At 39.7% G+C, this 144,179-nt stretch overlaps 1 protein-coding gene and 2 pseudogenes across 6 annotated transcripts; 2 read left to right on the forward strand and 1 right to left on the reverse strand.

Moving 5' to 3' along the window:
- Window positions 1-1,503: 1,503 nt before the first annotated feature.
- On the forward strand, window positions 1,504-106,386 carry NXPE3 (neurexophilin and PC-esterase domain family member 3). 6 transcript variants are annotated; one of them, XM_037835025.1, is made up of 9 exons: window positions 1,656-2,044; window positions 2,403-2,531; window positions 3,112-3,169; window positions 4,813-4,991; window positions 7,512-7,798; window positions 79,106-79,860; window positions 83,736-83,809; window positions 102,196-102,402; window positions 104,780-106,386. In XM_037835025.1, the coding sequence occupies exons 5-9, from the start codon at window positions 7,706-7,708 to the stop codon at window positions 105,328-105,330; spliced, it is 1,680 nt and encodes a 559-aa protein (XP_037690953.1). In that variant the 5' UTR covers window positions 1,656-2,044; window positions 2,403-2,531; window positions 3,112-3,169; window positions 4,813-4,991; window positions 7,512-7,705; the 3' UTR covers window positions 105,331-106,386. The 6 variants fall into 6 exon arrangements, with proteins under 6 accessions (XP_037690946.1, XP_037690955.1, XP_037690953.1 ...); XM_037835027.1 differs by lacking the exons at window positions 1,656-2,044; window positions 2,403-2,531 and adding an exon at window positions 1,591-1,637; XM_037835029.1 differs by lacking the exon at window positions 2,403-2,531.
- Window positions 16,912-17,877, reverse strand: LOC119532605 (annotated as a pseudogene).
- On the forward strand, window positions 72,540-73,304 carry LOC119532614 (annotated as a pseudogene).
- Window positions 106,387-144,179: the final 37,793 nt, after the last annotated feature.

Consider the following 144,179-nt stretch of genomic DNA (forward strand, 5'->3'; position numbering starts at 1 on the left):
AAGAAGAGATTTGGGACCTGGGGCTAGGTACTTTTCATTTGTCATCTCATTTATTCCTTAGTGCAGGGAGCGTTGATCCTAATTTATAGTTAAGGAACCCAGAACTCAATTTGTTAAGTTACTTGCCTAGGATGGCCCTGCTAGTAAGAGACAAAGTGGTGTTCCAGACTCAGGCAGGCTAGGACCCAAAACGCATATTCTTTGCATGGTAGCATTCTGCCTTAGATGTGCTGAATTGGGAGTGTGGTGACTTCTCAGGTTGGGACCTTTTAAGAATCTGGGAGTGTTGGAATGGCCTCTCTGGTCCTAGCTTCTCTGGTTGTTTGTACATATGAGGATTGTAAAATACATGTAAGGTTACTCAAATGCCTCAGAATTATGAGTGCTTGTGAGAATGAGGATTACTAAGGATCACTAAAGCCGCTCTGAACTATGATCAGGAAGTGATCATGTTCTGGTTAAGCATTCCATGCTTACCATCTAGGCAACTATGAAAGACAGATGACTGAGGGTTCCTCTGCTGGAAGGTAAGGCTTAATCAGAGTACACGTCCGGCATATAGAGTACTTCTTCCCTAGGTAGAGAGACACGGAAGCTACCTTTTACGACAACAAAACACCCTGGAAGGCTGAATTTCCTTGAGGAAGGAGGATGAAATAGTTACTTCAGAAGAAGCTGCCCTCTGGGAGAACTTCTTTTTATCCCATTCATGGATCTGGTCACCCATGCATGTAGGCCTGCAACGAAAACATCTGAATGAGTACGATGAATCCATTGTGGTTAATAAATGTAAAAATAATTAATGTCAGTTATAATTTATATGTATTCTTCTTTCTCAACGTTGGTTTAATAGTCTGGGGCAGGTCCACTTTTCGGGCCTACATTTTGCTTGGGTAAATTCGGTTAACACTGTTGTCCTCCGAGGACTAAAGAACACAAAGCAGCACACAATAGCTAGCGTTGTTTTACCTGTTAGAAGACTGTTCAAAATAGGATAACTCAGAATTGAAAGAAAAAAAGTCTGGCTTTTTTCCCGTAAGTCTTTTGCATCTCCGGTACAAGGCGAGTAAGGAACGGGGCTGTTTGTTACAACGGCAAGTAGAAGAATAAGTCGACTCAGTCAAAACAAGGAAAGACTCAAGTAGCGGCTGTCTCCCTGCCAGCGCGTGGCAAATCGCGTTTCTCCGGTACTCGGAACAATAAATTCCGCTACTGCAGGGGAAAGACGGCCCGAGTCGGAACACAGCCAGTTGTAGTCACACTCGCCGACGAGAAAGAAGTCTAGAGACAATAATCCCTGAGGAAACCCGCATAGGGACGACGAGGAGCCGGGTTGCAGGAAGGGCCAAAACTCAGGCGGGTGAGTGAAAGCTGAGGGATCCTTTTGGGTGCAGGACGCCAACCCAGCTCAACTAGAGGGGGGGCTGCCTACGTCCGGACCCCGCGCACGGCGCTCGCGGATGTCAGTCAGCGCCCTCGCTCCGCCCCTCCCAGAGCTCGACCAACCGTAAGCGGGAGTTGAGGGTGAGGCGACGTAGCGGGGTCAGGGTAGCAGAGAACCGGCTGTTTCGCGCAGTTGTAACGAATCTGGGCGTTCGGAGTCGCCGCTGTGAGAGAGCTCCAGGAGGGTCTTGAGGGTGAGTGCGAGATTGCGGGTTGTGTGCGGGCGCCGGGACGGACCTCTGTCTCCAAAGCTACCCATTCCCCGGCCCGCCAGGCGTGCTGTTCGCCTGGGAAGCTCCTCCCTGCGCGCGCCAGCTTCTGAGTCCTCGACCGGCTGCGGAGGAGGTGCAGCCTTGGGGGTCATAGACTTGGGCTTTGGGGCCTGGAAGGGGAAGCTCTGGCCGGAGGCGAAGGCGGAGTTGGAGCCCTAGGCTGCAGCTGTTTCGGACCCGAGGAGCTGGTGCTGCGCCAGGTCCGGGGCGGGGCTGGGCGCGAGCATCTCCAGCCTCAGTTTTCTGGACTTGCTGCAGCTCTGGCTGGTGCAGCCGCAACGCGGCGGAGCCGGGACCTTGGGCGACGGGTGAAGACGCCCTTACTCCTGGTACCTTTCCAACCCCTTAGCAGGACGCTTAGCGACCCCTCCTCCTTCAGCTCCTATCTCCGGGCTCATCTTTGCTCCGGACACTAGCTGTATCTTGGCTGGAGGCTCTCTCCCACGTGGGACTGTTGGGGTTTTAGTGAGCTGCCACAGGGGATCAGATTCAGGTCGTTTGGGGAGAAACGAGGGTGACTTTATAGGGTGTGATGTAGAGACCCTGTCGTCTGTCGCCGCCTGCTCAGCCGTTACTAGGGTGGTGGTGAGGGTTTCTCAGGCAGGGTGTCTGGAAACCACTTGGAGTTATGCACAATTTGTGTTTAATTGTATTGTGAATTTTTTCTTTTCATGATTTACTGTAAAGAAGGATGGTTCCCACATTCTCTTAGAGATGAAGACTCAGTGCTCTGGTAGGCCTCCCCCTCCCCACTATGGTTAATTATCGTTTGGAACATCATGGTGTGTTGGAAGCTGGCGGGACTCCCAGACCCTGGTAATTAATTGTCTGACTCCACGCAGTGGAGGCAGCAGCACACTATTCCATAATGCTTGGGTTCTGCTTTCCTTTGCCCGTCTTTAATGTGTTCTCTCCGTGTTTGTTACAATCTCCTTGGGCCTAATAAAATGCTGTTTTTTGTTACTGAGAAAGGAAACAAAGGGTTATATCATTGAGGTGGGGTTACTGTCCCCGTTTCCCCCAAATCGTGTTGTCCTGACAGGACAGTGTAAGTTAGACTGTAAGTCATTTTTGAGAGGTTGTCCCTGGAACAATCGAAAGATAGCACACTCGGGCCCTTCTTTACAAGTGGTTTTCTTATGTGGCTACATATGATAAACATCTGGGGATCTTTTTAAAAAGCTGTTTCTTGGACCCTACTCCCACAGTTTCTGATTTAATTGGTGGGATGCAATTTCTTCGGGATTGATTTCTTAAAAGCTTCTCAGATGATAGTAATGTGCATTTAGAGTTGAGAACCAAGTATCTATGTACCCTATATTTTTCTTAGAGTGTTTACTACTGTGTGACTTATTTAACTGATTTGTTTGATTACTTCTCTACCTCCTACGCCCAGTGTAATCTCCATGAAAGCATGGGTTCCTGTTTTGGGAGAAGGGCCAGGGAAGGCCTAGGTGAGTCAGCACTTTGGGCATATGAGGTGGGCATATGTATTAAAGAGAATTGGAATCTGGGGAAACAAACTCTGCAGACCAGTGTCCCTGCTTCAATTTTGTTCAAGGATTGACCCTATTTGGTTGACCCATCATTATCATGGTTTTGGATGGGTCTCCAGTACTCTCTCGAGACCTGGCTCTGTTAAGATCTAAGGTCTTACTCAGCATCCTATGAAATATAGCTGCCATTTGGAAAATTTGAAATGTAAACTTTTAGGTTTGGACATATTCTGTGTAAACTTCTGCTTTTGTCTTTTGCTACTTCTGCTTTTTCATCTTTTCTGAATTAAAGTTCCCAGACACTTGCTCTGAGGAGTACATTTATATGGATAACAAGTCAGAGTACTAAGGATGGGAACTGACCCAGAAACTGGGGATGTGTGGTTGTCTTCTCATAATAGTGTCTTTATGAAATGGTTGCCCAAGAACATTAGCTCCCCGGGGGGTGGGGGTGTGGTGGGGTGGGGGTGGTGGTTGCTGTCTGATTTTCTTTATTTAGTGCTGAACTCATCTATTTCATTTGTGTTACTGATAGTTTAATTCCAAGTGATATAAGTAACCACTTTGTAATTCTTTTGTGGGATGAGTATAGAAAGTCAGGTAACTAAATGTCAGTCTAGGATTGTTGCTGCAGGCCATAAAGAGGTTAGATTGTCTAGTGCATGTCTTATACTTGGAAGTAGCCTAAGTCAAACTTTTGCACAAGAGTCCCAACAAATACTGGACCCCAAAGAAAGACAGACCATGCATTTTATTTCTTGCTTGTCCTTTGCAAATAAAAATAAAGCAAGAGTAAATAATGAACTGACACTTGAGAAAGACTTGAAAACAAGACTGCTCAAGTTTAGAGGCAAGGTTAAAGGAAGTAGTTGTGCTTTTAGTAGTTGTAGTTTTGAATAACATGTTTGAGGGACATGGCCGGGAGTGAACAGTAGGAAAGTGTAAAGAAAAAGACAAGAAGAGACCATGGACTGGTTGCTTCTAAGTTTTATTAGAGTGAAGGCCTCTCTATGATAAATCCTTACGTTTATCTTGTGTTCTCCTGTTAGAATCTTTTCTCATACTTTGTGCGTACCGTGTACTCTAGGCATGGAGAGAGATGCAAACTTTTCTTATTCCCGTTTTACAGAAAAAGTAACAGATTCCAAAGATCATTTTAACCTTTTTAGAGCAGCAGAATTATTCCTCAGGAGTACTCATAAGTTTTAAATCTATTCAGATACCTTTTGTATACTATAGTGGGAGGATAGATCCTTGAACTAAATGATTATTCTAGTCTTTAAGAAAAATCACTTATGAAGCTTTTTTCCTGTGGCGTATATATTTTTTCAGTTTTCTTTCTCTTTATAAGGTTTTATGTTCAGCTAAAGACTGAGAATAATTTGCTGTTTTGAAGTTAATGTATCTAAATGGCCAGTTATTGTTTTTTATTAGTAGGAAAAGGAAATATTCCTATCCCCACTCCCTTTTCTATACTGTACTTAAATCTGTGTATACATTTCTGTCTATAAAATTGTGTTCTTAAGTGTTAATATGTTTTTGTTTACTTCATTTTCAGTATCTTTAATCTTTAAATCATATGATTATTTCTTTTGGAACAGAAAGAATGGTATAAAAAAGAAAAGTCAACTTGTGCTTCAGTTGTGGCAAGAGAAAAATGAGGGTCGCTATCACGATTGCCTGGGTTCAGGATTTCATACTGGAAGCAAAGTTAGATGTAAACTCCAATGTCTTTAGTTTGAATGAACATTTCTTCTTGGAACTAGAAATGTCCAGAAAGGTAAATTACATCAAATGTTATATTTTTATATTTTGGTTGGTTTGGGAAACTTTTTTGTAGAGTTATTCCTACCCTAACCTATTGTTCTTACTTGGGTCAAGGCAATTTGAGATACCAAATTATGTTTTCCTGCTCCCTTTATAAGTAACTTTTTTTGTTAAAAAAGCTAGGTTTGTATTTGTGGGAAAATAACAGAATCCTGTTACTTTTCTTCTTTCACTTATAAATCTTTTATTTCAAATTGAATTTTTATCCTAAATCTGATTTAATGCCTTATTTCTTCTTATGTCTTATCATTGGTTTTTACTTTTAAAAGCAAACTTTATTTTTATATTTGTGATTTGTAATGCCAGACACTGTATCTGGACATAAAGATAAAGGAGAAAAACAAAAACTGCTCAGAGATGACCTTTACTAATATTTTGGTATATGTATTTTGAAAGAAAGATCTATCTAGTGTGCTTTAGGCTACATCTACTTAGGTGTTCGGTTGGGTCTCTCAAATATCTGTGCTCCACTTCCTTGTGGCAGGAAGTCCTGTCTTTTCCTGGCATGACCTTCCATAATGATTTTCAGTAGGCGTTCCTGGCTGTGACAGGCTTCTTGCATATTTGCATTGCTTCCTTTAGCCTGTAGTGTCTTTAGCTTTGGGGTCTGCTGCCTTTGCCATCCTTCTGCACCATTGACTGCAGGTGTACTGTTGCTGACTGCTCCCTACCCACGCTGACATCCTCTAAACTGTCCTTTCCCACACAGCCCACGAACCACTCCTGCCCCTATTGTACCTGAATTCTTGTGGAGTATCACGTCATCTTGGTTTTCTCCCTCGCTGGCCATCAGGGAAACCCATAATTCCTACAACCAACTCTTTGAAAAGAGTTTTTACAATGAAGCAGTTGGGGCCCTAGTGACAGTTATTTCCTTTATTTCACAGCCATTTCCTTCCCAGTATTTACAGATACTTCAGAGTGGTTGGGTGGGTGGATGGGTGTTGCAGAGGGGTGGTGTTGAGGGGTCATGAGATGGTTAAGTACAGTCTTTCCTAGTGCCTGGCATTCCTGCTGAGGAGGCCAGAAGTGGTGGATTTATTCCTATTTAATTTAAGAGGGGAAAACTACCTCTTGTCTAGTAGAGTGTAAGCTTTTAAGGGGAATTTCTGGCACTTAGAACACTGCCTGGTTCCGAGTAGGCGTCCATAATTATTTGTTGCATGAATTGTTGAATCAGTGCATACTAGGTAAAAATCTATATAAGGGTGAGTGAAACAAAAAAGTATAATACATTGTTATCATTAAGGTGCTTTATCTCTAATATGTAGTTTCTGGATTTTTTAAATGTCATAATTGGTATAGTCTAGGTGGGGAGATAAATACATATAGATACAGAGATTATATTAATTGTGTTATTAACTGAAGCTCGTAGTTTGCATTATGGTTCATTATTTGTGTTGTACAGTTCTAAGTGTTTAAAAAATTTTGTTGTGGTAACATATTTACAACATAAAATTTCCCATTTTAGCCACTTTCAAGTGTACAATTTAGTGGTGTTGATTACATGCACAATGTTTTGTTCCATCAACACCATCCCATTACTGAAACTTTTCCATCACTCCAAACAGAAACTCTGTACCAAATAAGCATTAACTCTCTCTTCCTCACCCCACCCCTTCCTCTTGTAACCTATTTTCTAATTTCTAACTATATAAATTTGCATATTTTAATTATTTCATATAAATAAGATCATGCAATATTTGACCATTTGTATCTGGCTTATTTCATTCAACGTGATGTTTTCAAGGTCCATGTTGTAGTGTGTATCAGAACTTCATTCCTTTATTACAGATGAATAATACTCCATTGTAGTCTGTACCACATTTTGTTTATTCATTCATCTGTTGATGGACACTTGGGTCACTTCCGCTTTTTGGTTATTGTAAATAATGCTGCTGTGAACATTGGTGTGCAAATATGTGTTCAAGTCCCCGCTTTCATTTCTTTTGGGTATATATCTAGAAGTGGGATTGCTAGTCCTTGTGATAATTCTATACTTAACTCTCTGAGGAACCACCAAACTATTTTCTACAGTAACTGCACCATTGTACATTCCCACCAACAGTGCTTGAAGGTTCCTATTACTCCACACACTTGCCAACTTGTTTTCCATTTTTTTTTTTAAGTAGCAGTCATTCTAGTGGGTGTGAAGTGATATCTCGTAGAAATTTAAGTTACTTTTATATTGCAGTTTCTAAGAGTTTAAAGGCATTCCTCTTGGCTCTCCTAAAAGTTAAAACCTAATTGGTAATATGGCAGGAATTCCTTTATTTATACAGAAGCCTGGAGTTGGAAAAGGAAACTTTGAGAAGATTTTCTGGAAATGGAATAGATGTTATTGTGCTCTGGCCCTTTTCTTTCTCCTCATTACGTTGGGATAAGGTTAAGGAAGAGGAAATGTGGTGCCTTTCTTCTTTCCCCGCCGTGAGCTATTGCAGTTAGTGATCTGTTTTCTTATCTCTCTGTGAAGGAGTTCTTTGAAGAAAAATGTGCTTCTTAAATCAACTCCAGTCTCTCTTAACAAAGAAACTCTTCCGGCTACTGGCAGGAAAGAAGCAGATTAAACTGAAAGCTTATCTGCAGTTCAGAAAAACAAAGACATGGAGTTTTGAAGAATGAAGGTAGCATTGTGTCGGCCATGGGTGATCAAGACACAGCTAGACAATGTGGACCAGTTTCTTCAAACTGCGGATTTTCTGCTGTCTGCTTACAGTGTTGATGGTGGTGGTGCTGGTCATTAATGTTACTCAGGTGGAGGTGAGTACCCAGTATATTCTTTTTTTTTTAATTTGTATTTTTTAAAATACAGTTTTATTGAGATATATTCACATACCCTGCAGTCATCCACAGTGTACAATCAGTTGTTCATAGTACCATAATGTAGTTGTGCATTCATCACCACAGTCAATTTTTGAACATTTTTCTTACTCCAAAAAAACAAAAATAAAAGTAAAAAGAACACCAGAACATTCCATTCCCCCCATCCCTCCCTATTTTTCATTTTATTTTTGTCCCCATTTTTCTACTCATCTGTCCATTTACTGGATAAAAGGAGTATGAGCCACAGGTTTTCACAATCACACCGTCACACTGTGTAAGCTACATAGTTATACAGTCATATTCAAGAATCAAGGCTACTGGGTTGCGGTTTGACAGCTTCAGGTATTTCCCTCTAGCCATTCCCACACTAAAAGCTAAAAAGGGATATCTATATAGTGCAAAAGAATACCTTCCAGAGTGACCTCTTGACTCCATTTGAAATCCCTCAGCCACTGAAACTTAATTTTGTTTCATTTCTCTTCCTCCTTTTGGTTGAGAAGATTTTCTAAATTCCATGATGCCGGGTCCAGGGAGTCATGTCCTGTGTTGCCAGGGGGATTTACACCCCTGGGAGTCATGTCCCATGTAAGAGAGGGCAGTGAGTTTACCTGATGAGTGGGCTTGCGGGGGTGGGGCACATCTGAGCAACAAAGAGGTTCTCTGGGGGAGACTCTTAGGCACAATTATAAGTAGGCTTAGCCTCTCCTTTGCAGTAACAAGCTTCATAAGGGAAAGCCCCCAGATCGAAGTTTCAGCCTACTAAATTGTTAGTCCTCATGGTCTGTGAGAATATCAGTAATAACCCAGGTGGGGAAGTCCAACACTTCCACATTTTTCCTCAGTTCCTCAGGGGGGCCTTGCAAATACATTTTTATTCTCTGCCCAAATTACTTTGGGATATATCGGGATTTCACCCTAACCTGTATAAACCTACCAGATCTCACTTCCTATTCAAAGTTGTATATACTTACGGTCTTTGAATAAACTGACTGTACAAGTTAAATTATTTAGTGTGCTACAGAAACTATAGATCCTGCACCAAATAAACATCTCTTCCCTTGCTCTCACACAGAAATTGAAGTTTTAAAACCCAGTCAGTATCGTCCTTTACCCTTAGGCCTGATTTGCTTTAGTCCTAACCAGATCTCCTTCATTCATAACTCTAATTGAAGTCTGAACTCTTCTTCAGGTTTTTGAATAGTTGCTGTATGTGGTAATGCCCAGTATGTTTGTTTTAACAGAGGAAGTCTAAACCAAGTATTTGGGGTTAACTGACTAGCCTGGGGCATTGTTGATCATCAGGAAACTTTTCCTGGTCACAGTTCTTGTTTTCATTTCTTTAATAAGTGTTTAAAATAACTGTTATGCGTGGAATATGACTCCTGGAGAGGAATCTGGACCCGGCATCGTGGGATGGAGAACATCTTCTTGACCAAAGGGGGATGTGAAAGGAAATGAAATAAGTTTCAGTGGCTGAGAGATTCCAAAATGAGCTGAGAGGTCACTCTGGTGGGCACTTTTACGCACAATATAGGTAACCCTTTTTAGGTTGTAATGAATTGGAATAGCTGGTGGTGGATACCTGAAACTATCAAACTACAACCCAGAACCCATGAATCTTCAAGGTGATTGTATAAAAATGCAGCTTATGAGGGGTGACAATGTGATTGGGAAAGCCATGTGGATCACACTCCCCTTTGTCCAGTGTATGGATGGATGAGTAGAAAAACGGGGGCAAAAAAAAAAAAAAACCCCCAAAAAAACCTGGTACCTTGTTGCCTTCCATTGCATTTCTTTGAATACTGGTTGCATGTTAATAACCTTTACCTTTATCAATTGGGCTCTTATAATTTGATTAAAGACCAATTTGTATTGTTTTTTATGTAATATGGATTTTATCTCTTTGCCATATTAGATGAAACTATTTCTTCTAAAAAAATAAAATGAAATGACTGTTATGGTCATATGCTGTGCTAGTCACTGAGGGTGCAGTACTGAGGAAGCAGACATGATTTCTTGGGTGATTTCTTAAGGAGCGCACATTCTAAGTGCATGGGAGAAAAAAAGTGATAATCATAATAATGTTACATAATGAGAAATGATAATTAGAGGTTGTGAAAAGTGCTATAAAAAAAAAGAAAGGACGCTACTCTAGAATATCTTTATGGTGATGAAGGAAAGCCTCTTTAAGAAAGGGACCTTTTGACACCTGGCAAAAAGCTGAAGGAGTATCTCGGCAGATGGAGTTGATGAGTCTGTTTTGAAGATTATTGTATGGCACTCAAAGGCAGGGACTATGTCCTACTGTATCCTCCTCACAAATGCCTGGCACTAAGAAGGTACTTATTAGTACTGCCCCCTTGCCCTCCTCCAACCCCATAGGAATTCATGTATCACAAAAGTTTACGGGGTAGTTTTTATACAAAAGAATGTTGTCTTTCTTGCTTTGTGGCCCTGTGGTACTTCTTAGGTTACAGTTTCAGCTTAATTATGGCATGTCTTTGGTTTTTGGGTTTTATTAGCATAAGATACTTTAAAGATAAGAGTTTCCCAGTCCTCCTGCTGGGCTTACTTTGTGGTTTTAAGCAGAACATCTAATCTCACTATGAAATGGGGACTCCAGGATCCTACAGATATATTTTGTGAGCCATTAGTAAAATTTGTAGGGTACTTAACAAAAATGCAAAGTGATTCTGTTAAAGATTTCCGATTAGAAATAGTATTGAAGTGTGAAGTCTAGGTATTTCTCCTTCCTTTTCTTTGCTTAAATTGTTATATATTTTGCTAGAGAGAAGGCAGTACCAATTCCACACTGATAGTGCCTGGCCTATACTTGGAAGCTGTCAATGAAGCTTTTGGATACTATAGAAAATCCTTATTTCCTAACAGTTTTCTTTACCTTTCTCTTTTTAGAAGGTGGTTGTTTTTCTTTTGGTTCTTTTCCCTATCAATGTGGGACTTAGTTCTGATGAATTCAAGCATTTAAAATAAGGCCACTTAGCATATATTACTTTTGTCTGAATATAACGTGGTACTTAATAGGATGTGATGTTTGCTGTCCATTATTAATAATGGTAAGGGTTTTAGTTTCCTAGACTGTTTAAAGCAGATACCATGAAATGGGTTGGCTTAGACAATGGGAATTTATTTGATTATAGTTTGAGGCCATGAGAATGTCCAAAGGGTCATCAAGGCGATGCTTTCTTCCTGAAGACCAGCTGCCAGCAATCCTTGGCTCCTCTGCCACATGGCAAACACATGGCATGGTCTCTCCTTCTCTTTCTGGTTCCATTGATTGCAGTTTCTTGCTCCCTGGCTTGCTCTCTCTGTATTCATTCCATTTATAAAGGACTCCAGTAACAGGATTAAGTCCCATCCTTAATGAGGTGGGCTACACTTTAACTGAAGTAACCTCATTAAAAGATTCTGCTTACAATGGGTTTACACTCACAGGAATGGATTAGATTTAACAATATGGTTTTCTGGGGTACATACAGCATTAAACCACCACAGTAAGTCAAAGCCTCAATTAATGAGAACCAGTTAATTAAAAACATTTGTGAGTTATTTTTGTAAGTGCTTCAAAAAAGTCCCTGTGAATAATGCAGAACACACCAATGTGGAGGGGTTATATGGGGTTTTCCATTCTCCCCCAGACTATATCTACATTTGGGTGTGTGGAGATCTGACTTTCAGAATGGTGACAAAAATGTCCTAAAAGATCGTTAAGAAAAATAAATTGTTTTATGATTCCTTGTCTAAGTAGGAAAATAGAATTTCAATCCATCCTAGAAAGTTTTTCAGCAAGAGGGACATTTTAGCTTACCTTTCAGATAAATAGCTGAGCCATTTAACTGTCATTCTCTGAGCATTCCACTTAATTGTTTTTTGTATATTTAGACAGTTTTATAAAAGATGATTGTAGCAACAGGTGTTTTACTTAACTGACAAATTGTGCTGGACATCTTGGAAAAGTGAGTCAGAAATCTTTGATTTTAGAGAAAAGGTGGATCACAGGAGAAGTCTTCTATGCCAGTTTGGATATATGTTCCCCACAAAGCCATGATCTTTTAGTTCAGTCTTGTGGGATATTTGGATTAGGGTGTTCCCATGGAGATGTGATTCACCCAACTGTAGGGGATACTTTTGATTAGATTATTTCCATGGAGGTGTGGCCCTGCCCATTCAGCCTGGGTCTTGATTAGTTTATTGGAGTTCTTTAACAAAAGCCAAAACAGGCCCAGGCTACTACAGCTGAGAGAGATATTTCAGAGATGGCCCTTGAATGTAGACTTTTGCTAGCCCGGAGTTTGCCTGGGAGAAACTAAGAGAACATCCCCAGACTCTTAGAGAGAAATGTCTTGCGAGAAAGCTATTTTGAAACCAGAACCCCGTAGCAGATGCCAGCCACATGTCTTCCAAGCTGACAGAGATGTTTCAGACTCCATCGCCATTCTTCAGTGAAGGTACCTTATTGTTGATGCCTCCTTGGACACTTTATGGCCTTAAGAATGTAACTGTGTAATCAAATAAACCCCCTTTGTAAAATACAATCCATTTCTGGTATTTTACATAACGACAGCATTAGCAAACTGGAACACCTTCATACTGAACAACAGTGTTCATTGAGAAGGGAAATAAAATAACTAATATCTAGTGTATTCCAGGAAGGACTGTTGGAGATCTATTGATAAAGAGCTGTTAAGAGGGAAGGTTCTGAGAACTGTTTAGTGTATATAATTTCTATTAAGGTTTGTAAAGTAAGTTAACAATGCGAGGGAGAATAGAAAAGGAATTAGTAAATAAATACAGGGTTCAAAGAGTAAAAGTGAAAAATTGCATGAAAGTATCTTGGTTGCCCACATTTTATGGAAAAAGTAACAAGCCACAAGTGACAACCCCAAATCATCCACATTGATGAAGACAGATGGGATTTTATTAAAGGCTTTCTGGGAAGGTAGGTATCACTTTCTTCCCCTCCAGTCAGAGCAGTAATTGTGGGCTCGCTGGACCACATGGTGAAAATGTTTCTCGGGCTGCTAAGTGTTAGGAGGATGGGAAGGGAGCATTCTAAATTTATATTACAGAATCTGGAATGTAAACTTGCTGCTACTGAATATATAAATCAGCCAATTCAGATCATCTGCATATAAGATAATTCTTTAGGTGAAATTACATACCTTCCTGAAGGACCATTTTTGTTAATTGCTATTTCTACCAATATTTATTGAATATCTACTTGTTGCCCACAGTGATGGGTATTCGGAAGTAAATAGGAAACATTCTAACCATCGTGGACTTACCATATAGGAAAGGGCAGGCCTGGAAACAATTGGCTCCAGAATGATAAGGTATAGTAGTGTGGAGGTACAACTTAGGCTTTCACATCAGACAGCTCTGCTCCAGATCTAGCCTTTAGTAGCTGTGAGATGTAAGGCAATACTTACCCTCTGAATTTGTAAAATGGGAGTACGATTATGTTATAGAATTGTTGGAAGGATTAAATAAAATGAATGTAAAGTGCTTTGTTCATGTAAGTGCTCACTGAATATTAGTTGCTTTATTATTATAAGCACAAGGTGTAAGAGCAGACATCTGGAGAAGGAGGCAGCTGACTCTGCCTTGAGGTGGGGGGAATGTTTTCTACTTAGAACTGAAACTTTAAGGAGTAGATGTTTGCCAGGGATTGAGGTATTGGGATGGGGGATGATTATTTTAGGTAGAGGAAATAGCATTAACAAGAAAATATGCCATGGCATACTACACTGGGGGAGTGGCATGTGACTTGGTATGGCAGCTACTCTAGGATAGGTGGGACTATGGCCAAGATGAGGCAGCAGCAGGGGCCAGATCTGGAAATGAATACTAATGGGTAAGATATGTTAAATGGACCAGGACTTAGCTGTATGTATGTGGTATCTATTATTAAAAAAAAATTTTTTTTTGAGATACAATTCACATACTATAAAATTCACCTGGTTGGAGTGCACAATTCAGAGTTTTTAGTGTATTTCCAGAGTTGTGCAGCTATTAGTATAATCTAATTTTAGGACATTTTCATCATTCTGAAAAGAAATTTTGTATCCATTAGTAGTCACTTCACATTTCCCCTCTCTTCCAACTCTAGCCAACAACTAATGTACTTTGTGTCTTTATGTATTTGCCTGTGGACATGTGGTAAAAACAGGATCACGCAATATGTGGTCTTCTGTGACTGGCTTCTTTCACTAAGCATGTTTTTAAGGTTCACCCTTTTTAGTATTTACCTCTTGCATAGATATGCTGCATTTTGTTTATCCATCCATTAATTGATGGACATTTGAGTTTTTCCCACATTTTGGCAATTACAGATAATGCTGCTATGAACATTTGTGTGCAAATTTTTGTATGGACATGTTTTCATTTCTCTTGAGTAGCTACTTAGGAGTGAAATTGCAGGATCGTATGGTAGCTTTATGTTCCACATTTTCATTTTGGCTTATCTATTAAAATTTTTTAACTTCTTATTTGGGAATAATTTCATGTTTTCAGAAAAGATGCCAGAAGGAGAGTAGTATGAAGAAAACACCTCCACATTTTACCCATATTCACCAGTTGTTAACATTTTACCCCATTTACTTTATCATTTGTGCTGGTGTGCTTTCTCCCCCTTCCTGCCCTGGCCCCCCTTTTTTTCTGAAGTAATTGAGGGAAAGTTGTATGTTTAACATTTTGAAGACCTGTCAAATTGTTTTACGAAGTGGCTGCAGCATTTTACGCTCTTAGACACCAGTAATGTACAAGAGTTTCAGTTTCTCCACATTCTCTCTAATACTTGTTATTGTAATTTTGCTTGTAGCCATCCGAGTGAGTATGAAGTGGTATCTTAATGTGGTTTTGATTTGCAGTTTCCCTGATGACTGATGATGTTGAGCATCTTTTCCTATTATTGTTGGCCATTTGTATATCTTCTTTGGAGAATGTCTATTTGGACCGTTTCTCATGCTTTGATTGGGTTGTTTTTCTTACTACTGAGTCGTAAAAGTCCTTTATAATTCTGGATATATGTATATGATCTGTAAATATTTTCTTCCAGTCTGTGGGATTTTTTTTTTTTTTTTTTGATTATACAAAACTGAGTTTATTAAACTTGCTGAGAAAGGGGGAGACAGAGTCTCAGTAGTGACTCATCTGGTGAAGTTAGGGTGTTTGAGGTTGGAGTTAGTTGTGGAGTGTTTTTTTTTACTTTTTGAAAGGGTTTATTTTTATTTTTTATTTAATTTTTTTAATTAGTGAAGTTGTAGGTTTATAGAAAAATCATATAAAAATTACGGTGTTCCCATATACCCCCTATTGTTAACACTTCGCCTTAGTGTGGTACTTTTGTTATAATTGAAAGAATATTATAATTGTACTATTAACTATATCGATAATTAACATTATGTGTTTTTTCCCCCCAGATACTACCCTATTATTAACACCTTGCATCAGTGATACATTTGTTACATTCATGAAAGAATATTTTCATAACTGTACTTGAGCTGTAGGCCTTCTCTTATGGTAGGGTTCACTGTGTTGTACGATCGTGTTTTATCTTTTAATTTTTATTCTAGCAAGATGCATACGACCCCAAACTTCCCCTTTTAACCACATTCACATATATATAATTCAGTTCAGTTAATTATACTCCCAGTAATGTGCTACCATCATCACCATCCATTTCCAAAACTTTACAATCAACCTGAATAGGAATTCTAAACAAATTTAGCATTAACTTCCCATTCTCTATCCCTTGAAAACCAATATTCTAGGTTCTAACTCTGGGAGTTAGCTTATTTAATTGTTCATGTCTGTGAGATCATATAATATTTGTCTTTTTTTTGTATTGCTTATTTCATTCAGCATAATGTCTTTGAGGTTTATCCGTGTTGTTGTATATTTTAGGACTTCATTCCTTTTTATGGATGAATAATATTCCATTGTACGTGTAGACCATATTTTGTTTATTCATTCATCGGTTGACAGACATTTGGGTTGCCTCTGTCTTTTGGCAGTTGTGAATTTGAGTAATGCTGCTATGAACATTGGTGTGCAAACATCTGTTTGAGTCCCTGCTTTCAATTCTTTTGGGTATATACCTATTAGAGGGATTGCCGTCATATGGTAATTCTCTATTTAGCTTTCTGAGGAACTGTCAAACTGTCTTCCACAGAAGTTGCACCATTTTACATTGCCACCAGCAATGAATGAATGTTCCCATTTCTCCACATGCTCTCCAACACTTGTAATTTTCTGTTTTTTAAATGGTAGCCATTCTAGTGGGAGTGAAATGATATCTCATGGTTTTGTTTTGCATTTTCCTAATAGCTAGTGATGTTGAGCGTCTTTTCATGAGTTTTTTAGCCATTTGTATATCCTCTCTGGAGAAATATGTATTCAAGTCTTTAGCCCATTTTTTAACTGGGTTATCTTTTTGTTGTAGGATTTCTTTATATATTCTGCAAATTAAAACCTTATTGGATACATGGTATCCAAATATTTTCTTCTATTCTGTAGATTATCCTTTTACTTTCATGATGAAGTCCTTTGCACAAAAGTTTTTAATTTTGGTCAAGTCCCATTTATTTAATTTTCTTTTGTTGCTTGTGCTTTGGGGTTAAAGTCTGACAAACCATTGCCTGACACAAGGTCCTGAAGGTACTTCCTTATGTTTTCTTCTAGGAGTTTTTTTTTTTTTTAATATAAGCAATATGATTTATTCAAGTACATTGGAAATAATATCCCCCAATAACATCTGAACCCAAAAGGTACATAAAAATGGACAAAAATATTTGAAAACAATACTTTTAAAGATCAGTTGTAGTTTTTTTCCCCTCATACCAAGAGTGCTTTCAGCTAGAATTAAGTTACAATCCATACCGAATCTTGTTAAAGTAGATGATCATTCTGTGGTTGCATTTGTAACTATTCCTAGGAAAATAATCTTGTTGGAGTTGGGTGTTCTTCTTGGTAGTTTGGCCAGCTGACCCAGAAGGTGGTGGTGGGTGGGGGAGCCAGGCCTGCCTGTCTTGTCACTGCTCGTTCGGCTGGCTCTCTGTGGATGAAGTTGCCGTGGAACCCTGGCCCTTGTTGACGTCACTGATGCACACCCACTGCCTGTCCACTGACTCCTTCCACAGGGTCACCTTATGGTCTCTGCCTGAGACAGCCAGGGTGTTGACTGTGATAGACCAGCTTACATGCCACACGACATCGTTGAACTTATGCAGTAGTTTGGGGGACCATGTATTGCCTGAAGCATCATCACGGGTCCAAATGAACACCTGGCCATCCTGGGAGCAGCTGGTGATGGTGCTGATGGGAAGACCAATGGAGGGGGCCCAGGCCACGTCTTGAACCCAGTTGCTGTGAGCTTCCAGCTTCTGCTCCTCCTTTCACTGGCCATCCTCCTCCTGCTTCCAAAGCTTGATGAGGTAGTTACAACCGCCACATGCAAACTTCTTGATGTAGTTGGGTTTCTGCCCCAATGGCTGGTCTATGAGGCTTCCGGGTACAACAGCAGGGGCCCAGCTGACAGAATTGCAGCTGATAGTATGAGCATTGTTGATCTTCTTCACTTCCCACTGGCTCTCCCTGGTGTAGGTCAGCAGGAAGATGGCCCTGTCTGAGCTCCCACAAGCCAGGATCAGGCCGTAGTCATGGGGGGCCCAGCACATAGAGTTCACTGATGAGTCGTGTCCTGTGTGCTCGTGGGTCTTCTCTCAGGTGCCATTTTCTTCTTTCCAGATGATGACTTTCTGGTTGTATGAGCAGAATGCCTGGATGTTGCCATATATGGGGTGGGCCCAGGTCACTTGGCACACAGGACCCTTGTGCCCCCTGAGGTCAGCAATGAGGATCTGCCCTCTGTTGCACACATCAAAGATTTTGACAGACCTGTTGGACGTGCAGTTTGCCAGATGGGTTCCATAGTAGTCCATTTGGGCATCGTGAATCATGTCCTCATGGAGAGTATCCATGGTGTTAAGTACCGACATCTAGAACCACGACTGTGGCAGCAGCGGCTCTAGACCTCAGACGTGGCAGCTCCCAGCACCATCTCTTCTGGGAGTTTTATAGTTCTGGTTCTTGTAGTTAGCTCTTTGATCCATTTTGATTTGATTTTTTTATATTGTGTGAGGAAAATGTCCAACTTCATTCTTTTGCTTATGGATATCCAGTTTTCCTAGCATGATTTGTTGAAGAAGAGACTATTCTTTCTCCCTTGAGTGGACTTGGCACCGTTTTCAAAAATCAGTTGGCAGTACCTGTGAGGATTGGTTTCTGAACTTTCAATTAGATTTTGTTTGTTTATATGTCTGTTCTTGTGCCAGTTCTATGCTGTTTTCATTACTGTGGCTTTGTAATAATCTTTAAAATTGGGAAGTGAGTTTTCTATTTCATTCTTCATTTTCGAGATGCCTTTGCCTATTTGGGGCCCCTACTCTTCCATATAAGCTTGATAATTGGCTTTTCCCTTTCTGTAAAGGCGGCTATTGGAATTTTGATTGGGATTGCATTGAATCTGTAAATTGCTTTGGATAGAATTGACAGTTTACAATTGTCTTCCTATCCATGAACAAGGACTAATTTATTTAGGTCTTTTTTATTTCTTTTGGTAGTGTTTCTTAGTTTTCTATGTACAAGCCCTTTATATCCTTGGTTAAAGTTATACCTAGATATTTATTTCTTTTAGTTGTTATTATAAATGGATTTTTTTTCTTGATTTCCTCCTCAGATAGTTACTAGTGTATAGAAACACGACTGATTTTTGCTTGTTGATCTTGAATCCCAGCACTTTATTGAACTTGTTTATTAGCTCTAGTAGTTTTGTTGTGGGTTTTTCAGGTCTGTTTGTATGTAGAATCATGTCTTCTGCAAATAGGAAAAGTTTTACTTCATCCTTTCCAATTTGGATGCCTTTTCTTTCTTTTTCTTGCCTAATTGCTCTGGGTAGAACTTGCAGTACAATTTTGAACAATAGTTGTGAGAATGGGCATCCTTGTCTTGTTCCTGATCTTAGAGAAACTGTTGTCCTTTTTCTGTCTTTGAGTATGAGGTTATGGATGGGTCTTTCAGATAAGCTGTTTGTCATGTTGAGGAAATTTCCTTCTATTTCTATTTTTTTTGTTAAGAATATATGCTAGGAGGTAGAAAGCCAGGAACTGCATGCACTGGACACCACAGAGCAATCTGACTTTGGGCATACTTCATACAACACTCATGAAAACGTGGAACTGCTGAGATCAACGAAATCTGTAAGTTTTTGTGGCCAGGGGACCCGCACCCCTCCCTTCCAGGCTCAGTCCCATGGGAGGAGGGGCTGTCAGCTCCGGGAAGGAGAAGGGAGAACTGCAGTGGCAGCCCTTATCGGAAACTGATTCTACTGATCCAAACTCCAACCATAGATAGACTGAGACCAGACACCAGAGAATCTGAGAGCAGCCAGCCCAGCAGAGAGGAGACAGGCATAGAAAAAAACAACACAAAAAACTCCAAAATAAAAGCAGAGAATTTTTGGAGTTCTGGTGAACATAGAAAGGGGAAGGGCAGAGCTCAGGCCCTGAGGCTCATATGCAAATCCCGAAGAAAAGCTGATCTCTCTGCCCTGTGGACCTTTCCTTAATGGCCCTAATTGCTTTGTCTCTTAGCATTTCAATAACCCATTAGATCTCTGAGGAGGGGCCTTTTTTTTTTTTTTTTAAATCCTTTCTTCTTTTTCTAAAACAATTACTCTAAGAAGCCCAATACAGAAAGCTTCAAAGACTTGCAATTTGGGCAGGTCAAGACAAGAGCAGAACTAAGAGAGCTCTGAGACAAAAGGCAATAATCCAGTGGCTGAGAAAATTCACTAAACACCACAACTTCCCAAGAAAAGGGGGGTGTCCGCTCACAGCCATCATCCTGGTGGACAGGAAACACTCCTTCCCATCGCCAGCCCCATAGCCCAGAGCTGCCCCAGACAACCCACTGTGATGGAAGTGCTTCAAATAACAGGCACACACCACAGAACTGGGCATGGACATTAGCCTTCCCTGCAACCTCAGCTGATTGTCCCAGAGTTGGGAAGGTGGAGCAGTGTGAATTAACAAAGCCCCATTCAGCCATCATTTCATCAGACTGGGAGCCTCCCTACACAGCCCAGCAGCCCAGAACCGCCCTGGGGGGATGGCACTCACCTGTGACATAGCACAGCCATCCCTCAACAGAGGACTAGGGGGTCCACGGCCTGGAAGAGAGACCCACTCTCAAGTCTCAGGAGCCATACGCCAATACCAAAGACTTGTGAGTCAGTGGCAGAGACAAACTGTGGCAGGACTGAACTGAAGGATTAGACTATTGCAGCAGCTTTAAAACTCCAGGATCACCAGGGAGATTTGATTGTTAGAGCCACCCCCCCTCCCTGACCTCCCAGAAACATGCCCCATATACAGGGCGGGCAACACCAACTACACACGCAAGCTTGGTACACCAATTGGACCCCACAAGACTCACTCGCGCACTCACCACAAAGGCAAAGCAGGGGAGAACTGGCTTGTGGAGAACAGGTGGTTCGTGGACGCCACCTGCTGGTTAGTTAGAGAAAGTGTACTCCACGAAGCTGTAGATCTGATAAATTAGAGGTAAGGACCTCAATTGGTCTACAAATCCTAAAAGAACCCTATCAAGTTCAGCAAATGCCAAGAGGCCAAAAACAACACAAAATTATAAGGCATATGAAAAAAACAGACGATATAGATAACCCAAGCCCAAGCACCCAAATCAAAAGATCAGAAGAGACACAGCACCTAGAGCAGCTACTCAAAGAACTAAAGATGAACAATGAGACCATAGTACGGGATACAAAGGATATCAAGAAGACCCTAGAAGAGCATAAAGAAGACATTGCAAGACTAAATAAAAAAATAGATGATCTTATGGAAATTAATGAAACTGTTGACCAAATTAAAAAGATTCTGGACACTCATAGTACAAGACTAGAGGAAGTTGAACAATGAATCAGTGACCTGGAAGATGACAGAATGGAAAATGAAAGCATAAAAGAAAGAATGGGGAAAAAAATTGAAAAAATCGAAACGGACCTCAGGGATATGATAGATAATATAAAACGTCCGAATATAAGACTCATTGGTGTTCCAGAAGGGGAAGAAAAGGGTAAAGGTCTAGGAAGAGTATTCAAAGAAATTGTTGGGGAAAACTTCCCAAATCTTCTAAACAACATAAATACACAAATCATAAATGCTCAGCAAACTCCAAATAGAATAAATCCAAATAAACCCACTCCGAGACATATTCTGATCATACTGTCAAACACGGAAGAGAAGGAGCAAGTTCTGAAAGCAGCAAGAGAAAAGCAATTCACCACATAGAAAGGAAACAGCATAAGACTAAGTAGTGACCACTCAGCAGCCACCATGGAGGTGAGAAGGCAGTGGCACGATATATTTAAAATTCTGAGAGAGAAAAATTTCCAACTAAGAATACTTTATGCAGCAAAGCTCTCCTTCAAATGTGAGGGAGAGCTTAAATTTTTCACAGACAAACATGCTGAGAGAATTTGCTAACAAGAGACCTGCCCTACTGGAGATACTAAAGGGAGCCCTACAGACAGAGAAACAAAGAAAGGACAGAGAGACTTGGAGAAAGGTTCAGTACTAAAGAGATTTGGTATGGGTACAATAAAGGATATTAATAGAGAGAGGGGAAAAATACATATGACAAACATAAACCAAAGGATAAGATGGCTGATTCAAGAAATGCCCTCACGGTTATAACGTTGAATGTAAATGGATTAAACTCCCCAATTAAAAGATATAGATTCGCAGAATGGATCAAAAAAAAATGAACCATCAATATGTTGCATACAAGAGACTCATCTTAGACACAGGGACACAAAGAAATTGAAAGTGAAAGGATGGAAAAAAATATTTCATGCAAGCTACAGCCAAAAGAAAGCAGGTGTAGCAATATCAATCTCAGATAAAATAGACTTTAAATGCAGGGATGTTTTGAGAGACAAAGAAGGCCACTACATACTAATAAAAGGGGCAATTCAATAAGAAGAAATAACAATCCTAAATGTCTATGCCCCCAATCAAGATGCCACAAAATACATGAGAGAAACACTGGCAAAATTAAAGGAAGCAATTGATGTTTCCACAATAATTGTGGGAGACTTCAACACATCACTCTCTCCTATAGATAGATCAACCAGACAGAAGACCAATAAGGAAATTGAAAACCTAAACAATCTGATAAATGAATTATATTTAACCGACGTATACAGAACATTACATCCCAAATCACCAGGATACACATACTTTTCTAGTGCTCACGGAACTTTCTCCAGAATAGATCATATGCTGGGACATAAAACAAGGCTCAATAAATTTAAAAAGATTGAAATTATTCAAAGCACATTCTCTGACCACAGTGGAATACAATTAGAAGTCAATAACCATCAGAGACTTAGAAAATTCACAAATACCTGGAGGTTAAAGAACACGCACCTAAACAATCAGTGGGTTAAAGAAGAAATAGCAAGAGAAATTGCTAAATATATAAAGGCGAATGAAAATGAGAACGCAACATACCAAAACCTACGGGATGCAGCAAAAGCAGTACTGAGGGGGAAATTTATAGCACTAAACGCATATATTAAAAAGGAAGAAAGAGCCAAAATCAAAGAACTAATAGATCAACTGAAGAAGCTAGAAAATGAACAGCAAACCAATCCTAAAACAAGTAGAAGAAAAGACATAACAAGGATTAAAGCAGAAATAAATGACATAGAGAACAAAAAAACAAAAGAGAGGATAAATATCACCAAAAGTTGATTCTTTGAGAAGATCAACAAGATTGACAAGCCCCTAGCTAGACTGACAAAATCAAAAAGAGAGAAGACCCGTGTAAAGAAAATAATGAATGAAAAAGGTGACATAACTGCAGATCCTGAAGAAATTAAAAAAATTATAAGAGGATACTATGAACAACTGTATGGCTACAAACTGGATAATGTAGAGGAATTGGACAATTTCCTGGAAACATATGAACAACCTAGACTGACCAGAGAAGAAACAGAAGACCTCAACCAACCCATCACAAGCAAAGAGATCCGATCAGTCATCAAAAATCTTCCCACAAATAAATGCCCAGGGCCAGATGGCTTCACAGGGGAATTCTACCAAACTTTCCAGAAAGAACTGACACCAATCTTACTCAAACTCTTTCAAAACATTGAAGAAAATGGAACACTACCTAACTCATTTTGTGAAGCTAACATCAATCTAATACCAAAACCAGGCAAAGATGCTACAAAAAAGGAAAACTACCGGCCAATCTCCCTAATGAATATAGATGCAAAAATCCTCAAGAAAATACTTGCAAATCGAATCCAAAGACACTTTAAAAAAATCATACACCATGACCAAGTGGGGTTCATTCCAGGCATGCAAGGATGGTTCAACATAAGAAAATCAGTGTATTACAACACATTAAAAATTCGAAAGGGAAAAATCAAATGATCATTTCAATAGAGGCTGAAAAAGGATTTGACAAAATCCAACATCCATTTTGGGTAAAAACACTTCAAAAGGTAGGAATTGAAGGAAACTTCCTCAATATGATAAAGAGCATATATGAAAAAAGCCACAGCCAGCATAGTACTCAATGGTGAGAGACTGAAAGCCTTCCCACTAAGATCAGGAATAAGACTAGGATGCCCGCTGTCACCACTGTTATTCAACATTGTGCTGGAAGTTTCTAGCCAGGGCAATCCAGCAAGACAAAGAAATAAAAGGCATCCAAATTGGAAAAGAAGAAGTAAAACTGTCATTGTTTGCAGATGATATGATCTTATATCTGGAAAACCCTGAGAAATCGACAATACAGCTACTAGAGGTAATAAATTTAGCAAAGTAGCGGGATACAAGATTAATGCACACAAGTCAGTAATGTTTCTATATGCTAGAAATGAACAAATTGAAGAGACACTCAAGAAAAAGATACCATTTTCAATAGCAACTAAAAAAATCAAGTACCTAGGAATAAACTTAACCAAAGATGTAAAAGACCTATACAAAGAAAACTACATAACTCTACTAAAAGAAATAGAAGGGGACCTTAAAAGATGGAAAAATATTCCATATTCAGGTACAGGAAGGCTAAATGTCATTAAGATGTCAATTCTACCCAACCTCATCTACAGATTCAATGCAATCCCAATCAAAATTCCAACAACCTACTTTGCAGGCTTGGAAAAGCTAGTTATCAAATTTATTTGGAAAGGGAAGATGCCTCGAATTGCTAAAGACACTCTAAAAAAGAAAAACGAAGTGGGAGGACTTACACTCCCTGACTTTGAAGCTTATTATAAAGCCACAGTTGCCAAAACAGCATGGTACTGGCACAAAGATAGACATATAGATCAATGGAATCGAATTGAGAATTCGGAGATAGACCCTCAGATCTATGGCCGACTGATCTTTGACAAGGCCCCGAGAGTCACTGAACTGAGTCATAATGGTCTTTTCAACAAATGGGGCTGGGAGAGTTGGATATCCATATCCAAAAGAATGAAGAGGACCCCTACCTCACCCCCTACAAACAAAAATTAACTCAAATGGACCAAAGATCTCAATATAAAAGAAAGTACCATAAATCTCCTAGAAGATAATGTAGGAAAACATTTTCAAGACCTTGTATTAGGTGGCCAGTTCCTAGACTTTACACGCAAAGCACAAGCAACAAAAGAATAAATAGATAAATGGGAACTCTTCAAGCTTAGAAGTTTCTGCACCTCAAAGGAATTTCTCAAAAAGGTAAAGAGGCAGCCAACTGAATGGGAAAAAATTTTTGGAAACCATGTATCTGACAAAAGACTGATATCTTGCATATATAGAGAAATCCTACAACTCAATGACAATAGTACAGACAGCCCAATTATAAAATGGGCAAAAGATATGAAAAGACAGTTCTCTGAAGAGGAAATACAAATGGCCAAGAAACACATGAAAAAATGTTCAGCTTCACTAGCTATTAGAGAGATGCAAATTAAGACCACGAGATAGACCATCTAACACCTATTAGAGTGGCTGCCATTAAACAAACAGGAAATTAGAAATGCTGGAGGGGATGTGGAGAAACTGGAACTCTTATTCGTTTTTGGTGGGACTGTATAATGGTTCAGCCTCTCTGGAAGTCAGTCTGGCAGTTCCTTAGAAAACTAGATATAGAGTTACATTCGATCCAGCGATTGCACTTCTCGGTATATACCCGGAAGATCAGAAAGCAGTGACATGAACAGATATCTGCACACCAATGTTCATAGCAGCATTATTCACAGTTGCCAAGAGATGGAAATAACCGAAATGTCCTTCAACAGATGAGTGGATAAATAAAATGTGGCATATACACACGATGGAATACTACAACGGCAGTAAGAAGGAACGATCTCGTGAAACATATGAAACATGATGAACCTTGAAGCCATAATGCTGAGTGAAATAAGCCAGGCACAAAAAGAGAAATATTATATGCTACCACTAATGTGAACTTTGAAAAATGTAAAACAAATGGTTTATAATGTAGAATGTAGGGGAAGTAGCAATAGAGAGCAATTAAGGAAGGGGGAACAATAATCCAATAAGAACAGAGAAGCTATTTAACATTCTGGGGATGGCCAGGAATGACTATGGTCTGTTAATTTTTGATGGATATAGTAGGAACAAGTTCACAGAAATGTTGGTATATTAGGTAACTTTCTTAGGGTAAAGTAGGAACATGTTGGAAGTTAAGCAGTTATCTTAGGTTAGTTGTCTTTTTCTTACTCCCTTGTTATGGTCTCTTTGAAATGTTCTTGTACTGTATGTTTTTTTTTTTTTAATTTTGTTATTTTTCATACAGTTGATTTAAAAAAAAAAAAAAAAGAAGGAGAAAAATATGTAGAGACCCCTTGAGGAGCCTGTGGAGAATGCAGGGGTATTGGCCTACCCCACCTCGATGGTTGCTAAGATGGCCACAGACATAGGGGGACTGGTGGTTTGATGGGTTTGAGCCCGTCTACCATAAGGTTTGAAAACCCTTGGGGAAGACGGTTGCTGCAAAGGAGAGGCTAGGCCTCCCTGTAATTGTGCCTAAGAGCCTCTTCTCGAATGCCTCTTTGTTGCTCAGATGTGGCCCTCTCTCTCTAGCTAAGCCACCTTGAAAGGTGAAATCACTGCCCTCCCCAGTACGTGAGATCAGACGCCCAGGGGAGTGAATCTCCCTGGCAACGTGGAATATGATTCCCGGGGAGGAATGTAGACCTGGCATCGTGGGACGGAGAACATCTTCTTGACCAAAAGGGGGATGTGAAAGGAAATGAAATAAGCTTCAGTGGCAGAGAGATTCCAAAAGGAGCCGAGAGGTCGCTCTGGCGGGCTCTCTAATGCACAATTTAGACAACCCTTTTTAGGTTCTAAAGAATTGGGGTAGCTGGTGGTGGATACCTGAAACTATCAAACTACAACCCAGAACCCATGAATCTTGAAGACAGTTGTATAAAAATGTAGCTTATGAGGGGTGACAATGGAATTGGGAAAGCCATAAGGACTACACTCCACTTTGTCTAGTTTATGGATGGATGAGTAGAAAAATAGGGGAAGGAAACAAACAAACAGACAAAGGTACCCAGTGTTCTTTTTTACTTCAATTGCTCTTTTTCACTTTAATTATTATTCTTGTTATTTTTGTGTGTGTGCTAATGAAGGTGTCAGGGATTGATTTAGGTGATGCATGTACAACTATGTAATGGTACTGTGAACAATCGAATGTACGATTTGTTTTGTATGACTGCGTGGTATGTGAATATATCTCAATAAAATGAAGATGAAAAAAAAGAATATATGCTAGATTTTGTCAAAGGCCTTTTCTGCATCAATTGAGATGATCATATGTTTTCTCTGTCTTACTTTTATTAGTGTATTACATTAATTTATATTATGCTGAACACCTTTGTATACAGCGATAAATCCCACTTGATCATGGCGTATAACTCTTTTAATATACTTTTGGATACAGTTTGCCTAGTGTTTTGTTGAGCATTTTTGCACCTATATTCTTTTTTTTAAATTCTATTTTATGAGAGATATTCACATAACATGCAGTCATACAAAGTGTACAATCAGTTGTTCACAGTACCATTATATAGTTGTGCATTCATCAAGATTAATTTTTGAACATTTTCATTACCACACACACAGAAATAATAAGAATAAAAATTAAAGTGAAAAAGAACAATTAAAGTAGAAAAGAATACTGGGTGCCTTTTTTTTTTTTTTGCCCCTGTTTTTCTGCTCATCCATCCATGCACTGGACAAAGGGGAGTGTGATCCACATGGCTTCCCCAATCACATTGTCACCCCTCATAAGCTACATTGTTATACAATTGTCATCAAGATTCAGGGGTTCTGGGTTGTAGTTTGATAGTTTCAGGTATTTACTGCTACCTATTCCAAGTCATTAGAACCTAAAAAGGGTTATCTATATTGTGCATAAGAGTGCCCGCCAGAGTGACCTATCGGCTCTTTTTGTCTTTTTATTGTATTGTATTGTATTGTATTGTATTGAATTTTTTTTGGTTTCTTGGCTCTTTTTGGAATCTCTCTGCCACTGAGGCTTATTTCATTTCATTTCACATCCCCTTCTTGGTCAAGAAGATGTTCTCCATCCCACGATGCTGGGTCTAGATTACTCCCCGGGAGTCATATTCCACGTTGCCAGGGAGATTTACACCCCTGGGTGTTAGATCCCATATAGGGGGGAGGGCAGTGATTTCACCTGCCAAGTTGGTGAGAGAGGGCCACATCTGAGACACAAAGAGGCCTTTAGGAAGAGACACTTAGGCACAGTTTTAAGCAGGCCTAGCCTCTCCTTTGCAGTAACAGTCTTCCCAAGGGTAAGTCCCATGGTAGAGGGCTCAGCCCGTCAAAGCGCCAGTACCCTATGTCTGTGAGCACTTCAGCAACCATTGAGGTGGGGAAGCCCAACACTTCTGCATTCTCCCCCAGCTCCTCAGGGGGGCTCTGCATATTTTTCTCATTTTTTTTTTTTTTAGCTAATGATTAACTATATAAAAAAAAATTGAAAAAAACTTACAATAAAAAAACATTTCAAACAAACCAAAGCAAGGGAATAAGAAAAAGACAACTAACCTCAAATAACTACTTTACTTCCAACATGTTCCTACTCTACCCCAAGAAAATAACCTAATGTACCAACATTTCTGTGAACTTGTTCCTACCATGCTTACCAGAAATTAACAAACCATAGTCATTCCTGGGCATTCCCAGAACGTGAAATTTACCCACGACAGCTTATCTGTTCTTACTGGGTTATCGTTCCCACTTCACTAATTGCTCTCTATCGCTAGATCTCCTACATTCTACACTGTATACCATTTATTTTACATTTTTCAATGTTCACATTAGTGTTAGCGTATAATAGTTCTCTTTTTGTGCCTGGCTTATTTTGCTCAGCATTATATCTTCAGGGTTCATCCATGTTGCCATATGTTTCACAACATCCTTCTTACTGGCGCGTAGTATTCCATCGTGTGTATATACCACATTTTATTTATCCACTCATCTGTTGAAGGACATTTGGGTTGTTTCTATCTCTTGGCAATTGTGAATAATGCTGCTGTGAACATTGGTGTGCAGATATCTGTTCATGTCACTGCTTTCAGATCTTCTAGGTATATACTGAGAAGTGCAATTGCTGGATTGAAGGGTAACTCTCTATCTAGTGTTTTAAAGAACTGCCAGACTGTCTTCCAGAGTGGCTGCACCATTATACATTCCCACCAACAATGAATAAGAATTCCAACTTCTCCACATCTTCTCCAGCATTTGTAGTTTCCTGTTTGTTTAATGGCAGCCATTTTAATTGGTGTGAGATGATATCTTGTGGTTTAATTTGCATCTCTCTAATAGCTAGTGAAGCTGAAGATTTTTTCATGTGTTTTTTTTTTTTATTTATTTTTATTTTTATTTTTATTTTTTTTAATCATTTTATTGAGATATATTCACAAACCACGCAGTCATACAAAACAAATCGTAGTTTCGATTGTTTACAGTACCATTACATAGTTGTACATTCATCACCTAAATCAATCCCTGACACCTTCATTAGCACACACACAAAAATAACAAGAATAATAATTAGAGTGAAAAAGAGCAATTGAAGTAAAAAAAGAACACTGGGTACCTTTGTCTGTTTGTTTGCTTCCCCTACTTTTCTACACATCCATCCATAAACTAGACAAAGTGGAGTTTGGTCCTTATGGCATTCCCAATCCCACTGTCACCCCTCATAAGCTACATTTTTATACAACTGTCTTCGAGATTCATGGGTTCTGGGTTGTAGTTTAATAGTTTCAGATATCCACCACCAGCTACCCCAATTCTTTAGAACCTAAAAAAGGTTGTCTAAAGTGTGCGTAAGAGTGCCCACCAGAGTGATCTCTCGGCTCGTTTTGGAGTCTCTCTGCCACTGAAGCTTATTTCATTTCCTTTCACATCCCCCTTTTGGTCAAGAAGATGTTCTCCATCCCACGATGCCGGGTCTACATTCCTCCCCGGGAGTCATATTCCACGTTGCCAGGGAGATTCACTTCCCTGGGTGTCTGATCCCACGTAGGGGGGAGGGCAGTGATTTCACCTTTCAAGTTGGCTTAGCCAGAGAGAGAGGGCCACATCTGGGCAACAAAGAGGCATTCAGGAGGAGACTCTTAGGCACAAATACAGGGAGGCCTAGCCTCTCCTTTGCAGCAACCGTCTTCCCAAGGGTAAAACTTATGGTAGAGGGCTCAACCCATCAAACCACCAGTCCCCTATGTCTGTGGTCATGTTAGCAACCATGGAGGTGGGGTAGGCGAATACCCCTGCATTCTCCACAGGCTCCTCAAGGGGGCACTACATCTTTTTTTCCTTGTTTTTGTTTTTTTTTTTTTTAACTTTCCCTTCTTTTTTAAATCAACTGTATGAAAAAAAAAGTTAAAAAGAAAACAAACATACAATAAAAGAACATTTCAAAGAGACCATAACAAGGGAGTAAGAAAAAGACAACTAACCTAAGATAACTGCTTAACTTCCAACATGTTCCTACTTTACCCCAAGAAAGTTACATAATATAGCAACCTTTCTCTGAACTTGTTCCTACTATATCCATCAGAAATTAACAGACCATAGTCATTTCTGGGCATCACCAGAACGTTAAAAAGCTTATCTGTTCTTCTTGGATTATTGTTCCCCCTTCCTTAATTACTCTCTACTGCTAGTTCCCCTACATTCTACATTATAAACCATTTGTTTTACATTTTTGAAAGTTCACATTAGTGGTAGCATATAATATTTCTCTTTTTGTGCCTGGCTTATTTCACTCAGCATTATGTCTTCAAGGTTCATCCATGTTGTCATATGTTTCACGAGATCGTTCCTTCTTACTGCCGCGTAGTATTCCATCGTGTGTATATACCACATTTTATTTATCCACTCATCTGTTGAAGGACATTTGGGTTGTTTCCATCTCTTGGCAATTGTGAATAATGCTGCTATGAACATTGGCGTGCAGATATCTGTTCGTGTCACTGCTTTCCGATCTTCCGGGTATATACCGAGAAGTGCAATCGCCGGATCGAATGGTAGCTCTATATCTAGTTTTCTAAGGAACTGCCAGACTGACTTCCAGAGTGGCTGAACCATTATACAGTCCCACCAACAGTGAATAAGAGTTCCAATTTCTCCACATCCCCTCCAGCATTTGTAGTTTCCTGTTTGTTTAATGGCAGCCATTCTAACCGGTGTTAGATGGTATCTCATTGTGGTGTTAATTTGCATCTCTCTAATAGCTAGTGAAGCTGAACATTTTTTCATGTGTTTCTTGGCCATTTGTATTTCCTCTTCAGAGAACTGTCTTTTCATATCTTTTGCCCATTTTATAATTGGGCTGTCTGTACTATTGTCATTGAGTTGTAGGATTTCTTTGTATATGCAAGATATCAGTCTTTTGTCAGATACATGGTTTCCAAAATTTTTTTCCCATTCAGTTGGCTGCCTCTTTACCTTTTTGAGAAATTCCTTTGAGGTGCAGAAACTTCTAAGCTTGAGGAGTTCCCATTTATCTATTTTCTCTTTTGTTGCTTGTGCTTTGGGTGTAAAGTCTAGGAAGTGGCCGCCTAATACAAGGTCTTGAAGGTGTTTTCCTACATTATCTTCTAGGAGTTTTATGGTACTTTCTTTTATATTGAGATCTTTGGTCCATTTTGAGTTAATTTTTGTGTAGGGGGTGAGGTAGGGGTCCTCTTTCATTCTTTTGGATATGGATATCCAACTCTCTCAGCCCCATTTGTTGAAAAGACCATTATGGCTCAGTTCAGTGACTTTGGGGGCCTTATCAAAGATCAGTCGGCCATAGATCTGAGGGTCTATCTCTGAATTCTCAATTCGATTCCATTGATCTATATGTCTATCTTTGTGCCAGTACCATGCTGTTTTGGCAACTGTGGCTTTATAATATGCTTCAAAGTCAGGGAGTGTAAGTCCTCCCACTTCGTTTTTCTTTTTTAGAGTGTCTTTAGCAATTCGAGGCATCTTCCCTTTCCAAATAAATTTGATAACTAGCTTTTCCAAGTCTGCAAAGTAGGTTGTTGGAATTTTGATTGGGATTGCATTGAATCTTTAGATGAGTTTGGGTAGAATTGACATCTTAATGACATTTAGCCTTCCTATCCATGAACATGGAATATTTTTCCATCTTTTAAGTTCCCCTTCTATTTCTTTTAGTAGAGTTATGTAGTTTTCTTTGTATAGGTTTTTTACATCTTTGGTTAAGTTTATTCCTAGGTACTTGATTTTTTTAGTTGCTATTGAAAATGGTATCTTTGTCTTGAGTGTCTCTTCAGTTTGTTTATTTCTAGCATATAGAAACATTACTGACTTATGTGCATTAATCTTGTATCCCGCTACTTTGCTAAATTTGTTTATTAGCTCTAGTAGCTGTATCGTCGATTTCTCAGGGTTTTCTAGATATAAGATCATATCGTCTGCAAACAATGACAGTTTTACTTCTTCTTTTCCAATTTGGATGCCTTTTATTTCTTTGTCTTGCCGGATTGCCCTGGCTAGCACTTCCAGCACAATGTTGAATAACAGTGGTTGACAGCGGGCATGCTTGTCTTGTTCCTGATCTTAGAGGGAAGGCTTTCAGTCTCTCACCATTGAGTACTATGCTGGCTGTGGGTTTTTCATATATGCTCTTTATCATGTTGAGGAAGTTTCCTTCAATTCCTACCTTTTGAAGTGTTTTTATCAAAAACGGATGTTGGATTTTGTCAAATGCTTTTTCAGCATATATTGAGATGATCAATTGATTTTTCCCTTTTGACTTGTTAATGTGTTGTAATACATTGATTGTTTTTCTTATGTTGAACCATCCTTGCATGCCTGGAATGAACCCCACTTGGTCATGGTGTATGATTTTTTTAATGTGTCTTTGGATTCGAATTGCAAGTATTTTGTTGAGGATTTTTGCATCTATATTCATTAGGGAGATTGGCCGGTAGTTTTCCTTTTTTGTAGCATCTTTGCCTGGTTTTGGTATTAGATTGATGTTAGCTTCATAAAATGAGTTAGGTAGTGTTCCATTTTCTTCAATGTTTTGAAAGAGTTTGAGTAAGATTGGTGTCAGTTCCTTCTGGAAAGTTTGGTAGAATTCCCCTGTGAAGACATCTGGCCCTGGGCATTTATTTGTGGGAAGATTTTTGATGACTGATTGGATCTCTTTGCTTGTGATGGGTTGGTTGAGTTCTTCTGTTTCTTCTCTGGTCAGTCTGTGTTTTTCATATGTTTCCAGGAAATTGTCCATTTCTTCTACATTGTCCAGTTTGTGCCATACAGTTGTTCATAATATCCTCTTATAATCTTTTTAATTTCTTCAGGATCTGCAGTTATGTCACCTTTTTCATTCATTATTTTCTTTACACGGGTCTTCTCTCTTTTTGATTTTGTCAGTCTAGCTAGGGGCTTGTCAATCTTGTTGATCTTCTCAAAGAACCAACTTTTGGTGATATTTATCTTCTCTGTAGTTTTTTTGATCTCTATGTCATTTATTTCTGCTTTAATCCTTGTTATTTCTTTTCTTGTACTTGGTTTAGGATTGGTTTACTGTTCATTTTCTAGCTTCTTCAGTTGATCCATTAGTTCTTTGATTTTGGCTATTTCTTCCTTTTTAATATATGCGTTTATTGCTATAAATTTCCCCCTTAGCACTGCTTTTGCTGCATCCCATAGGTTTTGGTATGTTGTGTTCTCATTTTCATTCGTCTCTATATATTTAGCAATTTCTCTTGCTATTTCTTCTTTAACCCACTGATTGTTTAGGAGTGTGTTGTTTAACCTCCAGGTATTTGTGAATTTTCTAAGTCTCTGATGGTTATTGACTTCTAATTGTATTCCATTGTGGTCAGAGAATGTGCTTTGAATAATTTCAATCTTTTTAAATTTATTGAGGCTTGTTTTATGTCCCAGCATATGATCTTTTCTGGAGAAAGTTCCATGAGCACTAGAAAAGTATGTGTATCCTGGTGATTTGGGATGTAATGTCCTGTAGATGTCTGTTAAATCTAATTCATTTATCAGATTGTTTAGGTTTTCAATTTCCTTATTGGTCTTCTGTCTGGTTGATCTATCTATAGGAGAGAGTGATGTGTTGAAGTCTCCCACAATTATTGTGGAAACATCAATTGCTTCCTTTAGTTTTGCCAGTGTTTCTCTCATGTATTTTGTGGCACCTTGATTGGGTGCATAGACATTTACGATTGTTATTTCTTCTTGCTGAATTGCCCCTTTTATTAGTATGTAGTGGCCTTCTTTGTCTCTCAAAACATCCCTGCATTTGAAGTCTATTTTATCTGAGATTAATATTGCTACACCTGCTTTCTTTTGGCTGTAGCTTGCATGAAATATTTTTTTCCATCCTTTCACTTTCAGTTTCTTTGTGTCCCTATGTCTAAGATGAGTCGCTTATATGCAACATATTTATGGTTCATTTTTTTTGATCCATTCTGCGAATCTATATCTTTTAATTGGGGAGTTTAATCCATTTACATTCAACGTTATAACCGTGAAGGCATTTCTTGAATCAGCCATCTTATCCTTTGGTTTATGTTTGCCATATTGTTCCCCTCTCTCTATTAATATCCTTTATTGTACCCATACCGAATCTCTTTAGTACTGAACCTTTCTCCAAGTCGCTCTGTCCTGTCTTTGTTTCTCTGTCTGTAGGGCTCCCTTGAGTATCTCCAGTAGGGCAGGTCTCTTGTTAGCAAATTCTCTCAGCATTTGTTTGTCTGTGAAAAATTTAAGCTCTCCCTCAAATTTGAAGGAGAGCTTTGCTGGATAAAGTATTCTTGGTTGGAAATTTTTCTCACTCAGAATTTCAAATATATCGTGCCACTGCCTTCTCGCCTCCATGGTGGCTGCTGAGTAGTCACTACTTAGTCTTATGCTGTTTCCTTTGTATGTGGTGAATTGCTTTTCTCTTGCTGCTTTCAGAACTTGCCCCTTCTCTTCTGTGTTTGACAGTGTGATCAGTATATGTCTTGGAGTGGGTTTATTTGGATTTATTCTATTTGGAGTTCGCTGAGCATTTATGATTTGTGTATTTATGTTGTTTAGAAGATTTGGGAAGTTTTCCCCAACAATTTCTTTGAATACTCTTCCTAGACCTTTACCCTTTTCTTCCCCTTCTGGAACACCAATGAGTCTTATATTCGGACGTTTCATATTATCTATCATATCCCTGAGGTCCATTTCGATTTTTTCAATTTTTTTCCCCATTCTTTCTTTTATGCTTTCACTTTCCATTCTGTCATCTTCCAGGTCACTGATTCGTTGTTCAACTTCCTCTAGTCTTGTACTATGAGTGTCCAGAATCTTTTTAATTTGGTCAACAGTTTCATTAATTTCCATAAGATCATCTATTTTTTTATTTAGTCTTGCAATGTCTTCTTTATGCTCTTCTAGAGTCTTCTTGATTTCCTTCATATCCCGTACTATGGTCTCATTGTTCATCTTTAGTTCTTTGAGTAGCTGCTCTAGGTGCTGTGTCTCTTCTGATCTTTTGATTTGGGTGCTTGGGCTTGGGTTATCCATATCGTCTGGTTTTTTCATATGCTTTATAATTTTCTGTTGTTTTTGGCCTCGTGGCATTTGCTGAACTTGATACGGTTCTTTCAGGGTTTGTAGACCTATTGAAGTCCTTATCTCTAATTTATCAGATCTACAGCTTCGTGGAGTACACTTTCTCTAACTAACCAGCAGGTGGCGTCCACGAGCCACCTGTTCTCCACAAGCCAGTTCTCCCCTGCTTAGCCTTTTTGGTGAGTGGGGGAGTGAGTCTTGTGGGGCCCAATTGGTGTACCAAGCTTGCGTGTGTAGTTGGTGTTGCCTGCCCTGTATGTGGGGCATGTTTCTGGGCAGTCGGGGAGGGGGGGTGGCCCTAACAATCAAATCTCCCTGGTGATCCTAGAGTTTTAAAGCTGCTGCAATAGTCTAATCCTTCAGTTCAGTCCTGCCACAGTTTGTCTCTGCCACTGACCCACAAGTCCTTGGTATTGGCGTATGGCTCCTGAGACTTGCAAGTGGGCCCCTCTTCCAGGCTGTGCACCCCGGGTCCTCTGTTGAGGGGTGACTGTGCTATGTCACAGGTGAGTGCCGTCCCCCCAGGGCAGTTCTGGGCTGCTGGGCTGTGTAGGGAGGCTCCCAGTCTGCTGAAATGATTGCTGAATGGGGCTTTGTTAATTCACACTGCTCCACCTTCCCAACTCTGGGACAATCAGCTGCAGTTTCAGGGAAGGCTAATGTCCACGCCCAGTTTTGTGGTGTGTGCCTCTTATTTGAAGCCCTTCCGTCACACTGGGTTGTCTGGGGCAGCTCTGGGCTATGGGGCTGGCGATGGGCAGGAGTGTTTCCTGTCCACCAGGATGGTGGCTGTGAGCGGACACCCCCGTTTTCTTGGGAAGTTGTGGTGTTTAGTGAATTTTCTCAGCCACTGAATTATTGCCTTTTGTCTCAGAGCTCTCTTAGTTCTGCTCTTGACTTGACGTGCCCAAATTGAAAGTCTTTGAAGCTTTCTGTATTGGGCTTCTTAGATTAATTGTTTTAGAAAAAGAAAAAAGGATTAAAAAAAAAAAAAAAAAAAAAAGGGTCCTCCTCAGAGATCTAATGGGTTATTGAAATGCTAAGAGACAAAGCAACCAGGGCCATTAAGGAAAGGTCCACAGGGCAGAGAGATCAGCTTTTCTTTGGGATTTGCATATGCGCCTTAGGGCCTGAGCTCCGCCCTTCCCCTTTCTGTGTTCACCAGAACTCTAAAACTCCTCTGCTTTTATTTTGGAGTTTTTCGTGTTGTTTTTTTTTTTTCTATGCCTGTCTCCTCTCTGCTGGGCTGGCTGCTCACAGATTCTCTGGTGTCTGGTCTCTGTCTATCTATGGTTGGAGTCTGTATCAGTAGAATGAGTTTCCGATAAGAGCAGCCACTGCAGTTCTCCCTTCTCCTTTCCGGAGCTGACAGCCCCTCCTCCCCCGGGACTGAGCCTGGCAGGGAGGGGCGCGGGTCCCCTGGCCGCAAAAACTTACAGATTTCGCTGATCTCAGCAGTTCCACGTTTTCATGAGTGTTGTATGAAGTATGTCCAAAGACAGATTGCTCTGTGGTGTCCAGTCCACGCAGTTCCTGGCTTTCTACCTACTTTCCTGGAGGAGTAACTAAAACATACAGCTCACCAGTCTTCCATCTTGCCCCGCCTCCCCTTTCATGTGTTTTTTGGCCATTTGTATTTTCTCTTCAGAGAACTGTCTTTTTGTATCCTTTACCCATTTTGTAATTGGGCTGTCTGTACTATTGTTGTTGAGTTGTAGGATTTCTTTGTATATGGAAGATACCAGTCTTTTGTCAGATACATGGTTTCCAAATATTTTTTTCCCATTGAGTTGGCTGCCTCTTCACCTTTTTGACAAATTCCTCTGAGGTACACAAACTTCTAAGCTTGAGGAATTCCCATTTGTCTATTTTTTCTTCTGTTGCTTGTGCTTTGGGTGTGAGGTGTAGGAAGTGATCGCCTAATACAAGGTCTTGAAGATGTTTGCCTATGTTATCTTCTAGGAGTTTTATGGTACTTTTTTTAAATTCATATTTATTGAGATATATACCATGCAGTCATACAAAACAAAGCATACATTCAATTGTTTACAGTACCATTATATAGTTGTGCATTCATCACCAAAATTAATTTTTGACACTTTCATTACCACACACACAAAAACAGTAAGAATAAAAATTAAAGTGAAAAAGAACAATTAAAGTAAAAAAGTACACTGGGTACCTTTTTCTCCTTTTTTTTCTTTTCCTCTTCCCCCATTTCCTACTCATCCATCCAGAAATGAGACAAAAGGGAGTGTGGTCCATATGGCTTTCCCAAGCACATTGTCACCCCTCATAAGCTACGTTTTTATACAATTGTCTTCAAGACTCATGGATTCTGGGTTGTAGTTTGATAGTTTCAGGTATCCACCACCAGCTACCCCAATTCTTTAGAACCTAAAAAGGGTTGTCTAAAGTGTGCGTAAGAGTGCCCACCAGAGTGACCTCTCGGCTCATTTTGGAATCTCTCTGCCACTGAAGCTTATTTCATTTCCTTTCACATCCCCCTTTTGTTCAAGAAGATGTTCTCCATCCCATGATGCCAGGTATAGGTTCCTCCCCAGGAGTCATATTCCATGTTGCCAGGGGGATTCACCCCCCTGGGTGTCAGATCCCATGTAGAGGGAAGGGCAGTGATTTCACCTGCCAAGTTGGCTTACCTAGAGAGAGAAGGCCACATCTGTGCAACAAAGAGGCATTCGGGAGGAGGCTCATAGGCACAATTGTAGGGAGGCCTAGCCTCTCCTTTGCAGCAACAGTCTTCCCAAGGGCAAGTCCTGTGGTAGAGGGCTCAGCCCATCAAACCACCAGTACCCTATGTCTGTGGGCATATGGGCCACCATTGAGGTGGGGGAGCCCAGCACCCCTGCATTCTCCACCAGCTCTTCAAGGGGGCTCTGCATATTTTTTTCATTTTTTTTTTTTCTCAATTAACTTTTAAAAAAAAATCAACTATATAAAAAAAAAAATAAAAAAAAAATACAATAAAAAAATTTCTAACAAACCATAACAGGGGAGTCCAACATGTTCCTACTCTACCCCAATAAAATAACCCAATGTAGCAACATTTCTATGAACTTGTTCCCACCACACCCACCAGAAATTAACAAACCATAGTTATTCCTGGGCATTCCCAGAACGTTAAACTCACCCACGATAGCTTATCTGTTCTTATTGGGTTATCGTTCCCCTCCTCAATTGCTCTTTATTGCTAGGTCCCCTACATTCTACATTATAAGCCATTTATTTGAGGAGTGTGTTGTTTAACCTCCAGGTGTTTGTGAATTTTCTAAGTCTCTGATGTTTATTGACTTCTAATTGTGTTCCATTGTGGTCAGAGAATATGCTTTGAATAATTCCAATGTTTAAAAATTTATTGAGGCTTGTTTTATGTCCCAGCATATGGTCTATTCTGGAGAAAGTTCCGTGAGCACTAGAGAAGAATGTGTCTCCCGGTGATTTGGGATGTAATGTTCTATATATGTTTGTTAAATCAAATTCAATTATCCTATTGTTTAGGTTTTCAGTTTCCTTGTTGTTCTTCTGTTTGGTTGATCTGTCTGTAGGAGAGAGTGATGTGTTGAAGTCTCCTACAATTATTGTGGAAACATCCTTTGCTTCCTTTCGTTTTTTTTTTTTTTTTCCTATCTTCATTTTATTGAGATATATTCACATACCATGCAGTCATACAAAACAAATCGTACTTTCGATTGTTCACAGTGCCATTACATAGTTGCACATTCATCACCTAAATCAATCCCTGACACCTTCATTACCACACACACAAAAATAACAAGAATAATAATTAGAGTGAAAAAGAGCAATTGAAGTAAAAAAGAACACTGGGTACCTTTGTCTGTTTGTTTCCTTCCCCTATTTTCCTACTCATCCATCCATAAACTAGACAAAGTGGAGTGTGGTCCTTATGGCTTTCCCAATCCCATTGTCACCCCTCATAAGCTACATTTTTATACAACTGTCTTCGAGATTCATGGGTTCTGGGTTGTAGTTTGATAGTTTCCGGTATCCACCACCAGCTACCCCAATTCTTTAGAACCTAAAAAGGGTTATCTAAAGTGTGCGTAAGAGTGCCCACCAGAGTGACCTCTCGGCTCCTTTTGGAATCTCTCTGCCACTGAAGCTTATTTCATTTCCTTTCACATCCCCCTTTTGGTCAAGAAGATGTTCTCCGTCCCATGATGCCGGGTCTACATTCCTCCCCAGGAGTCATATTCCACGTTGCCAGGGAGATTCACTCCCCTGGGTGTCTGATCCCATGTAGGGGGGAGGGCAGTGATTCCACCTTTCAAGTTGGCTTAGCTAGAGAGAGAGGGCCACATCTGAGCAACAAAGAGGCATTTGGGAGGAGGCTCTTAGGCACAATTATAGGGAGGCCTAGCCTCTCCTTTGCAACAACCGTCTTCCCAAGGGTAAAACCTATGGTAGAGGGCTCAACCCATCAAACCACCAGTCCCCTATGTCTGTGGTCATGTTAGCAACCATGGAGGTGGGGTAGGCCAATACCCCTGCATTCTCCACAGGCTCCTCAAGGGGGCACTACATCTTTTTTTTTCCTTGTTTTTCTTTTTTTTTTTTTTAACCTTCCCCTCTTTTTTAAATGAAGTGTATGAAAAAAAAGTCAAAAAGAAAACAAACATACAATAAAAGAACATTTCAAAGAGACCATAACAAGGGAGTAAGAAAAAGACAACTAACCTAAGATAACTGCTTAACTTCCAACATGTTCCTACTTTACCCCAAGAAAGTTACCTAATATAGCAACATTTCTGTGAACTTGTTCCTACTATATCCATCAAAAATTAACAGACCATAGTCATTCCTGGGCATCCCGAGAACGTTAAATATCTTATCTGTTCTTCTTGGATTATTGTTCCCCCTTCCTTAATTGCTCTCTACTGCTAGTTCCCCTACATTCTACATTATAAACCATTTGTTTTATATTTTTCAAAGTTCACATTAGTGGTAGCATATAATATTTCTCTTTTTGTGCCTGGCTTATTTCGCTCAGCATTATGGCTTCAAGGTTCATCCATGTTGTCATATGTTTCACGAGATCGTTCCTTCTTACTGCCGTGTAGTATTCCATCGTGTGTATATACCACATTTTATTTATCCACTCATCTGTTGAAGGACATTTGGGTTGTTTCCATCTCTTGGCAATTGTGAATAATGCTGCTATGAACATTGGCGTGCAGATATCTGTTCGTGTTACTGGTTTCCGACCTTCCGGGTATATACCGAGAAGTGCAATCGCTGGATCGAATGGTAACTCTATAGTTTTCTAAGGAACTGCCAGACTGACTTCCAGAGTGGCTGAACCATTATACAGTCCCACCAACGATGAATAAGAGTTCCAACTTCTCCACATCCCCTCCAGCATTTGTAGTTTCCTGTTTGTTTAATGGCAGCCATTCTAACCGGTGTTAGATGGTATCTCATTGTGGTCTTAATTTGCATCTCTCTAATAGCTAGTGAAGCTGAACATTTTTTCATGTGTTTCTTGGCCATTTGTATTTCCTCTTCAGAGAACTGTCTTTTCATATCTTTTGCCCATTTTATAATTGGGCCGACTGTACTATTGTCATTGAGTTGTAGGATTTCTTTATATATGGAAGATATCAGTCTTTTGTCAGATACATGGTTTCCAAAAATTTTTTCCCATTGAGTTGGCTGCCTCTTTACCTTTTTGAGAAATTCCTTTGAGGTGCAGAAACTTCTAAGCTTGAGGAGTTCCCATTTATCTATTTTTTCTTTTGTTGCTTGTGCTTTGGGTGTAAAGTCTAGGAAGTGGCCGCCTAATACAAGGTCTTGAAGATGTTTTCCTACATTATCTTCTAGGAGTTTTATGGTACTTTCTTTTATATTGAGATCTTGTGTCCATTTTGAGTTAATTTTTGTGTAGGGGGTGAGGTAGGGGTCCTCTTTCATTCTTTTGGATATGGATATCCAACTCTCCCAGCCCCATTTGTTGAAAAGACCATTATGACTCAGTTCAGTGACTTTGGGGGCCTTATCAAAGATCAGTCGGCCGTAGATCTGAGGGTTTATCTCTGAATTCTCAATTCGATTCCATTGATCTGTATGTCTATCTTTGTGCCAGTACCATGCTGTTTTGGCAACTGTGGCTTTATAATAAGCTTCAAAGTCAGGGAGTGTAAGTCCTCCCACTTCGTTTTTCTTTTTTAGAGTGTCTTTAGCAATTCGAGGCATCTTCCCTTTCCAAATAAATTTGATAACTAGCTTTTCCAAGCCTGCAAAGTAGGTTGTTGGAATTTTGATTGGGATTGCATTGAATCTGTAGATGAGTTTGGGTAGAATTGACATCTTAATGACATTTAGCCTTCCTATCCATGAACATGGAATATTTTTCCATCTTTTAAGGTCCCCTTCTATTTCTTTTAGTAGAGTTATGTAGTTTTCTTTGTATAGGTCTTTTACATCTTTGGTTAAGTTTATTCCTAGGTACTTGATTTTTTTAGTTGCTATTGAAAATGGTATCTTTTTCTTGAGTGTCTCTTCAGTTTGTTCATTTCTAGCATATAGAAACATTACTGACTTATGTGCATTAATCTTGTATCCTGCTACTTTGCTAAATTTATTAGCTCTAGTAGCTGTATCGTCGATTTCTCAGGGTTTTCTAGATATAAGATCATATCATCTGCAAACAATGACAGTTTTACTTCTTTTTTTTCAATTTGGATGCCTTTTATTTCTTTGTCTTGCCGGATTGCCCTGGCTAGCACTTCCAGCACAATGTTGAATAACAGTGGTGACAGCGGGCATCCTTGTCTTGTTCCTGATCTTAGAGGGAAGGCTTTCAGTCTCTCACCATTGAGTACTATGCTGGCTGTGGGTTTTTCATATATGCTCTTTATCATGTTGAGGAAGTTTCCTTCAATTCCTACCTTTTGTAGTGTTTTTATCAAAAACGGATGTTGGATTTTGTCAAATGCTTTTTCAGCATCTATTGAGATGATCAATTGATTTTTCCCTTTTGACTTGTGAATGTGTTGTAGTACATTGATTGATTTTCTTATGTTGAACCATCCTTGCATGCCTGGAATGAACCCCACTTGTTCATGGTGTATGATTTTTTTAATGTGTCTTTGGATTCGAATTGCAAGTATTTTGTTGAGGATTTTTGCATCTATATTCTTTAGGGAGATTGGCCGGTAGTTTTCCTTTTTTTGTAGCATCTTTGCCTGGTTTTGGTATTAGATTGATGTTAGCTTCATAAAATGAGTTAGGTAGTGTTCAATTTTCTTCAATGTTTTGAAAGAGTTTGAGTAAGATTGGTGTCAGTTCTTTCTGGAAAGTTTGGTAGAATTCCCCTGTGAAGCCATCTGGCCCTGGGCATTTATTTGTGGGAAGATGTTTGATGACTGATTGGATCTCTTTGCTTGTGATGGGTTGGTTGAGGTCTTCTATTTCTTCTCTGGTCAGTCTAGGTTGTTCATAGTTTCCAGGAAATTGTCCATTTCTTCTACATTATCCAGTTTGTTGCCATACAGTTGTTCATAATATCCTCTTATAATTTTTTTAATTTCTTCAGGATCTACAGTTATGTCACCTTTTTCATTCATTATTTTGTTTATATGGGTCTTCTCTCTTTTCGATTTTGTCAGTGTAGCTAGGGGCTTGTCAATCTTGTTGATCTTCTCAAAGAACCAACTTTTGGTGATATTGATCCTCTCTATTGTTTTTTTGTTCTCTATGTCATTTATTTCTTCTTTAATCCTTGTTATTTCTTTTCTTGTACTTGGTTTAGGATTGGTTTGCTGTTCATTTTCTAGCTTCTTCAGTTGATCCATTAGTTCTTTGATTTTGGGTCTTTCTTCCTTGTTAATATATGCGTTTAGTGCTTTAAATTTCCCCCTTAGCACTGCTTTTGCTGAATCCCATAGGTTTTGGTATGTTGTGTTCTCATTTTCATTCGTCTCTATATATTTAGCAATTTCTCTTGCTATTTCTTCTTTAACCCACTGATTGTTTAGGAGTGTGTTGTTTAACCTCCAGGTATTTGTGAATTTTCTAAGTCTCTGATGGTTATTGACTTCTAATTGTATTCCATTGTGGTCAGAGAATGTGCTTTGAATAATTTCAATCTTTTTAAATTTATTGAGGCTTGTTTTATGTCTCAGCATATGATCTATTCTGGAGAAAGTTCCGTGAGCACTAGAAAAGTATGTATATCCTGGTGATTTGGGATGTAATGTCCTGTATATGTCTGTTAAATCTAATTCATTTATCAGATTGTTTAGGTTTTCAATTTCCTTATTGGTCTTCTGTCTGGTTGATCTGTCTATAGGAGAGAGTGATGTGTTGAAGTCTCCCACAATTATTGTGGAAACATCAATTGCTTCCTTTAGTTTTGCCAGTGTTTCTCTCATGTATTTTGTGGCACCTCTATTGGGTGCATAGACATTTACAATTGTTATTTCTTCTTGCTGAATTGCTCGTTTTATTAGTATGTAGTGGCCTTCTTTGTCTCTCAAAACATCCCTGCATTTGAAGTCTATTTTATCTGAGATTAATATTGCTACACCTGCTTTCTTTTGGCTGTAGCTTGCATGAAATATTTTTTTCCATCCTTTCACTTTCAGTTTCTTTGTGTCCCTGTGTCTAAGATGAGTCTCTTGTATGCAACATATTGATGGTTCATTTTTTTTGATCCATTCTGCAAATCTATATCTTTTAATTGGGGAGTTTAATCCATTTACATTCAACGTTATAACCGTGAAGGCATTTCTTGAATCAGCCGTCTTATCCTTTGGTTTATGTTTGTCATATTTTTCCCCTCTCTCTATTAATATCCTTTATTGTACCCATACCGAATCTCTTTAGTACTGAACCTTTCTCCAAGTCTCTCTGTCCTTTCTTTGTTTCTCTGTCTGTAGGGCTCTCTTTAGTATCTCCAGTAGGGCAGGTCTCTTGTTAGCAAATTCTCTCAGCATTTGTTTGTCTGTGAAAAATTTAAGCTCTCCCTCAAATTTGAAGGAGAGCTTTGCTGGATAAAGTATTCTTGGCTGGAAATTTTTCTCACTCAGAATTTTAAATATGTCATGCCACTGCCTTCTCGCCTCCATGGTGGCTGCTGAGTAGTCACTACTTAGTGTTATGCTGTTCCCTTTGTATGTGGTGAATTGCTTTTCTCTTGCTGCTTTCAGAACTTGCTCCTTCTCTTCTGTGTTTGACAGTGTGATCAGTATATGTCTCGGAGTGGGTTTATTTGGATTTATTCTATTTGGAGTTCGCTGAGGATTTATGATTTGTGCATTTATGGTGTTTAGAAGATTTGGGAAGTTTTCCCCAACAATTTCTTTGAATACTCTTCCTAGACCTTTACCCTTTTCTTCCCCCTTCTGGGACACTAATGAGTCTTATATTCGGACGTTTCATATTATCTTATCATATCCCTGAGGTCCATTTCGATTTTTTCAATTTTTTTCCCCATTCTTTCTTTTATGCTTTCATTTTCCATTCTGTCATCTTCCAGGTCACTGATTCGTTGTTCAACTTCCTCTAATCTTGTACTATGAGTGTCCAGAATGTTTTTAATTTGGTCAACAGTTTCTTTAATTTCCATAAGATCATCCATTTTTTTATTTAGTCTTGCAATGTCTTCTTTATGCTCTTCTAGGGTCTTCTTGATTTCCTTTGTATCCCGTACTATGGTCTCATTGTTCATCTTTAGTTCTTTGAGTAGCTGCTCTAGGTGCTGTGTCTCTTCTGATCTTTTGATTTGGGTGCTTGGGCTTGGGTTATCCATATCGTCTGGTTTTTTCATATGCTTTATAATTTTCTGTTGTTTTTGGCCTCGTGGCATTTGCTGAACTTGATAGGGTTCTTTTAGGATTTGTAGACCAATTGAAGTCCTTATCTCTAATTTATCAGATCTACAGCTTCTTGGAGTACACTTTCTCTAACTAACCAGCAGGTGGCATCCACGAGCCACCTGTTCTCCACAAGCCAGTTCTCCCCTGCTTAGCCTTTGTGGTGAGTGGGGGAGTGAGTCTTGTGGGGTCCAATTGGTGTACCAAGCTTGCGTGTGTAGTTCGTGTTGCCTGCCCTGTATATGGGGTGTGTTTCTGGGCAGTCGGGGAGGGGGGTGGCCCTAACAATCAAATCTCCCTGGTGATCCTAGAGTTTTAAAGCTGCTGCAATAGTCTAATCCTTCAGTTCAGTCCTGCCACAGTTTGTCTCTGCCACTGACCCAGAAGTCCTTGGTATTGGCGTATGGCTCCTGAGACTTGCAAGTGGGCCCCTCTTCCAGGCTGTGCACCCCGGGTCCTCTGTTGAGGGATGACTGTGCTATGTCACAGGTGAGTGCCGTCCCCCCAGGGCAGTTCTGGGCTGCTGGGCTGTGTAGGGAGGCTCCCAGTCTGCTGAAATGATTGCTGAATGGGGCTTTGTTAATTCACACTGCTCTACCTTCCCAACTCTAGGACAATCAGCTGAGGTTGCAGGGAAGGCTAATGTCCACGCCCAGTTTTGTGGTGTGTGCCTGTTATTTGAAGCACTTCCGTCACACTGGGTTGTCTGGAGCAGTTCTGGGCTGTGGGGCTGGTGATGGGCAGGAGTGTTTCCTGTCCACCAGGATGATGGCTGTGAGCGGACACCCCCCTTTGCTTGGGAAGTTGTGGTGTTTAGTGAATTTTCTCAGCCACTGGATTATTGCGTTTTGTCTCAGAACTCTCCTAGTTCTGCTCTCGACTTGACCTGCCCAAATAGCAAGTCTTTGAAGCTTTCTGTATTGGGCTTCTTAGAGTAATTGTTTTAGAAAAAGAAGAAAGGATTAAAAAAACAAAACAAAACAAAACAAAACAAACAAAAAAAAAAACAGGCCCTCCTCAGAGATCTAATGGGTTATTGAAATGCTAAGAGACAAAGCAACCAGGGCCATTAAGGAAAGGTCCACAGGGCAGAGAGATCAGCTTTTCTTTGGTATTTGCATATGCGCCTCAGGGCCCTTCCCCTTTCTATGTTCACCAGAACTCCAAAAATGCTCCGCTTTTATTTTGGAGTTTTTCGTGTTGTTTTTTTTCTATGCCTGTCTCCTCTGTGCTGGGCTGGCTGCTCTCAGATTCTCTGGTGTCTGGTCTCAGTCTATCTATGGTTGGAGTTTGAATCAGTAGAATCAGTTTCCGATAAGGGCTGCCACTGCAGTTCTCCCTTCTCCTTCCCGGAGCTGACAGCCCCTCCTCCCCCGGGACTGAGCCTGGCAGGGAAGGGCGCGGGTCCCCTGGCCGCAAAAACTTACAGATTTCGCTGATCTCAGCAGTTCCACGTTTTCATGAGTGTTGTATGAAGTATGCCCAAAGTCAGATTGCTCTGTGGTGTCCGGTCCACGCAGTTCCTGGCTTTCTACCTATTTTCCTGGAGGAGTAACTAAAACATACAGCTCACCAGTCTGCCATCTTGCCCCGCCTCCTCTGGGTAGTTTTGTTCTCAAAACCCGATGCTCCCCAGATGAGCTCAATGGCTGATTCTCCAATGATTCCTCACCTTAAGGTCCACACCTGCTCCTGGATCCAGCAAAGTTTGTCTCTGTTCAGCAAGCTAAACCCAATCCCTGGACCCCAAAAGCAGTACCTTGGCAAGGCAGGCCCTGACGAGCTGGGGCTTTTCCAGTGGGCCCACACCCCAGATACTTTTTAATTTAGTCAGCAGTTTCTTTTATTTCCATAAGATTGTCTGTGTTTTTATTTACTCTTGCAATTTCTTCTTTATGCTCTTCTAGGGTCTTCTTTATGTCCTTTGTATCCTATGCCATGCTGTCGTTGTTTGTCTTTAGTTCTTTGATTAATTGCTCCAACGACTGTCTCCCTTCTGATCTTTTGATTTGGGTGTTTGAGTTTGGGTTATCCATATCATCTGGTTTCTTCATATGCTTTAAAATTTTCTGTTGTTTTTGGCCTCTTGGCGTTTGCTTATCTTGATAGGGTTCTTTTAGGATATGTAGGTTTATTTAAACAGTTATTTCTAATTTGTCAGATCTACAGCTTGGTGGAGTATGCTTTCTCTAACTAACCAGCATGTGGCATCCATGAGTCACCTCTTCCCCCCAAGCCACTTCTCCCCAACTTTTCTTTGTCATGAGTGGGGGTCTGAGTCTTGTGGCGGTCCAGTTGGTGCACCAAGTTTGTGTGTGTAGTTGGTGCTGCCCGGCCTGAATGTGGGGTGTGTGTCTGTGCAGTTAGGGAGGGAGGGTGGCTTTAATAATCAAAACTCCCAGGTGTTTATGATGATTTAAAACTGTTGCAAGAATGTAAACCTTCAGTTCAGTCTTGCCACAGTTTGTCTCTGCCGCTGACCCACAAGTCCTTGGTATTGATGTATGGTCCCTGGGACTTGAGAGTGGGTTCCTCTTACAAGCTGTGCCCTCTTAGGGCCTCTACTGAGGGAAGGCTGCTATGTCACAAGTGAGTGCCGTTCCCCAAGGGAAGTTCTGGGCTGCAGGGCGTTGTAGGGGCATTCCCAGTCTGCTGAAAGAATGGCTGTATGGGGCATGTTAATTTATCCCTTTTCGCACAGCTCTGCCTTCCCAGCTTCAGGACAGTTAGCTGCAGGTGCGCGAAAGGCTATTGTCCACGCCACATATTGTAGCGTGTGTGCGTGTTGCTGGAAACACTTCATGTCGTGCTGGGTTGTTTGGTGCAGTCCTGGGCTGTGGCCCTGGTGCCCGGCAGGAGCGTTCCCAGCCCACCAGGAAGATGGCTGTAAGGAGTGTGGTTATTTTCCCCTTTTGGCTAACCTCTGCCTTCCTTGCCCCAAGGGTAGTTAGCAGCGGGTGCACAAAAGGCTATTGTCCATGCCAGATATTGAGGCGTGCCCACAGGTTGTGGGGACGCATTTCCTCCTGCATTTCACTGTGTGGTTCTTGTTGCTGAATCTGCAGCTGCTTTTGGGTTTTTGAAACTAGCCTGACTCCAAATGCCAACCCATGGTTTCTCCAGACTGCAGTGTGGCTGGTTATTCAGCAGGCTTACTCACTCGTTTCAGAATGCAGACTCGGTTTCACCAAGTGCACCGTCCCTGTTGGTTTAGCAGACCTTGTCCAGCTGGTGCATCGCTGGAACTGGTGTACTGGGTCACTTTCTGTCTTTTTATCTACTATTTTTCATGGAGATATTTTTTTGCCCTGTCTCTCCTAACCGCCATCTTCCCGAAGCTCTGCACCTATATTCTTACAGGATTTTGGTCTGTAATTTTCTTTTCCCATTGTGTCTTTTCTGGTTTGGGTGTAAGAGTGATGTTGCCTTCATAGAATGAGTCAGGAGTGTTTCTTCCTCTTCAATTTTTTTGGAAGAGTTTGAACAGTTTGTTATTAATTCATCCTGCAATATTTGGTAAAATTCACCAATGAAGGTCTCTGGTCCTGGATTTCTCTTCGTTAGGACATTTTTTATTACTGTTTCAATCTTTTTCCTAGTTAGTGGTCTGTTGAGATCTTTCTTCTTGAGTCGGTTTAGGTAGTTTGTGTATTTCTAGGACGGACAGCCACATTGTGGACTCCAGTCCATAGTTTATGATGGCTTTAAAGGTGACCCTGGATGTTTCTTCTTTGACTTTTAATCTAGAAGAATGGCAGACCCTGAGGCTGCCCTTGTAACTAACATTGGGCAGTTACCATTTAGGAAAATTAAGCAAATTAACCTCTTTGCATTCTTTTTCATTTGCAGTGAAAATTCTGGGTAGCACCAGGTGCCTAGGATTCCTGGACTGTGCTGCCTGGGTCAATCAGCTGGTCATGGATAGTTGGGAATAAGAGTCACAGTAGGAGAGGAAGAGGGAAAGGGTAGGAAGAGGAGGAATGTATATTGTTTATGATTTGGTCTTTTATGATATGTCATAATCTTACAATAACTGGAAAGGAGAGAGAGGCTGGAACATTTCTTAAATGGCAAACAGTAGGTAGGGGGAAAATTTCAGTTTTCTTTTCTCTCTCTGTCACTTTTTAACGAACAAATAGCACCACGTGCTCCTTTAAAGTGAAGGCTTCTAGTGAGAGCCTTTCAAATGAAAGTATCTGCATATAAGTATAAAATGAAGAGGGAATAAAAATAAAGGATCTAAGAAAATTATTAACAATTATTCTTATATTCTGGAATTATTTCTATCTTATATAGGATTTTGAAGTGATTTTGCCAAGGCGGGGAGGCTGGGGCCTTGTTTAAGTATTTTGCACCTAAGTAAATGCTAGCTATTAAGGATAGAAATGGTTGATTTTGCCTTGTTTATTATTTTTTTCCTGCACTTTAACTCATTGCATAATGAAAGAGGCAGTTTCCTTGGTTAGCTCACTGGCACAGCAAGCAGGGTGCATGGGAAAGTAAGGATTTTTTGGTGGTTCTTTTCATCACAAGATCTTGAGTTCCTTTCGTACAGGACCGTCTTGGACAACACAGGACTGTTGGCTCCATGGGATAAACTGAAGGATTTTCTCCACCCTACTAGGCTGGGAAGAGATACCGACCCACAACTGGGGGACCTAGAGGGTGCTGTCCCTGTCCTTTGGGGGAAGGACAGTGATAAATGGGATTTTGTGAATCCCCCTATGAATGCCAGGGGGTTGACTAGTTCCATGCTGAGATCAGTGAGGTTGATGAGACTTCCACCATCTGGCATACACTCCCCTGGCTCACTGTCCCTTATATCTGTTCTCATTCTAGAACCAGGCTTACCCACACTCAGGCCACCCAGACTGATCTTGAGGCTAGTGTGAGGATTAGAAACGGACCCAGTGAATGGAGTAACAAGCTAGTTCTCCTACTCACCTCAGGGATTTCTTTGGGAGATGTGATTGAGCAGGTTTATCATACCTTCCCTGCTTAGTGGCAAGGGTTCCCCTATTAGGAGGGTGGCTGCCGTGGTAATTGACCAAGTAGCCAGACCAGAGGATGGTAGATGCCTGCCCGTTAACCCAGCAGATTCTGAGATATGCAAGATGGGTCAGTAGCCACCCCTTTCTCTAGGGTCCTCCGCTTGCTAGGCTTGTGTCTACTAGAGCCTGGGGTCCTGAAGGATGCCATAGATGGAAAACTTTGGAAAAAATATAAAGTAGAAGGAGGGCCAAGGGCTTGACAGGGACAGTTTGTCCCTGCCCAGCCCCCTCCCCACAGTCCCCAGATATGTGTGGTGGAAGAGGAGAAGGAGCTTGGAAATCTCGCCTTTGGCCCTGACTGAGGAGCCTGGCCCCAGGGAAGGAGGGACCTCTCGGACTTGAATAAATTAGAAAATGGCCTAGTAGTGGGGCAAAGGGCCCTGTCCTCCTCCTGGGGACTGAGGGCCATATATCCCAGTATATTTACAGTTTGGGGGCAGTGAACAAACCTTTATGGTGCTTTTGGGTCACACTCGCCTGGGCCCCTGTGAAGTAACTTGCTTGTATGAGTGGTTGGTGTAGGTCCCCTTCATCAGTGATCCTGTTGCACCACCACATAAGAGCCCTTCCCTCCCTACATTGCCATCCTGGGGTCCCTGACTCAGGGATGCCCCACCAGATGTTCAGTACTGGTTCAGTGATGGAGCAGTCAAGCTGAAACTATCTGATGTCCATTGGGCAGCAGCTGCTGTTTCTCTTGCCTTGGGCAGACTGTATACCTCCACTGGCATCAGAAAAAGTGCCCAATGGGCTGAACTGTGAGAGTTCCTCTTACTTTGGAACACTTGGACCCAAGTATCCCTCTGTACCTGTTTCCTGATTCATGAGCTATTGCCAGTGGCTTAGCAGTCTGCTCAGGTTCATGGAGGGTACACGATTGGAGAATTAAAGGGTCTCTGGTGTGGGGAAGACACCTTTGGAAACAATTGATGGCATAGAAAGGCACTGTTTATATTACCCATGTTGATGCACATGGCAAGAGCCCACATCACACTGGAGATCATTGGAATGACCTAGCCAGTAAAGGAAGCACTCAGCTCTTTTTTGACCCCAATAAGGCTGGACACCCTCCTGGGAGAGAGAGAAGATGAGCCTTGTCTGAAAGATGAGGGCAATGAACTTACCCTTGATGACATCCATGAAATAGCTGAACTTCCTATGGCTGCTTCTCCTGCTGTGTGGATCCACTACTGAACTGGACATGGAAATTCCGACACCATAAAATTATGGACCAAGGAACACAGTACCTCTCTCATTAAAAATGCCCAATCTGCCATTTACCAATGTGAGAGATATCAACTACAAGCCAGAGCGTGAAAAGGGCATTTATGGGCTATTTCCAGAGGAGCTGCACTGGTCCGTTAATGGCAAGTGGACTACATTGGTCCTCTCCCCCAATCTCAAGGTATGTCCTACACCTTGGTTGTGGTAGATACATATTCAGACTATGGCCTTACCTTTCTAGTTCATTGTGGGCATGGTACATGTATGGAATACCTCGGAAAAGCGGCTCTGACACCCCTTGAAGTACCCAGATGACACCTCTGGTCAAGTACCCCATTTTACTGCACAGTCCACTCAATGAAGGGCCCACACTCATGTAATTAGATGGACTTTCCACATTTCCATTTCCCACAGGTAGCTGGCATTGTAGAGAACTAAGTGGCTGCCTAAAAAAAAAGGTGCGTTGGCATCTACACCCTGACATTTCTCTTGTTGGATGGACTGTCTGCCTTTCTTGGGTCCTCTGGAAGCTGAATTTAGCAGTTCCCTGGAGGGAAACACCTCTTTATCCTGCTTCCTAGCACAGGGAGAGGAAGAGGATGGGGGAGTAACCCAGACTTTGCTGCACATCTGCCCTTACACCCATCAAGGTGAGGATTTGCCCTGAAAGGGGAACAAGAACACACCATTTGGGACTCTTCTTTTCAGTCACTGTCGGGATCATCATCTCACTTTTCACCCCATTATACTCTGGAATGTATCGGGGTATTACATTAAGCTATACAGAATTACAAGATCTCATTCCCTATTCTCAGTTTCATGTGTTTAGGCTGTTTAAATAAACTGACTACACAGGTTATGCTACAGTATGCTACAGAAAATTTAAATTTTGGACATATTAAACATCTCTTCCTTTAATCTCACAGCAGAAGGTGAATTTGTAAAGAGACAATATCTTTTTCCCTGTGTTCTGATTTATCTTATTTACAACTAGGTCCGCTTCATTTATATCGGTAATTGAAGTCTGATCTCTTTCTCAGCTTCTTTAACAGTTGCTATATGGAATAATGCTGACTTTCTGAGCTGCAGTACTCTAACACTGAGTCTTAGGTGTCATACAGTTACCCAAAGTTCCAGGAAAATAACCAGATTATACATATAGAGCACAGCAACTCAAAATTTAGAAGTAACACTTAAAACTCAGGAATAAATGCAACTGCTCTAAGAGCTTACAATCTAGACCTCAGTTTTCTTATGTGTTCTCTAAATGAAGCCATACAATATTTGTCTTTTTGTTTCTGTCTTATTTTGCTCAACATATTGTCCTCAAGGTTCATTCACCCTGTTGTATGTCTCATGACTTCACTCCTTTCTGTAGCTGCACAATATTCCATTGCCTGTATGCACCACAGTTCTCTCTTCTGCTCCTCTGTCGATGTACCCTTCGGCCACCTCCAGCCATTGGCTAATGTGAGTAATGCTGCCATAAGCATCAGTGTGCAAGTGTCTCTTCCAGTCCCAGCTTTCACTTCTTCCGATTATATCCCTAGTAACGGATTTGCCTAATCATGTGGCGACCCTGTATTTAGTCTCCTGGATTTGTTATAGTACTTTCTGGAGGGGCAGCGCCATTCTGCTACCCTACCAATATTGGACAGTTATACCTCTCTCTCCACATTTTGTTGAGATACATTCACATAGCATATATTCTATCCAGAATAATCAGTATCTCACAGTATCCTCACTTAGTTGTACAGTCATCATCACTTTCGATTTTAGACAATTTTCATTGCTCCAAAGAGAAACATAACAGACACCCCCATGCCGAAGTGAAAACTCACAACACCTCGTAACTCTTATCTTGCCCCATCCATTAACCCCTAGTATTGGTGTGGTACTGGTAAGGTATTCCTGTTAAATATAGTCCACAGCATGTAACAAGTTTTTCCCACACACCACTCTTATTAACTATTTGTACCAGCATCATACCCCTGAAGTAGTTCATGCACAAACTTATATTTGTAGTACTAATTGGTGAGATACATGACTTTAAACAACCCTGTTCAATCATATTCACCTTCAAAATATCATTATTACTTATATTCCCACTAACAAACTACCATCACCTCTGTCCATTCCTATACATTTGAGGTCAACCTTGTTAACAAGCCTATACCTATTCAATAACTGCTCCCCCTTTGCTAGTTTCTGTCTAACTCTAGGTTCCCTATATTCTGCATTTTAAGACTCTGAGTTTACCTTTTCTAAAGGGTGTCATATTAGTGGAATCATACAATATCTGTCCTGTGTCTGGCTTATTTCAGTCAGCATTATGTCCTCAAGGTTCATCCATGTTGTCACATGTATCAGGACCTCATTCCTTCTTACTGAGTTGCATAATATTCCATTATATATGTGTACCAATTTTGTTTTTCCATTCATATGTTGGTGGACACTTGGATTGTTTCCATCTTTTGGCAGTTGTGAATAATTCCACTATGAACATCAGTGTGCAAATGTCTGTTCATATCACTGCTTTCAGATCTTCTGGGTATATACTGAGTAGTGGAATTGTCGAATTGTAGGACAACCCGATATTAAATTTTCTGAGGAACTGCCAAACTGTCTTCCACAACGACTGCACCATTATGCATACCACCAGCAGTGAATAAGTGTCCTAATTTCTCCATATCCTCTCCAACATCTGTAGTTTCCTGTTTTTTTAATGGCAGCCATTCTTATAGGCACGAATTGATATCTCATTGTGGTTTTGATTTGCATTTCCCTAATAGCTAATGAAGAGGAACGTCTTTTCATGTGCTTTTAGGCCCTTTGTATTTCCTCTTCGGAAAAATGTTTATTCATATATCTTTTGCCCATTTTGTAATGGGGTTGTTTGACCTTTATTGTTGAGTTTGTAGGATTTCTTTATATATACTGGATATCAAACCCTTATCAAATATATGGTTTCCAAATATTTTCTCGCATTGAGTTGGCTGCCTCTTCACTTTCTTGACTGAGTTCTTTGAGGCACAGAAACATTCGATTTTGAGGAGTTCCCATTTATCTATTTTTTCTTTCGTTCCTTGTGCTTTGAGTGTAATATCTAAGAAGCTGCCTCCTATTACTAGTTCTTGAAGATGTTTCCCTTTATTTTCTTCTAGGAGTTTTATGGTACTGGCTCTTATAGTTAAGTCTTTGATCCACTTTGAGTTAATTTTTGTCTAGGGTGTGAGGTAGGTGTCCTCTCTCAGTCCTTTGGATATGAATATCCAGTTCCCCCAGCCCCATTTGTTGAAGAAACTATTCAAACTTGATTGAACATAGATCTAGGGGTCTATGTCCAAACTCTCAATTTGATTCCATTGATCAATATGTCTATGTTTGTGCTAATACCATGCTGTTTTATAGTAAGCTTTACAGTCAAGAAGTGTAAGTCCTCCTACTTCATTCTTCTTTTTTAGGATGTTTTTGGCAATTTGAGGTCCCTTTCCCTTCCAAGTAAATTTGGCAACTAGCTTTTCCAAGCCTTCAAAGTAGGTTGTGGGAATTTTGATGGATATTGCATTGAGTCTGTAGATAAATTTTGGTAGAATTGACATCTTAATGACATTTAGCCTTCCTATCCATGAACATGGAATATCTTCCCATCTATTTAGGTCATCTTTGATTTCTTTTAGCAAAGTTTTGTAGTTTTCTGTGTACAGGTCCTTTACATCCTTTGTTAAATATATTCTTAGATACCTGATTCTTTTAGTTGCTATTGTGAATGGGATTTTTTTCTTAATTGCCTCCTCAGGTCATTACTAGTGTTTAGGAACATTACTGACTTTTGCACATTAATCTTATATCCTACCACTTTGCTGGATTCATTTTTATTGAGATATAGTCACATACCGTGCAGTCATACAAAGCGTACATTCAGTTGTTCACAGTACCATTATGTAGTTGTGCATTCATCATGAAAATTAAATTTTGAACATTTTCATTACCACACACACAAAAACAATAAGAATAAAAATTAAAGTGAAAAAGAACAATTAAAGTAAAAAAGAACACTGGGTGCCTTTTTTTTTGCCCTGATTTTTCTACTTATTCATCCATACACTGGACAGAGGGGAGTGTGGTCCATATGGCTTCCCCAGTCACATTGTCACACCTCATAAGCTACATTGTTATACAATCATCTTCAAGATTCATGGGTTCTGGGTTGTAGTTTGATAGTTTCAGATATTTACTGCTAGCTATAGACAACCTAAAAGGGGTTGTCTATATTGTGCATAAGAGTGCCCACCAGAGTGACCTCTCGGCTCCTTTTGGAATCTCTCAGCCACTGAAACTTACTTCATTTCCTTTCACATCCCCCTTTTGGTCAAGAAGATGTTCTCCATCCCATGATGCTGGGTCTAGATTCCTCCCCAGGAGTCATATTCCATGTTGCCAGGGAGATTCACTCCCCTGGGTGTCTGATCCCATGTAGCGGGGAGGGCAGTGATTTCACCTGCCAAGTTGGCTTAGCTGGAGAGAGAGGGCCACATCTGAGCAACAAAGAGGCACTCGGGAGGAGGCTCTTAAGCACAATTATAGGCAGGCCTAGCCTCTCCTTTGCAGCAACAGTCTTGCCAAGGGCAAGTCCCATGGTAGAGGGCTCAGCCCATCAAACCACCAGTCCTCTATGTCTGTGAGCACATCAGCATCAGTTGAGGTGAGGAAGCCAAACACTTGTGAATTCTCCACCAGCTTCTCAAGGGGGCTTTGCGTATTTTTTCATTTTTTTTTTTTAATTAACTCTTTTTTTTTAAATTAACTATATCAAAAAATAAAAATAAGAGAAAACATACAGTAAAAAAAAAATGTCAAACATAACATAACAAGGGAGTAAGAAAAGCTCAAGTAGCTTTGTCATAGATTTCTCGGGATTTTCCTAGGATCATGTCATCAGCAAATAATGAAAGTTTTACTTCTTCCTTTCAAATTTGGATGCCTTTTATTTCTTTTCCCTGCCTAATTGCTTTGGCAAGAAAAAGAAATGAGCTATTATTTGAATAATAATGGTGCCGCTGGATATCCGTGTCTTGTTCCTGATCTTAGGGGGAAGGCTTTCAGTCTCTTGCCATTGAGTGCTGTGCTGGCTCTGGGTTTTTCATATATGCCCTTTATCTTAGTGAGGAAGTTTCCTTTGAAGTTTCCTTTTGAAGTGTTTTTATCCAAAAAGGGTGCTGAATTTTGTCATTCTTTTTCAGCGTCAATGGAGATGATCATTTGATTTTTTCCTTTCAATTTGTTAATGTGTTGTATTACATTGATTGATTTTCTTACGTTGAACTACCCTTGCATGCCTGGATTGAGCCCCACTTGGTCATGGTGTAAGAGTCTTTTAATGTGCCCTTGGATTCAATTTTCAAATATTTTGAGAATTTTTGCATCTATAGTCATTAGGGAGATTGACCTGTAGTTCTCCTTTCTTGTAGTGTCTTTATCTGCTTTTGGTATTAGAGTGATGTTAGCTTCATAAAATGAGTTAGGTAGTGTTTGTTTTTCTTCACTTTTTTGGAAGAGTTTGAGCAGGAATGGTGTTAGTTCTTTTTGGAATGTTTGGTAACATTCCTCTGTGAAGCCATCTATCTGGCCCTGGGCTTTTCTTTATAGAAGGTTTTTCATGACTGATTGGATCTCTTTACTTGTGATTGGTTTGTTGAGGTTTTCTGTTTTTTCTCAAGTCAGTATAGGTTCATGTGTTTTTAGGAAATTGTCCATTTCTTCTGAGTTGTCATACAGTTACTCATGGTATTTTCTCTCTGTTTTTAAAAGATTTTAGTCTAGTAACATATATACAACCTAAAATCTCCCCTTTTAATCATATTCAGATACTCAAATATATAATTCAGTGCTGATAATTATGTTCAGAATGTTGTGCTACGTTTTTTTTAACTTTATCAAGAAATTGAGAAACAATAAAAAAAAAACACTTCAAACAAAACCAAAACAAAGGAATAAGAAAAACAAATAACCTAAAATAATTACATTGCTTCCAGCATGTTTCTACCCTACCCCAAGAAAATAAACAAACTATAACCAAAGGAATAAGAAAAACCATTAATCTAAAATAACTGCATTGTTGCCAACTTGTTCCTACCATACCCCCCCAAAATTAACAAATCATAGTTGTTCCTGAGCATTCCCAGAACATTAAGTTTACTGTCCATAACTTATCTGTTCTTATTAGATTGTTGTTCCCCCTTCACTATTTGCAGTCTATCACTAGGTCCTCTACATTCTACAGTATAAACCGTTTACTTTACATTTTTCACAGAGTTCACATTAATGGTAGCATACGAATATCTCTCTTTTTGTGCCTGGCTTATTTCACTCAGCATTATGTCTTCAAGGTTCATCCATGTTGGCATATGTTTCACGAGATCGTTCCTTCTTTCTGCTGCATGGTATTCCATGTTTATATACCACATTTAGTTTATCCACTCATCTGTTGAAGAACATTTGGATTGTTTCCATTTCTTGGCAATTGTGAATAATGCTGCTGTGAACATTGGTGTGCAGATATCTGTTCATGTCACTGCTTTCAGATCTTCTGGGTGTATATCGAGAAGTGAAATTGCTGAATCGAAGGGTAACTCTATATCTAGTTTTTTTTTTTTTTTTTTTTTTTTTTCTTGAGACAAGAGATTTTATTATAGGGCTTACCTACAGGGTGGGGAAGTTGAGCCACGTTGCCCTGAAATCAGGAGCTTCTCTGGATGGATTCATGAGCTGCTCTGAATGGCGGCCAGTTCAGAGCACAACGTGGAAATAGTCCGCAGTTTGGGGGGCTGAATAAGCTGGTTATAATGGCTTGACATTCCAATGGGTATGAGAGCATAAGTCAGGGAGCAGGGTCATGCAACGTGCAATGTGGGGGAGGGGTTGATTGTAATCAGCAGGGAGGAGGGGAGGATTATAGAGATAACAATATCTCAGAGTCTCAGGGAGGAGGTAGTTTCTGGTATAGATTACAGTTAGCATCTGATATTACAAGGAGAACAGGTCAAACCTCAGCTGTCTTAAGTCAAACAAAAGGCTGTGTGCAGTTCTCAGGACACTTGGGGGCCAGGGGCTTCCACATTCCACCCCCACGCAGTGATTTGCGTTGACCAAAGGACAGACATTGCATCCATAATTCACAACAATACAATGAACAGCAGAGTACAAATGAACCAGTACATGTGGACAGTAATCCCCGTGGCACCATGGCCAAGTTAAAGAATTATACCATTTGGACAAAGGATTATCAGATAAATGTTCAGTATGATCTGGCATGTGATCAAGAGCTTGTGTTACATTTTGTGAGTTATCGGGTACATATAACAGAATTGAATATTAATTAAAGCACAGGTACACCTGGGACTAAAATAGCTAAAGGATAAAACTACCAGGCAGTCTGCTTTATTCTATATTTAGTAAATTTCCCTTTCTGCAACTCTATAATCATCCAGTTTTTTGTGCTACATTTTCTCTTTTCCATTCTGAAACAACCAGTCATTTAGGACAAAACTACTTTCCTTATCCTTTTTGTGCAAAACATTCTTTATACCTCTTATATGTAAGTTACCAAAATAATTTTGAAAACCATTTTCAAGCAAACATTCTACAGCATACAATTACCACTAAAATTAAAACTTGTTGGAATAATGCTAAATACACCACTTTAGTTAATGCATTATTGAAACAGTAATATACAATTTTTTAACAAGAATTAATAGCACATGTAGGAACAATATATATATACTGAGTTTTCATTAGTGGATAGAAGAGTTGCATGTGAGGGTTTTTTTTTTAAATGCCATATTTTCTTCCCCTGCAGGGAACCCTTCAGGGTCAGATCTACAGTTAGTTTGGTGTTGCAAAGTTACACATACAGTTCCCTGGGGGATAGGGACCCCAGTTGGGGAATACAAATAACCTTTGGCACAGTAAATACCCCATGGGCTTAGGATTCTCAACCGGCTTGGCTGCATGGGCCAGAACCAGAGCCAATTGACCTTGTTTTTCCCAATTTCTAGTGTTTGTGGCACAGGCAAGAGCAGATTATTATTGTTGCCTTGCTGCAGCTTGAAGGCAGCTGGCCCCCCTTATTTGAATTTGTAAGGCTTGTGTGGGCCCCGTGGTTACCATTTCCACAGGCGCAGGAGCCGCTGCTTTGGGTCTGGAGTTAATGCTGGTACAGTTGTCAAGTCCATAGTTATAAGGAGTTTCTATCATCCTTTAAGTGTTCCTTTAAAAGTCCATACATTCTTTAAATTAACCCAGTTGCTGTGGGATTATAGGGCCAAGTGAGAAGGCCAAAGGATATTATATTCTGTAGCCCAGGCCTGGGTTAAGTGCCCAGTGAAGGGGGTCCCCCTATCGCTGTCCATGTGTGTGGGGACCCCAGAAAAGACACTTAATTTTTTTTTTTTTAAGCTATGTGTGGTAGCTCACTAGTTGGCCTTGACCCCTAGGAAGGCCAGCAGCAGTCCCGTAGCTGTATCTACAGTGGTGAAGGTGTATTTGGCCCGTTTGGACAGAGGAAGGGTCCAATATAGTCAATTTGCCACCAGGTGGGAGGAATCTGGTCTTGGCTGATGGGTCCAAGTCGGTCAGGAAGCGTTCTGGGCCATTGCACTGAGCAGGAGGGGCTAGCGTCCTCTACTCCTTTTAACTCTTTGGTGATAGGCAGCTGAAACTGCTGCACCAGCTTCCACAGGGTCTGGTACCCTCGGTGCTCAGTTTTCCAATGCAGCCATGCAGTTGCCTCGTGCGTCATTGCTATGAGGTGGTGGAATTTCGCTAGGGCATATGCAGTTGCGTTACCTGGCAATCAGTTAACATTATGGGCAGAAATATGGAAAGCAGTTATCTTATATTTTTGGCAGGCTGTCCAGATGTCTTCCCACAGTTCCTTCCTCCATATGGGGCGGTCAGCCACCGTCTATTGCTCCTGCTTCCACGTGGCCATCCATACTGTTAGGCCTCGATATATGGCCCAGTTACCTAGGCAGACAGTCAAGGTGTCTCCTGGTTCATGGACAGTTACCATCTGTACAGCCCGCAGCTCAGCCCACTGGCTGCTTTGCAAAGTTCCAGTCTCCCACCAGATGATGTCAATATTTGGCTGGACAGTCACAGCCATCCAGCTAGCATGTTGCTCAAGTGCCAATCTGTCAGTATACCATGTAGAGTCAGGTATACTCCCTTCTCTGTCAACAGTGAGCATGGGAGGAGCCACCTTGGGAGGATCAACAGGAGGCAGGGCATGCTGCTCTTCCACATGGGAGACCCGTCCTAAAATTTCATGCATCTTTGCACTCATAGGGCTATTGTTAAAAATTCGGCACTGTAGGATGTAGGCTTTCCATTTTGTCAGTGTGCTTAGCTGAGCACTCCCCGAATAGGGCTTATTTATAGTCGCCTGTGTCTATTCCTGTATGAGTGTGGCCACTGGGCAACTTTGAGTTAAACCTTCTGCTTGTAACAGAGCATTGTGAGCTGTACACAGTTGTTTTTCCAATGGGCTATATCTGAGTTCTGTGCCCTTCCAAAGTTGGGACCAGAATCTAATGGTTACACATTTAGCCTGTTGCCTTTGCCACAAACCCCATCCAAAGTCAATATTAGCACTGGGCACATCCAATTCACAGGATATATCGGGGTCCATCTCCCCCGCCCCCCCCCGGCTTAAAGCCTATGCTTGTACTTTTGTAAACACAGCCTGCTGTGGAAAATCCCATTCCCATGCTTTTCCTTTTCTAATAGGGTGTACAAAAGTTTTAAAATTTTTAAATAGAGTATAAACAGTTTCCAATAACCTAATATACCAAGAAAAGCTATTAATTGTTTAGAAGTTAGCCAGTTCAGAGCAACGTGAAAATAGTCCACCTATATATAGTTTTTTAAGGAACCGCTAGACTGTCTTCCAGAGTGGCTGTACTATTATACAGTCCCACCAGCAATGAATAAGAGTTCCAATTTCTCCACATCCTCTCCAGCATTTGTTAGTTTGCTGTTTGTTTAATGAGAGCCAATCAAGGTGTGAGATGATATCTCATTGTGGTCTTTAATTTGCACCTCCCTAATAGCTAGTGAAGCTGAACATTTTTTCATGTGTTTTTGGCAATTTCATATCTTTTGGCCATTTCATGTCTTTTCATATCTTTTGCCCATTTTATAATTGGGCTGTCTGTACTATTGTAATTGAGTTGTAGGATTTCTTTATATATGCAAGATATCAGTCTTTTGTCAGATACGTGGTTTCCAAAAATTTTTTCCCATTGAGGTTGGCTACCTCTTCACCTTTTGATTTAAGTTTGAGTAGTTCCCATTTATCTATTTTTTCTTTTGTTGCTTGTGCTTTGGGTGTAAAGTCTAAGAAGTGACCTCCTAGTACAAGGTCTTGAAGATGTTTCCCTACATTATCTTCTAGGAGTTTTATGGTACTGTCTCTTATATTGAGGCCTTTAATCCATTTTGAGTTAATTTTTGTGCAGTGTTCAAGGTAGCAGTCCTCTCTCATTATTTTGGATATGGCTATCCAGCTCTCTCAGCCCCATTTGTTGAATAGATTATGTTCCAGTTCAGTGGTTTTGGGGGCCTTATCAAAGATCATTCAACCGTAGATCTGGGGGTCTATCTCTGAATTCTCAATTCGATTGCATTGATCAATATGGCTATCTTTGTGCCAGTACCATGCTGTTTTTGACTACTGTGGCTTTATAATAAGCTTCAAAGTCGGGGAGTGTAAGTTCTCCCACTTCGTTTTTCTTTTATAGAATGTTTTTAGCAATTCAAGGCATCTTTCCCTTCCAGATAGATTTGATAACTAGCTTTTCCAAGTCTGCAAAGTAGGTTGTTAGAATTTTGATAGGGATTGCATTGAATCTGTAGATGAGTTTGGGTAGAATTGACATTTTAATGACATTTAGCCTTCCCATCCGTGAACATGGAATATTTTTACATCTTTTTAGGTCCCCTCTATTTATTTTAGTAAAGTTATGTAGCTTTTTATGTATAGGTCTTTTACATACTTGGTTAAATTTATTCCTAGGTACTTGATTTTTTTGGTTGCTAGTGAGAATGGATAATAGTATCTCTTGAGTGTCACTTCATTTCAGTCATTTCCAGTGTATGGGGACATTACTGACTTATGTGCATTAATCTTGTATCTCACTACTTTGCTAAATTTGCTTACTAGCTCTAGTAGCTGTGTCATCAATTTCTCAAGGTTTTCCAGATATAAGATCATATCATCTGCAAATAATGACAGTTTACTTCTTCCTTTCCAGTTTGGATGCCTTGTATTTCTTTGTCTTGCTGGATTGCTCTGGCTAGCACTTCTAGCACAATGTTGAATAACAGTGGTGACACCGGGCATCCTTGTCTCATTCCTGATGTTAGATGGAAGGCTTTCAGTCTCTCGCCATTGAGTACTTTGCTGGATGTGGGTTTTTCATATATCTGCCCTTTATCATAAGGAGGAAGTTTCCTTCAATTCCTACCTTTTGAAGTGTTTTTATCGAAAAAGGATGCTGGATTTTGTCGAATGCTTTTTCAGCATCTGTTGAGATGATCGTTTGATTTTTCCGTTTTGATTTGTTAATGTGTTGTATTACATTGATTGATTTTCTTATGTTGAACCACCATTGTATGCCTGTAATGGACCCCACTTGGTCATTGTGTATGATTGTTTTAATGTGTCTTTGGATCTGATTTGCAGATATTTTGTTGAGAATTTTTGCATCTATTTTCATGAGGGAGATTGGCCTGTAGCATCTTTACTTGGTTTTGGTATTAGAGTGATGTTAGCTTCATAAAATGAGTTAGGTAGTGTTCCATTTTCTTCAATGTTTTGAAAGAGTTTAAGTATAATTGGTGTCAGTTCTTTTTGGAAAGTTTGGTAAAATTCCCCTGTGAAGCCATCTGGTCCTGGGCTTTTCTTTATAGGAAGGTTTGTGTTAACTGATTGGTCTCTTTACTTGTGATTGGTTTGTTGAGGTCTTCTGTTTCTTCTCAAGTCAGTATAGGTTCATGTGTTTTTTAGGAAATTATCCATTTCTTCTCAGTTGTCAAGTTTGTTGGCATACAGTTATTCATGGTCTTCTTTTATGACTTTTTTTTATTTCTTCGGGATCTATGGTGTTGACCTCCATCTCATTTCTCATCTTGTTTATTTGCATCTTCTCTCTTTTTTACTTTGTCAGTCTAGCTAAGGATTTATCAATCTTGTTGATCTTCTCAGAGGGCCAACTTTTGGTTTTACTGATTCTCTGTATTATTTTGTTCTGTATGTCATGTATTTCTGCTTCAATCCTTGTTATTTTTTTTCTTCTACTTGGTTTTGGGTTGGTTTGGTGTTCTTTCTCTAGCTTCTTCAGTTGTTCAGTTAGGTCTTTGGTTTTAGCTCTTTCTTCCTGTTTAATGTATGCATTTAGAGCTATAAATTTCCTCTCAGCATTGCCTTTGCTGCATCTCATAGGATTTTTTTTTTTTTTAATCCCATAGGTTTTGATGTTGTGTTCTCATTTTCATTTATCTCCAGATATTTTCCGATTTTTCTTGCAATTTCTTCTTTGACCCACTGATTGTTTAACAGTGTGTTGTTTAATCTTCATGTATTTGTTAAAGATCTGGTTCTTTGGTGGTTATTGATTTCTAGCTTCATTCCATAGTGGTCAGAGAAAGTCTTTTGAATAATTTCAATCTTTTTAAATTTATTGAGACCTGTTTTGTTTCACAGCATATGCTCCATCCTGGATAATATTCAATGAGCACTAGAGAAAAATGTATATCCACTGAGCCCCTCAGTTTGAGAGAGAGAAAAAGGAAAGCCTCTCTTCAGAGCTGGTTGATGGGCCCCCAGTTTCGCCCATCAGCCAGATAGAGCACCTGGTCGTCTGGGCTTCTCCCTCCCGGGGCACAGGTGTTTTCCAGCTCTCTAAAATCAGTCTATGAAAGTATCTTTCTTTTTTTCTTTTTTTTTAATTATTTTTTTCCCTCTCCATCAGCCCCACCTCCTCTCCACTGGGAGTGATCTCAGGATACTTTGCTTCTTGTCTGTGTTTGTAGCTTGTGTTCAGCAGTTCACATTTGTTAATTAAAACCCCAGTTGGAGCTGGCCTGAGCTATATTCGCTCACTCCAAGAATGCTGCTTTCTCCCATGGGCAGATCCTGTCGCTCAGCCTGCCATGGGGAGAGGGGGCTCCTGGTGTAGTTCCGCAGCTTTCAGATTTTATGCTGCGATCTCAGCTGTTCCACCCAATCCAGGTTGGTGTACGATGTGTGGACAGTCATGGTTGTCCCCCAGCAGTTGTTGCAGATTATTTACTAGTTGTTCCTGATTGTTTATTAGTTGTTTCAGGGGACTAAATACATTCCACACCTCTACACTGTCATCTTAGCTCCTCAATGCTGCTCCCTTAAGTTTTGCCACCGTTTACCTCATATACTTTGGAGCTCCCTGATTGAGTGCATAAACATTTACGATTGTTATTTCTTCTTAATTGTGACTTTTATTAATATGTAGTGTCCTTCCTTGTCTCTAATGATATCTTTGCATTTTTTCTAATATTAATATAGGTACCCCAGCTTTTTTTTGGTTGCAGTTTGTATAGAATACCTTTTTCCATCCTTTCACTTTCAGTCTCTTTGTGTCGCAGGGTCTAAGATAAGTCTCTTGTAAACAGCATATGAATGGGTCATACTTTTTAATCCATTCTACCAGTCTGTTTTTTTTTTTTAATTGGAGAGTTTAATCCATTCACATTCAAAGTTATTACCGTGAAGGGAATTCTTGAACCAGCCATCTCATCCTTTGGTTTTTAATTGTTAGATCTGTCTTTTTTTTTTTTTAATTTTAATTTGATCTACAGTATCTTTCATTTCCATAAGATCTGCAATTGTTCTTTTTACTCTTTCAAATTCTTCTTTATGCTCTTCTTATATTTTCTTGACATCCTTTGTGTCTTTACTCAGCGCATTGAAATTGTTTTGGAGATTTGTATGTACTTCTTTAGTTAGTTGTTCCAAGTTCTGTGTCTCCTCTGGCTTTTTATTTTGTTCATTTGGCTTGGCCATATCTTCTTGGATCTACAGGTACTTTGTGATTTTCTGCTGATTTCTTGGCATTTGATTATCTTGATAAGGTTATTTTGGAAGATACAAGTCTATGTTTAGACATCTGTAGGAGGTTTGGCAAATCAGGGATTTGCCAGAGTGCACTTTCCCTGACTTTCCAGCAGATGGTGGTCTTGGGCCACCTCTTCCTCTCAAGCCTGCTTGTCTCTGACTGTGTTAGCCTGCTCTGAGGGGGCCCAAACTGGATGAAAATCCAGTCACTACAGTAGGTCTCCCTGCATGCTGGAGTCTGCCAGCTCCAGGGATGGGGGTGAGCACTGTGGCCCTCGGCAGAGAGTCTGCTCAAGGGCATGCGCGTCTGGTGATTCCCAGGCTTCCAAATGGTTTAACCTTGGGCTCAGGAGCTGCGATTTTCTCCCTCCCCAGTCCTCAGCCAGCTTGTAAGTGCTCTGCTTTTTGTTGGCCTGCAAAATCCCAGCCTGCCGTGCACCTGCGAGCCCCTGGGGTGGGGAAGGGCCTCTTGGTGCTTCTCTGTGGTACTCTCCTTTGTCCCCATCTCTCTGCCTGTGAACACCTTGAGTGCTGTGGGCTTCTGTGGAGAAAGAGTAAAGGCAGTGGTACACAGAATATCTCTATTGCCTGCTAATTGTTGGGTCAACTCTGCTTTGCTCTGCGCCCCCTCTCCTCCCAGAGGGAGCCCCCCCAGACCTCCCTGAAATCAGGCCCCTGCAGCGGCCTGCCTCAGGGTTGGGGGGTAGACACTGCGCAGTGCAGCACAGTCACTCTGTGTGGCTAACACAAATCTGTTAGTTCCCATGTTCTCACATGGGTGCTTCCAACTGCAGGATTGAGGAGGGTGTTGTCCCCTGCTGTTTGCAGAGATGCCAGTGTGGGAATTAGCAGTTCCTCCCTCACCTGCTCTGAGCAATCCTGCGGTGGTCACAATTGTATTAACTCACCCCTTCCTTTCAGCTGCAATTTCTCCTCATTTTTATCCAGATCCTCTCTATATAATGCAGAAGTCCTTCTCTGACTGCTTTACCCTGGAACCACTGTCCCGGTCATTTTCTGCCTGTTCTCTCTGCCATGTTCTTTTAATCCATTCTTGTGGGTGTAAGACCTGTTGTGGGTAGAAACTATTGATTAGGTTGTTTCCATGAAGATGTGACCCACCCAATTCAAGGTAGGCCTTAATCCTTCACCGGAGTCCTTTGTGAGAGGATAAAAGGAAGAGACATTTTGGAGAGAGTTTAAACAGAAGCCCAGAGACATTTGGGAGAAAACCAGGAAACCAGAAGCTAAACCTCAGTGAGAAGGACAAGCAGACTCTGGCCTTGTGCCTTCCCATATCACAGAGGAACCCCAGATGCCATCAACCTCTCTTCAGAGAAGGTATCGTCTTGTTGCTGCCTTAATGGGGACATTTTCATGGTCTTAGAACTGTAAATTTGTGTATTAATAACCCCCTGTTGTAAAAACAAATCCATTTCTGGTATATTGCATTCCGGAAACTTAAGCGAATGGAAACACTGGCAGATGACTCTGACATTTTTGTGCTAGCATCCCTGAAATGAACAGTGATTCTCTAGGGGTGGCCTGTGTGCCTCCATGGTTTATCTTTCTTTGTGGAGTAAATAAAACCTTGACTGTTTGGGCAACACCCTGCTTAGCTTTTTGGGCAGTAATTGAGTGATACACCCTCAGGTTTCTGACTGTCTCCTTGAAACATGCCCACTGGTTGCAGAGTATACAGATTCTATATGGGACCTCTTCAGCCGCCTCCTGGAAGTTGAGAGGTATAGATGTGGTCATTACTCCAGACAGGCCTGATTACTCTGCTTGAAATAATTGTATGCATAGGAATCATCAGAATCCCCTTAATGAGCTAGAGCCAGTGATGTTCCCAAATTTCTAACATTTTTGAGAACTGCAGGTCAACTGACCCAACCTGTCTCTGCTGTCATGTCAGAGGTAGAAGTTGGGCTCACGCTGTGAAAGCTAATGTGGAAGAGTATAAACTAGGGCTGGTTACAAATACACTCAGTGGCCATCTCCCAACTTCACCTGTTCGCCTCTTTTCCCCCTCTCTTGTTCACTTGTGTTTCCATTTTGCAATGTGTGTTTCCATTTTGCAAGAGAATGCAAGAGTGTTTCCATTTTGCAAAAATGTGTTTCCATTTTGCAAGAGAATGCAAACAGCCTGGGGAGATATTAAATCTCAAACAGCCCTAGCTGCTTGCCAGGGCACAAAGGTTGCCTGTTAAATGTTTTTTGCTCTTTGGTAGGGCCCCCTTCCCCTAGGGTGTATAAATATCCAGTATTTGGATAGCACAAGTGCCCCTCATCTCTGATGTGAAAGGGGCAACTTGCTGCTTTTATCCGTCTGCCCTTCTGTTTATTAAGAAAATAATTAATGAATAGTATAAACAATTTCAAAGATTAGGGAATGGTATCGAGTGCGTAACAGGGTTCTCTGCCCATTCTTCACTCTTAGTATTCTCCCTGGATGTTGCTACTTGTTTTTAATTATTTGGGCAGTTAGTGTGGAGTGCATTGCTACGCAGTGCATTGTGGGAACACAGGCTCAGGGCACAACAGAAACTTTTAGGAAATGACTGCTTTATTACTTAGCACAGAGGGTCCGTAAGAGCAGGGGAAGAAATCCTCATGTGGCCAGTCTCCTGGGGTGGCCAAAGCTCCTTGGGTTGGGGTTGGTGGATAGCAGTTCTGCACGCCCCACTTCATGTTGGAGGAGAGAGACAGATTGATACTATTTGAGTGTGGTATTTATCCACCCTGAGGGGAGGGGGCCTTGCCACTGGGAATTCCTGCCTTGATTAGCATCTGGGGCTGCTTGTTCCAGGTTTCTGGGTTTAAGGTCTGGTTGGAACTTTTCATTAGACTTAACATCTACCCCAGGTTGTGGCTTGGAAACAGATTGAAACATTATCATACAATAGAATAGGAGGCGGGTAGGTGAAGGCTGGGAGATGGCTGCTGAGTGTGTGTTCATGACTTCCCCAGCAGTCAGCATTTATTATACTTTACATATTTCTATCTTGATTTTTCAACCTTATATGGTATTTCTTGACCCCTCTACAGAGAAGTGTAGCAGGGGTGGTTAAGAGCACAGATCTGAAGTCCGATAGCCTGGGTTCTAATCCTGGCTCTGCTGCTTATAACTTATGTGACCTTGGACAAATTATTGAGCCATTCTTTGCTTCAGTTTTCTCACCTTTAAAATGGGCATAATAATAAGCCCTCTTTTGAGGGGTAATTTGAACATTGAATTAAAGGATTCATGTAAAGTATTAATGAGTGCCTGGCACTTGCTAAGTGTTCATTAAATGTTGGCTGTTTGTGCAGCTACTGTTAAGATAATGAAAGATGAGTCCCTTCTGCTTACACTTTCTCCTGTCACCCTCCCTCCAAAATTTGTAAAATTATCTTTATTTCTGTTATCTTTATAACATTAAATAATTATTTAGATCTTTTCTTTCCCCTATGGTTTTATACAGTATATGATTTTACACTTGATTTCTTTAACTATAATATTACTTTTGCTCTGTAAGATTTTATACTCTTTAGATTTATTGCTGTAACTATAATTAAGGCTAATTACATTCTTTATAGATCAATTCTTATTCTTAAAAAACAGTGTTTATATTATTATGCCTTTTGCTGGAAACAGACTCTGTAAACCAAAGTATAGAAGAAGTTTATTGAACTAAAGTCGCATTAATACAGAATAGCAGCAAAAAGTTACCGCTCAAAAGACAAGTTTTGGGCTAGCAGTATATATGGCTGCTAGGAACAAAGGGAGGGTGTGGGGAAATGGGGAGGGGGAGCAAGGGAGAGTGAGCTACGTGAGTTGCTTGGGGTGGGATGTCCTTGGGCTGTGTTTCATTAATTTCACAACTCGGACAGGCAGGATGTCTCTGCAGGAGCTGGGCTATCTAGTGAAAATAAGTAGATTTATTGGAGTCAGCATGACTTGTTTTCTTTTCTGCAGGGGCAGAGGTCTTAGCACTGTGACTCAGTTGTTCTGTTTCTTTTTTGTAGTTCCCTGGTGTTCTAGTTTGCTAATACTGCAGAATGCAAAACACCAGAGATGGACTGGCTTTTATAAAAAGGGGGTTTATTTGGCTATACAGTTACAGTCTTAAGGCCATAAAGTGTCCAAGGTAACACATCAGTAATCAAGTACCTTCACTGGAGGATGGCAAATGGTGTCCGGAAAACCTCTGTTAGCTGGGAAGGCACGTGGTTGGCGTCTGCTCCAAAGTTCTGGTTTCAAAATGGCTTTCTCCCAGGACGTTCCTCTCTAGCAAGCTTGCTTCTCTTCAAAACGTCACTCACAGCTGCACTCCGTCCAGTCTCTTTGAGTCAGCATGTTTTATATGGCTCCACTGATCAAGGCCCACCCTGAATGGGTGGGGTCACACCTCCATGGGAGTATTCCACCAAAGTCACCACCCACAGCTGGGTGGGGCACATTCCAAGCAAATCTAACCAGCACCAAAACGTCTGTCCCACAAGACCACAAAGATAATGGCATTTGGGGGACACAATACATTCAAACCGGCACACCTGGATAAAAAGTAAGTTCCAGCAAATCAAGTTGATTAGTGAAGCTATTAACCATTCCATTTTCACATGATTTTGGAAATGTTCTTCATTATAGAACATGATCCTTTGCAACCAAACTTGTATCTCTTAAAGGGGGGTGGTCCAAGTACCAAGGTCAAATGGATCTTTTTTTAAATACACTACATTAGTTGCTTAATCATACTGTATTTTAATTTGCTTCATATTTTAACCAAGACTTTCTTATACCTCCTCTTTTTTTCCTGGAGTGCTAATATCCATTCTTTTTCTGATGAGAGAATATGTGCCTTCTGTAGCATGTCATTAGGTTCTTTCTTCATATGATTTATTAAATGGAATTCACTTTTTGAAAACTTTTTTTTTCTTGGAGTCATCTGTCTTCCTGTTTAGTGGTTGCTGTTTACACCTGTTGCCCAGCTGTTATTCTGAGTTTTCATGTTTTCCTAGGTTGTTATTAGTGTTATTCATGTCTTTCACTTTTTTGGATTTCATTTACATTTTCCTGAATTACATCTTTTTTTTTTTTTTTAATAAATTCAGTTTTATTGAAATACATTCACACACCATACAATCATCCATGATATACAATCCACTGTCCACAGTATGATAACATAGTTATGCGTTCGTTACCACAATCTATCTCTGAACATTTTCCTTACATCAGAAAGAACCAGAGCAAGAATAAAAAATAAAAGTGAAAAAAAACACCCAACTCATCCCCCCATCCCACCCCATTTGTCCTTTAGTTTTTATCCCCATTCCTCCACTCATCCATACACTAGATATAGGGGGTGTGATCCACAAGGTCTTCACAATCACACTGTCACCCCTTGTAATCTACATTATTGTATAATTGTCTTCAGGAGTCCAGACTGCTAGGTTGGAGTTTGGTAGTTTCAGCTATTTACTTCTAGCTACCTGAATTACATCTTTAAATAGTTTTTTTCTGAAAGGGCACATGGAAAGTAAGCTTACATGTCTGAAATTTTTTTTTTTTTAAACATTAATGTATGATTTGTATTTGGGTTTTGAATGTTGTATTCAAAATCTTTTTCATTTAGAACCTTGGCAACCATGCTTTCTCCATTGTCTTCTGTTGTCTGGTGTTTCAAAAAAATAAGTCTAATGCCCGTCTTACTCTCATTTTTTATTGGTACCATTGTTTTTCTTTCTAGAAGTGTGCCAGTTTGGATATGTCCCCCAGAAAAAGCCATGTTCTTTAATGCAATCTTGTGGGAGCAGCTGTATTTAGTCTTGATTAGGTTGTAACCTTTGGATTAGGTTGTTGCCATGGAGATGTGGGTGATAACTGTAGGTGATAACTCTGATTAGATTATTTCCATGGAGATGTGGCCCCACCCATTCAGCATGGGTCTTGATTAGTTTACTGGAGCCCTATAAGCTCAGACAGAAGGAGCTCAGTGCTGCAGCTGAGAGAGACATTTTGGAGATGACCATTGAAAGCAGACTTTTGCTGGCACTTTGGAAACAGTAGCCCAGAGTTTGCCCTGAGAAGCTGACGCATAGACATTTTGGAGAATGCCACTTTGAAATGCAACCTGGGAGCAAGCAGACACCAGCCACATGCCTTCCAAGCTAATAGAGGTTTTCCAGACGCCAATGGCCTTTCTCCAGTGAAGGTATACTCATGTTTGTGCCTTGGTTTGGACACTTTAATCACTGTAGAACTGTAAATTTGTAACCAAATAAACCCCCTTTATAAAAGCCAATCCATTTCTGGTATTTGCATAGTGGCAGCATTAGCAAACTGGAACAAGAAGCTTCTAGGGTTTTCTCTTTCCCTTTCAAATTGTGTGAGGCTCTATTTAGGAAATGGCTTTTTTCGTTTGTCAGGTTTAATGCTATGTGTATTCGTTCTATTTAAAGATTGGAAATTTCTTCAGATCTGGACATTTTCTTCATTTCTTTGCTTAGTTTACCTCTTCCAGTTTTCTATTTCTGAAGAGCTTATTACATTGACGTTAATTCCCCATTCAGAATCTGCTATCTTGTTATTTTCTTTTCCTCATATTTTAAATCCTACTTTCTTTTTGTTCTATGTTTTAAAGGATTTTCTAAGCTTCATTTTCCAGCATTTCAAAGAATTAAAAAAAATGTCAACAATTGAATTTATTCCCAGGAGCCTTTTTTGTTTTCTATTGTGCCTTTTTTAAAAATAGTGGTTTGTTCTTATTTTATGAATTCAGTATCTTTTTAAATCTCTTTAAGACTACTTGTTGATGTATATTTAAGTTCTATATATTTTGATTATTTTTCTCTCTGTAGTTAATTTTGTTCATCTTGTTCCATCTCTTTTGTCCTATTTATTCTCCTCAGTTTTATCTTTGGTTTACTGTTCATATTTATGAATGGCTACTTTGATTAATACAAGTAGTTGGCATGGATTTCATCTGCTGATGTGTAGGACTGTTTCCCTAACAAATGTTTTCCTGAAATGCAATAGCCAGTTGGACATTATGTGCTTGAATGGAATGTATCAGCTGGCAGGCTTCACTGTGCAAGGGAGCATGCAAATAGGCTGAGCCCCCTCTATTTCCTTATAGTTTATAAGGAGTTTTATTCTGAGGTGCTACTAGAAGCCTGAGTTTCTTCACTGCAGAGCATTTAGCTTTTTGAGAACATTGTCTGTTTTTGCTGACTCCTGGGCTCTGTCAGGAGTAATGGCTCCTACTTATGTAGTAGCTTTCTGTGTTTGGGTTTTGGATGGACATAATATTTTGCTGCATCTGCTCTTTGGAAGCATCATTAGGTGTTTTTTAACACATTAAAAAATAGAAAGAAGGAAAAAATAGCCTGTAATTCTAGCATATAAATAACTACTGGAAGTTTTTAAAGAATAAAATGAATGGTTGTGCTCTTTCGTCTCGGGCACCGAGATGCCTTCCAGATTGAGAAAGACCCGGAAACTCCGGGGCCACATGAGCCATGGCCACAGCCTTATCAGTAAACACTGGAAGCATCCGGGAGGCCGGGGTAATGCTGATGGCATGCATCACCACAGGATCAACTTCGACAAATATCACCCAGGTTACTTTGGGAAGGTTGGTATGAGACATTATCACTTGAAGAGGAACCAGAGCTTCTGTCCAACTGTCAACCTTGATAAATTGTGGACCTTAGTCGGTGAGCAGACACGGGTAAATGCTGCTAAAAACAAGAGTGGAGTTGCTCCCATCATTGATGTGGTACGTTCGGGCTACTACAAAGTTCTGGGGAAGGGAAAGCTCTCAAAGCAGCCTGTCATCGTGAGGGCCAAATTCTTCAGCAGAAGAGCTGAGGAGAAGATCAAGGGTGTGGGGGGGAGCCTGTGTCCTTGTGGCTTGAAGCCATGAGGAGGGACGTTCATTAAATGCTAACAAATGCTTTTCCCTTGTGGTCTGAGTGTGGACTCTTTGATCTGAGTGTAGACTCTGAGCATAGTCAGCATCAGAAACCCACCTTAACCAGGTTCTAAGAAGAAATGTGGAGGCCTTAACTAATTAGCAAACTTGAACCTTACTTTCATTTATACCTCTTGATAAAATTTTAGGTGAACACCTGTTTGCATTATTTACAGTGGGTGGGAGAATGTAGCCTCATCTATTCCTTGGGGATTGAGACAGTTTTGATGGGTTTGAGGCAGTTCTATAGAGCTAAATTCCTGATCCTAAGGGTTGCCTCCTGGGTTCCTTACCTTGGACTGAACCATTCTAGTTATAACTAGAATCTAGAATTAGTAGTATTTCTTACAGTCAAAATGGTAAGGAGAAAATATGGAAATCCTGAAGGCCAGAAACTGAGTCAGTTTGATAGGGTTTATATCTTCCTGTTGAAGCCAAACTGATAATGACCAATGCTCCTGTGCAATAAAACCTACAGAAAGTGGCCTTTCCTGAAGACAAATTCTAGTTTTTACCACAGAATGAATTTGCTTATAATACCCCAAATAGCAGTTTCTCAGCTTCAGTTATTTAAATGTTTATTCTCCATTGGCCCCTTATTTACAAAATTAATAAGTACAATAAAATAAGGCCTTGAGAATATATATGTAAAAAAAGAAAGAATAGTTGTAAATGGTTAAAAAAAAAGTAAAAATAAAGACATAAAATAAAATGAAAAAATTTCTCCTATTCTCTAGTCCCTCTACCCATAGGTAACCATCATTAATAGTTTCTTGAATACCACTTTAGAAAAAAGTGTTTTGTGCATTTACCAACTTATGTATAATATTCAAAAATTTATATAAAAAGATTGTATTATGCCAATTTCTCACCATTGTTTATTTTTACTTTATGTCACTGATCTACCAGTAATATTTCTCATTCTTTTTAAATGATTTCATGATATATCATTGTACCATAACTTATTTAACCAGTACCTGTTGATGTACTGGTTTATCATAATACTAATAAATGTCAGTAATATGCTCAGATTTTCTGAAATACCAGTCACAGACACCATTAGAGTAAGTCAATGAAGGTGTGCTTGTGTAAAAGATACAGAAAGAAATCCATTCAGTCAGGATGAACAGAGGTATACGCTTCTGGAACCCAACTCTCACCACTATTACAGGTGGTGATGTCTGAGTGATTGAGGGTCATAGAAAACCTGGAAGCTTGGCTGTCTCTCTCTGGGCCCAGCCTTATAAATTAGTTTACAGTAGTTGTGCAGATAGGCTAGTCTGGATGTGTGTGGGAGATTACCTCATCTGAACCAGATGTATCTCAGCAAACTTGGTATTATACAGTATATGATATGAGTAGAAAGTAAGGCCCTTGCAGGCTGACTCAGCCTAATCCAAGTACACTTTCCTGAATTTGGAGCAACAGAACTACATAATAAGGGTTTATATCTCTGGGTTTCACATTGACATCTCCTTAGACTATTATAGGACCTCTCCTGCATGGACATTTAGGATAGCTCCAGTATTTTTTTTTTTCTTACACAGAATGCAGTGTGGAACATCCTTGTACATGTAGCTTTGTATCAGAAATTTAATGTTCATCAGAATTACTGGAGGACTTTTTAAAAATATGGACTCTACTTCTAGATTAAAGAAGACTAAAGAGACATGACAAGTAAATATAACACATGATCCTGGACTGGATCCTCTACTGGAAATAAATTGCCATAAAAGACATTATTGGGACAATTGACATATTTGGAACACTACCCTAGATTAGAAGAAATGAGTATAACATTGCTAAATTGTCTGAATTTGATAATTGAACTGTGGTATATAATGTAAGAGAAAATTGTTGCTCTTAGGAAATACAATTTGAAGAATTAAAGAGTAAAGAGAAATTATATATATATATATATTATGCATGCAACCTACTCTGAAATGGTTCAGGGAAAAATATATAGAGGAAAGAGAAAGCAAATATGACAAATATTAACAAGTAGTGAATCTGGGTAAAGGATATATGGGAGTTATTTATACTGTTGTTGTAACATATCTGTGAATTGGAAATCATTTCAAAATAAAAATTAAAATAATTTGTAATTTTGATGAATGTTGCCAATTTTCATTCTGTACTATAATGCAACTGTTGAGGTAGCTATTTTGGTTGGTGTAGCTGTTTGAGGTAGCTATGTTGATACAGCTTTTTTGATGCCAGAGGATATTTCGTTGTTTCCAGTTTATTATGTGTATTTTCAAAAGAGTAGAAAAGTTGTAAGTTTTGTACAATGAACACTAATAACCCACCATCCAGGTCCAACAGTTGTTAATATTTTGACACATCTACCCTCTTTATTGATTGTTTCGGGTTGTTAAAACCGCTATGAATGCAAAATCCCAGAAATGGACTGACTTTTATAAAGGGGATTTATTAGGTTACAGATTTGCAGTCCCAAGGCCATAGAAGTGTCCAAACTAACACATCAACAAGAGGGTACCTTCACTGAAGAAAGGCTGATGGCATCTGGAACACCTCTGTCAGCTGGGAAGGCATGTGGCTGGCATCTGCTGATCCTTTGCTCCTAGGTTCTGGTTTCAAAATGGCGTTATCCAAAATGTCTCTGGGTTTCTGTCTCTCTTAGCTTCTCTCTTTCAGCTCCTGTGCATCCTTGCTTCTTCTCCCAGGGCGTTTTTCTCTAAGTGTCTGGGGGTCCTCTCTTAGCTTCTCCAGGGAAAACTCTGGGCTTCATTTCTTAGCTTAGCATCTCTGTATCTCTTAGCTTAGCATTTCCAGATATCTTTCTGTCTGCATCTCCAAGTGTCTTTCTGGCTGGATCTCCAAGCCTCTGGGTCTTTGTTGGTCCCTGAACTCTCTTAAGGACTCCAGTAAACGAATCAAGATCCATGTTGAATGGGTGGGGTCACACCTCCATGGAAATGATCTAATCAAAAGTTCTCACAGTTGGGTGGGTCGCATCTCCATGGAAACAACCTAATCAAAAGATCCCACCCCATAAGTCTACACCCACAAGATTGGATTAAAAGTACATGGCTTTTGTGGGGGGCATAATAGATTCAAACCAGCAAGTTAATATACTATTTTTGCTGAATCGTTAAAGGTAAATAACAGACATTCTGACGCTTTACCTCTACATATGTCAGCATGCATCTCCTAAAACTAGTAATTCTCTTTGATAACCATAATTCATCACAGCTAAAAAAAATTAATTCCCTGATATCATCCAATACCCAAATCTATATTCAAATTTTCCTAGTGTCACCAAAATTTCTTTCATAGCGGTTGTTTTTTTTTAACTTTAGTTTTAGGAACAGGATCTAACAAGATTGCATTTGTGCATTAATTTAAGAAGTTCATTTTGATTTTCCATGACACTGGCTTTTTTGGGTAGACCAGGACAAAAATGTCTTATATAACATTTCACATTCTGGATTTGTTGGCTTCTCTTTTTGTGATATCATTTAACTTGCTCCTCCATACTATGTATTTTTTGTGAATGCCTGATTTGATTTGAGTTAAGCATTTTTGGAAAGACTGTTTCATAAATTATGAGATATGCCTTAAATTGCATCATATGAAGACTCATTATATTGGGGTTATTCAGGGGACTTGAAAAAAACTTTAAGCTCATGGAAAATTGCAGCTGTTCACAGCTGTTGGCAGAAAGAGCCCCAGTTGTGCCCCATCATCCAGCTTCAAAAATTATCATCATATGCCAGTAGAGTTTCATCTAACCATCTTTTTTTGTTTGTTTGCTTGGTGTTTGCTGGAATACTTTAAAGCAAATTCCATAATCATGTATTATCTCTAGTAAGTACTTCAGTATATATCTCTAACTTCTATCATTTAAATATATAATTGCTGTGATATTATCATATCCAACAAAATTAACAAATCCTTAATATCATTTAATGCCCGGTCCATTTCAGATTTCCCTCAATGTTCAGAGATGTCTTTTCACAGTTGTTTTGTTTGAATCAGGATCTAAACAAGGTTCACACATTGCTTTTATTTGTTCTATGTCTTAAGTTTCTTTTTGTTTCTATAACACCCTTTCCTTTTTAAATTTTTTTATCTTTGATTATTGGAGAAACCTAGTCATTTAGTCAGCATAAAATGTCTCATATTCTGAATTTGGGTGGTTGCTTTCTTATTGTTTGCTTCTTTCTTATTTGCTCCTATTGTTAGAGCAAAAGCCTTGATTAGATTTGGGTTCAGTTTCTTTTTAGCAAATGTAATCGATAGGTTGTGCTGCGTACTTCCTTATGCGTATCATCGGGCACTTGTCTGATTGTTTCACTTTAAGTGATGTTAGGATTAGCAGTGAGTTCAGATGCTGGGGAAATTTTGATGAAGCTGGAAAAATCAAGGTCTAACCCATCTGCTCAGAAAAAAAAATTACTGTGAGTGATATGCAAAAGAGAGAATCGCCCACTTCACTGATTCCCATTCCCTTGCCAACCTCATCCCTAAGCTATGTATTGGGGATGAGGTGGAGGGATGGAAGCAAATCTAGGTCTGACTTTAATGAAAGAGCTCTTTTTATTGATTAGTTGTCCTATTCACATAATCTTAGGGGAAACAGAAATTGGTATTTGGCTGTCTCTCTGCTGCAAATCATGCTAAAGCACTGTAACTTGATTCATACCTCAGTTTGGAAGGTTGGCTTTGTGCCTTTTGATCCTTATTTTCTCCATCCTCAGTGTTTTAATTCACAAGACTTGTCTCAATCAGCAGCACAATAGGCCTCTCATTGTACCTGAGTTTCAGAGGTCTGAAAGATGATGACCTCTCTCTGGGATGGCTCCCCAAGGTGAATTTTATAGTCACACAATGTCTGTATTTTAGGCAGATTTTCCCAATCGTATCTTCGAATTTAGTGGGCCTCCATTTTCCTCCAGCTGCTCTGGAAGGTGACTGGCTACTGCTATAAGTTCAGACAGGATCTTTTGGATACTGTTTCAGAATAGCCCTGTCATAAAGGCTTCCTCTGCTTCCTCTGGAAGTATTGCTGAGGATAATTTTCTTCATGCTCAAAGGTTGTATATCATAAGGTACAAGTCCAGCTATCACAATTATATGAGCCAAAACAGTTTTTCCACATGTTGCAGGAGCATAAAAAACCATATTACTCCAAACTCTTAAGAAGTAAGCAGCAATCCAGAAAGACCATTTGAATATTAAATGGCCTAATGATGCCCATTGTTTCTCAAGGAGAATTGGTGGAACTAACATTATTACTGGACTTTTAAAAATCCTATTTAATATTTAGTATTGCTAGTTAGGCAGTTTCTCTCTAATAATCGAGAGTGGGTGGATATTAGAAGATCTGAGCCTAAGTCTAACTAGCTGGGCAATCTTCAACAAGTTATCTAATCTGAGTTTCCTCCTGTATATAAGGAAAGATTACACACTGGTTTGATGTCTAAAGTCATTTTCATGTTTCACAATTTTGAATTGTTTTGACCCAAATATCCAACAGGGCAGCAACATTCCTTGATAGCAGTCATCTTTATAATGTGCCTCAGTTTCCTTTATTCCCCATCTTTATTTCATTGTATTATAGGAAGATAACCCTGTAAAACTTGTGAGCTCTAGTTTTTGAAACAGTATCACCCCAAGTGATTTTATTAAAATTTAAATTTAAACTGGGCAGAGATTTATTTGGCTGAATGTAAGATTTATTGTAGCTGTTGTTTCTGTTGTTTGTGTCTTTCTCTTCAGTATTTGGACCATGAGACTGTTTCGGCCATATTCATTGATAGCAGTGGACAGTTTGTTTCCTCCCAGGTGACGGGAGTTAGCCGGAATCCCTACTGTGGCTATGAGCACCAGAAGCTGTCCAGCCAGGAGCGGGTGGAGGAGAACTCCTTGCTGGCTGTCATGCAGAGCCAGATGCCTGATGTGGGTCCAGTCCCCTTTGTAAAGAGCACCGACCCTTCTTCCAGCTACTTTGTCATCTTGAACTCTGCAGCCTTCTTCAAGGTGGGAAGCCAGCTGGAGGTGCTGGTTCATGTACAAGATTTTCAAAGAAAGCCCAAGAAGTATGGTGGAGACTACCTGCAGGCCAGAATCCACTCTCCCAAGCTGCAGGCAGGGGCTGTGGGTAGAGTGGTAGACTACCAGAATGGGTTTTACAAGGTCTTTTTTACTTTGCTCTGGCCAGGCAAAGTTAAAGTATCTATATCTCTGGTCCACCCCAGTGAAGGGGTCAGAGTTCTTCAGCACCTACAGGAGGAGAAACCAGACAGAGTCTATTTCAAGAGTCTCTTCCGTTCAGGAAGAATTTCTGAAACTACCGAGTGCAATGTGTGTCTTCCTGGGAGTTTGCCCCTGTGTAACTTTACAGATTTGTACACTGGAGAGCCCTGGTTCTGCTTCAAACCAAAGAAGCTCCCTTGCAGTAGCAGAATTAACCATTTCAAAGGTGGATACCTGAAGGGCCTCCTAACTGCTGCAGAGAGTGCTTTTTTCCAGAGGTACGTGCTTCTTGTTGTAGAGAGTAATTGAGAGAATCCTTTTCTATTCTCCTTGTCCCAGTTAGGAGAAGCTGTCTTGTTTTGGTTACATGTTTCTTAGAGCTCTCTGAACCTGGCCTAATTTAGAAGAGATGATGAATAGGAAAATAAATATAGCTTTCTATTCTGTGATTAGTTTTTTAAAAGTGAAGCTTCATGTATGTCCACATTCAAATTAAACAGCTTTTCTCCCAAACTTTTTGTTTTTTTTTACCCTCTTATCTATTTTTACTTTGGAACTATATGGCATATTTACAGCTGTATGAACAAGACTACTTATTTACAGAATAGATTAAACAGTCATCCAAAACTAGGGTTATTAGAGGTCTAATAATTAGGCTGATGTTTGTAGGTTCCTGTGTAATAAAATAAAAAAAATTAATGATATGATGTCAGTTTTTAAAATCATATAAACATTTATTGGTAGGAAAAAACTATGAATATGGCAACATAGCTGGGTTGACTTAGTGATCAGTATGAGAAGCCAGGATTACCAGAGCAAACTGTTTTTTTTAAGTTAACAATTGTTGAAGTCATTGCAGTATTGTGCAAAAATTATATTTCAGCATAATGATCAATGTATGAAATAATGTGCAAAATGGAATGTATGGAATCAGTATGACTTAAACTTGTTTTTCTTCAACATTCCATACAGTTCTGAATTAAATGAACATTATTATATTATATATGTGATAACATTATTATAAAACATACATGGAAAAAAAGTACAAATTATTATTTGAAAGCACATAAACTTTTTTTACTTTTTAATGAAACACTTTTTAAACCTTCCCTGGTAGGAATTTTTATTGCGTATTCCTTGGAATCCTAAAAAATTCCGTGTTTTATGTCTATTCAGTACTTGATTGGGGGAAAGTTGGTATAATAAGGCATACGATCTACAGGAACTTCTAAAATAAAGACCTGTAATTTTCTTCTTCTGGAATCAGCTTTTGGTTACACCATTTGTTAAGTACACATATAGTCATGCTGTAGTTTTAGAAGGCCAGCAGAGGGCTCACTATTCAATGTGTTTATTGTGCTGTTCTTTAGAAGACGCCTAAAATATGGATGCTTCGGTACAGAAGGACTTTAGTTTTAATTATGGGTTCAGATCTCATACACACCATCAAAGGCTGTGAACGTATTACTTCATTTCTGTGCAATCTCTGCCTGTGTGTGAAGACTATTTAAGTATCTTCCTTGTATTGTCAGTCCTTGTAGTCTCAGTCCATCTAGTGGCCTAGCAAAGAAGAGGAAATGTAGTTTGTAATTTCCTCAACTTTCATGTGGAAAAAAGTGGGAGAAAAGTTAGAGAATTAGATTAGTAAAAAAATTTTAAATAATTATTCTTGACACTAAATCCTACCATTAAAAAGCAGTCCCAAACTCTTGTGAATCCAGAAGGATAAAATAATACCTTTGTCTCTGCCTTTACTTAGATGTAGTAGATAAGGCTGACTGGTAAAACATTATAGTAGAAGCATTACAAAATTGTGCTTACTGTAAGTTTGCTATGAGAACATGCTTAGGATGGCATGTTTTTTGAAACCCAGCATTTGACACAGTCAGGTGTTGATTTTATTTTTTGTATCTTTGGTTCTTTTGAAGCTCTGAAATACTGCACCAGATTATATGAAAAGAAAAAGAGAAAGATTAAAATTATCTTTTGAGGGATCTTTGGGTAGACTATTTTCAGGTCATGGCTTACAGATGTTGAGCTGACACCCTTTGTTACCACTCTGCTCATAAGTTGTTTAATTCAGAAAGAATTAAAAAGCTTAGCCTTGGTCCTTTGTTCCCTAAATGAAAGTTAAACAGTTAAGGTGATTGTAATTGTTTTTTACTCTTGGGTGGTGGAGGGGAGGGGGAAGGTTGGTCTTGGAAAGGACAACAGTATTTTGCTTTAAAAATCCGTTTAATATGAGGGAAGGTTTTGAAAGAATGAGCTCATCACATAAAAGCTTCCCTTATATTATACTTATTATGTTAAAGGTACAGAGAAAGAGATAATGGGCGTAGCAGTGACCTCCTCCACTGGGTCATCCTGCTCCCCTCATTTTACCTTATTTACTTTATGTCATCATCTCTTTTTTTTCTTTTCTAACTTTGTATTGTGCAATTTAGAAATAGTGCAATAATAATAATTAACATCCATATACCTTTAACCTGGATTGACCATTTATAATTGTTCTGCTACATTTGCTTTCTCTCTCTCTGTATGTGTATATAGGTGTTTGTGTGTGTGTGTGTGTGTATTTTTTTTCCTGAACCATTTGAGAGAACATTGCATCAGAGCTTTTTAAGAGTAAGTTGCAGAAGAACAAATGGAACTCATCCCAAAATACTAAGAGTATATTTCCTAAGAAAAGGATTTTCTCCAACATAACCACAACACATTTATCACACTTGGTTCATTTATCATTGATACATACTGTTATCTGATATGCAGTCTGCATTCGGGTTTCTCTAGTTGTCCCAATAATGTCCTTTATAGCTACTTTAAAATTTTAATTTAAGACACAATTGATGCTCATGCATTGTTTAGTTATCTTTTTTATCTCCTTTAATCCTATTTTGTTTTTCATGTTTTTGTCAATTTTGATATCACTGTTTTTCAGAATGTCCCTTAATTGGGATTTGTTTTATTTTTTCCTACATGATTAGACTCAGGTTAAACATTTTTGCAGGATAATTACAGAGGTAAAGTTTTCTTCATTTCCTTAGCTTTGTTAAAGCTCTAAACTCAGGAAAGAAGATTTTATGTGCTCTCTTAAAAGTCACATTCTCTCTTAAATGTCAACCTAAGGTTTGAAATTCTACTATTTGCTGACATAGCTCTCTATACTTACTTCATTTCTTTGCTTGATTTTTTGTGTATCTCCCCCATTAGAATGTCAGTGCTACAAAGAAAAAGATGCTGTATATTTGGTTTGCTGTTATATCCCTGGCATCTAGGACAATGTCTAGCACATACAGGTGCTGAATTTGTTGAATGAATGAATGGATATCTTCTGAAATTGATGAAATAATAAAAGTGATGACTGCAAGTTCTTTTATCAATAGTTGAGAAAGTTAGCATTTTTTGTTTGTTTTGGTCAAACTCTAAGAGGTCTGATACTGTAATTCAGTTTCTAGAATAGTTACATCTGGTTTTCAGTATTCTTCTCCTGGACTCTACTGTCCCCTAATTTTTATCCAGCCTTCCATCAAATATTTACTGAACACTGACTCTAGTTCAGGCCCTGTACCATGTACTGAAGATACAAAGTGAATGAGGCACATTCTCTGTCTCTGAGGAGTATATGTTTTAGTCAGGGGAATAGAAGTTAAAGGGCCATCTTAATGACTAACCAAGTGCTGCATGATCACATGTCAGGGACCAAGTGTCCCCAGTAGGGCTCACCTCAGATCCAGGCAAGGCCTAAGAAATGTGACATATGACTTAAAACTGCAGAGACTTGTAGCCTGAAGACTAGATATTGATAAAATAGATATTCTGGTCGATGTGAACCATTCTCTGTGTCCAAGAGAAGTAAGTAGTTGAAACCAAACTGGGCATTTTGGAGTTTGCAATCTAAGGACTGACAAAGCAGTAGACAGTGCAGTGAAAAAGTAGTGAGAACCTATTTAACTCCAGTTTATATAACCATACAGTGAACTTATTACAGAGGTCTAGTTTGTTAATTATTAACTGTGTTGATTAACATGAATATGTTTTTATCTTAATAAGGCTTTGTGAAATCATATCCATTTTTAAATTTGCATATAAAGATGCATAAATGAAAAAAAATGCTTCTGAATTTAAGCTTGTGCTATTTTTATTCCTCCTAAAGTGGTATCAATATCAAAATACCTATCAACTCCAGTGGACCTGATTGGGTGACTGTGATTCCCAGGACAATAAAAGGTAAAAAAGAATGAGCTTCATGACTTGTCATTTTCCTTTTCTTTCTTTTTTTTGATAACCAACATTAAAGAAAAATTTTGTTACCCATCCTGTCCCCATCCCCTGATAACCTCTAATCTGCTTTGTATGCAAATTTGCTATTTCTATTTATCTTGTAACTGATACCATACAATTTTTGTCCTTAATATGCCTTTTCATATTTCATTGAGTATAATGTTTTCAAGGTTCTTTTGTGTTGCAGTATGTCTCATAACTTCATTCTTTCTTGTGGCTGAATAATATTCCATTGTGTGTATGTACCACGTTTTGTTTATCCATTCATTTGTTGAGGGACACTTGGGTTTTTTCCACTTTTTGGCTACTTTGAATAGTGCTGCTATAAACATTGGTGTACACATACCTGTTTGAGACCTTGTTTTCACCTCTTTGGCTGTATACCTGGAAGTGGATTTGCTGGGTCATATGGTAATTGTATATTCAACTTTTTGGTTGTTTTTTTGTCTGTCTCCCCCATTAGAATGTCAGTTCTACAAAGAAAAAGATGCTGTGTATTTGGTTTGCTGTTATATCCCTGGCATCTAGGACAATGTCTAGCACATACAGGTGCTATATTACTTTCCACAGCGGCTGCACCATTTTACATTCCCACCAACAATATACTAAATTTCCAATTTTTCTTTATCCTGTCCAACACTTGTCATTTTCTGTTTTAAGAAAATTTATAACCATTCTTGTGGGTGTGAAGTGGCATCTCATTGTAGTTTTAATTTGCATAACTAATGGCTAATAATATTGAACATTTTTTCATTTGTTTATTGGCCATTTTGTATATCTTCTTTGGAGGAATGGCTATTCAAGTCCTTTGCCCATTTTTTTAAATTGAGTTATTTGTCTTTTTATTTCATTGCAAAATTTTCTTTATATATTCTGGATATTAAGTCCTTATCTGATATATGGCCTGAAATTATTTTCTCCTCTTCTGTAAGTTATATTTTCAATTTCTTTATGATTTCCTCCAATGCACAAAAGTTTTTAATTTTGATGAAATCAGATTTGTCTATTGTTTCTTAAGAATCCCCATTACCAAATCCTAGGTTATGAACATTTGCCCCTATGTTATCTTCTAAGAGTCTTATAGTTTTAGCTCTTATGTTTAAATCCTTCATTCATTTTCAGTTAATTTTTGTACATGGGTGAGGTAGGTTTCCGCCTTTATTCTTCTGCATATGGGTATCTAATTTTCCTAGTACCATTTGTTGATGAGACTATTCTTCCCACTTGGCACCCTTGTCAAAAATCAGTTAGCCATAGTTATGAGGGTTTGTTTCTGAACTCTTGGTTCAATTCCATTGATCTGTATGTCTGTCCTTGTGCCAGGACCATGCTCTTTGATTATTGTAACTTTGTAATAAATGTTGAAATTGGAAAGTGTGAGTCCTCCAACTTTGTTCTTCTTTTTCAAGGACATTTTGGCTATTCAGGTCTCCTTGCAATTCTGTATGAATTTGAGGATTGGTTTTTCCATTTCTGCAAAAAAGGCTGCTGGAATTTTGATAGGGATTGCATTGAATTTATATATTGCTTTGAGTAATATTAACATTTTAATGATATTAACTCTTCCAAGCATGGACATGGGCTGTCTTGCCATTTATTTATGTCTTCTTTAGTTTCTTTTAGCAGTGTTTCATAGTTTTCAGTATACAGGTCTTTTATATCCTCAGTTAAATTTATTCCTAGATATCTTATTTTTTTAGGTGCTGTTGTAAATGAAATTGTTTTCTTAATGTCCTTTTTGGATTGTTACTTGCTAGTGTATAGGAACACTACTGATTTTTGCATGTTGACCCTGCCCCTTTGCTGAACTCACTACTCTTATAGTTTTTTTCCTGTGGATTCCTTTGAATTTTCTATAAGATCATGTCATCTGCAAATAAAGATAGTTTTACTTCTTCCTTTCTGATTTGGATACCTTTTATTTCTTTTTCTTGTGTAATTGCACTGGCTAGAGCTTCTAGTATAATATTGAATAACAGTGGTGAAGGTATGATGTTAGTTGTGGGTTTTTAAAAAATGGCCTTTATCATTATTGAAAAAGTCCTTCTATTCCTACTTTTCTAAGTGTTTTAATCAAAGAGGGGTGCTGGATTTGGTCAAATGCCTTCTCTGTAGCAATTGAGATCATCATGTGATATATACTATAATATAACCATTCTGGTTCTCTTTTGGTTACTATTTGCATGAAATATTTTTTTCCGTTCTTTCATTTTCAGCCTGTTTGTATCTATGGATCTGAGATAGTTCTCTTGTAAACAGCATATAGTTGGGTCATGTTTCTTTATCCATACTGCCAATCTCTGCCTTTTGATTGGGGAGTTTAATCCATTTACACTTAAGGTCATTGCTGATAAGGCAAGGTTTATTTCTTCCATTTTGCAATCTTTATGCATTGTGTGCCCATTAACAAAGATTTATGCTTTTTTGTGCATTTGAATTTAAAGTCTTATAAGACAGCAGTACAAATGCAAAATGCAGTAATACTGATATTTATATTTATCCATATTTTTACCTACACCGGAGGTCTTTATTTTTTCACACAGTTTCAAGTTACTGTCTAGTTTCTTTTTCTTTCAACATGAAGAACTCTCTTTAGCATTTTCTGTGAGGCAGTTCTAGTGGTAATGAATTCCTCAGTATTTGTTTGTTCAGAAATGTCTTAATTTCTCCCTGTTTTTTTGAAGGACAGCTTTGCTGTCTTGGGTAAAATTCCTGGGTAACGTTTTTTTTTTTTTTTTTTCCCCCTCTCTCAGCACTTTAAATATGTTCTCTCACTGCCTTCTGGATTTCATGGTTTCCATGGAGAAATCAGGTACTACTCTTTGTAGGATCCTCTTACAAATTGCTTTTTTTTCTCTTTTCTTCTTCTTTTTTTTTTTCTTTTCTTTTTAAGATTCTGTCTTTATCCTGGGCATTAAACAGTTTCATTATACTGTGTTTTGGTGTAGAACTGTTTTGGCTTCGTCTTGCTGCTGGCATTGGATGAGTATTTTGGATTTGTATATTTGTATCTTTCTTCAGATTTGGAAAAATTTCAGCCACTATTTCTTCAAATATTTTTTCTGGCCCTTTATCTCTTTTTTATCCTTTTGGGACTCCCATGGTGCATATACTGGTACAGTTGATGGTGTTCCACAGGTTCCTCAGGCTCTGTTCATTTTTTAAATTCTTTTTTTCATTTGATTATTCTTTATAATTTTTATCTTGTTTTTGAAATTCTTATTTTGTTCATGTATTGGTTTCCTGATTTCCTTTAGTTCTTTGATGTTTTCCTTTGGTTCATGGATCCTATTTAAGAGAATTGTTCTAAGATCTTTGATTAATAATTCCAGAGACTGAGCTTGCTTTGGAATATTTTTTGTTGAATTATGTTTTTCTGTGGCTGGGTCATACTTATCTGTCTCTTTGTATGTTTTGTAATTTTTTATTGAGAGTATTCTGAGTATTATGTTACAGTCACTCTGGAAATCTAGGTCTCCCACTCTTCAGTCCACCAGACCAAGAAGAAAAATAAAAAGAAAGACAAATGATAAGGAAGGAAAGAAAGAGAGAGGGGGAAAAAAGAAAAAAAAGACAAACAGAACCCCCCCCCCCCCCACACACACAAAAGGTGCACTGCCTTTCCAAGTCTCTTGTTATATGCCACTGGGAACCCAGAAGCTGCTGCTGTTAAGGGCGAAACCTAGGCCAGTGTCCTTGCTTATCAGGGATCTGCCAAAAACATAAGAGAAAGAAAAACAAACAAAAGACTGAAAAAAACAACCAACGGAAAAATAAAAGAGGTGCACTGGCTCTTTATTTTATGTTTTGGTAGATGCTGGTGCACGGTCAAAAGATGCTGCTACCAAGAGCTTGGAAACTGAGGTTACCATCTGCACTGGGCCCTCAGGGATCTTTCAGACAATACAAGAAAGAGAAAGAAGAAACCCAGTGAGCAAAAATGATGCACAGGCTTTTTCAGTCCTGGTAGATGCCGGTTTAAGGCCAGAAGCTGCTACTGCAAAGAGGGCTGAAACTAAGGCCAACATCTACACTGAGCCCTCGGTGATGTGTCAGACCAGTAGACACCCACACACAGAAGGAAAAAAATGCCAAAGAAAGTACAGTAGCTTTTTATGTCCTGGTGTGTGCTGGTGGGAGGTTGGAAGCCACCGCTGCCCAGGGGGCTGAAACTGAAGTCGGCTTCTGCACTTATCCCTCTTGGATCCGCCAGATTGACCTTGACTTATCCCTCTTGGATCCGCCAGATTGACCTTGACTTTCTTTTTTTTTTTTTTTTTTTTGAGAAAAGTTTTTTCAGTCTTTATTTTTAATTGTATAACAAATCTTCTCTGTATTTAAGAGGCCATAAGTGCATTATCTCTTTTTTTTTTTTTTGAATCATACAAATATGCAGAGCAGTTTTATTCACAACAGCCAAAAGCTGGAAACACTAAAATGTTCACCAATTGGTGAATACATAAAATATAGAATATCTGTACAATGGAGTACTACTCTGCAATAAAAAGGAACAAACCAATATTACACGTGTGCCAGTTATAAATTTTTTTTTAATCATCATTTTATTGAGATATATTCACATACCACGCAGTCATACAAAACAAATTGTACTTTCGATTGTTTACAGTACCATTACATAGTTGTACATTCATCACCTAAATCAATCCCTGACACCTTCATTAGCACACACACAAAAATAACAAGAATAATAATTAGAGTGAAAAAGAGCAATTGAAGTAAAAAAGAACACTGGGTACCTTTATCTGTTTGTTTGCTTCCCCTACTTTTCTACACATCCATCCATAAACTAGACAAAGTGGAGTTTGGTCCTTATGGCATTCCCAATCCCACTGTCACCCCTCATAAGCTACATTTTTATACAACTGTCTTCGAGATTCATGGGTTCTGGGTTGTAGTTTAAAAGTTTCAGGTATCCACCACCAGCTACCCCAATTCTTTAGAACCTAAAAAAGGTTGTCTAAAGTGTGCGTAAGAGTGCCCACCAGAGTGATCTCTCGGCTCGTTTTGGAATCTCTCTGCCACTGAAGCTTATTTCATTTCCTTTCACATCCCCCTTTTGGTCAAGAAGATGTTCTCCATCCCACGATGCCGGGTCTACATTCCTCCCCGGGAGTCATATTCCACGTTGCCAGGGAGATTCACTTCCCTGGGTGTCTGATCCCACGTAGGGGGGAGGGCAGTGATTTCACCTTTCAAGTTGGCTTAGCCAGAGAGAGAGGGCCACATCTGAGCAACAAAGAGGCATTCAGGAGGAGACTCTTAGGCACAAATACAGGGAGGCCTAGCCTCTCCTTTGCAGCAACCGTCTTCCCAAGGTAAAACTTGACCTTGACTTTCAAACCCAACTTTTGGAGGAGGAGGAGGGGTTACTCTGTCCATCCCGACCACAGCTGGCCACTCCTGAAATCTGGGTTGTATTGCTACAGCTGCAGCTGTTTCCAGAGCCACAGCTGTGGATCATAGGATTGGGCTTTCATTTACAAAAGCCTAACTCTCAGCTGCTTCTCACTTCCTTTGGTACTCCTGTAGATGTTCTAGATATCCATTCTCATTCCAAGGTTACCACCTAGTTAACTCCAATCTTTTTTTCCAGCTCATTGATTTTTCTAGTGAAAGGAGCAATTTTTAAACCTCCCAACTCCACTATTTTGCACCTGTACTCTATTGTCATTATTCTTTAGCCAGCAGCTTGAGGCTCTGTAGGTTCACTGATGTTGCAAAATCTTTTTTCCCTTTAACAGGCCATGGTTACTTCTGGGCACAATAGAAAATTCTAAAAGAACTGTTTGATTTTAAAAAACAGAGTGAGAGTTTATGAGTATAATTCTGGATTTTTCTATTTATGCTTATTAAAAGTTGTCATTCCCCCCCCTCCCCCCCAGGAGCCTCTAGAACGGCGATATTCATTATAGTAGCCACCGGGCCAGTTAGGGCTATTTAAATAAAAATTAATTAAAGTTAAATTAAAATGCAGTTTCGAGTAATATCTGCCTTGTTCCACATGCTCAATAGCCACATTTGGCTAGTGGCTGCCATATTGGACAGTATTTATAGAACATATCCACCATCACAGAAAGTTCTGTTAGACATAGCTGTTTTAGAACTATTCAAAAAATGTGTGTGAAGCTGTCAAGATGGAGGGTGCCACGTGGCAAGGAGTATAGGTGGCCTCTCAGAGCTGAGGGTAGCCCCTAATTGACAGCTAACAAGAAAGTGGGAACCTTAGTCCTGTAGCCACAAGAAACTGAATTTGGCCGACAACTTGAATGAGCTTGGCAGTGGATTCTTCTCCAGAACCTCCAGAAAGGAAACGCAGTCCTGCCAGCACCCTGATTTTAGCTTGTGAGACCCTGAGCAAAGAACCCAGCTATAGTGTGACTGGAAAGAGAAATGTGGGATAATAAATTTCCCTTGTTTTTAAGTCACTAAGTTTGTGGTAGTTTGTTACATAGCAATGAAAGTCTAATATGGTAACCACCAACCAGATCAAGCTATAGAACATGTAGACTATTTATAGCACCCCAGCGTAGTCTTTTACTATTAGCAAACTGCTTTCACACTTTATTATAGTATTGAATTTTCACAACAACCCTACAGAATAACTAGTAGTTTCCCTGTTCTATAAGATGAAACCATGGCCCAGAGACTTACACAGTCTGTTAGCATTTTTTTTTTTTTAATCTTCATTTTATTGAGATATATTCACATACCACGCAGTCATACAAAACAAATCGTACATTCGATTGTTCACAGTACCGTTACATAGTTGTACATTCATCACCTAAATCAATCCCTGACACCTTCATTAGCACACACACAAAAATAACAAGAATAATAATTAAAGTGAAAAAGAGCAATTGAAGTAAAAAAGAACATTGGGTACCTTTGTCTGTTTGTTTCCTTCTCCTATTTTTCTACTCATCCATCCATAAACTAGACAAAATGGAGTGTGGTCCTTATGGCTTTCCCAATCCCATTGTCACCCCTCATAAGCTACATTTTTATACAATTGTCTTCGAGATTCCTGGGTTCTGGGTTGTAGTTTGATAGTTTCAGGTATCCACCACCAGCTACCCCAATTCTTTAGAACCTAAAAAGGGTTGTCTAAATTGTGCGTACGAGTGCCCACCAGAGTGACCTCTCGGCTCCTTTTGGAATCTCTCTGCCACTGAAGCTTATTTCATCTCCTTTCACATCCCCTTTTTGGTCAAGAAGATGTTCTCCGTCCCATGATGCCAGGTCTACATTCCTCCCCGGGAGTCATATTCCACGTTGCCGAGGAGATTCACTCCCCTGGGTGTCTGATCCCACGTAGTGGGGAGGGCAGTGATTTCACCTTTCAAGTTGGCTTAGCTAGAGAGAGAGGGCCACATCTGAGCAACAAAGAGGCATTCAGGAGGAGGCTCTTAGGCACAATTATAGGGAGGCCTAGCCTCTCCTTTGCAGCAACCATCTTCCCAAGGGTAAAACTTATGGTAGAGGACTCAACCCATCAAACCACCAGTCCCCTATGTCTGTGGTCATGTTAGCAACCATTGAGGTGGGGTAGGCCAATACCCCTGCATTCTCCACAGGCTCCTCAAGGAGGCACTACATATTTTTTTCCTTGTTTTTCTTTTTTTAAATCAACTGTATGAAAAAAAAAATTAAAAAAAAAACAAACAAACATACAATAAAAGAACATTTCAAAGAGACCATAACAAGGGAGTAAGAAAGAGACAACTAACCTAAGATAACTGCTTAACTTCCAACATGTTCCTACTTTACCCCAAGAAAGTTACCTAATATAGCAACATTTCTGTGAACTTGTTCCTACTATATCCATCAAAAATTAACAGACCATAGTCATTCCTGGGCATCCCCAGAACTCTAAATAGCTTATCTGTTCTTCTTGGATTATTGTTCCCCCTTCCTTAATTGCTCTCTATTGCTAGTTCCCCTACATTCTACATTGTAAACCATTTGTTTTACATTTTTCAAAGTTCACATTAGTGGTAGCATATAATATTTCTCTTTCTGTGCCTGGCTTATTTCGCTCAGCATTATGTCTTCAAGGTTCATCCATGTTGTCATATGTTTCACGAGATCGTTCCTTCTTACTGCCGTGTAGTATTCCATCGTGTGTATATGCCACATTTTATTTATCCACTCATCTGTTGAAGGACATTTGGGTTGTTTCCATCTCTTGGCAATTGTGAATAATGCTGCTATGAACATTGGCGTGCAGATATCTGTTCGTGTCACTGCTTTCCGATCTTCCGGTATATACTGAGAAGTGCAATCGCTGGATCGAATGGTAACTCTATATCTAGTTTTCTAAGGAACTGCCAGACTGACTTCCAGAGTGGCTGAACCATTATACAGTCCCACCAACAATGAATGAGAGTTCCAATTTCTCCACATCCCCTCGAGCATTTGTAGTTTCCTGTTTGTTTAATGACAGCCATTCTAATCGGTGTGAGATGGTATCTCATTGTGGTCTTAATTTGCATCTCTGTAATAGCTAGTGAAGCTGAACATTTTTTCATGTGTTTCTTGGCCATTTGTATTTCCTCTTCAGAGAACTGTCTTTTCATATCTTTTGCCCATTTTATAATTGGGCTGTCTGTACTACTGTCATTGAGTTGTAGGATTTCTTTATATATGCAAGATATCAGTCTTTTGTCAGATACATGGCTTCCAAAAATTTTTTCCCATTGAGTTGGCTGCCTCTTTACCTTTTTGAGAAATTCCTTTGAGGTGCAGAAACTTCTAAGCTTGAGGAGTTCCCATTTATCTATTTATTCTTTTGTTGCTTGTGCTTTGCGTGTAAAGTCTAGGAACTGGCCGCCTAATACAAGGTCTTGAAGATGTTTTCCTACATTATCTTCTAGGAGTTTTATGGTACTTTTTTTTATATTGAGATCTTTCATCCATTTTGAGTTAATTTTTGTGTAGGGTGTGAGGTAGGGGTCCTCTTTCATTCTTTTGGATATGGATATCCAACTCTCCCAGCCCCATTTGTTGAAAAGACCATTATGACTCAGTTCAGTGACTCTCGGGGCCTTGTCAAAGATCAGTCGGCCATAGATCTGAGGGTCTATCTCCGAATTCTCAATTCGATTCCATTGATCTATATGTCTGTCTTTGTGCCAGTACCATGCTGTTTTGACAACTGTGGCTTTATAATAAGCTTCAAAGTCAGGGAGTGTAAGTCCTCCCACTTCGTTTTTCTTTTTTAGAGTGTCTTTAGCAATTCAAGGCATCTTCCCTTTCCAAATAAATTTGGTAACTAGTTTTTCCAAGCCTGCAAAGTAGGTTGCTGGAATTTTGATGGGGATTGCATTGAATCTGTAGATGAATTTGGGTAGAATTGACATCTTAATGACATTTAGCCTTCCTATCCATGAACATGGAATATTTTTCCATCTTTTAAGGTCCTCTTCTATTTCTTTTAGTAGAGTTATGTAGTTTTCTTTGTATAGGTCTTTTACATCTTTGGTTAAGTTTATTCCTAGGTACTTGATTTTTTTAGTTGCTATTGAAAATGGTATCTTTTTCTTGAGTGTCTCTTCAGTTTGTTCATTTCTAGCGTATAGAAACATTACTGACTTATGTGCATTAATCTTGTATCCCGCTACTTTGCTAAATTTGTTTATTAGCCCTAGTAGCTGTATCGTCGATTTCTCAGGGTTTTCTAGATATAAGATCATATCATCTGCAAACAATGACAGTTTTACTTCTTCTTTTCCAATTTGGATGCCTTTTATTTCTTTGTCTTGCTGGATTGCCCTGGGTGGCACTTCCAGCACAATGTTGAATAACAGTGGTGACAGCGGGCATCCTTGTCTTGTTCCTGATCTTAGAGGGAAGGTTTTTAGTCTCTCACCATTGAGTACTATGCTGGCTGTGGGTTTTTCATATATGCTCTTTATCATGTTGAGGAAGTTTCCTTCAATTCCTACCTTTTGAAGTGTTTTTATTAAAAAGGGATGTTGGATTTTGTCAAATGCTTTTTCAGCATCTATTGAGATGATCAATTGATTTTTCCCTTTTGACTTGTTAATGTGTTGTAATACATTGATTGATTTTCTTATTTTGAACCATCCTTGCATGCCTGGAATGAACCCCACTTGGTCATGGTGTATGATTTTTTTAATGTGTCTTTGGATTTGATTTGCAAGTATTTTGTTGAGGATTTTTGCATCTATATTCATTAGGGAGATTGGCCGATAGTTTTCCTTTTTTGTAGCATCTTTGCCTGGTTTTGGTATTAGATTGATGTTAGCTTCATAAAATGAGTTAGGTAGTGTTCCATTTTCTTCAATGTTTTGAAAGAGTTTGAGTAAGATTGGTGTCAGTTCTTTCTGGAAAGTTTGGTAGAATTCCCCTGTGAAGCCATCTGGCCCTGGGCATTTATTTGTGGGAAGATTTTTGATGACTGATCGGATCTCTTTGCTTGTGATGGGTTGGTTGAGGTCTTCTATTTCTTCTCTGGTCAGTCTAGGTTGTTCATATGTTTCCAGGAAATTGTCCATTTCCTCTACATTATCCAGTTTGTAGCCATACAGTTGTTCATAGTATCTTCTTATAATTTTTTAAATTTCTTCAGGATCTGCAGTTATGTCACCTTTTTCATTCATTATTTTGTTTATATGGGCCTTCTCTCTTTTTGATTTTGTCAGTCTAGCTAGGGGCTTGTCAATCTTGTTGATCTTCTCAAAGAACCAACTTTTGGTGATATTTATCCTCTCTATTGTTTTTTTTGTTCTCTATGTCATTTATTTCTGCTTTAATCCTTGTTATTTCTTTTCTTGTACTTGGTTTAGGATTGGTTTGCTGTTCATTTTCTAGCTTCTTCAGTGGATCCATTAGTTCTTTGATTTTGGCTCTTTCTTCCTTTTTAATATATGCGTTTAGTGCTATAAATTTCCCCCTCAGCACTGCTTTTGCTGCATCCCATAGATTTTGGTATGTTGTGTTCTCATTTTCATTCGTCTCTATATATTTAGCAATTTCTCTTGCTATTTCTTCTTTAACCCAGTGATTGTTTAGGAGTGTGTTGTTTAACCTCCAGGTATTTGTGAATTTTCTAAGTCTCTGATGGTTATTGACTTCTAATTGTATTCCATTGTGGTCAGAGAATGTGCTTTGAATAATTTCAATCTTTTTAAATTTATTGAGGCTTGTTTTATGTCCCAGCATATGATCTATTCTGGAGAAAGTTCCGTGAGCACTAGAAAAGTATGTGTATCCTGGTGATTTGGGATGTAATGTCCTGTATACGTCTGTTAAATCTAATTCATTTATCAGATTGTTTAGGTTTTCAATTTCCTTGTTGGTCTTCTGTCTGGTTGATCTATCTATAGGAGAGAGTGATGTGTTGAAGTCTCCCACAATTATTGTGGAAACATCAATTGCTTCCTTTAGTTTTGCCAGTGTTTCTCTCATGTATTTTGTGGCACCTTGATTGGGTGCATAAACATTTATGATTGTTATTTCTTCTTGTTGAATTGCTCGTTTTATTAGTATGTAGTGGCCTTCTTTGTCTCTCAAAACATCCCTGCATTTAAAGTCTATTTTATCTGAGATTAATATTGCTACATCTGCTTTCTTTTGGCTGTAGCTTGCATGAAATATTTTTTTCCATCCTTTCACTTTCAGTTTCTTTGTGTCCCTGTGTCTAAGATGAGTCTCTTGTATGCAACATATTGATGGTTCATTTTTTTTTGATCCATTCTGCGAATCTATATCTTTTAATTGGGGAGTTTAATCCATTTACATTCAACATTATAACCGTGAAGGCATTTCTTGAATCAGCCATCTTATCCTTTGGTTTATGTTTGTCATATTTTTCCCCTCTCTCTATTAATATCCTTTATTGTACCCATACCGAATCTCTTTAGTACTGAACCTTTCTCCAAGTCGCTCTGTCCTTTCTTTGTTTCTCTGTCTGTAGGGCTCCTTTAGTATCTCCAGTAGGGCAGGTCTCTTGTTAGCAAACTCTCTCAGCATTTGTTTGTCTGTGAAAAATTTAAGCTCTCCCTGAAATTTGAAGGAGAGCTTTGCTGGATAAAGTATTCTTGGTTGGAAATTTTTCTCACTCAGAATTTTAAATATATCGTGCCACTGCCTTCTTGCCTCCATGGTGGCTGCTGAGTAGTCACTACTTAGTCTTATGCTGTTTCCTTTGTATGTGGTGAATTGCTTTTCTCTTGCTGCTCTCAGAACTTTCTCCTTCTCTTCCGTGTTTGACAGTGTGATCAGAATATGTCTTGGAGTGGGTTTATTTGGATTTATTCTATTTGGAGTTCGCTGAGCATTTATGATTTGTGTATTTATGTTGTTTAGAAGATTTGGGAAGTTTTCCCCAACAATTTCTTTGAATACTCTTCCTAGACCTTTACCCTTTTCTTCCCCTTCTTTAACACCAATAAGTGTTATATTAGGACGTTTTATATTATCTGTCATATCCCTGAGGTCCATTTCGATTTTTTCAAATATTTTCCCTATTGTTTCTTTTATGCTTTTATTTTCCATTTTGTCATCTTCCAGGTCACTGATTCGTTGTTCAACTTCCTCTAGTCTTGTACTATGAGTGTCCAGAATCTTTTTAATTTGGTCAACAGTTTGTTTAATTTCCATAAGATCATCCATTTTTTTATTTAGTCTTGCAATGTCTTCTTTATGCTCTTCTAGGGTCTTCTTGATCTCCTTTGTATCCCGTACTATGGTCTCATTGTTCATCTTTAGTTCTTTGAGTAGCTGCTCTAGGTGCTGTGTCTCTTCTGATCTTTTGATTTGGGTGCTTGGGCTTGGGTTATCCATATCGTCTGTTTTTTTCATATGCTTTATAATTTTCTGTTGTTTTTAGCCTCTTGGCATTTGCTGAACTTGATAGGGTTCTTTTAGGATTTGTAGACCAATTGAAGTCCTTATCTCTAATTTATCAGATCTACAGCTTCGTGGAGTACACTTTCTCTAACTAACCAGCAGGTGGCGTCCACGAGCCACCTGTTCTCCACAAGCCAGTTCTCCCCTGCTTAGCCTTTTTGGTGAGTGGGAAAGTGAGCCTTGTGGAGTCCAGTTGGTGTACCAAGCTTGCGTGTGTAGTTGGGGTTGCCCGCTCTGTATATGGGGTGTGTTTCTGGGCAGTCAGGGAGTGGGGGGTGGCTCTAACAATCAAATCTCCCTGGTGATCCTAGAGTTTTAAAGCTGCTGCAATAGTCTAATCCTTCAGTTTAGTCCTGCCACAGTTTGTCTCTGCCAGTGACCCACAAGTCCTTGGTATTGGCGTATGGCTCCTGAGACTTGCAAGTGGGCCCCTCTTCCAGGCTGTGCACCCCCTGGTCCTCTGTTGAGGGGTGACTGTGCTATGTCACAGGTGAGTGCCGTCCCCCAGGGCAGTTCTGGGCTGCTGGGCTGTGTAGGGAGGCTCCCAGTCTGCTGTAATGATGGCAGAATGAGGCTGTGTTAATTCACACTGCTCCACCTTCCCAACTGTGGGACAGTCAGCTGAGGTTGTAGGGAAGGCTAATGTCCACGCCCAGTTTTGTGGTGTGTGCCTGTTATTTGAAGCACTTCCGTCACACTGGGTTGTCTGGGGCAGCTCTGGGCTATGGGGCTGGCGATGGGCAGGAGTGTTTCCTGTCCACCAGGATGATGGCTGTGAGCGGACACCCCCCTTTTCTTGGGAAGTTGTAGTGTTTAGTGAATTTTCTCAGCCACTGGATTATTGCCTTTTGTCTCAGAGCTCTCTTAGTTCTGCTCTTGTCTTGACCTGCCCAAATTGTAAGTCTTTGAAGCTTTCTGTATTGGGTTTCTTAAAGTAATTGTTTTAGAAAAAGAAAAAAGGATTAAAAAAAAAAGAAAAGGGCCCTCCTCAGAGGTCTAATGGGTTATTGAAATGCTAAGAGACAAAGCAATTAGGGCCATTAAGGAAAGGTCCACAGGGCAGAGAGATCAGCTTTTCTTCGGGATTTGCATATGAGCCTCAGGACCTGAGCTCTGACCTTCCCCTTTCTATGTTCACCAGAACTCCAAAAATCCTCTGCTTTTATTTTGAAGTTTTTCCTGTTGTTTTTTTCTATGCTTGTCTCCTCTCTGCTGGGCTGGCTGCTCTCAGATCTCTGTTGTGTGGTCTCAGTCTATCTATGGTTGGAGTTTGGATCAGTAGAATGAGTTTCTGATAAGGGCTGCCACTGCAGTTCTCCCTTCTCCTTCCCGGAGCTGACAACCCCTCCTCTCACGGGACTGAGCCTGGCAGGGAGGGGTGCGGGTCCCCTGGCCACAAAAACTTACAAATTTCGCTGATCTCAGCAGTTCCACGTTTTCATGAGTGTTGTATGAAGTATGCCCAAAGTCAGATTGGTCTGTGGTGTCCAGTCCACGCAGTTCCTGGCTTTCTACCTATTTTCCTGGAGGAGTAACTAAAACATGCAGCTCACCAGTCTGCCATCTTGCCCCGCCTCCACCCTGTTAGCATTTTTGCACTTGTTTTGTGCAAGATGCTAGGCTAGACTAGACTAAAGAGACAGGGGGTAAGTAAGATGAGAGTGTAAGTTATTTGTGGGGTCTTGTAGTTCAAAAGGTGGAATTAGATATAAACCAGTTAGTTCCTACTCTTATTCTGGTATTTTTTTCTATACTCTGTAACCATGCTTGGAAGTGTGGCCAAGGATATCTTGATATTTTGGTTTGTTTGCATTAGAAGAATTTATCAACCCCCTAGTACCCAAATGTATACAAATGACAAAATGAGTGATAAATAATATTTCATGTGCATTGTAACTAAATAGATCCTTTATGGATGAGATTTCTAGAAAATTGCAAAGGAGAGATGCTATCATGTTTTATTTTTATTTTAAAGGAAACTATTTTCCAATTGTTGGAAAAAACAATTTGATACAGAATATATTTTATTTATTTAACCTAGAAAACCAAAGAGCTCATATCCTGTATAATACAGGTAAGTTTGAGGATTTGGGGATTGAGCAAGAAAAGGATTTGACCACAAGATGGCAGTAGTACACAACCAGCTTTCTTGTTAGCAGGAGAGGGGAAATCACTCAGCAGGGCAGTGGTTGAAGCCGTAACCAGAGGTGGAGCAGGGCAAGGGAACTCCCAGGGTAGAGAGGAATAGGAGAAGGGCTCTTGTGTCTAGGTGCTGTCAGTTAGTGGCATGGCTGGGAGACTGGTTCAGAGAGCTCTGAAGGGGATTAGCCATTTTTGGTCTTTCATAGCTCTGGGGTTTGCCTTATCTATGGCTAGCAGATATTGGCAGCAGTTTGGGGTATGCAAAGCAGGCAAGTTCTAAATAGCTAAAAACATGCTTAATTGGGCTATATTTAAAACGACTGTAAGTGTAAGAATTTGAATTTGGCACTGGTGAGCTTTTGGACTAATGATCCTAGTCTTCTGTGAAGATATAAACAATATGGGGTCTATCTTTGGCCTATTTGTGTATAAAACGCCAACAAACTGATAACATTTGGGGGAAAAAAGACCTTCCCAGAGCTGTGTCATTCATGAAATGTATGTCTTTGCAAACAGTGTACCTTCTCATATTGCCCAAAGGTCTTCATGTCTTCATTTACAACCACCTCCATTTAAACTTTTTCCTTCACCACTAATATTCAAGATAACCGTAAAATTGAGTAATAACTCATTTTAATTGTTTTATTCCACATGTATAGTACATTAGGTGTTACAGTACAGATTAAAGAGACTTTCATATCTCAGTTGTCTTACATGAAAATGCTTCCTGAGTGCTGAGAAACATATTTACTGACATTTGAAACACAACTTCAGAGACTGCTTTAAAATCATTTTAAAATAGTCAGGAAATGTTCCCTGCCACAACTGACCATAAGAGGGCACTGTAGGCACACACATATCACCAAAAATATGATTCTGTTATCTAGCATGTTTGAAGAATTAATGTCAGCTTCAGTAATTGATTTGCTTTGCTTGACTTAACTCTGGTAGTAAATATAATTAACATTTGAATAGAAACAGTAATTGTTTCCTGTGTGATGTACACTTTCTTTTATAATGTGTATTTGACACAGAATAGCAGTCTTGCTACTGAATTAACCATGGTAAAAATTGTAACTTCAAAATCACTTTTAATTCCCATTCGAGTAAATGTTTTCTTTGGGTTCCAGTTGTCATCTCTGAAGCTTTTTAGCCTATGCAACCTTGACATACTGATATAATGGAGTTTTAGGCAAAGTGTGGTAACGTGGTATAAAACCCATACTTGGTTAACATGTTAAGAAATTGTTTTGTGTAAACCAAAGAAGTATTTACTGTCACCCCTATTTTTGCTTCAATAATTACATAAGCCAAATAAAGCATTTAGAAGCACTATTAATTTTTCAGCTTGAGTCCTGAACCCACAAAGAATTAACAGATGTCCGAGAAAAAGAGATCAAATATGCGCTATTTGTCAAATAGAGTATCTTCTTTGAGGAGGATAAAAATAAAAATAATTTTAAGTAATAGATTGGTTGATATTAAAAAGCCAATTTATACAAAGTTTTGTCATGTACTTAATGTCAAAGAATTGTGCACTTAAAATGGTTAAAATGACTTTATGTATGTTTTACCACAATTAAAAATAAATTAATATTTTTAAAAGAAGTTAATTTAGCTGAAAATAGTCACAAATAAGGATATGCTTAAGTTTAAATCTCTGAATTGTATAACCATTTGAATTTTCAAATTATGGTTTAAAAGGTGACTCTGTAAAATGACTGACTTATGATCAAGGTTGAACCTTGGGATTTGTAAGGAAGTGTTATAAAATATTGGCTTGTTGAAGACTATAGTATTCAATAAGTATTAAATATGAGTAAGTGTACACTTTAGGATTAAAAGCCAAAAGGAAATGGCTGATACCGATAAACATTTGTTTTTAAGAAGCTAGAATCTAATGCAGTGGTTAAGAGCATAGGCTTGTGACACCACCTGCTTGGATCAGGTCCTGACTTTGCCACTTATTAGCTTTGAGACCTTGGTCGAGTTGCTTAACCATTCTGAAAGATGGGGATAATAATAGGGCCTACTTTAGAAGGTTGTTGTGAGCATCATATGAGATTGTGGTGGTTTGAAGCTGTATGTACCCCAGAAAAACCTGTTCTTAAATCTGATCCCTTCCTGTGGGTGTAAACCTGTTGTAAGTAGGACTTTTGATTTGGGGCTACTTCAGTTAAGGTTTTTCTCCTACAGGATAGGACTTAATCCTATTACTGGAGTCCTTTATAAAGGGAATGGATGCAGAGAGAGAGAGAGAAAGCCATGGAAGCAAGAAATTGAAAGCAATGAAGAGAAGGAAGAGACCAGCAGATACTGCCATGTACTTTCTCATGTGGCAGAGGGGGCTTCAGGAGGAAAGCATTGCCTTGATGATGACTTGATTTGGACATTCTCACGGCCTCAAACTAAGCTAATAAATTCCCAAAGTTTAAAGCCAACCCATTTCATGGTATCTGCTTTGAGCAGCCTACGAAAGTAAAACAGAGATATACATTTAATTGCTTAGAACAGTGGCTGGTGCAAAGTAAGCTTGCAAGAAATATAACTATCATTATCTGTTTTAAAACATGTAAAGTGTGTTGTATCCATAGTGGCATTTTCCAGAGGACGTTTTAAGGCAGAAGGATGTTGACTCTCTCCTCTGAAAGGTGTCTTGGTGCTTGTGTTTCTGTGTGTAGCTAGGTTACAATCATCAGTACATTGTTCATTGTGCATAAAAACCTTTTGAACCTTTTGTATTGTGGGTAGTAATTATTTAGAGTATATGTTATTAGTTTGCTTTTCTCAATTAAGTTGTGGTTTTCTGAATTAAAATTTGATTGTAGGACCCATGAATTAAAATTTTCCTATTAATGGGATGAGAACAGTGTACTAATATTACTGCCCATGTGTAAAATATGAATTTGTTACCTGCCTCACAAGCATTTGAAGGCTCTACTATTCTGCAATAATGCTGGGGTGCTTATATCCACATATTTTCTTGGTTTTTACCTTTGTTTTTTTGTTGTGATATGAGAATACATAATCAGAGAGATTACTAAAAGTCCCTCTTTTCCCTTCTGTTCACCAACACCCTCATACCCATTTCAGATCTTTTCATTTTTGTGCAAAGGGGGGTGGGTACCTTTTGTACTAGGGAAAAGTCTGGGATTTCTTTGAGATATGATGGCAGGAAATGTTGTCTGTATGCCAGCAGGCTAACAAATATATGGGCAGAATCATGTTTTGGGGAACATTTTTCCATCTATGGTTTACTGGAGGAGAATTTCAGAATATCTTCTTTTTCTTTACAGAAACTAACAACCCAGAACTATCTCAAGGCTCAGGGACTTTTCCTTCTGGTTATTATTACAAAGACCAGTGGAGGCCAAGAAAGTTTAAGATGCGCCAGTTTAATGACCCTGACAACATTACAGAATGCTTACGAAGAAAAGTGGTGTATTTATTTGGTGACTCAACAATCAGGCAATGGTTTGAATACCTTACCACATTTGTTCCAGGTTGGTATTTTGCTTTTTGTTTTATAACTGTTTTCCACATACATGAAATCAGCTTTGAAAAAAGTACAGACTCATTCAGTGCCTGAAGAAAGGCATCAGTTGAGGAAGCATTTACTTCTCTGCAGGACTGAGGAGATATCCTAAACCTGGAGAGATAAGTGACAGTTTCTGATCAGTGATGGGCTTGTGATGTAATGCAGAAGCACTGGGTTCATGTTGAGGCATTAACTGTGTGACTTTGGACAAAGTCATTTTTCTCATGTCTTCATTCTCCATGTGTGAGATGAGGCAACTGGACAGTGTTATCTCACCGGTGCGTGTGTCTTTCACTCCTAATATTCTGGGGTTTAAAACAGAGATGGATATTTCCAGCTGCTGCTTCCCTACTTCTCTTTGGTCCGACTCTGAATAATAGATTTAACTGTAAGGAAGCAGCCAAGCCACCTGTGGCTCCATTTTAATGCATTTGTGCAGCAAAGCCATCCCAGTGTCATCCATTGGAACTTCCGTTGGTGTGACTCTGAGATGGGACTGTCTGCTGCCAAAGGAGTGTGTGTAAGTCCCAGCATATAGCTTCCTGTTTCACTGCTTGGCTCTGAGACTGCTGTCCAGAACAAAACCCTGCTGGTGGGAGGGCCACCCCTTATTTAAAAATGGGCCACCTTTTCTTCTTGGAAGGGAATGGATGAGGTGAGGGGTAGGAATAAAGACTATGTTTACAATTTAGGGAATTGATAAATGGTATTTTAGAATTATTTTTGATGGTTAAATATGGGCAGGGCTTTTCATAAAGTAAATTCTCATGGTTTGTTGTGAGTTGTAGTTTTGTGATGTTTTTCATCAGCTCTGTTACTTATTACATTAATTTCAAATTTAATTTTTAGAAGGGAAGTGGATATTACTTCAAAAAGTGGAAAGCCATTTCCAGTTTTTTTTTTTTTTTAATCAAAACAGGCATAACTGAGTTCTAGTTGATCAAGCATAGAATTAAAATGCAGGAGTGGGGAGCAATTTGTATGGCATGATGCTAGGCATGGTTCAGTGTCAACTAGGCAGGGTCCTCTAGGAGTCACCAGTTGCTTGATTCATAGGTTCTAATGATATAACTTGATATTTCCTTTGATAGCAGTGGTCATGTTGACTGTCTACAAACAGACTTTTACTTGATAAAGCCTTGTGTTGGTGCTTGATCCTAATCTAATCAAAAGAAAGAATGATAGCTTGAGTTTTTTTTTTTTTTTTTTTTTTTTTCAATTTGAGTAGGGCTTGATGCTAAGTAGTAATGAATTAGGTAGAGAAACCTAGAAGAAATGTTGGGGGACTGCACAGAGAAAAAAGTGAAAGTTTTACTTTAGCTTTAAGAGGATAGGGCACCGTTATAGTCTGATCTTACTGCTTCAAAACTGACTGTAAACTCCTTGATGTGAAGAACCATGACTTACCCAACTGAGCATTGCTGGCCTGTAGGACTCAGAGTAGTTGGCATTGAATAGGGGTTTAGGAAATCAGTGAATTGGGTTGCCAACATTTACTTACTCTGTTCTGTGTCAAGCACTTACGGGAATGTTTAGGAATATGAAACAGATTCTCTTTCCTTGTGGGGCATGTGTTAAGTGACAAATGAATTGTACAGATGGAGTCTTTTAGGGAAAACAAGGAGGGAGTAATCTCTGATTCCTGGGACCTTTAGAAGATTTCAGAGGAGGTGGATTTTGAAGCAGAATTTAGATAAAGGGGAGGAAGAGAAGGGCTGGGGGCATTCTAACTTGGTGCTGCCTTTGTTATTCACACGAGAGAGATAGTTGTTCTCTAGGGCATTATTATGGTTTTCTAAACATAGGGTGAAATTGAAAGTCAAAAGAAACAGGGTTGCTCCTTTCTTTCACTTTTAGCTTATTGCAAAGAGAGGCATTTGGGTACTAATATGTGCTCATATAAAACTAGAAGTTACAGCCCTTATCCTGGAAGAAATAATATTTACCTGTTATAACAATAAAGTCTAAATGCCAAATTGATTTTAAAATATTCAACCATCAGTGGAAACAGCAAGATTTCTTGGCCTTAATAGCTAAAAGTAAAAATGTCATTTTGTTTCTGAGGCATAGACATAGTTGTAGAACTTACCACTGACAATATTACTTGTAATTCCACATTTCTGTAGTGATTTCAATAATAAATATGTCAGAGTAAAGGCCCATTGATTTAAAATGGGCCAAGGTGAAATGAAATAGGTATTCCCTTTATATTTGTATTGTACCTACCAACATTGTTGTACTTTTTAAAAAAAAAAAACTTCTTGGAAGCCACTCAATAAAGAATAAGCAGAATATATATGCTTGATTGAATGTTTTTATGAATTTGATTTTCCTTGTTTCAGATTTAGTGGAGTTTAACTTGGGTAGTCCCAAGAATGTTGGACCTTTCCTTGCAGTGGACCAGAAGCACAATATCCTGCTCAAATACCGCTGCCATGGTCCACCCATCCGCTTCACGACTGTCTTCAGCAGTGAGCTCCATTATGTGGCAAATGAGCTGAATGGCATTGTGGGAGGGAAGAACACTGTGGTTGCTATAGCCATATGGTCTCATTTCAGTACCTTCCCTTTGCAAGTGTACATCCGGCGGCTCAGGAACATCCGTCGAGCAGTTGTCCAACTTCTGGATCGAAGCCCTAAGACTGTGGTGGTCATCCGGACAGCCAATGTCCAAGAGCTGGGGCCCGAGGTGAGCCTTTACAACAGCGACTGGTACAATTTTCAGCTGGACACTGTCCTTCGGAGGATGTTCTCAGGAGTTGGAGTATATCTTGTTGATGCCTGGGAAATGACCCAGGCCCATTATCTACCCCACAAGCTACATCCAGATGAGGTTATTGTGAAGAACCAGTTGGACATGTTCCTGTCCTTTGTGTGCCCCTTGAAGACCTAGCCTGTCCTGGAGAAGACTGGAGAAGTCACATCTAGTGACCGTCTCTATCACTTTGTATCGCAGGAAGTTTGTGGGTAGCTCCATGGAGAGATGGCTGCCATTAACATGTACAAAATTGCAAAAAGAGCTGGACTTTATATATAGAAAATGCAGGTTATATTTATATCTACCTATAGGATTCTTTCCAATCTTAACTTAGCCATGGTAGAATTACTATTAACAGCATCTACACTATATTGCTCATGTAACCAAAGATGCTAATGAGTGTATTTGAATTAGTTTCTCCTGGAAGGAGAGATTACTATCCTAAAAAGTGTGAAAAATGTTCTGACCCGAAATGGAAGGGACAAGTTTGGTTGGCAGTGAAGTGTTCATAGCTTATCTGGTAAAGGAAGTTGAGCACATCTGCATGAATAACACAAGTGGTACATCTTCAGAGGGGTGAACTAGAGAGGGTGTATAGTCAGTGGCTTCTGTGAACACACTGAAGACTGTGCCTTGTCTCAGGAGTTCCCCTTGATGGTTTACCTTTTCTTGACTACTTGAAAAGGCCGGTGTGCTTAGTCAGAATTTTATAGTGAGAATATTTACTATTCCTGTTCTTATCTAGTATAGAAGGAAAAGAGGTGGGAAAGAAAAAGTAGTAAATATAAAATCTGTGCTTTGAATTCATATTTGCATTGGGTAATTGTTTCCTTTTTGATTCAGCTAAATTTCACATGTTGAATACTTATTCTAAAATAACCAGTTTTGGAACTGGAAGAGGGAGATCTATAAACGGAAGTTTATTTGGGTGTTCTCAAGGTTGAAGACTTTGAGAATTGACTTTTACGTAAAGAATGCTGTTATTATAAAGTTGTAGAAGTTATTTCCACCAATGTCAAGTGTTTCTTTTTTGGTTGTTATCTTGAACTGCATACTAAAATTAGAAATAAAAATTAGATATTGAAATCTAACAGATATTTCTTCATTTAGGCATGAGGTACACACACTCTCGTGGTTGGAAGTAAAATGCGCTGTTCCTACTTGATACCTAAAAATAAATTATCATTTTTATTTGACTGTCTTTATCTTATTAATTTTAAATGAGCTTTAATTAATTTGCAGTCATTTAGTAGTAAGTACTCTTTGCTTTTTGAGCCACAATGTATTACAGTTTATTGCAGACTAATTTTAATGGTACCTAAATGGACATGAAGAAACTAGAAATATTTTAGAGATGAAGACAGATGCTTGAAGCATGAAAAGCATGCATCCAAGAAGAATGGGTCAAAGAATTTGGGAGTTTAACTGAAAATAGAAGGTCTAAGGCCCTCCTTTCCTAACCTTGAGGACTACCTTCAAGTCTGTAAAATATTTTATGTAGAAAGATTTTTAGTTATTTTCTGAGTTTGAAGAGGACCAACTAGTTAACTATTTTAAGATAGCTTAATTTTAGTGGTATAATAAGCTTTAGAGTGGCTAAAGATCACTTGGAATATTTGATAAAGATGTAGAATATGAGGCCATGCCACTGGGAATTCTGGAATCAACCTTTGCAACAGAGTGCCCAGTGATCTGATGCAATGGTGGTTATCTACACTTTGAGAAATACTAAGGGAAGATGAAACTAGGGAAGTAACATTGCTTGCCTATTATTTCAGGGGATTTACCAATAACTTTATTTAATTCTGAACATGATGCAGTAATGTAGGTGGTATTAGCTTCATTTTATGGGTGAGGAACTTTGGTTTGGATTTGAACTAAGGTATGAGAGTTCACAGCCCCTTTCAACTACAGCCTGCTGGATCTTTGAAAAGAGAGGTTTTATTTTTCATGGAAGAACTTTTGATTCTCCAGAAGGATAGCTTGAGAAGTCTGTGGAGTCCTCTACCTACCAGAGTTTCAACAAGAGAGAGGACACTGACTCTTGAGTGGTTTCGAGTGATGCTACTTGATTGTACAGATGATTTCTTGTGATTTCATCCTGCTTCTGGTTATTTTTTGATTTAATGACATAAGGCCCTAAAGATTTGATGATGCAATTTCTTGAAGTATTTTAGTCATTTCCTTCCCTCTTCTAGTTTGGCTTTCTATGCTCTGGTGTGGAAATTTAAATATAATGCTGTGTGTAGAAATTGGAATACTGTATAAATTGTTCAAAGAACAATGAGATACAATAATTTTTGGCCAATACCACATGGTTGTGAATTTTAGCACTTCAACTGAATAAAATAGTTTGTTTTAAATATATATTTTCCATTATAAATATAAGGGCACAATAGCTTTAAAAACTATAAAATATAGAAGGAAAAAATCCATAATTCCATGTAGTTGTAATTGTAGACAATACATAATTTGTCTTTTTATGTTTTAATTAACATATAAGTATTTTTCTATGTTAAATAGTCCTCTTAATTTTAAAGGTCATCATATAGTTCAGCTAATGGTGTTACCATTATTTACATAAATTGTCCCATATGGTTTGACATTTAGGCTTATAATAACATGTTAAAACAGTGGTTTATGTACAGCTTCATTGGATTAAAATATGGAATTTTATCTTGGAACCAAAGCATTAATTTCACTTAGTGGGTCTTCTCATATTTCATGTTCCAAATGATGATTTCTTTCTGTTTTCATTTTTGTTTTTCTTTTCATTTCTGGTTTATTTCCCTCAACATACTGTCTTCAATGTCCATTCGATGCTACTTCTGAAACGGAGAATCCATAAGAAGACCCTTCTATGCAAATTATATCTTATAGAAATAATAAGGCTAATAAATAGTAGCCTTTCATTAGCAAATATAAAACAGACCTTAAGTATTCCCAATAGGATCCATAATTACCATTCTGAACAACCATCATTTTATTATGTACCTGTTGACTTACACTTCCTTGCTTCAGATAGTAAGTTTCAGGTTGATAAGTTGGGGGACTTGACGAGTAAATATGGAGACTTAAATATTCATGTGTTACGTGCCAGAAGTGGGTGTTTCTGGGCCCTAATAAAGGAAATAATCACTGAGAAGAGGTACAGGAAAATAAACACTAAGGCAAAAACAGAAACACGCCTTCCCCCCAAAATCTGCTCACTATTATCTTTGTGGGTTCTGGGAAAATTTAGCTTTTTTATATTAGTCACTAATGCCAGAAATTGCCCTGTAAGTATATTCATTTTCTTGTGTGAAAAGCATTATTCTCCACAGAGTGTATGTTTATAATGCAGTCTCAGTGCATTACATTTAATGCCTGACACTTCACTGTGCAATATATAAATAAGATTTTCAAGCTGCTGTTTTTCCTGTTTGAAAGTGACACATGAAGTCCCTGAGTGCTAGGGGCACCTGGGACTCTTGGGGGTTGGGAGATAAGGCAGAAGTTTATAGGATACAGTAGCAAGAGGAGGGCACAAAAAAGGCCCTTCACCAACTTCTGTCTAACCTGTCACTTACTACATGTAACGTTTTCTTTTGAAGTTTGAACTTAAGTGTATATTTTGCTTTTTAATTTTCTGCACTAAACCAGAGGAGATCAGGCCTCTGAGTTTTAATGACCTACTGGCGTGTAGCTCTAGATGCTCATTTCTTACCATTCCTATGGAAATCTGGACATTATTTTCTGTGTAGTTACAAAGCCAGATTGTAATGCTGCCTGGGGAAGATAACTTGAACAAACAAACAAACAAACAAACAACAAAAAAAGGGAAGCAGTACAGAGATTATAGTAGCAACTATCCCAAAAGGAAAAGAAACGACGGTGAAACCAGATGTCATATGAAGAAATCCTTTCGGTGTTGTGCAATGTTCATTCTCTGTTTAAATCGTCCACACCCCTGTCCCCCATGAAAATAACGTGATGATCTTCATGTCACAGTTTCGCTGATTTTTATGCTGCTGATTCCTGGCCCTTTAATTTGTCAGTGAAAGCACATGATAGCGACACTACTTTTTGATTGCCGCATTTAAAAACTGTTGGATAAGGCAACGGTGTCCCCGTCCTTCTCCCCCACCCCCTTACACTTACACACACACACACACACACACACACACACACACACACACATTTAAAGGCCATCAAGAAAAGCAAAATCCGAAGAGAAGGTGCAACTAATAAGGAGGTGAATCTAATGCCCGGCAGTGAATTAACAGATATTTTTAAAAGGCGTTCTTAAGAGAAAAATGTTGTTGATTTTCCTCTGATTCCTCTGCAGAGTTCCAGTCCAGGTCTTGGAACCGGCCCTCGAGGGGAATGTCCGGGACTCCGGTCGGTCTGTACCTTTTTGGCCTGGGAATTTCCAGTGTGCAGAAAAAGTCCACGAACCTAGTCCTTGCTACCCCCTCCCCGCCTCCTCTGCCCCTCCTCTGCGCCCACGCAACTCCGTTCGAACTGAGGATGACCGTATTCTGTATTTTAGAAAACCGGTCCTTAGCTTTCTCCGCCCCCATTCCTCCCTTGAGTGGTGAACCTGAAAGCGAGCACTATAAAGAGGGCTGGTTAGAGGGGCTGGCGAACGACTCTGCCACGAGGTCAGACGCCGTGTTCGTAGAGAAAAAGGGCTGCTTAACTGCTGCTTATCATGTAACCTCGAAAGGAAACTTATCTTCTTTTTCATTCTCTCACGTACTTGGGTTATTATCGTTGATTGCAGCTGGAAACAAGTGATTTCGTTTTTACGTATTTGTATGACTTGGCTCTTGAAACACAAAGGTATATTTTTATTATTTGATACTTAGTATGATAAAGTTTCTTAAATGCTGCGTTTTCATTTTTCCTTTTCTCATATTAAGAATCACTTTCTGATATTTGGGTAACTATACTTGTTTGGGGGCAAAGTATTGGAGGGCAGTCTTTGGGGAAAGCAAAATCTCTGGATGTTTTTATAGTTTGATAATGGCTCTAAATAGTGCCTGTTTGCCTGGAAGGCCCAGGACTAAAATGTTGATGTAGGAGGTAGATAGGACAGAGGTAGCATAAATCTAATGTAACAATTTATCTTTAATCAGTGATGTAGTACTATGATACCCTATCTCCCAGGAGGTCTGATGTGTGGATTTAGAGGTATGCTTTTCCACAATGGGTAGACATAAACTGTTATCTTTATGGAAAACTATATTTGAGAAAATCAAAATGTTTTATAGCATGCCCTCATTAATTCTTACATTACTTCTGTAAAATTAAAGACAAGTAATACATGACCATTTTGTGAAGAGGGAAATCAGATATTAGGTGACTTGGATGGAACTATAGATTTATAAAATCTGTATAAACTATTTTAAGGGATTCTGTGCAAATAACAGCACATTCCTAGCTGGAGTGGTTTACAGAGTTTCTCCCCAAAGATTAGGGAACTGGCTGTAGCGTGCGTGTGCGTGCGTGTGTGTGTGTGTGTGTGACGTGCGGGGAGGTGTGTGTCTCAAAGAGGGTGATGAGAGTTAACATTTATTATCTAAGTTTAAGAACTTGGTAATATATATCTCCTCACTTTAAATCTGGCATCTAAAGAAATTCATTATCTAGCCAGGTGGAATATTGTTTGCCTCTCTCAGTCAAAAAGCAGATTGTTTAGACAATAAAAGGAGACAAACATTTTCAAGGCTCTTTCACCATCCTCAGTGATCCCTAATAAAGGAGAGGACCAGCCATACAGATCATCTAAACATGATTTTTTAATTTGGCCTCTGAACACAATGTGTGATCCACTACCCCTCTCCATCATCTTTCTAACATCCTTTTGCTTAGGTTCACAGATGGGCAGGGTACTGGCAAGGAGCACTGGGGCCGTAGAATAGTCAGTATGACATAAGTTGGCACAAGAAATCAGTACACAGCACATATAATGTTAAATGTTGAATGTTTGGCAGTATCCTTTCGAGTATGGAGGTGATGTCGACAACCTTGGTCAGCATAAATGAATTGTCCAGATACAGACTTTTCCTCATCTCTTTGTACTTTATCCTGAAACAGGTCCCCCACTCAGAAGCTGAAGAGTTATGGAGAGCACTAATGAGGGGAAAAATGATCTAATCATTCTGAGACCAATAGTGAAATGCTCGTGAGATAAGCTGATCTGGCTGCTTCTTGATTTTTTCCCCCAGGTTAACAGGAAGATCACGAGGGACAGGCTGAACTTCATCTTTTGGCTTTCTTAGCCTGATGCTGGACTCCTGAGGGTGAGAAGGCCAACATTTTAACCAAGTAGGATCCCAGATGCTACTCGGGCTGTGATGTAGTCAAATTGGGCACTGGGATGTTTTCTAAGATTCCTGGGATTTTTTTATCACTTAAATTAACAAATTTTTGAAGTTGCCTCAAAATTACTATGAATTTTACTAATATAGGCATTTTACCAGGATTTCTTGGGAACTAAGATTTATTGGTGTTTTAGCATTTTCTTAGTCATTTGATTGCATTTCTCCACTAGGATGTGTATTCGTCATTATTGCTGTTTTCCATGGGAGCAGGACACATATGAACACATCTGAGAGGGGAATTCAGTTCTCTCCTGACTGACAGTTTCAGAATTATGTAATCTTTTAACAGGCTCAGAGAGCATCATGCCCCTTCACAGTTTTGGTGAAGAGGCTCATTTAAGCTAGCATATGTGGTTTCTGATTAAAGCACTTCCTTTTTCTTTAATTTGGAACTGAGCTGTAAAATACTTCCCTTCTAAACATAGTGGAGGGAAAATATTTTACTGCTCCTGGGGGAGTTAGTGGATAGGGAGTTAACATTTAGTGAAGAATTTTGGGGGAGAGCTTCCCAGAAAAACACATTTCCCCTTCGTAATGGCGTTTAAGGAAGGCATTATGGACCTTATTTTATAGATGAGGAAATTGTGGCTTGGAGGGATTGAGCAATTGGCCCGAGGTCATTGAAATAGTAAGTGGTAGAACTTGGATTTGAATCCAAGGAAGTATGTCTCCATAGCCAGTGCCCTTGCCATCAGGCTGGTGGGATAGTGACAAAGGGGAGAGGTTAACCTCTTTCCAGGGCTCTGATTTCCCCAAGGTCCTTCTTCCCCGGCTCACACCTGGCTGCCAGCGATTCCCTGTTCAGACTTAACTGATAATTAAAGCTGTAGTTGATAACCACCATAACCCTTTCATATTTAAAAAATACCATAGCAAAATTTTTAATACCCATGAAGAGTGATGCTATCATGGTGGAATTGATGGGTGGTTGGGCTGATGTTTTGGGGATAGGCAGCCTCTTACTTACTGAGCTGGTTTTGGACAGAGCAACTGGTACTATAAAGAAAGGGGCAGCCTGCTACGTTTTGTCTTGCTCCTCTCAGCACATTTCCTTTCATGCTGGAAACCTCAGGCTTGGAGGAGCATTCATGGTCACACCTCTGGTAGAAGGCTGCTTCTGAAGGCGGGAGCTGCAGGCACTTGCCAAACCCATTCACCTGTTTTCTACCATCCTTGCTTTTGCAGAGTGAGTTAACAGATGACTTGAATTAACTTCTTTCAGAGGTAGTCCGTGGGCTAGAAATTTGTGTGTTTTGCATCTCTGGTGATTTTTTTTTTTTTTTCTTTTGAATAGCTCACCTGATTCTTTTCTAGTTTGCATTTCCCGTAGTGTCTATAGTATAGGGTGAGTAGAGGAATAAATAAATCTATTTAGGAAGTTAAAGAATAAAATACTCTGAGCAAGGAAGGAAGAATACTGATATGGGTGTTTTAAGGGAGTACACCTGAAACTTCAGTGTGCATAAGAATCACCTGGGGATCTTGTTGAAATGTGGATTCTGTTTCAGTAAGTCTTGGGTGATTCTTCATTTTTAACATGCTCCCAAGTAATGATAGTTGCTGTCCAAGGTCTACACTTTGAGTAGCAAAGTTCTAAGGTACATTAAGTTTCAGCTAATAAGAAAAATCTTTCTGTAAAATCTGCATACTTAATTTTACCATGTAAGAAAATAAATTCTGGCATAGTTATGTTAGATGGTAATGCTACATCTTCTGTTCATGATATCAGATATGTGAATTACACTTTACAAAATTCTGTCAGTCACCTAGATGTCATATCACGGCACATACAATGCCAAACATCCAGATATTTGGAGACATTAAAAATGAATTTCTTACTTTTTGTTCAGTTGTTTTAAAGTATACAGACACTGTTTTTAAATAGGCATAAGCCTTTTTAGATACCTTTTAGCATTTGTTTGTATGTGTGCTTACCAGTCCTGTGATTGTTTCAGTCAGATTTGCTGTTTGTGGAGGCAGCTGTTTTGTAGAGTGACTAATACTAGAAATCATACGTTCTTTATTACAGTGCTGTTGCTCCAGAGGGGATGAAATTGGTTCTTGGGGGTGGGGTGGGGAGGGAGATGGGGCAACAAAGTCTTAGCTATTACAGTGGGTCACAGTATGTATGCAAATGTACAGAATATCTATACTATTAAACTTTCATGGCAGAATGATTAGGAAAAAATATCTAAAAATAGCTCCATAGGAGGTGATAAAGAAAAAAGAGGTTGAAACTCTTTGCTTAAGTGCTCTGTATATACTTATTCACTTGAGGTTGAAAAGATTTTTCTCTGGTCAGTTGTCTCTGTGTCTTGCTTTGTATCTGCATCATTGCCTTATTATTTTTTTCATAATGTTTTTTAACAGCTCTATTGAGATACAATTCACATACCATATATTTTGCCCATTTAATGTGTACAATGGTTTTTACTATATTCAGGAATCTGTGTAACCATCACCACAGTCAATTTTAAAACATTTTCATCGCCTCAGGAAAAAACCCTGTATCCTTCAGCTATCATCTCCCTACCCCTGTCTCCTTGCAATTCTAAGCAACCACTAATCTACCTACTGTCTCTACAGATTTCCCTATTCTGGACTTTCAAGTGAATAGAATCATATAATATGTGGTTTTATGACTGACTTCTTTCAGTTAACATAATGATTTAGAAGTTCATGTTGTAGCATGCTTCAGACTTCATTCCTTTTTATGGATGAATAATACTCAATTATGTGGATATACCACATTTTTAAAATTCATCCTTCCATTGATGGACGTTTGGGTTGTTTCCACTTTTTGGCTATTATGAATAATGCTGCTATAAACATTTAAGTACGAGTTTCTATGTAGACATATACTTTTATTTCTCTTGAGTATATACCTAGGAGTGGAATTGATAGGTCATGTGGTAATTCTCTGTTGAATCATTTGAGAAACTGCCAGACTGTTTCCAAAGTGCCTGGGCCATTTTACATTCTTACCAGTGTGTATGAAGGTTCTGATTTCTCTGCATCCTTGCCAACCCTTGTTGTTTTCTGACTCTTTGATTCTAGCCATTCTAGTGATATAAAGTGATATCTCATTGTGATTTTCATTTGCATTTCCCTAAAGATTAATGATGTCAAGCATCTTTTCATATGCTCATTGTCCATTTGTGTGTCTTCTTTAGAGAAATGTCTTTTCAGATCCTTTGCCCATTTTAAAATTTGGTTATTTGTCTTTTTATTATTGTAAGGGTTCTTTATATATTCAAGATATAAGTCCTTTATTGGATATATGATTTGCAAGTATTTTTCTCCTATTCTGTGGGTTGTCTTTTCACTTTTTGGTGGTGTCCTTTGAAATATGAAGGTTTTTGATTTTGATACAGTCCAATCTATTTTTTCTTTTGTTGCTTGTACTTTGGTGTCATATCTAAAAACACTTTGCCAAATCCAAGGTCATGAAGATTTACGCCTAGGTTTTCTTCTGAATTTTATAGGTTTTGCTCTTACATTTAAGTTTTTGATCCATTTTGAGTTAATTTTTGTATATGGTGTGAGGGAACGGTCCAACTCCATTCTTTTGCATGTGGCTATCCATTGTCCCAGCATCATTTGTTGAAAAGACTGTGTCCCCATTGAATGGTCTTGGCACTCTTGTAAGTAAACTCTTTGTCAGTTGACTATCAATGTTTGGTCTATTTCTGGACTCCCAGTTCTATTCCATTGATCTATATGTCTCTCCTTATGCCAGTACCACAAAATGTCTTGATTGCCATTGCTATGTAGGAAGTTTTGAAATTGGATATTGGAAAGGATTAGTCCTCCTATTTTATACTTCTTTTTCAGGGTTGTTTTGACTAATCTGGGTGCCCTAAAATATTATATGATTTTTTTTTAGCATCAGCTTGTCAATTTTTACAAAGAAGTCAGTGTTTTGGTTTGGTAAAGCTGCCAGAATTCAATATGCCAGAAACGGACTGGCTTTTAACAATGGGGATTCATTGGTTTACAAGTTTACAGTTCTAAGACCGTGAAAATGTCCAAATTAAGGCATCAACAGGGTGATACCTTCTTTGAAGACTAGCTACCAGGGAGCTTGGGCTCCTCTGTCAGATTGCAAGGCACATGGTAACATCTATTGTTCCTTCTCTCCTGGATTTCATTGCTTCCAGCTTCTGGCCTCAGTGGCTTCCTCTCAACTTCTCTGGGGCTCTTTCTGTGTGCTTCTCTTTCTCTTTTCTCCTCTTATAAAGGACTCCAGTAAGAGGATTAAGGTCCACCTTAAATGAGGTGGATCACGTATCAATTGAAATAACCTAATCAAAAGGTATGGATTAAACCTAACCCACAGGAATGGATTAAAAGAACATGATCCTTTCTGGGGTATATAAAACCTCCAAACTACCACAGTCAGCTTGAACTCTAATAGGGGATTGTGTTGAATCTGTAGATCATTTTGTAGAGTATTACCATCTTAACAATGTTAAGTCTTCTGATTCATGAACATGGGATGTTTTCCCATTTATTTAAGTTTTTTAAATCTTTTCACTAGTTTTCATAGCTTTCCTAGTATAAGTTTTGCACTTCTTTTGTTATATTTATTCCTACATATTTTATTTTGATGCTATCAGGAATGGAATTGTTTTCTTGATCTCATTTTTGGATTGTTCGTCATCTTGTATCCTGCAACTTTGCTGAACTCATTTTTTTAGTTCTTATAGGATATTTTAAGAATTAGTGAAGTTGTAGGTTTACTGAAAAATCATGCATCAAATACAGAGTTCCCATACACCACCCTATTAGTAACACTATTTTGGTTTGCTAGGCTGCTGAAAGCAGATGCCATAAAATGGGTTGGCTTTTAACAATGGGAATTTATTAGTTTACAAGCTTAGTTTCAAGGTTGTGAAAATATCCAAATCAAGGCATCATCAAGATGATGCTTTCTTTCTGAAGACCAGCTGCCAGCAGTCCTGGGCTTCTCTGTCACATGGCAAGACACATGGCGGCACCTGCTGGTCTATCCCTTCTCTTTGTTGCTTTCAGCTTCATGCTTTCCTGGCTTTTTCTCTCTTTGTCTGAATTTCATTCCCTTAAAAAGGACTCAGTGAAGAGGATTAAGACCCACCCTGATTTGAGATTGGTCAGGTCTTAACTAAAGTGGCCTTAATCAAAAGATCCAATTTACAATGGGTCCACACCCACGGAAACAGATTAGCCTTAAGAACATGATTTTCTGGGGTGCATACAGTTTCAAACCACCACAAACACCATGCATTGGTGTGATACATTTATTACAATTCATGAAAGAACATTTTTATATTGTGCTATTAACTATAGTCCATCGTTTACTAACAGTTTTTTTTCTGGATTCCTTAGGATTTTCTATTTATAAGATCAAGTCTTCTGTGAATAGAGATAGTTTTATTTCTTCCTTTCCAATCTGGATTCTTTTTTTTCCTTTTGCTTGCCTAATTGCCCTGGCTAGAATCTTCAGTACAATTTTTGAATAGAAGTAGCAAGAGTGGATATCCTTGGTTTGTTCCTGATCTTAGTGGGAAAGCTTTCAGTCTTTCACTATTAAGTATGATGTTAGCTGTGGATTTTTCCTAGATGCTTTTTATCAGGTTGGGGAAGTTTCCTTCCATTTCTAATTTTTTGAGTGTTTTGTCACGAAAGGATGTTGGATTTTTTCAATGCCATTTCTGTGTTTATTGAGATGATCATGTGATTTTTGTTTTTTATTCTGTTGATATGATGTGTTACATTAATTGATTTTTTGATGTTAAACCAACCTTGCATCCCTGGGATAAATCCCATTTGGTCATGATGAGTAATTCTTTTTATTTTCTGGATTTGGTTTGCTTGTATTTTGTTGAAGATTTTTACATCCATATTCATAAGAGATATTGATCTATAGTTTTCTTTTCTTGTGACGCCCTTGACTGGTTTTGGTATTAGTAATACTGGTTGGTAGAATAAGTTAGGAAGTGTTCTCGCCTCTTTTACTTTTGGAGAAAAGTTTGTATATTAATTAGTATTATTCTTTGAATGTTTGGTAAAATTCAGCAGTGAAGTCATCTGGGCCTGGGGTTTTTTTTTGTGGGTAACTTTTTATTACTGATTCATTCTCTTTGCTTGTAATAGTCTACTCAGATTGCTGAATGAGCTTTGGTAATTTGTGTCTTTCTAGGAATTTGGCCATTTCATCTAAGTTATCTAATTTTTGGCATACAATTATTCATAAGAATTCCTTTATTATCTTTTTCCCCCCCGTAACATTAGTAGTAAGTCCCCTCTTTATAGTAATTTGAGTCTTTTTAAAATTTGTCAAACTAGCTAAAAGTTTATCAATTTTGTTGATCTTTTCAAAGAACCAGCCTTTGTTTTCATTGATTTTTCTCTGTTTTTCTATTTTTTATTTCATTTATTTCTACTCTAGTCTTTATTATTTCCCTCTTTCTGCTTGCTTTTTTTTTATCTTCATTTTATTGAGATATATTCACATAACATGCAGTCATACAAAACAAATCGCACTTTCGATTGTTCACAGTACCATTACATAGTTGTACATTCATCACCTAAATCAATCCCTGACACCTTCATTAGCACACACACAAAAATAACAAGAATAATAATTAGAGTGAAAAAGAGCAATTGAAGTAAAAAAGAACACTGGGTACCTTTGTCTGTTTGTTTCCTTCCCCTATTTTTCTACTCATCCATCCATAAACTAGACAAAGTGGAGTGTGGTCCTTATGGCTTTCCCAATCCCGTTGTCACCCCTCATAAGCTACATTTTTATACAACTGTCTTCGAGATTCATGGGTTCTGGGTTGTAGTTTGATAGTTTCAGGTATCCACCACCAGCTACCCCAGTTCTTTAGAACCTAAAAAGGGTTGTCTAAAGTGTGCATAAGAGTGCCCACCAGAGTGACCTCTGGGCTCCTTTTGGAATCTCTCTGCTACTGAAGCTTATTTCATCTCCTTTCACATCCCCCTTTTGGTCAAGAAGATGTTCTCCGTCCCACGATGCCAGGTCTACATTCCTCCCCGGGAGTCATATTCCATGTTGCCAGGGAGATTCACTCCCCTGGGTGTCTGATCCCACGTAGAGGGGAGGGCAGTGATTTCACCTTTCAAGTTGGCTTAGCCAGAGAGAGAGGGCCACATCTGAGCAACAAAGAGGCATTCGGGAGGAGGCTCTTAGGCGCAACCATAGGGAGGCCTAGCCTCTCCTTTGCAGCCACCCTCTTCCCAAGGGTAAAACCTATGGTAGAGGGCTCAACCCATCAAACCACCAGTCCCCTATATCTGTGGTCATGTTAGCAACCATCGAGGTGGGGTAGGCGAATACCCCTGCATTCTCCACAGGCTCCTCAAGGGGGCACTACATCTTTTTTTCCTTGTTTTTTTTTTTTTTTTTTTTTTAACTTTCCCTTCTTTTTTAAATCAACTGTATGAAAAAAAAAGTTAAAAAGAAAACAAACATACAATAAAAGAAATTTCAAAGAGACCGTAACAAGGGAGTAAGAAAAAGACAATTAACCTAAGATAACTGCTTAACTTCCAACATGTTCCTACTTTACCCCAAGAAAGTTACCTAATATAGCAACATTTCTGTGAACTTGTTCCTACTATATCCATCAGAAATTAACAGACGATAGTCATTCCTAGGCATCCCCAGAACGTTAAATAGCTTATCTGTTCTTGTTGGATTATTGTTCCCCCTTCCTTAATTGCTCTCTATTGCTAGTTCCCCTACATTCTACATTGTAAACCATTTGTTTTACATTTTTCAAAGTTCACATTAGTGGTAGCATATAATATTTCTCTTTTTGTGCCTGGCTTATTTCGCTCAGCATTATGTCTTCAAGGTTCATCCATGTTGTCATATGTTTCACGAGATCGTTCCTTCTTACTGCCGTGTAGTATTCCATAGTGTGTATATACCACATTTTATTTATCCACTCATCTGTTGAAGGACATCTGGGTTGTTTCCATCTCTTGGCAATTGTGAATAATGCTGCTATGAACATTGGTGTGCGGATATCTGTTCGTGTCACTGCTTTCCGACCTTCCGGGTATATACCGAGAACTGCAACCGCTGGATCGAATGGTAGCTCTATATCTAGTTTTCTAAGGAACTGCCAGGCTGACTTCCAGAGTGGCTGAACCATTATACAGTCCCACCAACAATGAATAAGAGTTCCAATTTCTCCACATCCCCTCCAGCATTTGTAGTTTCCTGTTTGTTTAATGGCAGCCATTCTAACCGGTGTTAGATGGTATCTCATTGTGGTCTTAATTTGCATCTCTCTAATAGCTAGTGAAGCTGAACATTTTTTCATGTGTTTCTTGGCCATTTGTATTTCCTCTTCAGAGAACTGTCTTTTCATATCTTTTGCCCATTTTATATTTGGGCAGTCTGTACTATTGTCATTGAGTTGTAGGATTTCTTTATACATGCAAGATATCAGTCTTTTGTCAGATACATGGTTTCCAAAAATTTTTTCCCATTGAGTTGGCTGCCTCTTTACCTTTTTGAGAAATTCCTTTGAGGTGCAGAAACTTCTAAGCTTGAGGAGTTCCCATTTATCTATTTTTTCTTTTGTTGCTTGTGCTTTGGGTGTAAAGTCTAGGAAGTGGCCGCCTAATACAAGGTCTTGAAGATGTTTTCCTACATTATCTTCTAGGAGTTTTATGGTACTTTCTTTTATATTGAGATCTTTCGTCCATTTTGAGTTAATTTTTGTGTAGGGGGGTGAGGTAGGGGTCCTCTTACATTCTTTTGGATATGGATATCCAACTCTCCCAGCCCCATTTGTTGAAAAGACCATTATGACTCAGTTCAGTGACTTTGGGGGCCTTATCAAAGATCAGTTGGCCATAGATCTGAGGGTCTATCTCTGAATTCTCAATTCGATTCCATTGATCTATATGTCTATCTTTGTGCCAGTACCATGCTGTTTTGACCACTGTGGCTTTATAATAAGCTTCAAAGTCAGGGAGTGTAAGTCCTCCGACTTCATTTTTCTTTTTTAGAGTGTCTTTAGCAATTCGAGGCATCTTCCCTTTCCAAATAAATTTGATAACTAGCTTTTCCAAGCCTGCAAAGTGGGTTGTTGGAATTTTGATTGGGATTGCATTGAATCTGTAGATGAGTTTGGGTAGAATTGACATCTTAATGACATTTAGTCTTCCTATCCATGAACATGGAATATTTTTCCATCTTTTAAGGTCCCCTTCTATTTCTTTTAGTAGAGTTATGTAGTTTTCTTTGTATAGGTCTTTTACATCTTTGGTTAAGTTTATTCTTAGTACTTAATTTTTTTAGTTGCTATTGAAAATGGTATCTTTTTCTTGAGTGTCTCTTCACTTTGTTCATTTCTAGCATATAGAAACATTACTGACTTACGTGCATTAATCTTGTATCCCGCTACTTTGCTAAATTTGTTTATTAGCCCTAGTAGCTGTATCGTCGATTTCTCAGGGTTTTCTAGATATAAGATCATATCATCTGCAAACAATGACAGTTTTACTTCTTCTTTTCCAATTTGGATGCCTTTTATTTCTTTGTCTTGCCGGATTGCCCTGGCTAGCACTTCCAGCACAATGTTGAATAACAGTGGTGACAGCGGGCATCCTTGTCTTGTTCCTGATCTTAGAGGGAAGGTTTTTAGTCTCTCACCATTGAGTACTATGCTGGCTGTGGGTTTTTCATATATGCTGTTTATCATATTGAGGAAGTTTCCTTCAATTCCTACCTTTTGAAGTGTTTTTATCAAAAAGGGATGTTGGATTTTGTCAAATGCTTTTTCAGCATCTATTGAGATGATCAATTGATTTTTCCCTTTCGACTTGTTAATGTGTTGTAATACATTGATTGATTTTCTTATGTTGAACCATCCTTGCATGCCTGGAATGAACCCCACTTGGTCATGGTGTATGATTTTTTTTATGTGTTTTGGATTCGATTTGCAAGTATTTTGTTGAGGATTTTTGCATCTATATTCATTAGGGAGATTGGCCGGTAGTTTTCCTTTTTTGTAGCATCTTTGCCTGGTTTTGGTATTAGATTGATGTTAGCTTCATAAAATGAGTTAGGTAGTGTTCCATTTTCTTCAATGTTTTGAAAGAGTTTGAGTAAGATTGGTGTCAGTTCTTTCTGGAAAGTTTGGTAGAATTCTCCTGTGAAGCCATCTGGCCCTGGGCATTTATTTGTGGGAAGATTTTTGATGACTGATCGGATCTCTTTGCTTGTGATGGGTTGGTTGAGGTCTTCTATTTCTTCTCTGGTCAGTCTAGGTTGTTCATATGTTTCCAGGAAATTATCCATTTCTTCTACATTATCCAGTTTGTTGCCATACAGTTGTTCATAGTATCCTCTTATAATTTTTTTAATTTCTTCAGGATCTGCAGTTATGTCACCTTTTTCATTCATTATTTTGTTTATATGGGTCTTCTCTCTTTTTGATTTTGTCAGTCTAGCTAGGGGCTTGTCAATCTTGTTGATCTTCTCAAAGAACCAACTTTTGGTGATATTTATCCTCTCTATTGTTTTTTTGTTCTCTATGTCATTTATTTCTGCTTTAATCCTTGTTATTTCTTTTCTTGTACTTGGTTTAGGATTGGTTTGCTGTTCATTTTCTAGCTTCTTCAGTGGATCCATTAGTTCTTTGATTTTGGCTCTTTCTTCCTTTTTAATATATGCATTTAGTGCTATAAATTTCCCCCTTAGCACTGCTTTTGCTGCATCCATAGGTTTTGGTATGTTGTGTTCTCATTTTCATTCGTCTCTATATATTTAGCAATTTCTCTTGCTATTTCTTCGTTAACCCAGTGATTGTTTAGGAGTGTGTTGTTTAACCTCCAGGTATTTGTGAATTTTCTAAGTCTCTGATGGTTATTGACTTCTAATTGTATTCCATTGTGGTCAGAGAATGTGCTTTGAATAATTTCAATCTTTTTAAATTTATTGAGGCTTGTTTTATGTCCCAGCATATGATCTATTCTGGAGAAAGTTCCATGAACACTAGAAAAGTATGTGTATCTTGGTGATTTGGGATGTAATGTCCTGTATACGTCTGTTAAATCTAATTCATTTATCAGATTGTTTAGGTTTTCAATTTCCTTATTGGTCTTCTGTCTGGTTGATCTATCTATAGGAGAGAGTGATGTGTTGAAGTCTCCCACAATTATTGTGGAAACATCAATTGCTTCCTTTAGTTTTGCCAGTGTTTCTCTCATGTATTTTGTGGCACCTTGATTGGGTGCATAGACATTTACGAGTGTTATTTCTTCTTGTGGAATTGCCCCTTTTATTAGTATGTAGTGGCCTTCTTTGTCTCTCAAAACATCCCTGCATTTAAAGTCTATTTTATCTGAGATTAATATTGCTACACCTGCTTTCTTTTGGCTGTAGCTTGCATGAAATATTTTTTCCATCCTTTCACTTTCAATTTCTTTGTGTCCCTGTGTCTAAGATGAGTCTCTTGTATGCAACATATTGATGGTTCATTTTTTTTGATCCATTCTGCGAATCTATATCTTTTAATTGGGGAGTTTAATCCATTTACATTCAACGTTATAACCGTGAAGGCATTTCTTGAATCAGCCATCTTATCCTTTGGTTTATGTTTGTCATATTTTTCCCCTCTCTCTATTAATATCCTTTATTGTACCCATACCGAATCTCTTTAGTACTGAACCTTTCTCCAAGTCGCTCTGTCCTTTCTTTGTTTCTCTGTCTGTAGGGCTCCCTTTAGTATCTCCAGTAGGGCAGGTCTCTTGTTAGCAAATTCTCTCAGCATTTGTTTTTCTGTGAAAAATTTAAGCTCTCCCTCAAATTTGAAGGAGAGCTTTGCTGGATAATGTATTCTTGGTTGGAAATTTTTCTCACTCAGAATTTTAAATATGTCATGCCACTGCCTTCTCACCTCCATGGTGGCTGCTGAGTAGTCACTACTTAGTGTTATGCTGTTTCCTTTGTATGTGGTGAATTGCTTTTCTCTTGCTGCTTTCAGAACTTGCTCCTTCTCTTCTGTGTTTGACAGTGTGATCAGAATATGTCTCGGAGTGGGTTTATTTGGATTTATTCTATTTGGAGTTTGCTGAGCATTTATGATTTGTGTATTTATGTTGTTTAGAAGATTTGGGAAGTTTTCCCCAACAATTTCTTTGAATACTCTTCCTAGACCTTTACCCTTTTCTTCTCCTTCTGGAACACCAATGAGTCTTATATTCGTACGTTTCATATTATGTATCATATCCCTGAGGTCCATTTCGATTTTTTCAATTTTTTTCCCCATTCTTTCTTTTATGCTTTCATTTTCCATTCTGTCATCTTCCAGGTCACTGATTCGTTGTTCAACTTCCTCTAATCTTGTACTATGAGTGTCCAGAATCTTTTTAATTTGGTCCACAGTTTCTTTAATTTCCATAAGATCATCCATTTTTTTATTTAGTCTTGCAATGTCTTCTTTATGCTCTTCTAGGGTCTTCTTGATCTCCTTTGTATCCCGTACTATGGTCTCATTGTTCATCTTTAGTTCTTTGAGTAGCTGCTCTAGGTGCTGTGTCTCTTCTGGTCTTTTGATTTGGGTGCTTGGGCTTGGGTTATCCATATCGTCTGGTTTTTTCATATGGTTTATAATTTTGTGTTGTTTTTGGCCTCTTGGCATTTGCTGAACTTGATAGGGTTCTTTTAGGATTTGTAGACCAACTGAAGTCCTTATCTCTAATTTATCAGATCTACAGCTTCGTGGAGTACACTTTCTCTAAGTAACCAGCAGGTGGCGTCCACAAGCCACCTGTTCTCCACAAGCCAGTCCTCCCCTGCTTAGCCTTTTTGGTGAGTGGGGGAGTGAGTCTTGTGGGGTCCAATTGGTGTACCAAGCTTGCGTGTGTAGTTGGTGTTGCCTGCCCTGTATATGGGGCGTGTTTCTGGGCGGTCAGGGAGGGGGGGTGGCTCTAACAATCAAATCTCCCTGGTGATCCTAGAGTTTTAAAGCTGCTGCAATAGTCTAATCCTTCAGTTCAGTCCTGCCACAGTTTGTCTCTGCCACTGACCCACAAGTCCTTGCTATTGGCGTATGGCTCCTGAGACTTGCTAGTGGGCCCCTCTTCCAGGCTGTGCACCCCGGGTCCTCTGCTGAGGGATGACTGTGCTATGTCACAGGTGAGTGCCGTCCCCCCAGGGCAGTTCTGGGCTGCTGGGCTGTGTAGGGAGGCTCCCAGTCTGCTGAAATGATGGCTGAATGAGGCTCTGTTAATTCACACTGCTCCACGTTCCCAACTCTGGGACAATCAGCTGAGGTTGCAGGGAAGGCTAATGTCCACACCCAGTTTTGTGGTGTGTGCCTGTTATTTGAAGCGCTTCCGTCACACTGGGTTGTCTGGGGCAGCTCTGGGCTATGGGGCTGGCGACGGGCAGGAGTGTTTCCTGTCCACCAGGATGATGGCTGTGAGCGGACACCCCCCTTTTCTTGGGAAGTTGTGGTGTTTAGTGAATTTTCTCAGCCACTGGATTATTGCCTTTTGTCTCAGAGCTCTCTTAGTTCTGCTCTTGTCTTGACCTGCCCAAATTGCAAGTCTTTGAAGCTTTCTGTATTGGGCTTCTTAGAGTAATTGTTTTAGAAAAAGAAAAAAGGATTAAAAAAAAGGGCCCTCCTCAGAGATCTAATGGGATATTGAAATGCTAAGAGACAAAGCAATTAGGGCCATTAAGGAAAGGTCCACAGGGCAGAGAGATCAGCTTTTCTTCGGGATTTGCATATGAGCCTCAGGGCCTGAGCTCTGCCCTTCCCCTTTCTATGTTCACCAGAACTCCAAAAATCCTCCGCTTTTATTTTGGAGTTTTTCGTGTTGTTTTTTTCTATGTCTGTCTCCTCTCTGCTGGGCTGGCTGCTCTCAGATTCTCTGGTGTCTGGTCTCAGTCTATCTATGGTTGGAGTTTGGATCAGTAGAATGAGTTTCTGATAAGGGCTGCCACTGCAGTTCTCCCTTCTCCTTCCCAAAGCTGACAGCTCCTCCTCCCACGGGACTGAGCCTTCCAGGGAGAGGTGCGGGTCCCCTGGCCGCAAAAACTTACAGATTTCCCTGATCTCAGCAGTTCCACGTTTTCATGAGTGTTGTATGAAGTATGCCCAAAGTCAGATTGGTCTGTGGTGTCCAGTCCACGCAGTTCCTGGCTTTCTACCTACTTTCCTGGAGGAGTAACTAAAACATACAGCTCACCAGTCTGCCATCTTGCCCTGCCCAAGCCTGCTAATCTCTGCTTGCTTTTAGGTTTAATATGTTCTTGTTTTTTCAGTGGCTTAAGGTGGAGGTTATTGCTTTGAGAAATTTCTTCTTTCTTAATGTAGGCATTTTCAGCTATAAATTTTCCTCTAATCACTGCTTTAACTGAATCCTATATGTTTTGCTATGTTGTGCCTTCGTTTTCATTCATTTCAGAGTATTTTCTGATTTCTGTTTTGATTTCTTTTCTCACCCATTGGTTAATTAGGAGTTTACTGTTTGCTTTCCACATATTTGTGAATTTCCCAACTATTTCTCTGTTGTTGATTTCCACTAGTTTCATTCCATTGTGGTTGCAGGACATACTTTGTATTATCTCTATCCTTTTAAATTAAATTTTTTTTTTAATGACCTAGTGTATGATCTATCCTGGAAAATGTTCCATGCATACTTGAGAAGAATGAATATTTTGTGGTTTTGGGGTGGAGTGTTATATAAGATTCTGTTAGGTCTAGTTGGTTTATAGTATTGTTCAAATCTTGTATTTCCTTGTTATGTGGGCTATTCAAGTCCCTAACTTATTGTTGAATTGTCTATTTCTCCCTTCATTTCTGTTAGTTTTTCCTTCAAATATTTTGGTGCTCTGTTATTGGGTGCATATACATTTACAATTATTCTATCCTCCTAATGTATTGACCCTTTTATCATTATAAAATGTCTCTCTTTATCTCCAGTAACATTTTTTGTTCTAAAGTATATTTTGTCTGATATTAGTATGGCCACTCCAACTTTCCTGTGGTTGCTGTTTGCATGTTAATCTTTTTTCCATCCTTTTATTTGTTTGTATCTTTGAATCTAAAGTGTATCTCTATAGAGAACATGTAGTTGGATTATGCTTTTCTATTCATTCTGATGGTCTTTGTCTTTTGATTGAATTGTTTATTCTATTTGCATTTAATGTTATTACTTTATGTTTTACTTTTTTTCCCTATATGTCTTTTGTCTTTTTTTCCCCTCTGTTCCTTCTTTACTGCTTATATTTGCATTGAGAGAATATTTTCTAATGTTGCATTTTAATTTCATTAATGATTTTTCACTGTACTTCTGGAGTTTTTTAATGGCTGCTCTAGAGTTTGCCATATACAACTTATCAGAATCAGCTTCATATATATATATATATATACTAACTTCACTCCATTGAGATATAGAAATGTTATTCCTATATTTCCTTTCCCCCTTTTCAAGGTATTTTTTTAATAATATTACGTGTGTTAATGTTGCAAACCCAATAATACATTGTTTAAATTATTACTTTACCATCTGTAATCATTTCCTTAGCCCAGTATAGCTTTACTCCCACCCAGTTCCTTTGTCCTATTAGTAAATATATTATGCATATATTACATTTCTATATGTTATAGGGCCAATATTGCATTATATACATGTCATCTTATATAATTTCTTTTTAAATACAATTTCTTTTAAAGAAGCTATTAAAAGAAAGGAGAAAAAGTAAGAATTTATGCCATTGTTATAACTGCATACTTAACTTTCTAAGTGCTCTTTATTTGTGTAGATAAGTCACTTGGGGTAGCATGGTTTTAGCCTGAAGAACATTGTTTGGTATTTTTGTAAGGCAGGTCTGCTAGAAATAAAATCTCTCAGTTTTTGTTTATCTGCAAATGACTTTATTTTGTCTTCATTTCTGAAAAGTATCTTTTTGGATATAGAATTATTGGATGAAGTTTGTTTCTTGGTGCTTTACATATGTTATCCCATGGCTATCTTGCCTCCATGGTTTCTGATGAGTTGTCAGTTACTGATTTTATTGGAGTTCCCTTGGGAGTGATGTGTTGTTTTTCTCTTGGTGCTTTCAAGATTTTCTTCTTGTCTTTGGCTTTCAGCATTTTTACTATGACATGTTTGTGGGTCTCCTCATGTTTATCCTACTTGGAGTTCATAGAGCTCTCTGAACATGTAGGTTATTATTATTTTTTTTTACAAGATGTTTGGCAAGTTTTCAGCCATTATTTCTTCCAATATTTTTTCTTCTCTTTTCTTTTTCTGTTCTCTTTCAGGTATTTCCATTATGCATATGTTATATCTACTGGTGTCCTATATTTCTCTGAGGCTCTGTTCATTTTTCATTTTTTCCTCTCTGTTCTTTGGTTTGCATCATCTCTATCTTCAACTCTACTAATTCTTTTTTCTGCCAATGCAAATCTGCTGTTGAGCTCTTCTAATGAGTATTTTATTTCAGTTATTTTATTTTTCAATTCCAGAATTCCCATTTGGTTCTTAAAAAAAAATTTTTTTTTTTTGTCTCGATTGGTGTTTTCTATTTGACATATCATACTTTCCTTTACTTCTTTAACCAACCTTTCCTTTAGTTTTGTGAACATTTTTATAGTGGCTATTTTGAAATCTTTGTTTAATCTGACATCTGGTTGCTCTCACAGGCAGTTTCTGTTACCTGTTTTTTTCCTGGTATATGGGTCATACTTTTCCAATTTCTTTGCATGTCTCATAAGCTGTTGTTGAAAACCGGGCATTTTAGATACTCTATTGTAGCAACTCTGATCTAACCCTTCAGGACCTATTGCTGTTATTTGCTTGTTTATTTGTTTAGTGACTGGTTGGGTTATTTTAGAGAAATCTAAACCCACCCCCCACAATCCCCCCCACACCCAGGAACATCAGTCCTTGATGTTGCCCCTTAGGGAGGTGCAGCTTTGGTATGCCTGCAGTCACCCTGGGATGGTGGTGGTACTCGTAGGGCTCTCTTTCACTCTTCCCATGACCACCCACAGTTGTTAAACTCCATTAACGGCTGGCCATTGCTCTATTGTTTACAGTGCCCTTCTTCAATGGAATAGTTTTTTTGAGGTCAGTGTTTGATATTTGTTCTGACCCCAGGAGGACTTTTCCCAGCTGTTTTATTCCCCAGTTCTCTCCTGCAAACTAGCTGGCCTTCGTTCTAGGCTATATCTCCATTAGATCCAAAAATCTCTTCCACTATTTTGAGAGCTTCTCCTAGGTTTAATGCTCTGTTGCAAATGAAGTCAGTTCCATTTGGAAGAGATTAGAAGCCATTTTAAGTCCTGCTTCTCTCCTCAGGCAAAATCTCTGTGCCAGGGTTCTAGAGCTGGGGCTGAGGACAATGGTAAGCTTCTCTCTGAGTGACAACCCACTCTGGGAGCTGAGGGCTTGGTGGAGGGGGCTGGCAGTGGCCTGAGATCCTCTTGGCTTTGCCTCTCCTGGTACGGAACCATCGGCTCACAAGCTGGGGGAAGGGCTCTTGGAGCCCTAGTATTCTCAGTGTGCCTGGCCCAAGGTAGAGCCTCTGTTCCATGAATGGGGGATGGTCAGAAGAAGGAAGCCCTCAACCTCTTGACTGTGCTCACTTGGGACTTAGCATGAGAACTGCTGAATTCCTCCTGCTACTGGTAGTAAAGCCCAGGATCTGGGAGAAGAGCAAGCCCTTTGTTCTTGGCTTCCAGACAAGTATGTGGTTGGGAATAATTCCTATGACCATGTAACTCCTATGACTTCTGTAACTCCTGTGACCATTGCTGAGGTAATACACTTATATTCCATATGGGTTGGACCCTTTTGAAAATGCAGACCACTGGCTGTGGAATTCCACATTTACTGGAAACCTAGGAGGCTTGCCTGAGGTTTAGAAGGGCCAAAGCTACAAAGATGATACACAGATGTGGAAATTAGGCCTTGTGAATGAAGATTAACTGAACGCAAAACACCTTTGGAGTGGGAATTGTGACAATTTTTGATTTTCACCTTCCTGCTTCCTCTCCTCCACCTCCTTCCCTGAATTCTGCCATGTAGCACATGGTCTCACATGAAATTTGGTTGAACAAATTTCCCAGAATGGAAAAAAGCATGAAAGAATTATTTAAGTAGTTTTCTTATCTGTGAAAAGCTATTTTAAGAACTTTCTAGCTTGTATCTCTGCCAAGGGCAAAGGAGCTGGGTTTAAATAGGGGTACACGTAGAAGTCCAGGGTTGGGGAAAACTGAATGAGATCCCTGGACAAGGCTGCTGAACTTGCCCTTGGCGTCTTTAGTATCATGATGGATGAACTGGAAATACCTGATAGATGGCAGAGGCTAATATATCATGGATTTTTCCATCTTGTTTTCTGTGATAATGTTTCATAACTTTTAAACAGCCAATGAAAATAATTTTCTTTACTTGTTGGATTGAATGACATCCAGCATTAAGATAAGAAAGGACTTCTTAAACATGACACTTAATGTCAAAATCTAGGGCAGAGTGACAATTGCCGTCAGAGAAAATTTGTAGCAGTCAGGAAGTGGAATGTGTAGTGATAGTAATATTAAAAGAAATGTTCTCTCTACCCCATACCTCACTTATGTTTGCCAGTTCTCCAAATTTCACAATTATTCGTTTTTGGAGGTGTTTTAGTTTCCTAGACTATTTAAAGCAAATACCATGAAATGGGTCAGGTTTAAACAATGGGAATTTATTAGCTTACAGGTTTTTTTTTTTTTAAATTGAGTTTTATTGAGATGTATTCACACACCATATAAACCATCTGAAGTATAAAATCACTGGCTCACAGTATCATCACATAGTTGTGCATACAACTCCATGATCAATTTTAGGACATTTTCATTACTCCAGAAAAGAAATAAAAATAAAAAAGAAAACTGTAAAAGAATACCCCTTATCCCCCACCCCCATTATTGACCCATACTATTAGGGTAGTATATTTGTTACTGTTGATGAAAGAGTATTAAAATATTACTGTTAGCTATAGTCCATAGTTTTCAATAGGTACATATAACCCTTTATTATTAACTCCTGTAATAGTGTCGTACATTTGTTCTAGTTCATGAAAGAACTTTTTAATATTTGTACTTTTAATCACGGACATTGTCTACCACAAGATTCACTGTGTTTTACATTCCCATGTTTTAACCTCCAACTTTCCTTCTGGTGACATACATGACTCCAAACTTCCGCCTTCCATCACAGTCACACACCATTCAGCACTGTTAATTATTTTCAAAATAATGTGCTACCATCACCTCTGTCCCTTTCCAAATGTTTACATTCAACTTAGTTAAACATTCTGCACACATTATGCAACCGTTCCCCATTCTTTAGCCTCATTCTATATCCTGGTAATCTATAGTCTGAATTTTATGTCTATGAGTTTACATATTATAATTAATTCATATCGGTGAGATCATACAATATCTGTCCTTTTGTGTCTGTTTCACTTAACATAATGTCCTCGAGTTTTATCCATGTTGTCATGTGCTTCAGGACTTCGTTTCTTCTTACAGCTGAATAATATTTCATTGTCTGTGTATACCCCATTTTGTTTATCCATTCATCAGTTGGTGGACACTTGGGTTGTTTCCTTCTTTTGGCAATTGTGAATAATGCCGCTATGAACATCGGTGTGAAAATGTCTGTTCACGTCCCTGCTTTCGATCTTCTGGGTATATCCCAAGTACTGGGACAGCTTACAGTTTTGAGGCCATGAAAATATACACATTAAGGCGTCATCAAGGTGATGCTTTCTTCTGAAGACTGGCTGCCCGGTGATCCTTGGCTCCTCTGCCACATGGCAAGGCACGTGGTGACATATGCTGGTCTGCTGGTCTCTCCCTTCTCTTCCGGTTTTGTTGATTTCAGCTTCTTGTTTCCGTGGCTTTCTCTCTGTGTCTGAATTTCATTCTCTTATAAAGGGCTCAAGTAATAGGATTAAGACCCATCCTTGTTGAGGTGGGACCCACCTTAACTCAAATAACCTCATCCAAAGGACCTACTTAACAGTGGGTTCACACTCACAGGAATGGATTAGATTTAAGAACATGTTTTTCTGGGGTACATACAGCTTCAAACCTCCTTAGGAGGCTCCTCTCAAATACATTAGCCTTTAAGAAAGCTAACAGTTTATGCTTTGGTGTGAATTAATTTTGAGATGTTTAAGTTTTGCTGAAAGCAAAGGGCAAAGAGACTGCCCAAATAAAACTATAGATATGGGGTGAGAGGCCGTGGCAGGAGCTGTATAGGGGATCAAATATCAAGGTTAAAATAAAAATCAGTGTTTTATCTACTCCCTTTCACCTAGCATCGTTATTATTTCTGGTGCTGCCACTCACTCAATCTCAAGGCCTCTGGAGTTACCTTTGATTTTCCCCTCTCTTTCTGTGTTCTTTTTGTTGACAGTGCTGTAGAGTATATCTCTGAAATGTTTTGCTAAATGATTCTCTCCTGTCCATTCTTGGACATTGCTGTGGTTCAATCCTTCATGACCCATCACCTTGACTATTTCATAGTGTCTGTTCTGATCACCTACATGCAGCTGCCACTTCATCCTTCCTAAAGCATAGCTCTTCCTAAAGCAAGACCCTGAATGGTTCCCCATTGTTTATCACATCAACTCCAATGTTTTCAGGCAGCATTAAGGTCCCATAGAACAAGGCTCCAAACTTGATTTCCATGATTCTCCTCTTCTCGTATATTTTCTTCAAGTTTGAATGGTGGTCCAAAGAGACCAGAATGCTTGACAATCAACAAGTACTAAACGGAGCTTTGAAAACTGGATAATATAACTATTGTCATTGATTGCATACTATGTGCATACTATGAGTTGTGCTAGGAATATCATATACACTACCTCATTTAATCTATGTACTGACTGAATGCAGTTGATGTTATCCCCATTTTATGGATGAGAAAACAATTTTAGAGAAGTTCATTAAAGCTTCATGATTTTTAACTAAATGGAACTGGGATTTGAGCCCCAGGTTTGTTTGACTTCAAAACCCCATGCTTTTAAGCAAAGGATGAAGAATATTACAGCCAATAATTCTAGCTTGGATAAAAGTATGAGAGCAAGAATTAATGTGCTGCTGTTTCCCAGGATCATTTTTAAAAACTATATTTTTATGGATTGAATTGTGTCCTCCAAAAAGATGTATTCAAATCGTAACCCCTGGCTGCATGAATGTGACCCTATTGTAGAGTCTTTGAAGATGTGATTAGGTAAAATGAGGCCTAATTGGTGTCCTTATAAATAAGAGGGAAGTTTGGACACAGTAGAGACAGGAGAACATCAAATGACAAAGGAGGCAGAGATTGAAGTGCTGCAGCTGCAAGTCAAGAAATGCCATCAATTGCCAGGAAACCACCAAAAGCTAGGAAGAGGCAAGGAAGGATTCTCTCCTACATGTTTCAGAGGAAGCATAGCTCTGCCATACCTTGATTTTGGACTTGTAGCCTCCAGAAATATGAGACAAGAAATTTTTGTTGTTTTAAGCCACCAAGTTTGTGGTACTTCGTTTCTGCAGCCCTAGGAAGCTCAGACATGCATGTTGAAGAGTAGAGGGAAGTATGATGGGATACCTTTGATATAGTTGAATTTTATAGAATGTTGAAAACCAGGTATAAGAATTTAGTTTTGATATGGGAGGTCACAGGGTCCAACTGTGATCAAGTGAGGGAAAACATGAGTATCATGTCTTTACCAAACAAAATTCCAGCTGCTCTTAAACATGTTGGTGAGAATGAGGACTAAGAGGTGGACGTGAAGCATTTTGGAGAAGGAACTGTTAGGTCTTCTCTATAGTGGAATGAAGGAGCAGAAAGAGTCAAAGACTCTTTAAAGCCTCTAGGGATTTCTGGAAGTACATTCTTAATGGCAAAAATGAAAGTACTGGGAAAATGAAGTTGGTTTTTTGGTGAGAGTAGAGGGCCAGAGGGGGAATATGGAGAGTTTTGCTTTAGACCTGTGATGATACACTTCGACAACATGGAATGTAGAACTCAGAGAAAAGCTCAGAGCTGGAGTTCGGGATCTGGAGTCTTTGCCGGTCAGAGTTGAACCTGAGGGTGTGTAAGGTTGCTCAGAGTTCAAAAAGGACAGGAGGCAAGAATTCTCAGATTTCAAACTGCTTCATTGTCACCTAGGTTTGGAATGTATTTGGGAAACTTTCTAAGACCTCTCTAGCTAAAGTACCATCTCTTAGCCTCTCTTTTTACTGTGCTTTGTTAGTTTTCATAGAACATTATCACCACCCAGCATTATATTATAAAACTATTTGATTATTGTCTGTATCTCCCAGTAGTATGTAAGTTCCATGAGGGCTTTTGTTCAGTAATGGATTCCTAAAACCTGGAAGAGTGTCTGCAATATCATAGGTCCTCAAAAAGTATTTATTGACTGAATCTATGAATGGGTGAATTTTTATAACATTGTTGGATATTACTTTTTTGTCTTTTTTTAAAGTACAATTTTGTTTTTTAACAAAAGCCTTTTGGTAAATTGTCCGGCGCTGCCCCGCTCGGTCCCCGGTTCCCGGCCGGCGAGGGGAAACAGGGAAGGAGAGAGAGAGATGCAGACTGCGCGAACTAACCTGGTCATGAATCACGACTCGAACCACACGGCAGTTGTGAAAGCAAGCCCTTTACTACAGCTAGATGAACATTCTGTGTTACTGGTTCCCACACGGGGCACGGCGCCTCGTGGGAGAGCAGCCTCGATGTGGCCGTCAGGCACGGCTCCTTGTGGGCTGTCTCACCCTACCCCGTCCGGGTAAGACCTTTTATACACAATTAACAACCAATAAGCTTCTAGGCTAGTATCGCGTATACAGGATTTCGATTGGTAGGAGCGGGTGGCGGATACATGCGTCACTATGCGGAAACAGGATGCAGGCGCCATCTTGGCTCACTCGATGGGCGGGGGTAACTCTAGAGCAGGCTGCAGCGCATACGCTAGGCCCGATTCGGGAGGCGGCTTTCCACATCTCCCCCTTTCTTATTTATTTTTGACCCAGTGTCTCCAGTGATGAGCGTGCTCCCGTGAACCCAAATGGTTCACAATCTCTTTGGTGCTTTGGGGAGTCTGGACTAGGCCTCAGCCATCCAGCGGCGGAGCCTCTAGCACCAACCAGAATGCTCACGTCATATGGAGACCGGAGAGTCCGTAAGCTGGAAGCAACATGACTCTCCCTGCAGTGCTTTGCCTGGCAACTGGGGAACAACGACGGGGGCAGGAACAGCAGTAACCAGAGTCGGGGGTGTCACTAGGTGTCTCTGTGCAATGGCTAGGGTCCAGTCTGGCCACAACTAGGACTCTGCCCTAGAGACCCACCTGAGACAAAATTATGACTACTGGTGTCGCCTTTTACACCCGAGAAACAGCCATGCGATTCGCTACAAATTTTGCTCCAAAGCGCCCCACCTGAGGCGACCAGGAAGGGGTATGGTTAATAAATCGGTCACTATCGGGGGTAACAGAGGTGGGAGTCATAGCCATCATAGTGGTAACACGCAATTGCTGCTGCGCTTGAAACAGGCGTTCTAGCAAACATTTAACAACGACTAATCCCACCAATAATCCCACTGCAATGAGGATCCAATTAGTTAAATTGGGCCAAGAGAACCAGGAAGAAACACTGTGCAATAGTTTCTGTAGAACCTCGCCTAACCCGGAGAGATCGACTTTAACGGGTTTTAACTTGATCCCCCCAATTGTGTCTAAACTAGATTCCACCTGTTGGGAGAGATTAACAAATTCAGGAAAATATGACCTTTTCAGCCAATCAGAGACTCTGGAAATGCTTCCGGTCACGTTGGCCCTGACAGGAGTGACACAGAGTTTAACCGTAAGCCACCGGGTGTCACATGTTTGCTGAAGCACTCTCCAGAGTCCATCTATTTCCAGTCCAAGTTCATCTATCTCCGCTTGGAGTTTCTGAATGGCCTGGAAATTTAAGTTCAGCATCTGATTGTGGCGGCGTAGCACGTCTCGGGTAAGGTTGACCAAGCCATTTACCGTTTCCATCGTTATGGCGAGCTGCCGATCTGTCCATGCTTGTAGCACAGCCTGCCCGATCGTTGGGACAAACAAAGAGGAAGCTACACTGGCAGCATTCGATAGCCATTCTTTTATGCCTCTTGGACGCCTAGACTTAGAGAAGGGGATATTGTTAAGTGAAACAACTTGAGAAACAGGGCCAACCCAGTCGGTTGCCTTGACGGGGAGCCAGACATAACTTGGGCGATACACTAGGATAGCGGGGCGGCGAGGCATCCGGGTCTTTGGAACGGTTGCAGACTGTAGGAGCAAACCCTGGAAGGAAAAGGCACCTTTGAGTCTCCTTTTTACTCAAGATCCCTTCAAAAGACTGGCGGCTCTTCCCTGTAACGTTAAGAAATTCAAGCAAGACTCCCTTACTTAACTCGCCATTACCAGTTTCACAAGTAGCATTCGCCGCAACTGTGGTGTTGACAACCTTGACAGAGAGGTTAGCAAAAGAGAGGATCAGTGTGTCATTGGTGAGGGGGAAGGACTCGTTGAAGCTTGTGGAGGAAATATAGAACAGAGTTACCGATCCTCTTTTTGGGCAACCGCGGGGTGGTCAGTCCTACTATTATCGTCTTGTCGGTCGTCGCCATCATCAGCAGGGTCGGAGGCTTGGTCTAATGGTTCAGGTTGTATATTCGTTGGCGTTTCTGACAGCTGTTCCTTGGCTTCTTCAGGTGATGTCACGGTTCTCACCAGTCTTTCCGGAACCCACACTGGTTGACGTCCTGGTTCCTGGGGAAAAACACAAACAGAGCCTCTGGCCCAGCTGAGCACCGGGTCAGGGCCTTTCTATGGTTCCCCTGGGCCATAGGGCCAGGCAAACCTGTGTGGGCTCTAATATGGGTTATGTAAAAAGGGTGTTGCCTGGTCCATATAACCTCCTGTAGTTTGGCAAAGAACGTCCTTACTGTAGAGGAATGTTTAACAATGCCCACCGTTTCTAAAATTTGTACAGAGTTCACAACATAAGCAGAATCCGAGACGACATTTAAGGGCTCGGAAAGGCTTTCCAGGACTGCAATGATAACCTGCAGTTCTACCCATTGAGGCTTTTGTGGTTGGAAGAGCACTGTTTTAGGAGTGTCCCCCTCCACACAATACGCCCCTGTTCCAGAGCTGGAGCCGTCCGTGTATACGGTGGGGGCGCCTGCTAGTGGCCTAGGAGAGGTTACTTTGGGAAAAATCACTGGGTGCCGGGTGACAAACTGCAAGAGAGGAGCCTTAGGGAACTGATTGTTAATGGGACCAAGAAATGTACACCGGAGAATGGCCCATTGATCTATGCATCCAGTGAGTATCTCAAGCTGCTGGGAAGAATAAGGCACCCTGAGATTTTTGGGCTGCTGACCGAAATGCTGCACAGCCCTTTTAATGCATTCTAGGGCCAAGTCTGCAACCGCTGTAGGATAGTGCTCTAGGACTTTTTTGGGGGAAACTCCAGGGTGGACCCAGAGCAGCGGCCCCCGCTGCCACAGTACCGCAGTGGGCTGTAATTCTGTCGGCAGCACGCAGGCTTCAAAAGGCTCATCAGGGTCTATTCTCTTCAATGCAGCGCCACTGAGCGCCTGTTCCACCTGGCATAGTGCTCGCCTTGCCTCTGGAGTGAAGCTTCGAGGTGAGTTTATATTAGAATCCCCCTTCAACAGGTCGAACAAAGGTGTTAGTTTGACATTGGGTATTTTTAGGTATGGACGGATCCAATTGATATCCCCCATGAGTTTTTGTAGATCATTGAGAGTGTGTATATTGTCTAGCCTGAGAGACACCTTTTGGGGGGAAACATGAGTGGGTGCGACTTTCGCCCCCAGGAAAGTGGTAATGTCAGTCATTTGGATTTTTTCAGGGGCAATCTCTAGGTTAGCTTCTCTAAGACTAAGGACTAAATGTGACAAAACTGTTTTAAGAAGATCTGTGTCTCTATGGGCTAAGAGAATGTCATCCATATAATGGATGATTTTCACTTGAGGGAACTGCTGCCGAGTGCTAGCTAGCTTCGCAGCGACATACAGCTGGCACATGGTAGGACTATTAGCCATGCCTTGGGGCAGGACTGTCCATTCAAAGCGTTGACAGGGCTCCTCTTGATTACTAGAGGGCACAGTAAAGGCAAACTTAGGGGTGTCTTCAGGGTGGAGCGGAATAGAAAAGAAGCAATCTTTCAGATCTATGATGAAAATCGACCAGTGCTCCGGTAATGCCGAGAGGAGGGGCAGTCCCATCTGAACGGGCCCTAAAGGCTCCATGCAATCGTTAATAGCTCTTAGATCATGTAGCAGTCTCCATTTACCAGATTTCTTTTTTATTACGAATATAGGGGTGTTCCACGGTGACGTGGAAGGGGCGATATGGCCCTTTTCTAGTTGTTCTGATACTAGGGCGTGCAACGCTGCAAGTTTTTCCTGTGGCAAGGGCCACTGAGGCACCCACACCGGAGCCTCGGTTTTCCATTTTAGTTTTATAGGTGTGGGTGGGAATCTCTCCTCAGTGGCCCCTATGAAAAACCCAAGCCTCGTCTGTCAGACTTGGGGGCAGCTTGTATAGGCTCCGCACGTCCGTGCAGTGAAGCTCCTAAACCCTTGCCGGGGGTATACCCCATTTCTTTTAGCAGTCGCTTAGAGGTTGGGGAGTAGCCGCTAATTAAAGTAACGTCCATTTGGGTCAGAATGTCTCTTCCCCACAAAGACACAGGCAGGGCTAATACATAAGGCTGGAAACTGCCTTGGTGTCCTTCTTCATCGGCCCAATGAAGGGCAGCTGCACTGAGCATGGGCGCTGAAATTTGGCCTATTCCTCTAATGGGCTCTTCCGCCCTGCTCGTTGGCCAGGTGGGGGGCCATTCTTGTTGTCTTATGATAGACCGATCGGCCCCTGTATCGAGCAGGCCCAAGAAAGATCTGCCTTGCACCTTAATGGTTAGCATAGGTCGAGACTCCAGGGACATATGGAGTCCCTCAAAAATCGCTCCACTGGATCCGAACCCTTTTTCCCCTCTCTGTCTGATTCTGCTTGGAAAGACTGCATGTAAGCTGGGTAAGAGCAGGAGCTGCGCCAGCTTATCACCTTCTGCAATGACTAAGGTGCCCCGCTGAGATTGAACCATAACTTGGGCACGGCCTGTGAAATCTGAATCTACAAGTCCTGGTATAACTGTTAATCCTTTCAGGGCCGTGGATGCTCTTCCCAATATGAGCCCTACAGTACCAGCCGGTAAGGGCCCCTTGAAGGAGGTCCCTACTAACTGGACACCCATGGAGGGGGTTAGTACGAGTCTGGAGGTGGCACAGAGGTCCAGTCCTGCTGAGCCGGGGGACGCACGAATTTGATCGGATCCTGTGTTGTCGAATGGCATGCAAGGGGGTCCGTCGAAAGGGCGGACCCCCTCTTCCCGTTTTTTGGAATCTGCTCGGGGCGGCCAGAGAGGCGTCTACCCTGCGCATCGAAAACCGATTTACAGTCTTCTGCGCGGTGGGGGCCTTTGTGGCAACGGCCACACGGCCTGGTTGCTGCACCTGGTTCGCCAAACCGTTGAGTGGCAGGGGGTTGACGTCTATTGGGACAATCTCTCTTAAAGTGCCCTGATTGGCCACAGCCATAGCACCCGTTAGACTTTGCCCCTAAGGTTCTCGGGCTTTTTGTAGCCACCTGTAGGGAGCTGGCTAGCATGGCAGCTAGACCTGCATTAGTTAAAGGGCTGCCAGCATCTCTACAGAGCCTGACCCACTCTGTCAAATTTTTTGCTCTGTTTTGTGCCAGGATAACTTTGCACTCCTTGTTGCACTGCTCAAAAATCATTTGCTTAACCACAGTCTCTGCTACTCCTGGATCTGAGAAGATTCTCTCAGCTGCGGTTTGCATCCTGGCTACAAAATCCGCAAATGGTTCTGTGGGGCCTTGGTGTATATTGCTGAGTGAGGCCTGAGCCTCTCCCTCACCTGTTAGCTTTTTCCAGGCACCCACAAAACAGCGGAAGATCTGGGCATAGACCTCTTGTGGGAAACCCGTTTGGTTCTGGGCATGGGCGCCTCTCCCCAACAGCATGTCAGCATTCCACCCGCCACGTCTCCCCGCCGCATTCCTTGCGGCCTGCTCTTCAGCTAACTCCTCAAACCATGCTTTCCAATCTATGAATCGGCCTGACGGCAAGCAAGCACGGGCTAGCTGAAAAATATCTGCGGGTGTATGATTTAGAGCAGAGAGGTTCTCGACCATGTTCAAGGTATAAGGGGCATTGGGGCCATACTGATGGACGGCCTGCCTCAATTCCCTCAATAGTTTGTAATCATATGATTCGTGCCGATTGCCACCTTGGGGATTGATAATAACCGGGTACATTTCTGAGACTGGCTGCGGCTCAAGTGGCTGGTAGCCACCCAGCATGCCAAAAGGTCTAAATGTTGTGAAAGGGTTCCATCTCCAGAAATGTCTCCCACCACTACCTAATGGCAAAGGGTCCTGAGGGCCTGTATACTCGGGCGGGGGGTACGGCAAAGGTTGCCCCTCCCCTGACCGACCCATCGGGGTTTCCGGGTCTGGCAGCAAAGGATAATTACATTTACTGGGCATGGCCACTAGAGGGAGCTCTCGGCAAGGTCCTTTGGTGGGACCGCCCAAGGCGTCAGTTGGGAGCTGGGGTGTCCCTGGGGGTGCAGCGGTAGACATTGGCGGGGCGGAAGGCCGCACGGGTGTGGCGGGAGGCTCCTCCCACTCAATTAGCGGGGATGCTTCCGCCTTCTCGTCAGTATCGCTATCTGACTCTGAGTCAGAGTCACTGGACTCCGGCGGTTTGCCCTTACAGGAGCCGTCCGCTGACGAAACTGACTGGGTTTCTTGGAGCGCGCACCGTGCTTCTTGCAAGACAGAGGACGGGCTTAGGCCGGTAGCCGATTCTAGTTCAAGGACCGCACGGACGGTCTCCCATATGGGTACTAGAATCGGGTCCATACACACGCCCGTCTGGCGCGCTCGGTCTATGTCGCGACCGAGCTTCATCCAAGAGGGTAGGCTAAGGCTGCCGGTGCAGGCAAACCAAGGGGCAAAAGTATCAACATCATCAAGAAAACGCTGAAGGGAGCTTTTCCTGACCGAGATACCCCGTTGTTTCAAAAGGTTCTTTAAGGGAGCTAAGAGAGGTGAACTTCCGGACTGCCCCATGATTGCAGTCGGCACTATACTTCAGTCACTCGGAGAGCTCTTCCGAGTCCCCCGGGGTCACCTGAAAACCCACGGGCCCTAACTATCATGTAATAAGACGCACTCACCTTCTCGCGTTGATCAGGCGCGGGAAGTCCGCCGTAAGCTCGACGCGCAGCGCTGCTCTCCTCACAGAGGGACCGTCGAGAGCGAGGCAGGAGGAGGAGCTTCCCCGTACGGGCCACCACTTGTCCGGCGCTGCCCCGCTCGGTCCCCGGTTCCCGGCCGGCGAGGGGAAACAGGGAAGGAGAGAGAGAGATGCAGACTGCGCGAACTAACCTGGTCATGAATCACGACTCGAACCACACGGCAGTTGTGAAAGCAAGCCCTTTACTACAGCTAGATGAACATTCTGTGTTACTGGTTCCCACACGGGGCACGGCGCCTCGTGGGAGAGCAGCCTCGATGTGGCCGTCAGGCATGGCTCCTTGTGGGCTGTCTCACCCTACCCCGTCCGGGTAAGACCTTTTATACACAATTAACAACCAATAAGCTTCTAGGCTAGTATCGCGTATACAGGATTTCGATTGGTAGGAGCGGGTGGCGGATACATGCGTCACTATGCGGAAACAGGATGCAGGCGCCATCTTGGCTCACTCGATGGGCGGGGGTAACTCTAGAGCAGGCTGCAGCGCATACGCTAGGCCCGATTCGGGAGGCGGCTTTCCACAGTAAATGAACATAGAGACACACGTATTTGAGGATCTCCTCAAAACACACAACCTGGAAACTTAGTTTTGTCTCTATTTGTATTTTTCCTTAAATTGTACTTTCCCTAAATTAACGTCACCTAGTCCTTTCTCTGTAACAGGATTTCTTTGTGAGAAAGTAGGTGTGATTTTCTTTAAAAATCCAGGCATTTTGTCAATCCGGCAACTCTTATCAGATTATCTTCCTTTTTTTTTTGGTAGTTTTCCTGGAAGGTTATTTGTGGAGTCCTTGGTTTCTATCAGTTCTCTTTTCCCTTTGCTTGCCATACCTTTATTTAAAGAGTCCCATTTCATGTACCTGTGTGGGTGCCAAGAGTCCATACAAACATAAGGCTGCTTGTCACCTTCTCCATGATTTTCTCCAGGTGTGATGGTGTGTTGAGGTTTTCATAAAATACCAACATAGGCAGGATAGGCATTGTAACCACTCCCCCCCCCCCCCTTTTATTTTCAGGAATCATAATCAAAGGTAAATGTGAATCTGCTTGCATTTCATACCGGTAAAGACTCATTAAATCTAACCTCTTTTTCAGGTAATCTGAATGGTATAAATGGTACTAGAATTATTTGGTAAAATAATTTAAAGCAATGGTTTCCCAACAGATGGGGAAGTCCTCCTTCAATGACTGTCACAGTCACTGGAGAAATGTGTTCAAGGGCTACATCACCCCATTTTGAGGATCGTAGTAGCTAGAGGGCACCTTAATACCTGTCAGGTGAAGCTGGGAAGAAAAAGGGTTGAGAATCAGGTTGAAGACTCCAAGAATTAAAATCAACAGGAAACTGAAAGAGTTTGCTTCTGTTTATCTGCTGACCCTTACAGCAGGATTGTCTTTTGGTCCCCAGACTCTGTGCTAGAATTTTTAGAACTTTTAAACTGTGTAGGATGATACAGGCTAATAGGAAGTGGGCACTACATAGCAACAGGATGAGTCTGTAAAATCCGGAATGAGGTTAAGAGATGAAATTGTGAGCACGCTTGTTGGAAACAGAAATATGGAAGGAAGTTAACAGGAGAACCTGTTGATTGATCCTCATGGCCAATTTAGTGTGTCTCTAGGAATTGTTCAATATACTAGTTTTCTGACTTACAAATTCTAGTCCTGAGTTGTTTTTTTTTTTTTTTTTTAATACATTAAGCACCTTCCCAACTAGTTTGCACTAAATGTGAAAGTACTTTAGAGGGAAAAAAATGCTATGAAGACACAAGGTATTGACTATACAGGTTTTTGTCTGATCTGTAGTCTATCCTGCCCCCACCCCTAGGCTCCAAGCCACACACACAAGTGGGGTGGAGATTTTACTCAATGGTCCTAATTTATGGGAAAGGAAGGAAACTAATTTTGTGTTCTTAGATGCCAGGTATTTTACATGTACTGTGAATTTTCTCATTTGATCTTAGCAATTTGATTTAGATACAAGTATCCCAGTTTATATGTGAGTGAATTTAGACTCAAGAGATTAAGGGACTTGCTCCAGGTCACATAGCTGGGAGGTGCTACAGTTGAGTTTGCAGGCTCCAAAGCTATGGGCATTTCTTTGGTTAAAGCAGGGGCTGGCAAACTTTTTCTTAATGGTCCAAATAATAAATAGTTCAGGTTTTGTGGGCCAAGATGGTAGATATGACATGGGCACTTACCTAACCTTTTAACATATATCCATTTAAACATGTAAAAACCATTCTTAGTCTGCAAAAACAGGTGACAGGCTAGATTTGGGCTACAGGCTGTAGTTTGCCAACTCCTGTGCTTGAGTATCCAGAACATGTAAGCAAAAGCAATTTGCAGGGAGGGAAGGTGATTTTTAAATGGATAATTATCATTGGCTTTGTATGAAATTCACATACTCTTTTAGTGACTGGGAGTCTTTTAGTAAGTCTTTTAATGAGATTTCCTCACTAATTAATTCCAATATCAAATTGTCCTTTCAATCATAAAATTATTCCCTATTCATAGCTATGTATGTCTATTGTATTTTATCTGTTAGCTTGGATTGGGGTTGGCAAGATTTCATAATTGCATATTTCACCTCAATCTTTGACCCTTCTCCCAGCACTCACTGACAAGAGAGATAATGTATATAAAGTACCTAACGTAGAATCAGTACTTGGTGAACATTAAGTAATGATAGTTATTAACCTTATCAGTATATCAAAGTATTATTACGTTGTGGGTCTATAATTTTTTATTATTTTGTTGGTAATGATATCTGTTTTGCACATGATCTAGGCTGATTTCTATTTTTAGCTTTTAAATATTTTTATAATTAGTCTCTATCTGGGTACATCTACTACCCTTATTTATAGAAATTCAAAATAAACCCATGTAGATTTATGTAAAAAATAAAAACATTCTCAGATTTTTAAATTCTGAATTGAAAGTTCTGGAAGTAAAATTTTTCTTGAAAAATATTGGATATAAGGCATGAAATTACATTCTTCTCCTACCTTATCCAATTTGACATATATTTGTTATATATTTTTAAAAAGAAAGGGAAAAGGAGCTTCTGAATATGAAAGAGCTTTGAAAAACATAAATCAATATGTGAATCAGTCTAATCACCATGTTTATTTAGGAACTGTGTACCGAGCATTTATAAGTAAGGTATTCCATTTTT

This window comes from Choloepus didactylus, chromosome 1 (genome assembly GCF_015220235.1).
Source record: "Choloepus didactylus isolate mChoDid1 chromosome 1, mChoDid1.pri, whole genome shotgun sequence".
Lineage (NCBI taxonomy): Eukaryota > Metazoa > Chordata > Mammalia > Pilosa > Megalonychidae > Choloepus > Choloepus didactylus.

Excerpts from the sequence above, each read along its gene's own strand:
- NXPE3 (XM_037835018.1), top strand. The coding sequence starts at position 7,706 with ATGTGGACCAGTTTCTTCAAACTGCGGATTTTCTGCTGTCTGCTTACA. Across the intron at positions 7,799-79,105 it reads TTAATGTTACTCAGGTGGAG|TATTTGGACCATGAGACTGT; the intron begins GTGAGTACCCAG and ends CTTTCTCTTCAG. Across the intron at positions 83,810-102,195 it reads GATTCCCAGGACAATAAAAG|AAACTAACAACCCAGAACTA; the intron begins GTAAAAAAGAAT and ends TTTTCTTTACAG.